The following is a 141,619-nucleotide window of genomic DNA, read 5'->3' on the forward strand; positions in this document are numbered from 1 at the left end:
TCCTTTCTCTTAAAGGATTTCGTTTCCTTTGAATGATGCAGCCATATACTTTCGAATATTCCGAAGTGATCATATGTAAGTTGCCAACCGATCGCATCGGATATTGTCAAACTGTAGGCAATGATAATGCTGTGGCAAAATTGTGTAATAAAACTTTTCTGAGCACATGCATTCATTTTCGACATGACCTCTCTCCCAAGATATAGTTTGGCCTCTCCAAGGAAATAAGGCAAAATATATCAAGCGCTAACACAAAAGGCCAGTTTGGCCACTCCAAACTTGGGAAGAAAAAAAAGGTTCAGGGAGTTCACACAATTACACCAAACTCTTTGAGGTTGTGTGGGTTTTGACCTTATAATAGTTGAGCAAAATGTGTCATGAAGAAGTCTTTCTAACTTCATTTTTTGTTTTGAAGAAAAAGTTAGTGTTTGGAAAGATTGGTCAAAGAATATGACAACTACTTATTCGTAAAGGCAAATTTTATGGAATTTTGCCATTTTTATTTTAATATTCATATTTTTACCCAATAAAAAGGTGAATTTTTGCCCCAAATCATTTTAGTTTTGACGATGACTGTGACTTTGAGTTGTGACAAAAGACAACAGAAATTGGTATTGACCTTAATCAAGCCAATAGATCCAAATATTATTAGAGATTTAATTAGAAAGTAAGTTGATAATTGAAAGGAATGAGAAAAAAGCCAAACTTAATGAATTAATCATCAAGTGTGAGAACTTAACCTAGTTGATTGGATATTATAGGTTGAATAGACAAACTGGTTAGACATGGGTTTGCAAATAAGTTTTTTTTCTTATTTACTATTGCAAATAAGTTAAGACAACTATACATTTCATCATGAGAACCAAAATAAAACACGAACTATAATATAATAGGATGGGAGATGTAAAATTCGCATTGTTTGAGTTTATACTAATGGTGATTAATTCAAGATCATTGTATAACCACTACAGATAAATCTGATAAGTCTCTTCAAGTACTCTTATAGGTTCAGGTCTAAATACACCTGTCTACATACATCTCTTGTGCACATGTATTTCAAATTCTTCTTAATTTTGTAATTCAGGTGGAGGATTGTTGAAAAATTAAATTGTAATTTATTTAATGGTATTATAATATTAGATGAAAAATGGGTTGAAAGAGCTAATTTACATGAAAACTTGGTGTTATTCAATAATTAGTTATCAGGTTATAACTCTACTTACTAGTAGTTTTTCTATCCCTTGTCTAACACAGCACATGCAGGTAGCGCCAATGCACATATGTAAGAATTAGCGGGACAAAGTTCACGGTAGGGGTGGTAAATCAACTTATTGAGTTGTTAGGTACCTGTTAAGACCCGTTTAATTCGATATCACCATAATATAAAGTGAGATTGGTAGTGGTGATAATGGTGAAATTAAGGTGAAATCAAACTAAAATGGATCTTAGTAAGTGACATTTTACCATAATGGTGGAAAGGAGTTGAGCCCTTGCATGACTGTGTGGATTTGAACCCGTCGGTGGCTATAATAATCTAACAAAATCTATTGTTTCATTAAAAAAAAACATAAAAAAAAAAAAACTAATATGGATCTCAATGGGTTAACAACCCAATAGATTAATTTGCTACCGTTAGTTGACAGTGGTAAAGATATTTTATAAATTCAACATCAACTCGACGTAAACTGAATAATGAATTACAAGGCTAGGCTACAGAGGGTGACAACCCTAGACTCCTTAGGAAAATACTAAAAGTACAATAATAAATGGAAATATTACAACATTTTCCTAATTAAGTAAATAATTAACAACTAAGAGAAGATATGAGAAGATAAACAGTGCTAATTGCGGAAATAATCCAAAAGTTGACCTAGGGCTAATATGACCCTCTTGTGATCTTGTTTATTGATAGACGCGTGAGATGCTTCTGTGCATCACGTAGCAACTCCAAACCCTTCATAATCTCTTGATATTGTTCTCACTATCACAATTTATGACCTAGGGCTTTGATTTTACTGCATTGAGTTTTAACTAGTCCAGTAAGTTCGTTCACGCACGCATCCGAAATCAAGCAAGCAGTGGTTCTCTTGAGTCATCATCTCCAGACATTTTGCTATAGTAGGAGTACAGAACCAACTGGACAAACCCTAAAATTGTACCGAGACCGTTTGGGATCTGCATGAAAAATAATAAATACAAGTTAATAAGTTATATAAGTGTGATGTTGTTGCTGTTTAGGGTGATAATATAACTGCTGAAATTCGTCCAAGGAAAAAGAATACTTACATAGACAAAAGGGTCGCCCTGCAACGCTCCGTATGCACAGAAAGAGAAACTCACCAAGAAAGTTGCAAGAGAAAGATTAAATGGCATGAACTCAACACTTCTTGTTTTGATCACCAAATTCTGAAAAAGGGTATATGTGAAACGAAATCAGCGAGAAGAAATTTCACAATCTGAAAGCAATCTGAGTGAGAATTATTCCACACGAACTTACGATGATAAACAACGGCGAAGCATACACTGAAACTACTGAAAAAGCACATAGATATCCAACGAACAGTTCCCTCTCATGGGCTACAAGTCTTAAGCTCACAAGTACAACAGCCGCAAAAAGAACAGAAACTGCTGCGAGCAATCCCGATATCCTCAGCTGCAATGAACATTTTGAAGAACAACACGTAGTCAGTCATGCAGAGTTGTAAAAGGGACTTGATCTTAAGAAGAGTAGGTAGATTTTGGGATTTATAATTACCTTAATTGATTTTTCGGCGTAAGTAATGAAAATGATCAAGTAGACTAACTGGAAAACAGCTCCGATTGAATTGACTGTAGCCACCATTATAATACCACTCTTCACTATAGGCAGGCCATACCATGTGCATATCAAGCAATTTAAAAGACCATATATGTAAGGCAATCCTGAGAATTGTTCTGTTGACTTGTTTGTGATAATTCTTTTAAATGTTGGCCTGAAAGAACATAAAAGATTCAAAAGTGAGTGGGAAGTGCATAAATCATTGGGGTAAGCGAAAATTTTAATGAATTCCCTTTTTTAAAGGATGCTAGTGAGACTAAATTTTAGAAATTAAAAGATATGGAAGTTGATAATTAGTTTATTACTTGAGTATTGATAAACGTGCTCATTCTTATTGATAACACATCATTTAGTTTGTAAATTTTGTCTCCCTAGTATTACCCTTTTTTTTAAAACTTACATTGGTGACACATACAACGAAATTGCACAGATATTGCCTGCAGTTGACAGAGATGGGTGTTAGAATGTTTCTTGCATATCTAATCATTTTTGGGTCAAACTTGCATATCTCCCCGATCACTCTTGTTATACATACTTTCATTGATCAGCCAAAGGTTTTTTTTTTTTTTGTTTTTTTTTTGTATTTTTATATATATATTTTTTTACCAATAATATACTTTAATTTTCATACAAGAAGTTGAACAATGATTATATTTTCACAGGTAATTTTTTGTCAAAGTATAAAAGTTTCCAAAAAGTAGAATAAATGGTTTTAACTTGTAAAACAATTCTTTCGTATAATTAAGGACAATAAAAGTTTCAATTTGGTTGCTAGTTGTAAGGCCTTGATCAATGGTGATAGATGCCAGATTATTCAACATATTTTTAGGGAAGGAAAATTTGCGCCTGATAAACTTGCTGAGATTGGTTTGGATTTGGGTTTAGCCTGACTATTGTAACAAAAAAAGAACTCCTATCATATGACAGTTATATACAGTAAATAAAACAAATAATTGACATATTATACATACTAGCTTTAAAAATTATTATCACATCGGATTAGCTCTAATCCGCAACGGTACTATGATATGAAGTCATTAAAAAAATTCATGCATGGTTGTGCTTCATGAACCAGAAACCTGTATTTAAAGCATATGAATGCATAGAAGAAGTTCTAAGCAAATATATATATATATATATATATAAAGATGCATTGTGTAAAAATGAAGAAGGTATACCAGCAATGCCGGCTGCAGTACTGAACCATAGATAAACAGAAGACAATCCAATTGGCAACATATCGAACTATCGATTATCAAAACTTCTGCTTAAGAAAATGTATGTATTCACCAAGCAGAAGCTTTCTCTCTCTTTTCTATTGTAGCTGTGGACATTAACAATCCAAAGGGGAAGCTATTTATAGATGTATTTCTTGTTACATATAACAGGGAGTATGTGTTATTTACCACCAACTTTTTTTAATATTTTTTATGTGTTCATTTATGGTTTGTGTTTGTGTTTTTACAACTGACAGGATGTTTATAAAGATGATATTTTGCAACAGCCAATATACCCGCAAAAAAGGGACGTCACGTACTAAACAGGGCAAACTACTACAACTGTGAATCAAACTCGTACAAATCAATCTTTTGTGAAGCTAATGATATCCAACTACATGCTAAACTTAAATATTTATGGAAAAGATAATTCCATTTTTAGGTTTTTACTTTTATTGTTTGTGCTATAGATAGAGAGAAAGTGTGTGAGAGATAGGATGGATAGATAGTCTTAAAGAAGGGTGGAGGAATAATGGTGGAAGAAGAGTGAAAGAAATTTATATGGTATATATTCCCTTCATTTCTTCTTCCTCCCTCAATCATTATTCGTTCATATTTTCGCCCTTATATTTTCTCTACGTCTCTAATTCAAATAAATAATAATAAATAAAATGGGACCTATAAAAATTGGAAACCGATTGTTCTCAATGCATGTTACTGCAAATTATACTGAACTTTGCAATCATTAGTTCTTTCACTGCCCTTTGGCAGAACTTTCGTCACTTAAAATGATTGGTTCTTTCCACCTTGCAGCCACACATAAGCACAATATGGAGAAATTTGTTAGTGTCTCGGGAGTATAATCCACTGCATCAAGTAATTGAAAATTTTCATTTTTAAGTATTCAATTACTTGTATTATGACACTTGATGTATGAGTTGTGTTCCCGGCACACTACTGAAAACTTTCTTCACAACATGCACGTGTGTTTTGGTTTATCAGACTCATATTTGTTCCATCTTCAGCCGCCTTACAGCTTAGTAGTGAGTGGTAGCACAACCCCGACCACGTACTGGCACCTTACTCGAGATTCTTTCTACATATATGGAGACGCGAGTGATACAACTAGGAAATGTCAATCATCGTTGGTTCAGATCTTTATAGAATTTTCAGAGCCAACGGAAACTTCTAGTAGTGTTGCCTATTGGCTGCTTGTCACTTGCATACAAATGTATGCCTTGCGGTGACTGTGCCCTCATGCATTTTATCTATTTTAATTCTGAACGTTTGAGATTTTAAATTGAATAATGTTAGGAAGATGCAAATTTTAAATTAAAATTTGCAAATCAAATTATGTAGATGTTGATAATTGAATTATTAGTTAAGTGTTAATTAACGTGCTTCTTTCCTATTGATGACACATCATTTCGTTTGTAAATTTAATTTAAATTTTGATTTCCCCTAACATTACCCTTTTAAATTAAACATCCGAAAGAATATTGGAATATGCAGAAGTGTTCTTTTATGGTCGGCAAACATTGAGTAGGACAACAAACTACAGTACATGTGATCTTCATCAAATTTTTATCTCCAATGTACACTTCATCAAGTCTTCAAAATGGATCTTTCATACCTAATTCGTCCTGGAGTTGGTCCCTGAACATATTTTACATGAGAGAATAAGTGTCGGCTGGTTAAATAGAAAAAGTTGAAAGAGGGTTGACCAGGTTACCTGTGCAACCACTTGCATAAAATGATAATTAACCTTCTATGTTAAGAGTGTTATTATCCGACCCATGTTGGTTCCGCTATGATGCAAAGGTCGCCATTTCTTATAAGAGCGGCACGCCACATGTACTACCTATTTTCATCTTCACAAAATAAACTATATTTCTATAACAATCACCAAAATAGATTGGAAAATGATATTTGTTCTCCTTACACTCATCTCATTTTCTCTAATTGTAAAACTGAATAAATTAAAAGAGAACTATAAAATATAAATGAAGTGATGCAAAAGGAAGAAAAAAAAAACAAGAGTGCAAAAATTCATTTATCATAAGAATCTGAAATGCTCATAAAAATTTCTTAGTGAAAGTTCAGATTAAGGAAGGGTCCAAAGGAGTATAAGTGTGCTCGTTATCGATCATGGCTTGATCGAAATCTTTATAGGATCCATCATGTTCAAGATTTAAATTTTTTTTTTTTTTTATGAAATATAAGGATCTATTATTTCCTATAATTTCTCATATGAATTTAAGATGCTCGTAAAATTTTCAAGGTGCAAGCTAAGATTAATGAAGGGTCCAAAGGATGAGAATTTTTTTTAGTAAGCCGGGAAAAAGGCGCGATACACCAAATGCAATAATAATTGGTTGAATTTTTATTTTATTTTATTTCCAACCAATGTATTTCTACACTTTGTGTACTGGGCTATGTTCACGAGTGTACTCGTCATTGATCATGGTTTGATTTGAAATCAATCATGAATGATAGGATCCACCATTTGAGGATTTTTTTTTTCTTCATTTATTTTATACACTAGAAGGATCAATTATTTCATTTAATTTCAATTATTGCTTCTCTTTGGCGTTCTTATTTGCACCTGTCACATGTTTCAATTCTAGCTAGTTTTGTTGTTTTTGTAAAAACCTATGATTTCATATTTATATTAAACGAATATTGCATATGTGGTGAATCATTGCATCGGACATGAACATACACATGGACACAACAAAGCAATGATGCAGGTTTCATTCGGCCATGCTTCCTCGGCATGTTTTACTTGTTGGCATCGATCCCATGTTCTTATTTCATCCTTTGTTTAAGACAAGACATATGATTTTCATTAACAATTGGCTATCGAACAATATAGCAAAGGTGTATAATGTTGTCGTTCATGTGCTTGTTTCTTACCATTAATTAAACTAATAAAGTTAATTAATTTAGAGAATTGTTATTGGCATTCCAAAAATATCATTTTGCACTCCAAAAGTTCTATGATTAGAATTTTTTTTTATAGTTTTGAGAAGTGCAAAATAAGATTATTTTTTGGAAAAATTAGTATTCAGTCCCTAGTTTTCACTGTTCATTGACTAGGACCTTATTAGTTCTCAAATTTTGATTCAAGTCCCTAGCATTAATGTGATTATGAATTTACATGTTTATTATACAATTTTTTAATATAAAAATTAGTAATTAATTTAGGGTTTAATACTCACACCTCTATTAAACTTCTAATTAATTTTCAATTCAAATATTTCTAAAATAATAAAAAATTAAATTAAATTAAGTTTGTACCTATTAGTTTTTTTTATATATATAAAAAGATTCTCAATTTTTTTAATCTTAAATGTACCCATTCTCAAATATATCAATTTGTTATATGTAAAATGTAACCTTTTTTAAATATAAAATCCATTCAAATTTTTTAATCTATGTTTAAACTTATATGAGTACCTTCTTTTTCGTTGATTTGAGAATGTATCCATGTTTTGGTTAATGTACCCATACATATATGTACACACACACAATATAATAGAGAGTATAATTTATATTTTATTATTTTTAATCCCATAAATTATGGGTTTTATTTAAAATCTCATTAATATAAACAATTACAAATTTCAATTTTTAGTTTTTAATTAAAAAAATATAGTAACTTACATTATTACATTAATGTCAGAGACCTCAATCAAAAACTAAAAACTAACAAGGTTTCAATCAAATAATATTGATAGCTAGGGACCGCATCTAAAGTGTCCCTTATTTTTTTTTATGCTAATAATAGTTTTCTTAATTTATTGTACTTTATTTCATAAAACTAAGAGCAAAAATTTAGCAATGCTTTTGAGTTGTAGGCCTTGTTTTATTTTGAATTTCAATTTCGCCATGAGTTCTTAAAAAATTTGTAGCAATATTATCCTTTCCGACCCCCCCCCCCCCTCCTTCTGAACGTTAGTCAAATTGAGCGTAGTTTTGTTCATTTTGTGAACTATTGCATGTTAAGTTTTTATTACTAATTGTATTTTTTTCTTTCTCATATCTCAATTATAGAGTTTCAAGTATTTACTAATTCTCTTTGTGAAGTTAGCATTTTATTGATGCATATGCTCTTAAAAGTTGGTCAAGTGCATTACATGTAAGAAATTAACAGAAAAATGAAAGAGTTATTATTGGCACTCCAAATAAGTAATTACACATTTCTCACTAATGAATTAGATAAGGAAGAGAAGAGATGGGTACATGATAATTTTGTTTAGTTCTATTAAAATGAATTATTCCCACACAAGTGATTTCAAACACATTCTCATGCGACATTATTTTTTATTTTTTGCCATTAAATGGAATAAATCAAACGAGAGTCAAGGACTCAAGATACATAAATAAAGTAATTCAATGTGTAGAAAGAGAAAATGAGTACGTGAAAATCATTTTCTAATATAAAATACAATTTTTTAACCTTTTGGGAGTTGAAAACACCGGGTGATTGCTCTTGGGTACGGAGGAAGATACTCAAACTTAGAAGCATAGCCGTGGGAAGATCAAGTACCTAGTAGGAGACGGCTCAACCATTTAACTATGGTATGACAATTGGAAGCCTGGATTTGCTCTATCAAAAAAATAGTTGGAGATGCCAGATGTTTATCGGATGTGCTCGCGTTGTGTCAATAAAGATAGCTAAGTTCGATTACCGCTAGAGGGCTTGCTCTGCCACACAATCGATGAAGACTCAAACCAAACTCGCTCTGGGCACAAGTACGCGAGAACCTGACTTTGTGGGATCAGATCAGATCAGATGAGGGGTCTAGAAGAGGGGCAAGCACTACTCTCTAAGGGTCTTTTAGAACTATTATAGCAGGTATCCAGGAAGGTGCTAACATTTTTTTGTATCACATTTTTAGCTCCAGTGTAATGTGGTATACAAAACACGGTAAAAGTGTAATGTTTTTTTTAAAATAAAACTAATGAAAAGAGCTTAAAAACTTTGAGTTTTAATAAAAAGGACAAAAAGATGTTGTCAGTGAATAGTACCAGGAGTAACTTTTTAGAGTAAAAATATAATTTTCGTTAAAAGTGAACAGTACAGAAATGTTTCGTCAAAACTTAAATTTTTTTTTTAAGGAAAACTAATGAAAAGGGCTTGCAAACTTTGAGTTTTAACGATAAGGACAAAATAAAGGGTAAAGTGAATAGTATCAGGATTGACTTTTTAGTGTAAAAATATGATTTTTTGTTAAAGTAAACAGTACCCGGAGCTTTTCGTTAAAGTTTTTTTTTTTTAATCAATAATGCGCATTACAGGCTGCTGGTATCTATTTGGACTACAACATTGGGCTGCTATTCAAATATTCAATAAATCTGGGCTACAATATTGGGCTGCTATACCATTTTTGTATTGGTCAACAACGCTGACCTTTGCCATTTAAAATACTAAAACAGAAAACTCCTCCCCCGCCAAACACAACATTTCCCGTAAGGTTTCCCGCCATGTTCTTTTTCCTAACCCTTGGTCTTCCCAATAAACCCTCCCTCTCTCTCTAATTAGTAGATGAAGCCATTTTGAACAGATCATAGCGTGCGACATTGAGAAGAAAGAAGATGGGGATTCAAGGGCTACTGCCGCTACTTAAATCGATAATGGCGCCAATCCACATTAAGGACTTGGAGGGCACCTGCGTGGCGGTGGATACCTACTCTTGGCTTCACAAAGGCGCCTTGTCCTGCAGCAAAGACCTCTGCAAAGGCATACCCACCTCCAGGTTTCTCATTTTTTTCATCGCATTTGTCGGATTGGGATTTTGGGTTTTTGTTTGCTGGTCGTTCTGACATGAATTAGCTGCAAATTTCGATGCTTTTACGAAAATGTGATGATGGGTTCTTCTTGTTTTGACCATTTTGATGCAAATTCGATGATGGGTCGTCTTGGTTCGAGCATTCCGATGTGTTTTTTCATGAATAATGATCGGTCTTTTGCGGAGCTGTTTCTGGTGTTCAGTAGATGAAATTATTGTTATTTGTGTTTCACCAATTTTAAGAATTTGAGATAAAAGAACCAGAATTTGGCAGTGAGCTTATAGGAAAGGACAAAATGGGTTTTTAAAGTGATCCCTTTCCCTCTTTTGCTTTCAGATTACTTGCATTTGTTGGGTGCTTTTCACCATTACGGTATTATCTCACTTTTTCAGTCATTGTTCTCGCTTCTAAGTAAATTGACAAAAAAACACTAATTTTGGTAAATCAACTACTTATTGAACAGTATGTACACGAAGAATTGAAATCACTTCCGTCCTATGAAGTTCACTGATAAGAAGCTACCTGCATTTTCTTTGTAGTCAGTGATTTTATGGATCCAAAAGTACTAATTTCAAAAAGTAGGATTCAAAGATGAAATAATTTATTATCTCAAAGCTTCTTTGAAGTTTAGCGCGGTTGATTATATAAGTAGATTTTCTGTTATATATGATTCGTTTGCATTTCATTCCCATTTTAGGCACATTGACTATTGTATGCATCGAGTAAACCTGCTGCGGCATTATGGTGTTAAACCCATTCTTGTATTTGATGGCGGACTTCTACCAATGAAGATTGAACAGGAGAACAAACGTGGAAGGTATGGTGGCATCTCTTTTATTCTAATTCAACTTGGTTGTAATCCATATTATATTTGCTCTTTGTTTTGGAGTAGGTTGCATAAATCCTTGATGACATTTAATTTTTCAATAGTGTCAGATATGTAACGAATTGACTAATTAATATTAGCTTAGGTTTGATCCACTATTTAGGATGTCTAAATCCTTGATAAACTTTTGAATGCTTATGCTGATGGATGTTTGGACACCCTTAGAGATAAACTGAAACCATTAGTGCATAAGTTTGTGTTTGTAGCCAATGGATTATATGGGCAGATATATCCAACTCAACCTCTTAATATTTTTTCTTTCGCTTCCCTTGTATGGGGATTGGATTTCTCAACTCAAACCTTTCATTAAAAGACCACCCTGTCTATGTCATTTCTACTACATTTGGCAAGCTTCCGATCTTTAACGCATGATTGGTTTGTCTCTGCAACATGAGGCTGAGCTACTGATCCTTCTCTTCTAACCTTATTAATTGATAGATCTAATACATAAGAGACTGGTGTTTGCCTCTTAAGGTTTATGTGTGGTTCATGGATAACTCAATTTAGGAACTGTTTTGTGTTCTCCTTACACAGGGCGAGAAAGGAAAATCTTGCACGTGCCATTGAGCATGAGTCCAACGGAAATTCTGCTGCTGCTTATGATTGCTACCAAAAAGCTGTTGACATTTCACCTTCAATTGCACGTGAGCTAATCCAGGTAAAAAAGTCGCTTTTGGGTTAAAGATCACTAGCTACTTAGAGTATCAGATCTTCGTAGGGATTTATGTTTATCGTTAGCTCTACAGAATTTTATCTCCTCTCTTGTTGATACTGTTGCTCCTTGAAGGTGTTAAAGCAAGAGAATGTATGTTATGTGGTGGCTCCTTACGAGGCAGATGCTCAAATGACGTTCTTGGCTGTCAGCAAGCAGGTAGAAGCCGTAATCACCGAGGACTCAGATCTGATACCATTCGGATGCCCCAGGGTTAGCTATCTGTATAGCACAGACCACTTTTCTTTTCTTTACTATTAGAAATTTCTCTGTGTGATATGATAATTCTTTTTGTAATCCAGATTATCTTTAAAATGGATAAATTTGGGCAAGGAGTTGAGTTTCAGTATTCCATGCTACATCGGAACAAGGACTTGAGTTTTTCTGGATTCACAAAACAGATGCTTCTGGAGATGTGTATTCTGAGTGGTTGTGACTATTTACAGTCGTTGCCTGGAATGGGACTGAAAAGGGCACACGCCCTCATAAAAAAGTTCACAAGTTATGATAAGGTGAAGTTTATTATTCATCCATTCTTTAAATTTCGGAAAACAGACCGGCATCATTTGAATAATTTTGTTTTAAAGTAACTGTAACTGATGACTGTCCGATTTCAGGTAATTAAGCACCTAAAGTACAGTACTGCTTCAGTTCCTCCCCTATATGAAGAATCATTCAAGAAAGCAATATTGACCTTCCAGCATCAACGGGTTTATGATCCCGTTTCTCAACATATTGTATACTTGTCTGAAATGTCTGATCATGTTGTGGATGATTTTGACTTCTTAGGACCATATCCTTTATACTATTCATCTCAGTCAACCATCTTATTACTTTCTTTTATTGTTTCATTACTTCCATCTATTCTTTTCAATGCATAAGATTACGCCTTAACCTGAAATACATCGATATCACAGCATATAGCTAAAGGTATAGCAGAAGGTGATATTGATCCATTTACTAAAATGCCATTCCAGGTATCCTCTGTGCGATTTCCATAAGGTTTTTTTTTTTTCCGATTGATTTTCTTCAATTGTCTGTGTGTTAGTTTAGTCGTAATGAGACTAAAGTAGGTTTTCTTCTTTTCTCTTTGCGGGATCAGGAAATGAACGTTAGTGCCGACAGAACTTACCAACCTAAAAATGTCAATCTTGGAAGGATAAATAAAAGGCTGGATTTGCCTGTGCAGAATAACCTCCTGACTAAATATTTTTGTATCCTTTGAATCCCTTTTTTCTTAAGCTTGATTAGATTATCTAGGTTTTAATTCAGTATATTGTGCTAAAGAATCAGTATAAAAATAATGTTCACAGTATTGCATTTTTGTAGCTTATATTGTGCTTGGGCTCAAGTTCTGCAGTTTTTCTTTGACAACTAAAGGCTTTGCCTCTCTTGAAGCAAAGAGAAAATTCACGGCTCCACGGAACTCACCTGATTCTCCAAGTCCGGTTGATGACTCTTCTCTCAGTCCCAATGAAATTGCCTCTGCGGATGATGTTTCGTATAAAACAAACTGCTCAGAGTCATCCCTTGTTAACTCTGACAACATGGGAAATGAACCTCCCAGTGATTCAGTGAGTTTCATAAATGGGTGTGATATGATAATTGTTATTCGAAGATCACTTATTAATCAACTGTCGTTACTCCTTATAAATTATCTTGTCTTTTCTAGGATCACTTATTAATCAACTGTCGTTACACTTCATAATTTATCTGTCTTTTCTAGGTAGAAGATGAATTCGACACTGATGTCCCTGATTCAATAGAATCTCAAAATCATGGTAAGGATATAGTTTCCCCCTTGATAACTTCATGGATCCATTTTTAGTTTTCTGGTTACTAGTAGTTACAACTCACTTGAATTTGTGTTCCTGACATTGAAAGACATGGTGCGCGTGAGACGAAGTCCAGAAAATACATTGTTGCAACAGCCCAGACATTCTATCCATAAGCCTTGTGTAACGCTGCATAGGGAGCGTGAATGTAAGAATGCCCCAGACACAGTTGAGGGTGGTAAGACAAGAACGGAGCACAGAAAGGTCATTGTTAGGAGTTCTTATTTCAAGGATAAGTCAATCAGTGAACACAATCAGGAAAAGCGATTGCTGAAGGATGATCTTGCTATTGATATGCACAAGGATGCAGTTCCTGAGAGTACTCATTTTGAGAACAGCTATTTTAATGGAAAAGTCGCTAAAAGGAGAACCTCCCCACATGACAATGTTCAAGTGGTAGGTGTTTTTCTCTCCTCTGATTTTATGCTTTGAATGTTTGTGTTTATGATTATTTTTCTTATAAAAACACTATTGTTTAACTGCTTCAGGAGAATGTGAAACCCAAACCACTGTGTATCAGTGCGTCCCTTCCTGATGATGGTAAGTGTTAGTCGAAACTCAAAAAAATAGTTGAGCACCCTAATTTCGAAATCAAGTTATTCGATATGCTTTTTATTAACTGTTCAAGATAAGCTTCTCTTGTTCACTTACAGATCCATGCTAATGCCAAGCTTATTAATATTATAACGTATTGAATCTTTCATCAGAGCAAATATTTTGTTTTGTTTCTTCAATGTAGGTCCCTGTGCATCTAGCCTGAACAAGGCAGTTACAGACACAAATGAAGAAGGAAAATTCGCATCCAATATTTCCCATTTAGGCCGTTATTCAGATATAGCAGAGAAATCAGTGGAAAATTTTGTATCAGTAATATCATCATTTAGATTTTCCTCGTCTGGTTCTCGTGCAAGTGGTCTTCGTGCTCCTTTGAAAGATGTCCAAAACACCAGTACCAATAGGTAATCCCTGTTGTGTATGGACGATCCAATCTTAATGTTCATTGCGCTAAAATGAATGACTTGTTCTTTGTTTATTGCAGACCAACTGTTGTTGACTTCAGCAAATTTGAATATATACCAAGTATTCAGAAAACTTCCGCAGCATCACGCAAACGCTGTTTTAGACCTGTTTAAGCAAAACAGTGAGGCTGTGAGCATCCATGTGATCCATTTTTCAGTTATAGTAATTGCTCTAAAGACAATTTTTCCAGGTGAGTGGGGAGGGATTTTCAACTTGGCTTTCGTTTGTTTATCTGCAATTTTGTTATGTGGTAGCAATCACAGATTCTTCGAATGCTAATTTTGGACTTGCGGGTGCATTTGGTTAATCTTCCATCAGCGTCGTTCTTCGTTGTTTGTTGTTTGTTGTTCTTGTAATGTCATTTATAAGCTCTTTCGGATTGCATGGAATACAATTATACACAATGTTGTAACTGTTGTTCACAATGTTGCAATATTGATTCGTTAAACTTGTTATAGCTACATACCTTCAAAAGTTGTATTATTTTTTGGCTAATTTTGTGCAAACATTCTGAAGATATTGACCGCATAAATCGAAATTTTTTCCAAAAGCAATCAATTAAATATATCTTGGGAGCAGCCTCTCTATAAATGGGGGTAAGGCTAGCCAACATTCACCTCTCCCAGACCCTGCGTAAAGCGGGAGCATTGTGCATTGGGTACGACCTTTTAATCAATTAAATATATCTTCATATAAACTGATTCCCCCGTTGATCAAAACACAAGCTCTGAACAATTAACAACTTTTCCAAGGCTTTTATTGGACCACAGTTAATCAGCTAATAATCTGAAAAGAACCCTTGCAGTTAACATAGCACCGGCAGCCATGAAGTTTCACCTTATCAGGCCGCCCCAAGTGCGGCTTATCAACCATCTGCAGCCATAAGGGTTTTGATGGCGGCTCAGGCTCACTGACTGGCGCAATTGGCGTTGGGTACTGGCCAACTGAAAATTGGAGCCTCTTTGGTCGCTCTGGGCCAGCTCCCACAATTGGCACTCCATCTTGGCACACGGGACGGTCCCTGTGACTAGTCAGCAGCCACCGAGCCATGCAATGTCTATGATAAAGGTGTGAGCAGGGCAAGCAAAGAATTAGCTTTTGATCGTGACGATCATCCAAGCTATCACTTATGTCAGAAAAATTCTCCAAACAAATAGCACAAGACATCTTCTGTTCCGTAGCGGGCAAGCTATCAAGTCTCACTTGCTTCAGACCAAGAATCAACAGTTTAAATGATCGCAGAGTGACATCGTGTATGACCACATCAATAAGCAGGTTGGGGACAGCCTCTTGATCAATCACCTTGAATATTTTCGCAATTATAGGTGGCTGCTCATTGCCCGGGACATCCAAATAAAAAGAAAGAGCAGCAGCAATATCTTCTGTCTGTCGTTCCCTTTCGTCTAATGTCCTGATCTCGGAGAAATTGGTATTGTACGGAAAAAATCTGTCAGTTAAAAGGATAGGCTCTTCATAAGTAACGTCTCTCTGATCGGAACAACATCATCTTCATGTGTACTGTTAATATTAATCCAACCGGTTACTACGAAGTACCAAATCCTCAACAGAAGCCGGTCACCCTTTCTTATGTCGGGATCCTCTTCGAAGGGTTCGCTCGTGCCAAGCATCGCTGACAATGTACTGAGTTCTCTTGGAATTTGACATGCTCACTACGACTTCATTGGAATAATCAAATTCCAAGAAAAACTCTTACTGTCAAGAATTCTGGAATATAATTGACAAAAAGGGAATACGATACAATACAAGAGTATGTGTTTGGGCCCAAAATAGCAGTTTGGGCCGAGGGAGGAATCACTCTCGGCCCGGGAAGCCGTACGGCGAAAGGGTCATGGAGCGTTCAGCTCATGGGCTTCCAAGCCTAGGTCGGTTAAATCAGAATGCAAGTCGAGTCCTAATACAATAGGGACTCTCGACGAGATCAGTAAAACTAGAAAACGAATCCGGCTCAGTTAAGGACTAGATTCGTAGTCCTAGCAAAGATAGGACTGATCGAGGTAATGTTAATCCGGAGAAGGAAACCTAGTTCGAATAGGATTGGAATTCGGGCTCGGTGTTCTGCTACTATAAATACAACACATTCACACAAATCAGGGGCTGTAAATCAATACAAAATTGCCCTGCGCAAACTCTCACAACTTGTGATTTTTCTTTTTCCTTTTTCGCTGACACATCTTCCGTTGGCATCAACAGCACTGTGGAAGCAACCGATGATATCTTAAGTCGGCATAGATAGCTCTGTCACCGTAGAGTCAGTCGGTCTCGCAGTATCTTCCGTTGGCATCAACAGCACTGCGGCGAGAACGATTGATTACCTATCCAAGTCTCGGTCGAGAAGGGTTTCTAAATCCTTATTGGTCGAGGTCATCTCATCAGCCTTCTCGGCGAAGTGAGGTGTTACAGTTATTACGTTCGGCACATTGAAAGCCAAATTTGATATTGAACTTCGTAAGAATAGTAACCTTGTCTTCAGGTTCGAGAGCCCAAGAGGCCGAGACGTGTTCCTTTCTCGGCCGCAATCGCAAGACGCAGAAGTCAGTAGCGCGACCCAACGCAACATCAACAAATTTACTCCTCGGCCGAGCTCGGCCGACGAGTTGGCACGCCCCGCATTCACCGAAGGACGTAGTTAGCTCATTAATTACTCGGCATGCGCGCCACGTAGGCTTTGTAGTTTCTAGGGTCAACATTTTGGCACGCCCGGTGGGACCCAGTGCTAAACTACGAAGTTCATGCCAATTGAAACACGATCGGTAAAAAAGAAAACCACTATGGGAAAGTCGACAGCCGATTTGCCGAATCAAAGCACGGGACAAAGTGTGCCACAGGCGCAGAATCCCCTTAGCGCCGTGACACCTGAGTCCACGAGTGCGACCCGCCGAGAGAGAGAAGTTAATCTCGGCAGTCAACTCCGCGGTCCAGAAATCCCTAACAGGAACACCTGCATTCTCACTGAAGGGATAGTAGAAGAGTGTGACGAGGATGGTGGTGAAGGATCTGACCCACCGACAAGGTCGTTTCTTCGAAAGCGACTGGACGAGCAGTCTCGGTCAGTCGAGCAAACGTTTAGTCGAGGCATTGACAAGCTGCATGACGCGATACTCAGTTCCAATGATCGACAAACCAGGCTGCTCGAAATGCTGGTTAGTCAAGTTGGTGGCAGCAGGCCTTTCGATCTTCGCCAACATTGTTTACCAGGAAACAACCCGGTACCGATTGTACCGGCCGAGCCTATTCCTGCCCCGCTCAAACCAATTAACTTGGAGAAAGGGGGAGGGTCGAATAGTAGGTCAGACGGGACCGACCAGAGGATCGAAGCAACACCTGTTGATATGACCGAAGTTCAGCGGATGATCGACTCGGCCATGAAAAAAGGGCCGAAGTTCCCCAAGTTTATTCATCCGTACCCGGCTTACGTGGAAACGTTTGGATACCCGAAGGGTTTCAACATCCCAGATTTTAGTCTTTTTGCCGGTGAATCGTCTCTGTCTTCGTTGGAGCACGTGGCTCGTTTCACCGCGCAGTGCGGAGATGTTAATAGTGATTTCCACAAGTTACGGCTGTTCAATTTTTCATTGACCGGCTCAGCATTTGCCTGGTACATCAATCTCCCGCCTAATTCCATCCAAAACTGGGAGGAGTTGGTCGAGAAGTTCCACGAGCAGTTTTATCGGCCGGGGATGGAGATGTCAGTCTCTTCATTAGCACGGATGGCTCAAGCATCTGATGAGTCACCAATGGATTATCTTACCAGGTTCAAATCGGCTAGGAATTGGTGCCGAGTGTCTTTACCCGAAGTCGAATTTGTCAGGCTTGCTTTGAACGGCCTTGACGTCGAATACAAAAAGAAATTCTTGGGGGCAAATTTCCGGGATATGTACGAATTAGCCCAACATGTCGAGCAGTATGATTATTTGCTCCGCGAGGAAAAGACTTCGAAGACTCCAACTCAGGGAACGATTTACAAGAACCCTACTGTCAATTATGCATCAACCGAGGATGAGTGCGTTAGTGTGGATGCGGCTGAGATAGTGATAGATAAGCCATATGTTTGCAAGGCATTGACTCAGGTTGATTCTAGAGAAGCCAAAAGTTGCTTGGCCACTGAAGGAACATCGAAACCATCAAAGGTTTATACTTTTGATATTACCAAGGCCGACGTAATTTTTGACCAACTGTTATCAGCAAGAATCATTAAGCTTCGGCCTGGTCATAACATTCCTAAGGCCGAAGAGCTTAAAGGAAAGGTGTATTGCAAATACCACAATTCGAGCAAACACACGACAAACAATTGCGTCGTATTTCACGATAACGTCCAAAGCTGGTTTGATAATGGCAAACTGAAGTTTCCCGAGAAGAGGATGAGTGTTGATACTGATCCGTTCCCCACGGCAACAGTAAATATGGTCGACGCGTACCTACCCAAGGACAAAGGGAAAGGCAAGGCTGAAGTGGTTGAGACACAACGCCCGCGGAATCAGAATGTTCGGCCACGGTTCATGGCCGATTTTCGTTCAAACAAACCACCTACGGCTTTAACGGGGCCCGCCATTGTCAAACCTATGATGGATTATAGCACCAATGAAGATAGTGGGACGGCGGTTTTGTGCAGGAAATGTAAAGCGAAGGTCGACAGTGAACCAGAGGAGAAGCCTTCTTCGCAACCCGTGGCCGTAACTCGGCAAAAGATAGCCGATGAAGGCCAACATCATGGGGTTTTTGGGAGGCTCGGTCCTAAAGTATGGATGGAAGAGACACCCCCGGTCAGGCGGTGCCTCGATTTTGATGCTTCATTCTATGACGATGATTACTATAAGCCTAATTCTAGCAGTTCAGGATCATCGCGGAGTCAAAAGACCTTCAAGCCTCCCGAGCCTAGAGATCAACGTTGGTATACATACCATTCTTCGAAGGGTGTCTACACCGCGTTGTCCAAATCTCAGAAACGCCGGCATCAACGAAAATAGATTGCATAGCTCGCCGACGAGCAGCCCAAGAAACTTCGGCCCCTAAGTGGCGGCCGAAGGATACAGTTGCCACTAACGAGGAGCGACCACCTCCAGCAATTATGACAGAGTTGGCTCAGGGGAAACGGCTGGTCGATCAAGATGTCGAGACCATGTTTGAAAAAGCTGATAAACGGATCAAACTTCTCATTCGACCAGGGGAAATGAAGGCACGTCTTGAACATTTCAGGCAAGAGGCCGAAAGCAAATTATCCCCGCCAGTTATACAAGAACCTTTGGTCAAAATTTGACGGAATTTGCATCCCCCGTTCTTTGGGAAGTCTTTGGAGTATATGCGAGAATTTCATAAGAATCATTCGGCCAACGATCTGTATGGTTTGCCGAAGGCATGCCAGGACACCATCGATCTGATCCTGACTTGTCCGGATGCCGAGCGGATCATCCAGAAGACCTCAGATCCAGGATTGAAAGCAAGGTTCCAGCACATACGAGAAGCTCGTGTCTTTGGATTTGAAGTCGACCCGTACACCGATATCAATACAGCCGACCTTCCTTTCTCGCTGAAGGACCTTCAGTATTTACGATATCACTTTGAAGTATTTTTGGCGGTTTCTCTCTTCGGCCTTACGACCGATGAAATCGCACGTATTGCCCGTCTGGATGCTTATCTCGACACTAGGGATGCTCGGCTACACTACCAGGAGCAGGTTCAGGTCCTGACCCCAAGTTCATTATCAATCTCAACCTTACCTGAGGCGGTCACGCAGAACCAACAAGTCGTCGAAGCAGCTCCGCCGAGTGACGTCATTGAAGAGGGGACAGAAGAGTCTCGTTGTCCGACTCTGACGACAACTGAGTCCGTAGTCGCCGACCAACCGAACGAGGAGGGTCCTGACCAGATGGGCCCTTCAGTCCTGGATAATATGGAAATCAGTATGGTCCATGTGTTACCTGCCGATTTTCAGTCAAGCACGGCTCAACCAAATTTCCTTGATGGAGATGTGGTTGCCGAGGAACCCGGCCATGTTGATTTTGTATCGATTGCTGAAGGCGAGTCAACAGCGAAAGATGATAGTCTAAAGGCCGCTTTGGCCGAGTTGTTCCCTCGTTCATCGTCGGCCAAGCTTCACCATTTAAAGCCACTGTATGTGACGGCCCACATTGAGGGATATCCAGTTTCTAAAGTTTTTGTCGACTGTGGGGCTACCGTCAATATCATGCCTCTGAACATCATGAAGGCCTTACGCCGTTCGAATGACGAGCTTATTCCGTCAGGAATCACAATGAGTAGTTTCGTCGGCGATAAATCCCAAACCAAATGGGTACTTCCGTTAACTGTCAATATTGCTGGTCGCACCCACATGACCGCCTTTTTCGTGGTTGATTCCAAAACCGAGTATAATGCACTGCTCGGCCGAGATTGGATCCATCAAACTAGCTGTATTCCTTCTTCGTTGTATCAAGTGCTTGTCTTTTGGGACGGCAAATCGGTCACTGTTCATCCGGCCGATAGCCAACCCTTCGAAGCTAACATGATCCAAGCCCGGTATTATGATGACCACGTCGGCTACATTACATTGCAAGGCTTCAATGAAGACGGACGGCCGACTCGGATCTCAGTTCAGAAAGCTATCGAGGTTGGCGCCGAGACTGTCCACTAGGATTCGGCGAGACTCGGATTGGCCAATTTTCTCCCCGAGTCTGATGTCTGACACAGATCAGGACAAACGTAGGGCCGCGGTTTCATCTACGATGGAACGACTGCTGGCCCATTGGTATACTATATCTCGGCAACCGAATTCAAGCGTCAACCTCGTCGAGTTCCTTGCCGAAGAGGATCATGGTCCTGCCCTATCTTTTGATAAAGTTCGAGCCGCCCCGGCCGAGCTCGAAGATTATCGACCCCAAGTTAAGGACCCCCTAGAAGAAATTAATGTTGGGACGGCCGGTGACCCACGGCCTGTGTTTGTTAGCGCTTTACTTCCTCAACAAATGAAGGACGAGTTGCGGGCCTTGCTCACGGAATTCAAAGATTGTTTTGCTTGGAGTTATCATGAAATGCCCGGCTTAGATCGTGCTTTGGTCGAGCATGAATTACGTATTAAGCCCGGATTCAAGCCTTTCCGTCAGCCACCTCGTCGATTCTCGACTGAAGTACAACTCAGTATCAATGACGAACTAGTTCGGCTTTTGAAAGCCTGGTTCATTCGGACAGCTCGATATGTCGAATGGTTGGCGAATATTGTTCCTGTATTAAAGAAAAGTGGTGCACTGCGCATCTGCACCGATTTTCGAAATCTGAATCTGGCAACGCCCAAAGATGAGTATACAATGCCGATTTCAGATCTGTTGATCGATGCCGCGGCGAATCATGTGATCTTATCCTTTATGGATGGACATGCCGGGTACAACCAAATATTTATTGCCGAAGCCGATGTGCACAAAACTGCTTTCCGTTGCCCGGGGGCACTCGGCACTTACGAATGGGTCGTCATGCCATTCGGCCTCAAGAATGCCGGCGCCACGTACCAACGGGCGATGAACACCATCTTCCATGATTTAATTGGCACCATCGTCGAAGTGTATATCGACGATGTTGTCGTCAAATCTAAACGCCGACAGACACATCTGGACGATCTCTGACAGGCTTTCCTCCGCATGCGTCAGCACAACCTTAAGATGAATCCTGCCAAGTGTGCCTTCGGTGTATCGGCCGGGAATTTTCTTGGTTTCCTCGTACATCATCGTGGGATTGAAGTCGATGAGAATAAGGCACGCGCAATCATCACCGCCCCACCCCCAACAACGAAGAAACAATTACAGTCCTTACTCGGCCAGATCAATTTTTTACGCCGATTTATTGCTAATTCGGCAGGTAAAATGAAAGCATTTTCCACACTTTTAAAGCTCAAGGACTCAGATAAGTTCATGTGGAATAGGAGCACCAGGCAGCGTTCACGCAGATCAAGGTTTCCCTTACAAACCCACCTGTCTTGGTCCCTCCTCAGCGCGGTAAGCCTCTCAAGCTATACATTTCGGCGGCCGACGAGTCCATCGGTTGCCTCCTCGCGCAAGACAACGATGCCGGACGGGAACATGCTATCTTCTACCTCAGCCGTAATCTGAGTCATCCGGAGATCAATTATTCCGCCGTTAAGAAGCTCTGTCTCGCCGTGTTCTTCGCTGCATCCAAGCTTCGGCATTACATGCTCCCGTCGGTCACCCAAGTCATTGCCCAGACCGACGTTATCCGGTACATGCTTACCCGGCCAATTGTGAAGGGCCGAATTGGGAAATGGATGATGGCGTTGTCCGAGTTCAGTTTGCAATACGTGCCGTAAAAAGCTGTGAAAGGACAGGCGTTGGCCGATTTCCTGGCCCAGCACCCTTCGCCTTACGATTTCGGGGGTGCTGACGTCGAGATCGGCATGGTGGTGACCCGCGACAACTATTGGACGATGTATTTCGATGGTTCCAGTACTTCGTCCTCGGCCGGCGCAGGCATCGTCATTCAATCTCCTCACAACGATCGTTGGTTTTTTTCGCTCAAATTGGATTTCGACTGCACCAATAACCAAGCCGAATACGAGGCTTTGGTCATTGGTCTGGGCCTCCTTCTTGACCTACGCGCCACTCGTGTTCTCGTCCTCGGGGATTCTGAACTAGTGATTAACCAAATTAATGGGTCTTTTCGCTGCATGAGTTGTACTCTGGCGCCTTACCATATGGTCGCCAGTTATTTGGCCGAGTCCTTTGACGGTATTACATTCGAGCATGTTTCTCGGGTTCATAATACCGACGCAGACGAGTTGGCTCAAATCGCCTCCGGTGCACAATTCATGGGGGGCAAGCTAGGCCGGGAGATACCAATATTACGACAACTATACCCGGCCTTGGTTAATCAGCAAATCCTCCGTCGAGACAATGTGATACGCACCAGGGTCATGTCCCTGCCTTCGTTGTTAGATCGGCAGGACTCTATAGAAATTTGCGCGGTCGAGGCAGTACCAGATGATTGGAGAAAACCCATTATGCAGTACCTTGACAATCCTAACGGAAAACATAGTCGTAGGACACGGGTTCACGCCACGAACTATGTCACGTACCAGAACAAGTTGTACCGAAAGGGTGAAGATGGTTTGTTATTGTTATGCCTCGGCCCCCAAGAAAGTGCTCGGGCGATCGCAGAAGTTCATGAAGGGGTATGCGGAGCTCACCAGTCTGGACGGAAAATGCGATGGCTACTCCGACGACACGACTATTTTTGGCCGAGAATACTGAAAGATTGTATCGAGTTTGCACGAGGATGTGTGCAGTGCCAAATCCATGGGCCTATACAAAGGGCCCCGGCCGAATCACTACATTCGGTCATTAAGCCGTGGCCGTTTAGAGGATGGGCCATGGACGTAATCGGCAAAATCACGCCGACTTCTGGAGCTGCTAAGCATGCATGGATAATAGTCGCCACTGATTACTTTACTAAGTGGGTCGAAGCAAAATCATATGCCGAGTTAACATCTAAAGAAGTTTGCGATTTCGTGGAGGAACACATTGTGACCCGGTTTGGTGTGCCAGAAACGATCATAACCGATAATGGAACAATTTTCACAGCCGAAAGGTTTAAGGACTACACGGCCAATTTGAAAATTCGGCTGGAACAGTCCACACCGTATTACCCACAGGCGAATGGGCAGGCCGAGGCAAGTAATAAAGTGTTGATCGGCATCCTCGAAAAAATAATAAAAGAAAGGCCTGGAATGTGGCATTTGAAGTTGAACGAGGCATTATGGGCATACCGGACGTCGCCCCGGTCGGCGACTGTGACAACCCCATACGCATTAACCTACGGACACGATGCAATGCTACCAGTCGAGTTGAGCATAAATTCGTTGCGGTTAATTGAACAAAGTAGTTTGTTTAGTGCCGAATATAGTCAGTCCATGAGACAGGAATTAGAAGATTTGGAAGAAGCGCGACTTGACGCTTATAACTTATTAGTGGCGAAAAAACAGATTGTCGAGCGAGCCTATAATCAAAAGGTGCGACAGAAAACATTCGGCGAGGGTGAGTTAGTGTGGCAAACGGTGTTGCCCGTAGGAATCAAAGATCCTAGGTTCGGCAAGTGGTCGCCGAATTGGGAAGGGCCGTTTATTGTGCATAAGGTATACGGAAAAGGGGCGTATCACCTTAAAGACCGAACATGTGCGGTCCACAGATTACCGATTAATGGGAAGTTTTTGAAGAAATATTATCCGGTCACATGGGAAATGCGAGAATAGTAAACCAGTCCATTAAAATTGATAAAGTATTTACAAAATGAGTAGGTCGGTCGGTTTACATTCAGATACATTTAAGGAGAAGAGGGAAGAAGAGTGCTGAGCAGAGCCTTCAACTCCAACCACCGCACGTCGGCCATGAGGACCTCGGCTTGCCGATTCTTTTTGTCCAGCTTCAGCCGCTCGACCCGTTTTTTGGCTGCCGCATACTCGGTTAGGCGATCCTTCCCGCCTGACTCGAAGTCTCTAGCAAGCTCGGAAGCAATGGCCAACCGACGTTTTGCTAGTTCGGCCATCTGATGGTCTAGCTCGGCTAACGCGTCTCCTTTTGCCCGAAGATCGTCAATCGTCAGACGAAGGGTGTCTTGAACGGCCGTGGCGGCTTGCAGGTCTTGTTCGGCCTTTAGAGCGGTCTGGAAGACACTGAATGTCTCCCGAACCCGCTCCAAAGCAGACGATGCCCGAACAATGGCATCTCCGCTCAGGCGACCGTCAGCCCCAAGATCGTTCAGACACGCGCCAAGTAGATCAAGACCGTCGGCCCCAAGATCGTTCAGACACGCCCCAAAGCGATAGAACTTCTCGCAGTTGGGTTAGAGCGGTTGGATCGGCAGCCTCAGTTGGAGCAGCCGAAGGGCCGGACTCGGCAGTTGTGCTGGAGAGGAGGGCTTTGAATTCGACCTCCCATGAAGCCTGTACATACAAATCAGTTTAGGCTTAAAGGAAGGCAGGGCGAGAATAGTAAAAATGTTTCGTTTTTTAACCTGCCGAGAGGAGACCTCGGCCATGTCCCCAGGATCGTTGCTCGAACCTAAAGAACTCAATGGTCGAGCCCAGTGTCTCAGGTTGCTTCTCAGTTCACGCGGCCGATGGAGGTTATCTACGTTTGATGGCCACTGAGGCGGCCAAGAAATATAGATAACGCCCTTCGGCGCATAGAATTATCGGTGAAAAGAATGTACAGGCACCTGACATTTATTATTTTCCTCGTTTAGAATTCTAAAAAAAAAAAAAAGCAATCAAGGAAAGATGGTCGAAGGTACTTACGAAGGCCGAGGTAGCCTCCTGTGGAGGAATATGGAAGCCCTGGTCTTGAGGATGAACGGGCGATTCCGCTGTTGCCTCGGGTTCCTCGACCAGAACAGCCATCTCGGAGGAGGCAGGGACATCCTGATCCTGGGAAGGAGCGAGGGGTTCGGCCACCGCCGTCGGCTCCTCGACTAGGCGCTTGCCACGATCAGCCGTGGAGGGGCCGGCTTGAACCACCATCTCTGACCTTGGGGGAGGTTGCCGACGAGAGTGAGGGCAATCTGCCAGCGGGACCTCGTCGCTCCCCTCACTCTCTTCCAGGATGAAGACCGAGGGTTTTGGATTTTCAAGGGCTGCTCTCTTGGTCGCAGAGACCACCTTTTTTGGAATAGGTGCCTCCTCGACGGGGGGAGGCACAACTGGTGTACCAGCCCCAGAGACAGGTCGCGGTCGAACTGTCTCTGCGGCCGGGGCGGGCTGTTTCTCGACCAAGGGTTGAACCACGGCGGGAGAAGGGGAAACACTGGGAGTTGTCGTCCCTGTAGTTTGACTGGAGATGACATGGATCTCCCGTGTGCCCTTCTTTGCCAGTTGTTTTACCCGCTTGGCAGGCGGCGGAGGCTCGACGGCCGGCTCGGCCTCTCGGCGAGGTCGTTTGGTTGGCACGGCCCGAACAGCAGTTTTAACCCTTTTAACCAGGGCCGATTTTTTCTCGACCGTGGCCGCGGCAACAGCTTCCGTTTTTCTCGAAGGCCGATTACCTGAGAAGATAAGAACAATTCAGTAAGGCAAATCAATATGCAAGGTTGGAAGGAACCGGTGATAAATGAAAAATTACCTTGAGTTTGGGGAGCCGAGGCCCTCTTAGGACGGTCACCAAAGAGTTTGTTTAGCACTTCTTCGACCGGAGCACCAAAGAACTCTTGGATGTAATTTTCCCACCATTCACCGAAGGTGTCAGTGCAATGAGTTTCGGGGGTGGCCGGTCGAAGGCGGAATTTTTGACAACGCTCTTGGAATTCCCTCACGGCAGTATTACATTCCGTCTCCGAGGAACGAGGTTCACGTCCTCGACTTAGGAGTGTTCGGGAGGAGAGAAAGGGGACGGGGCAGCCCTGAAGATAACCGAGTTGTCGGGCAAGGAAGTTCGGATGATATACTTCCCAACCCGACCGTTTCCCATCACAGCCGAGAGGGAGGTCACGAACAAGCACAAACGACCCCCAGGTCTGACGAAGATCGGCTTCTTCCTCTGCGCCCCATGTAGAGGTAGGCAGCTTGATGGAGGAAGGATAGTCTCGACGACGACATATCAGAAACTCGTCGTTGGAGAAGTCGTCGAGGGCGAAGAGGTACCGAAATACCTCTTCGGCTTGATGGGGAGGTATCGGTCGAGAGGCCAGCTGAGGTCCAAGTGCCTCCGTTGGTGTGAAGTCAGCTATGGCCGGCCGAAGGGAGGCAAAGTACACTTGTAACCAAAGCTAGAAGACCCAGAGGGGACCATTCTGGTGTGGGTCGACCTTGTGGAGGGTTGCTTCGGCCAGGCAACGGAAGAGTTGGGCGAGAATGTTGGAACTCAGTGCCAGGACGTGACCACTAGCCAGGGCTTCGGCCACCGGCATGTTCTCGACCAAACACTTGTTTGACTTGGTACAACAAAGATATTTGTTGTACCAATAGAAGAGGAAGGCTTCATGCTCTCCTTCTCGTAGGTCCTCTTCTCCTCGGCCGGCGAAGTGAAGATAGATGGTGTTGTAATTACAGAAGTTCTTGTGGAGCTTCTGAATGTCTTCCTTCGACGGGATGTGACCATCACGGCTCAGGGTCTCGAAGGCTCGACGGTCGAAAAGCGTCTTCAAATCGATATTCGACGGGTGCCTAGAGAGAGTCACGTCGACAGGGATCCCGGTTGTCGAAGTCCCCAGAATGGCGGTGATATCCAGGACGGTGGGACCAGTGGGACCAATGGGACCAAGAGGAAGAACCATTGTGTTGGTGGCCGAGCACCAGAAGCGCAGAGCGGCTAGGAGAAGCTCCTTGTCGGGGACGACATCCATGGACGAGATGAGGATGGCGTCGTAGACGCCAAGGGCCTTCCATTGGTCGCCGAAGAGCTGTTCCATTCGAACGACCTAGGCTGCCCAGGTTGTGGTCGTCGAGGGCCAGGAGCCCTGGGGTTTCGCCGCGTCCCATCGCGACCATTCGAACCCTTGAAACAAAGGTGTTAGGCAGTGTTCCTGGAGAAGGCCGGTGATGGTCGGAGGTATTGCAGCCTTGAAGAGAGGACCCAGGATCTGGTGCTGAGTGCTCATATCATTTTCAAACCGTATAGTCTTGATCGAGCTCCGATCAAGAATCTTCTGATGCTGGTCACATTCCTTGGAAAGCTTGGAGATGAAGGACGCCATTATAAGAAAGAATCACGGCGTAAAAGAATTTTCTGGGTTGGGGGTTTGAAGACGAAGACTTGGAATAGCGGAATGCACTAGAGAGCAATGGCAAGGGATTTCAGAAAATTTTGGAAACGTAAAGTACAAATGAGGGAATTTCGGTATTTATAGGGTTGTGGAGGGAAGATCAATCGTTCGAAATTCAAAACAAAGGGCAAAATCAACCGGAGGAATCGTTGATCATGATGAACATTTGGGAAATGCGGTTGAGAAGACCGACGGTTTTAGGTTTTGGGGGCGCACGATCGCGTGTGACGGCGAAATTAATGACGAAAGACGTTTCGACACTTGCATGATGACAGGTGGACTCGCGGATTGAGGTAGTGGCTCGCGGATTGAGGTAGTGGTTAAGTTCAGCCTTAAGGTCATGATGGCACGACGGTTCAGGCTGCCGCACACCTTAGACGTCATTATTGGGGATTGGCCGTGTTAGAGGATGCCACGTGGCGAGTGGTTTAGCAGGATCAAGATCGTGCGATCGTGTTCAATAAATGCGCCTTGGAACTCGGGTATTAGGATTCTGAGTGGAAGATTCGCTTCTTCAAGGCCGAAACTCGGCCGAAGGTTTCAGGCCGAGGACCTCAGAAGCGAGGGGGCAATGTTTGGGCCCAAAATAGCAGTTTGGGCCGAGGGAGGAATCACTCTCGGCCCGGGAAGCCGTACGGCGAAAGGGTCATGGAGCGTTCAGCTCATGGGCTTCTAAGCCTAGGTCGGTTAAATCAGAATGCAAGTCGAGTCCTAATACAATAGGGACTTTCGACGAGATCAGTAAAACTAGAAAGCGAATCCGGCTCAGTTAAGGACTAGATTCGTAGTCCTAGCAGAGATAGGACTGATCGAGGTAATGTTAATCCGGAGAAGGAAACCTAGTTCGAATAGGATTGGAATTCGGGCTCGGTGTTCTGCTACTATAAATACAACACATTCACACAAATCAGGGGCTACAAATCAATACAAAATTGCCCTGCGCAAACTCTCACAACTTGTGATTTTTCTTTTTCCTTTTTCGCTGACACATCTTCCGTTGGCATCAACAGCACTGTGGAAGCAACCGGTGATATCTTAAGTCGGCATAGATAGCTCTGTCACCGTAGAGTCAGTCGGTCTCGAGTATCTTCCGTTGGCATCAACAGCACTGCGGCGAGAACGATTGATTACCTATCCAAGTCTCGGTCGAGAAGGGTTTCTAAATCCTTATTGGTTGAGGTCATCTCATCAGCCTTCTCGGCGAAGTGAGGTGTTACAGTTATTACGTTCGGCACATTGAAAGCCGAATTTGATATTGAACTTCGTAAGAATAGTAACCTTGTCTTCAGGTTCGAGAGCCCAAGAGGCCGAGACGTGTTCCTTTCTCGGCCGCAATCGCAAGACGCAGAAGTCAGTAGCGCGACCCAACGCAACATCAACAAATTTACTCCTCGGCCGAGCTCGGCCGACGAGTTGGCACGCCCCACATTCACCGAAGGACGTAGTTAGCTCATTAATTACTCGGCCTGCGCGCCACGTAGGCTTTGTAGTTTCTAGGGTCAACAGTATGTTATCTTAAGAGGTTAATTATTAATAAAGTAATCCTAATCCATCTAGGACTAGGGTTTGAGGTCTTGCTCGATTGGCAGTGGCTGTGCAGAGGTAGAGATGTGAAGAGAGATGAAGGTGAGCAGATCGATGGCGTCTTGGAGGGCGATGTTGATGAGTAAGTCCAGTTTGTATGAAGAAGAGATATGAAGACAGAGGGAGGCGAAAGGCGAAGGAGATAAGAAGAAGCGCCGCCTGCGCCTGGTGATGAGACTGAAATTTTAGGGTTTAAAGTTGCTCCCCAAGAAAAGTAAACTTGGTGGCCAATATAAGAGTTTGGGAAATTTTATTTAAATACCTACGTCAAACTTAAACCTTAAATGTGAATTCTTATTTCGGAAACTTGATATAAGTCCAATATTATCTATAATGATTTATTTATTGATATGATTTACAATAAAATTAATTTCTTCCAAAATAATCTTTTTAATTATTTCTTCTTATTAAATTTTTCTGTTGTTTCCTGTTCTTTCTAAATCCCATTTATAGATTTTATTTTAAATTTTTATAATTAACCTATATCACAGGTTAATTGTATTTATCTATCTATATAAATTATTTTTATTTTTTAAATGGGTGTAAAAATATTTATATATTGAATTGGGTTTGTAAGGATAATTTAGGTAGTATATTTGGGTTTAAAGAGATAGTTTAATTAAAAGTAATGAATGTGTAAAGAGTAAATTGAGTATAGAATGAGATTATACAAGTTCAAATAAAATTTCCCGAAGAGTTTTAATCTAAAGAAAATACCTTACAAGTTTAAAAATGAAAATACCTTACAAAATCAAATAAGGGAGTTGACTACACCTCATCTATTAAAAAAAATCTCACACTTACTTTTTAAGTAAAAATTATCTTAATACACCCACCAATCATATACCTAAATTACCTTCCACTATAGAGTACACCAAACACAATCAATCGTAACCTGCGTTTAGAAAATCGTAATCTTATTCAACAAATTGTGAGTTGTTAACAAAACCATCCAAAAAGAATGAAGCTAACCACCAACTATAAGGGTATTATTTTGAAATTCAAAACTCCTTGTAAAGTTATATTTTTGTCCTTATTAATTGAATTTTCTTAGGTTCAAACTCTATTTGGGAGCCACTTAGTACTATGGTCTAGTGGTATTCATCTTCACTTGTAAGTGAGAGGTCTTAGCTAGGTTCGATTCTCACCAAAAAGGAATTTTTTCAACTATATTATTGCTAGCCTATTATGAGGTTTGGCTTATTCTTCCATCTCTTTAGTGTAAATAATATTGTTTGCTAAAAATAAAAAAAAACTCATATTTTGAAGTTCAAAACTTGGGAACTAATAGGAAAATTATCTTCTCATTGACTTAACAAATAAGATTACAAATAGGTATTTATACGCACCTCATCACACAGATGATTGACAACACATTTACAACAAATCCTAACTGTCTAAATAACAACTATAACAAACTATAGAAGTATTTACAAATTGACACTTCTAAGTTTTATCTTTTACACTATGATCCTTAATAGGGACTACGATTGTTGATAGCACCTAAATCCTCTGTGTGGGTATCTGTAGCGTCGCTTTGTTTAATCTGAGTGTATATATAGTTGACCATTAGCAGATTTATTTTTTCTTCCCTTAGCTGATAGCAACACGAACCCTATTTCAAAAGGATAAGATCAAGCAGGCAAATTAAGTATCTTGTGCAACTGAAAAAGCACCCTATAGGCTATAACTATAATCAAATACTTCTGATTACATCTGGAAGTTGGGTTTGTGCATTTTTCTTCCACATTTTCTTCGATACTGTTAATGGAAATGGAAAACTGAAAGTGATAGCAATCTTTGCACTAACCTTTTTATTTGGATATTTTCACTTTATTATATGCCATTTTTCATTTTGTAAAAAAAAAGAAAAGACCTTTTTATGTTTTTGGCTCGGGATTGAAGATGAAAAACAAAAAAAAATATAATTCTAAAGACATTAAATTGCATATTTTTTTTTGTGCAAAAAATGGCACCTGACATTTAAAAAGGTGAAAATATCCAAATTCAAAAATTAGTACAAATGTTGCTAGCATTTTTCATAGAAAAATATGAAAGATTTTTCTGTTAAACATAAAAATAATGATAGAGTGAAAAAGTTGCAAATTTAGACGTCCATAGTTTGAATCAACTTCTGGGGCATGTAGATTCTAGTTTCAACTCTCATGAGCATAAAACTATACAAATATATTGAATTTGTATACGTAGTTTGTAAGTTATTACACGTATTCAGGATTGAACTTAAAAGTTTTACACGATAAAATTAAGAGCGACTCATAACCATTTTCTCCTTTCTAAAAACAGAATCTTAGTGGATTGTTTGTTTGTTTGGTCCTTTTCTTTTGGGACAATAATCATAAGAAGGTGTTTGTGGAAGGAAAGCATATTAAGAAAACACCAGTATGGTCTATCAGTGTTGGTTTAGCTACTAAATATTAGCATTTAGCACGTTTTGTGCTCCCATTTGGACAAATACATGAAAACAACTCCTGTTATATATTACTTCTAAGTCTCATAAAATAATGCTTATGAATTATATGATATATGTTGCCATCAAGTCTTTGGATTAATTTTATTTAATTTAGAGTTCCTACCTAACTGAAGTTTTGATAACTTTTGCAAAATAAAAGAAAGATGCATCTCTATAATTTTATGCCAAAAATTCATTTGCATCCTAACAACCACTCGTTTAGTTCAAATTATCCAACAATTCCATTAACTAATACTGGGAGCATTTGGTTAAGTATACAAGTCATCAAGAAACTTATAATTTTCAACTTTATTATTTTTCAAAGGAAAGATGAGACTATCGGACAGAGTTTTCTCTGGATCTTATTGTTTGGAGTCCAAGATCATACAATTCAGATCATTGGAAATGAATTTGATCCTATTAACAAATTTCATTGACCCACCACACACAAACCAATGACTCCAAACTCTTTTTCACACAAACAAAAGGCATAATTTCTTAATCCTTAGACTCCGGACATAATTCAAATTCGGGAGCATATATATGCTGCATTTGCTAAATTTCTCTGCTTCCTATTTTTTATTTTCTAAACTCCTTTTTCTGGACTCTTATGTAATTTGTCGAATTTCGAAGTTTGGAATCCATGAGCAAAGACACAAAATCCATCGCTAGCGAATTCAACACAAAACATAGTTTTTTCATTGGAAAAGCAAGCCCCGACAGCCATGTGAGTAATAATTAAATACAGTGAGGCGTATCTGATTTATATATTACAATATCTGGTTTGTTTATTTATTTTTTCACTTAAGAATTGGTGACTTTGATGTGATCTACGCCATTGGTTCATGATCGGACACTGTCTGTTTTTTATTGACATGATGATCGCAACCATCCATGTGTCTCTAATGGTAAAGATGCACACGTGGCCACGGTGTCATTCCTCTGGTTTATATAATTATATTTGGATTTCTTCTTCTCAGTACCAATATATATTGTTAATCGGATTCTCATCATCAATATTTCTTTTTAATGAGATTACATAATTGTAAAGCGAATGACACTTGTCAATAATATGTGTCAGATGTTTAGTTTATTTGGTAATAATGTTAGCATAAGTCGCGCACGAGGACGTGATTGATATGGAGAATTCATGTTCTTGCAATCCATATAATTAAGAGTTTAAAATTAAACGCGCCATCTAAATGCTCAATTTATTTATTAAAAAATAACAATGCACAAATACTATTGGATATATAGGGATTGTCACACTCTTAATTACGGTGCTCTTATTATGATTCTAATTGGATCATTCATGATTTTGCAATCCACATGCTAGAGATCTTAAAATCAATGATGCGATTTATCTTAACATTCCTCATAAAACAATAACAATATACAAATAGTACTATTAGATATTATAGCAATTTTCACACTATTAATTAGATAATGTAAATTAACATAAGTCTCGTAGGATAACGTGAATTAGTAACAATCATTCATGTTTTTGCAATCCAAATAACAGAGAGTTTAGAATCAATTCATAAAACATATGAACGTTTCTCTTCTTTTATTGAGAAATTACAATACACAAATACTATTAGGTATACAATGATTGTTACATTCTAAGAGTATCCTTATTCTAAGCATTAAAGCTATAAGATAATTAATTTAAAGTGTTAGAACTGAGAGTGCGAAAATTGTTGCTTTATCAGATCGTTGAGACTCGAAGAGAAGGATTTGTGTTAGAAGATAATCATTTTAATATTGATAGTGACCAAATAATAAAACAATACTGTGGGATGCTGTTCTTTAGCGGTATGGAGTGCCCCGGGGGGGGGGGGGTCCTATAGGTAGGGAACAAGCTGAGAACAAACACTGTGATGACCATGGTGGGCGTGTTGCTCTACTTTTATGTTATATATTTTAGGTTTTGTGGAAAGTGGCTGAGCCAAAGGGGCCACTGCCCTCAATGAAAAGCGTGGTACTAAAATTGGTTCTTAAAAGTGGCCTCACTCACATGACCAGCACTCTTTAGAATATGAACATACCTTTCAGCTGCCAGAATTTGACGCATACAGATGCCGAGAAATACTCAAATATAATCACATTTCGAAATAAAAAAGATTTTTCTTGACCTCCAAAAACACACTCCCTCTCTTCCTCTCTCCCTCTCTCTCTTTCTTAAGTTTCTCACCGAAACCAGGCTGGTGATGTTGGGGTCTGCTAAGACCAGACAAAACTCAGACAGGGTGTGAATGCGGCGGTGCACTCCTCACCCTGCACATAAACCATACATGGACAAACAATAACAGAATTTCTTATTGATGGATACTCTATGGAAATGATAAACACACATCTATTTTAGCTTTCACACACTCTTGTTTAATTATGTCTGTTGTTCGTTTGATTTATTCAATTTGATAGCTAAAAATAAAGCGAAGTATGTGAAAAGCTAAAAAGTGTGAAAATCATCACCTCCCATAATTTATGTATAGTTGAATTCAAATTAGAGTTTAACGAAGCGGTTACACAGTCTAAACCAATTGACCTAACCAAATGGCTCCGTCGCATAAAGTCTCTGATAAAACCCTGAACGTTGACCATTTTTACCCGACCTACTGAAATTTTTGTCGGGTAAAACTAGGGCTGGGCACAGGCCGGGGCGGGGCGCCCGAACCTAAGTTTGTAGGAACCGGAGCTTAAACGAAACGGGCCGGGACGGGGCGGGGATTGGATTTTCTAGTATAGGAACCGCACATTACCCGGCCCGGTTGAAACGGACCGATTCGGGCCGGGTCCACGGGTACCCTTTTCTTCAACTCGCTCATCGTCTCGGCCAAGCCTAGCTCGACCCAGATCCATACCCGCTCCACCATCACCGTCAGATTTGCCATCACCACAACCTTCCTCTTGCACTTGTCGAGCACCTCGAAGCTCTCCACCCTCACATCTGCTGCATAAAACCTAACAATCATTTCATAAATACCACCAAACTCACAAATTTAATCGAAGTATTCTAAAAACTCTAGAAAATAAATACTAAATCTCATATAGAAACGTCAAAAAAACCCATAGGTTAAACGAAGAACCCTCAAAAGCTCAGAAATTTAAACGGATTTTTCACAAATTTGAATAAGATGTTCACATGCAATGGGCCTAGAAGGTACCTCGGGTGTTGATGAGTCATTTGAGACCAACATCGAAGCCAGACATCATCGGAATCGTCATTTGCAGCAACATGCTTGATTTAGATTAAAGAAGTCAGCGGCAATGGTAGTGGTTTGTGAAATTGCGAGAATCCAGTAGTGCTTTGTGAAAATTGGGGAAGACGAGAGGAAGAAAGGGGTTCAGCTGGGTTTAAGGCGGGTGAGATGAGGGGAGAGAGAGAGACTGGGAAAGAGAGAGAGAGAGAGAGAGAGATGGAGGAGATCGATAGAGATGAGATTGAGATGGAGGAGATCGGGAAGGATGAGATCAACAGAGAGGAGATCGAGATGGAGGAGATCGGGATGAGATTGAGATGGAACAGATCGAGAGAGATCGAGAGATGAGGGAGGAGATTCGGACTGGACTGGGGATGAGACTCGAACTGGACTCGGCGGTGATGTGGTTGGTGATGGTGGTCGTACCTCGCAAGTCACCAGAGAGAGAGAGACAGAGACGGAGAATTGGCGATGGCTGCTGTCGAGGAGGAGAGGAAGGTTTCCGTTTAAGATGAGACTCGGTAAGGAAAAATATCCAATCGAATGGTGGAGAAGTGTGGAGGTGTGAATAATCCCACGCTATAAACGGTTCGGGCCGGGGGCCCGTTACTCTTGATATTTGGATCCGCCCCGCCCCGTCAATTCCTCCACCCCGCCCCGCCCCGCCCCGTTTCTTCTTCAAAATATTTAGACCCGCCCCGAACCTGTCCCGAACAGCGAGGACCCGCCTCGACCCACGGGTCCAGGACCCGTTTGCCCACCCCTAGGTAAAACCACTTGACCAGACGAATATGGTTTCGTCGGGCAAATAATAACTTCTGGTAGTATACAAGAGCAGACATCTTAAGTTACCGAATAAATATTCAAATCGAAATATAGCTCCACAAGATGAAATGGTTTTATATCACTGGATTCATTATCTCAGGACGAAGAGACTAATGAAAATTAAAAAATAAATTGAAAGCAGGGTCGGTCCTGAGAATTTGGGGCCCTAGGCGAGCCTTCGAAGTGGGGCCCTAAAATTCTCTGATCTCCCGTTCTTTGTATATTGATTTGTATAAAAAAGAATTCACTAAATACATAAAAATTCTATTTTCACATCAAATATCATTAAAAAATAATATTAAAAGAAGATAAATATACAAACATTATTTAAACATTACACGATTCACGTTTTTAGACACAAATGTACTAAATGTTTGCAATCAAGAGATTAAGATTGAGAGTGAAGAACAATAAAACTTGATGATCAAGAGAGTAAATAACAATAAAACTTGATTGACGAGTATATTTAATTCAAAGCCAATTGTTACTCTTGTGTTTTTTTTTCCTTCTAAAATCAACATCACACTAATAGTAAAATAATCCATTGAATAAAAAGTTATTGAAAAGAAAAATATATAATTCAAAGTTTTGATTACCTTAAAGTACAATCTTTAAAACTATATGATAGTTGGTTTAAACATTCAATAGAAATGGAGAGAATGAGAAGTTGGTTTAAATATTCGATAGAAATAGAGAGAATGAGAAGTTGAAAGAAAAAAGATTGCAAAGAGACTTGAGTTTTATAACTTTATATGCATTTGGACAGGTGGATTGAGAGTTGGATAGATGGATTGACAGTAAATTTGAAAAATAAGAAAAATCTAGTGGCTGAAATGCAGCTTCGTGTTTAGAACTCAACATCTCAAAGAAAAATGAAGCCAACATTTCCACCGCACTAACAAATAAATTATGATATTTTATACATTTTTTTACATTTATATGTTAATTACAAGATATAAATTTTTTTGAGACCCTTCCGAAGTGGAGGCCCTAGGCAAACACCTACTTGGGCAACCCTCAAGGCCGGCCTTGATTGAAAAAATAAATAAATTAACAGTAATTGACAGGGCAAAAACAATTTCCATTTGCTCTCCCCTTTCTTTTTTATCCTTTTGTATTTTTCTAATCTAAATGAAAGTAAATAAAAATAATAAACAATGAATTCTAAGCTTCCAAGAAACCAGTCATTCTGAGAATCGTATTCCGGACTTGACTCAAAGCCCTTCCCTTAAGCGGCCGCCCGTTTCCTGTGCACACCGAGAACGCCATCTTCCCTGCAATACGCCGCCGCACGATCAGATGCGGCGGCACCATTTCTCCCTCGTCCCACTCCTCCTCCTTGTAGTAATCTCCGTCGCTGTCGTCCTCGGAGCCGCTGAACCGGTCGAACATGCTGTCGGGGATTTTGACCGGCACCGACTTGATAATATTATTGTTGCTGCTGTTGTTGTTGTTGTTAACATTTCCCATTTTCTTCTTCTTCGAGAGATTCGACTTGTCGTTTTGATGGTGACGCCGGAAATCCAAGCAGGTTTCGAAGTCGAGATTATCCATGGAGAAGATGACCTCCGATTCTTGAAACTCGTAGTCAGCCATAGCTAGATTCACACAGAGCTGAGAGGAATTTGATTTGCAATGAAATATTAACGGAAATTGGGTTCATGAGAAGTTGGGATTTCGTAGGGTTTATATGGAGAGAAAGAAATGAAGTGTGGGAATCCAAATCGTGGCGAGTACACTTTGTTATTTGTGGTGTCAGATGGCGTCACTGTCTCAAGCCATTGAGTGCGGCCCCCGCCAGCTTTTTCTTTATTCAAAATTATCTCTCTCTCCATTAACTTTTTTATTTAAACAAAAAGTCCAATGACGATTTTAGGTCATTTTTTAAATAGAGTTTTAACAAAACATTTTAGGTATTGTTTATTTTTAACGAAAAATTATATTTTTAACGAAAAATTATATTTTTATTTTTCTTTTCTTAATAATATTCACTACACATTTATTTGTCATTTTTTTTATTAAAATTAAAGTTTTTTTTTAATTTTTTTTATGGAATAATGCTTTAATAAGCTACTTTAATTTACAAGAAAGAAAATTTAAACTTGGGTGCTCGAGAGCAGATGTCTCAGCCAATCAACTTAATCTACAGTTTCACCTTTTTTAAGAGAATCATATAGTTTCACTTGTCGCGGTTGAAGTTATCTAGTTCTCGGCCTCATTTGTTGTCAAATTGCATAGGAATGGATATAGTATGGTGAAGATAAAAATGAAAAAAAATTGAATCTAACTTAAAAGCAAAAGATGAATTACTCATTAAATAAATTGTATCCATTAAAATCCACCACAAAATAGTAGGATTAGAAGGATAAGTTTCCTTCGTGTCTCTATTCTACTCATCATCCTCCCAAATTGAATTAATCACATCCCCCTTCAATTTACCTTGCATGTTATGAGTTACTTAGTACATTCCTCTCCTAGACATCCAGACACCCAAACAAGCTCTAAGCTCATATTTTTATAATTTAAGAACAATAGTTTAGTATCATGATCTCACATTTAGTACGATTGTAATATATGTGAAGATATATTGCTCTTTAGAACCCCAAGTTACAGTGTGGCCTTTTTTATACTACAATAAGGCGTAGAGGAATAAATTGGTATTGAACTCGTTATTTATGAGATTTAAATCTCAGACGTCTTACTTACAAGTGAAGAAAAATACCACTAAATTGTAGTACTAAGTGGCGATAATGTGTTTAAACAATAATTTAGTCTTATTTTAAATATTTTTGTAGACTTTCAAACTTCCTGTCTCTTTCTATGGAATAGATGGACAATGATTGTCTGCCCTCCCGTGCCCTTCCTATTTGTGTGGTTACGGTTAAACCATGTCAATATTTTATATTATTATTCATTTTTGTCTTATTATCTCTATAATAAAAAATAATACAAAATGTTGAAGTGGCTTAACCGTGACTACACAAAACAGGAGGGCAAGGGAGGGCAGACAATCCTTGTCCGGAATAGATCCTCTCTGAATCCCCTTTCATCACCAGTTCCCACTGCATATATTTCCGCGACGATCTTCAACCCCTCCCATTTTCTTATTTTTCTTTCTTTCTCTGCGTTTCTGCTTTGCCAGAAAGAAGGCATGTTGAAGAGAATGAGAAGGAGTGAGAAAATTAAAGAGTAAGAGTGATTTCAACCGCACAATTTTATGTGAACGGTTGAGATGATTTGATCCGCAGAATATGAATGGTTCGGATCCGAAGAGGATTCTGTTCCTCTTTCTATCACCTCACGGCTCTTCTCTTTTTCTTTAGCCTATTAACTGCATATTGACTTGGTGTATTTTTGGTTGCGCTGGCTCAGCTGTAGGGGGTATTTGATTGGGTTCCGTTTTGTACTTTACCCTTTTGGTCAAAAGTTGAGTTATTGTTTTTGTGGTATTTCAATTTGTACTTATTTGTTTCAAATACGGATGCAATGCAAGGGCTTGGGCAACAGTGCACGCATGGTGAATTGACAATTGGTATCAATTTATATAAAAGGAATGGGGTTATGTTGAATTTTTTAAAAAACCCATTAAGATTTGCTTAATTTTATATTTTCTGTTGAACAAAACAATAAACGCTGAACGATTATTTGGCTTAATCTCGTCTTTATCTTTAACATGATGTCAATGCTTAGCGACGCGGTGAAAATTTTTGTGTAATGTTGTCATCCTTATTAATTTAATCATATTATTACAATCTTCACAATACTCATTCATGCATATAACGTTTTACCAGAGTGACCGAAATCAATAATGCTTATGTATTTTAATGGGGTTCAATCCCCCTCCCTCCTAACATTTAACAGTTTAACTCACTAACGTTATCGTTTGTAAAAAAAAAAAAAAAAAAAAAAAAAAAAGATACTAATCCCATATTTGATTATTAATTAACACAAAAAAAGAGATACTACTTGGCTACCGCAAATTCAGTAGCAGCTCTTACTTCTACCCAACTATAGATAAACACATATCCAAATAGTTGAACTTGTAAACACCGATTAAATATGTGTCCATTTGTAATTGGGTAAAAGGAGGAGCTGCTGAATTTGCAACAACCAATGAAGTAGTGTTCTATCTGTAGTAGTAGAAAGTATGTTGCGTTTTATAACAAGTAACAAAAAATCATATTCAAATGAAAATTTCTTTATATTTTTGCTTGTTTCAGATTTTAACTTCGATTCACATGAATTTTGACGACCATTTTGGTGCAAGATGAATCCGATGTCTAATAGTGACAAGCTCTGTTGTGATGATGTGCCTTTTACTATGGTTCATCATAATGTCGCCATGGAAACAAGAAATGTAGGTGAAACATAATTTACATGGAGATTAAATGAACGTTCCGGTTCAAATAAATATTCTACAGAAAAATTATTTGTGAGAAAAAAATAAAAAAAAAATACAGAAAATTTGAGAGAGCTAGTAGGCAAGCCGAGCCGAGTTGCTTGCAAATCAGCTTGCGGTGACTTGTGCTAGCTGTAACATTCAGCAATGATTGGGCGGTAAAGGCGTCGGTGTAAAGCTACGGATCAGCCAGCTCGGCGCGTCCTACGCCTCATGCTTCGCGTCAGAGCGGGGCCCAGATTCCCAAGGGCTTGGGGGGAGGTCCACCTAATTTATCCAGTTACCGCAAGAGAATGATTCGGGGATACGACAATACCAATGGAAGAGAGACACGTCGCGAGTGACATCAGCGGGACACACACAGGGGTACCCCAGCGCGGGAATCTGATTGATTGGTGTGCTTGGATGCCACGTTGACTCCATTGTTTTCGTGTAATAATTAAGTGAAGCAATCTTAGGACTTCTAAAGTGCCAAGTCTTGGTGTTGATGTTTGGGAAGCAAACAAAACCAATCAATGACTAGAGAACGTGGACTTTTAGGGTTTTTCGCTTGATGAAAGAATACGTTATCATTTTTAAGTAGAAGATGTTTTAATACAGTGACGAAAAATAATAATGTTTATATATTTTAGTGTGAATTCGGTTTCTATTGATTTTTTATTATTGATATTTAATTATCTAACCAACTAAAGCAATCGTTTGCAAAACAAATCATTATTTAGATTAAAAAGAATGAAGTTTTTCCTTCTTCTTTGCTTATGAATAATAGAGAAAGAAATAAGAATTTACTTATGAAGTTGAAAACTTCTTGTAGATGCGTGTATTATGAGTTAGAAGAAAGAACTAAAACGCATTATATTTCTTTTTGCAAGTAAAATTACATTATATGTAGCTCAAGTAAGCAAGAATTATATACTCGAGTTCTGTCCAATTTTCCTTCTCCTCATATAAACAAAATTTAGAATCACATTGTTTAGTTTCATAATTCGATTTGTACGTAATATTTTCCAGCTATGACTAAATCCAAACTCGTAACATCTTTCAGCTTTATGACGAGAAAACATCATTACATTATTGAACTAGTTGATTCAATACCTAAAAAATGCAATATGATGAAAGTAGAGTATTACTAGAATAATCAAGCAAACAAGCAATATAATTCATAAGTGTGCAAGTGTGGTCCATGGGAGAGCTGGTTTGCCCTAGTTGATTAGACGTACATAACTCTTTTTAGTGAAAACGACTTATAAGCACAAGTTCTAGAATTGGAGAGTCTCTGGAGTTTTGGTATTGGTAGATAGATAGTTTTATATGTCTGTTATTGGATGAATATGACTTCGATCTCATCTATACTATTGATTTAATTTGGTCAGTGTCATCACATAATTAAGAATCGGCGACCAGTTATGAATTAATTAATTATGTTATTATAATTATTCAATACGCTTTTTGTCTGAATCAATTCGCAAGAGTCTGTTGCTAGCATTTATCTCGATGCATTTGGTTCGATCCTTTCATTTTTCAATATTTATTGTATAAAAAAATTTATCACGGTTTCTTGTCCATTTTGCAGAAAAGAACGAAAATTCTTGGATTTGAACTCACCAGAAACCCTATATGTACTTACGTGCTCGTAGACTTATATAAAAATGTTGTGGAAAAATGAAAAATGATAAGTGGCATTTGTAATTATTCTTCTCTTAGAGTTATGGTAATATATAGATGGATATACAAAGATATATATGACAAGGTATAACAATGGACATACATTATGTTTTGGTCTGGCCGATATCCTACGAAACCTTATGGTATAGAGTGCATGTGATGTACAGATTATCAAATTAATAACAATTAGTGCATTATGTTCGTCATAAGTAATAATATGCTTTCACATCATATGATGCCAATATATATATATATATATATATATATATATATATATATATATATATATATATATATATATAAAAGATAGTGTTATCTACACACCTATTTTTAATTCTCAGACACCCCTCTCAATTTTCAGGCGTCACATGAATTGAAGAAGATTAAAGATAGAAAATTAATAAAAATGTGCAAGAGGCAAAAATAAGTGTGTGAATAACACTATTCAATGTAAAATAAAATCTTGAGCTAGTTGTCATTAGTTTACAAAAGCTACGCTCAATTGATCACCTGACACTAGTTTTCTTAATTTTTCGTTATGAATTACAGAGCACGCCATTTGTCCCACAAAATCTGCAACTATGAAGACCCTTTCACGAAGGAATTATATTTTAATAGTCCATGAAAAAGCACGAAATATAGTTCTTGTTTTGTTACGGGGTTAAAAAAAATTGCTTGGGGTACATATAGCCTCAATGAATTTGCTAATAAACATCCATCTGCCCAAGCCCAATAAGTACGAATCCTATCCACTAACAGACCCAATGAAAGTTGCTTTTTGTTGGAGTGACCGTTTGAAATATTGTATTTGTGGTAATTATCTCAACATATTCACTAAAATATTATCCTACAAGGATTAGGAAAAGCCGGTTTTTCCTACCAAAATTTGGAAACTTTTGCTGTTTCCTGTAGGTTTATCAGTTGTCCCAGTAATCCTACAAGAATTAGAAAAGCTTTTTCCCAAGGCTATATATTAAAACGTGGCATATGTGGTGTGTGATCATATTTTGTTAAACCTCGGAGTTGCTTTGCTTGGTAAAAGTATTGTACAACATTCTCGCGTTCCCTTTTTAATTCTTCAACGTCTAGTTACACTATAGTGTCTTGTTTGCTCTACAACCACAGAATCTTTGGTGGTATCTGTTAAGGGTTTTTCGTTTTTCCTAATTTCTAGGGTTTTCTTTTGGTCAAAGAGTTTCTTAGGGTTTTTAATGATGAGCCGGAGAAGACAACAAGGTCAAGGTACATACAGTCTTTATTCTCAACAGCAGCGTCACCATCCCTGGACTAACGATCGCAGTCGGCGTCATGACGAGTCATTTACAAGTGTGCCTTACTGGGAAAAGAAATTCTGCACGTCCGTCGGCTCGGTTCCGTGGGGAAAACTCGTGGAAACGAAAAAGTACATGTCTCTGTACAAGAACATCGTTGAGTGGAAGGACTCGGCTGGCGAAGAGGCATTCAACAAGGCGAAAAGCCGGTTTTGGGCACAGATGAACGGCCTAATTCCCAGTTCTGACCTATCTTTGCCGGATCCCGACGTGTATATTGATGATATAGATTGGCAGTCGTCAACCGAAAATATTGATCCTCAACTGATTTTGGACTTAGAAAAGAGCAAGGAACCTAAACCGGACAATGATCGTGGTGATGCTGAAACCCTAGGTCATGATCGTGAGTTTGTTATTATCGGCCTTCATCCTGTCAATATAAATCAGACGACATTGCCGTACAGCGGATGGGGTGAGGAGTTTGAAGAAGAGGATTTGAAAAATAAAGAAAATAATAATATTCCTGAAAATCCATGGGAACCTGCTTGCGTTCGTCAGAGTGAAGCTGCAGCCGTGGGACGAGGATGGAACAACACAACCAGCTGGGAACAGTGGGAGAATAATAACTATAATTACAACTCAAGATATAAGAAGTCAAGATTTCATGGTGGTTATAATGATCACAAAGTTGGAGGGTCGTGGAGGAACAATGGAGGGAGAAGGAACAGATATTCAGTTCATGTTGGTAACCAAAACCTGGCTTCTTGCTACTGATCATAAGGCTCTCGCAGATAGTGAACTTGGAATAATGTCAAGAACTATTAAGATCTACTCAAGTTGGGACAAACCAGTTTTTTAATTAATTAGTGTCAACAAATATTACTCAATGGATACAATTTATTTTCCGTATTAATCTTTTTTGTTTTTAATTTATGTGTGGTTTTAATCTTTATTATTTAAAAAATCTCTCATATAATTCATAGTTTCATCACGAAAAGGTAAAAGATATTCCGAAGCAAAATAGAAATAACATTTCATTTTTGTTGCAAAAAAAGGTTCAAAGATAAATTCTTGAAACAGTAAACCGTACAGGATGCACATTCGTATTCCTATATAAAATAATGTGACTGGAATTTATAAATAGTAGCTAGTTGTCACTTGTCACTAGCTTACAAATTAAGCTAGCCTCAATTATCATATGAGAGCTAGTTGTATTTGATTAAGCAATTAATCCCACTAGTCCTACAAAACCAGGAATTTTCAAGACCTTTTTCTCTAAAAATTAAGAATTAGGCCTTAAAAGCCCCACATAAACAAAGGTTTATAGATCAGTTGGTTAGGAGTACTTTTGTTCTTGGTAGAGGTTATTAGTTTGATTTCTGCCTCCTAGGATATTACCATTTTTATAAAAGAAATACAATAATATATTAACTCAAGGGGTGAGTGATTTGGATCAAGCTACACAATGATCAATCATAATAGATTGATAATTGGATATTGAACTTGCCATCTGCGAGAACCGAAATTAAAAATTCTCATTTACAAGTGAGGAAAATACCACTGGACCTCCAAGATATCACTAGTGTAAGAAAAAAAATAGGGAAATATTGCCAAACAAATTACACAAATTTTATGTAAAAATCTGCTTTGGGTAAAAACGTATAAGCTCCATGTATGTGGTAACATTCATGTCCAAGCCCAAATTCACTAATAGGCCCAACCAATGTTTTTCGACCGTCTGGAGACTGTTTTGAATTGAATATTTTGTTTGTAAATTAAAGTGCTTTCTTAGAAGGGTTAGGAAAAGACAACAAGGTGCATGCAGTTCCTATTCTCGGCCGCAGAGGCACCAATCTTGGACTAAAGATCGTAGTCAGCGCCGTTACGAGTCACTTAGATGTGTGCCTTATTGGGAAAGGAAGTTTTGCACGACGGTTGGATCAGTCCCATGGCGAAAACTCGTCGAAACAAAGAAGTACATGTCTCTCTATAATAACATCGTTGAGTGGAATGACTCGGCCGGAGAAGAGGCCTTCAACAATGCGAAAAACCGGTTTTGGGCGGAGATGAACGGCCTGATTCCCAGGTCCGACATATCTTTGCCGGATCCCGACATGTACATTGATGACATAGATTGGCGCTCATCATGCAACAATATTGATCCTCAACTGATTTTAGACTTGGAAAAGAGCAAGAAAACTAAACCTTCTGATGATCGTGAAGCCGAAACCCTAGGCAATGATCGTGAGTTTGTTATTCTCGGCCTTTATCCTATCTATTTAAATCCGACGACATTGCCGTGCTCTGGAAGTGATGATGAGTTTGAAGAGGAGATCTTGAGAAATAAAGAAAATAATGTTCTTGAAAATTATGGAAAGAATGTTGTGGATGATAAGAAAAATCCTTGGGAATCTGCTTGTGTTGGTCAGATTAAAGCTGCAGCTATAGGAGGAGGATGGAACACCAACACTACTTGGAACAACAACAATTCAAGATATAAGACATCAACGCCGTCGAGATTTCGCGGTGGTTACAATGATCACAAGTTTGGAGGGTGGTGGTGGAACAATGGAGGAAGGAGAAAGAGATATTCAGTTCAAGTTGGTTATGAAAACCTAGCTTCTTGTTATTGATAAAGCTCAGCCAGTCAGGCAGGCAGGGGCAGCTGTGAAACTTGGAGGGAATTACTTGTTTACACGATCGATTATTTACAAAATTACAATACGATAAATATATTTTCGTTTTTAATCTTTTAATACTTTTACTATGTATTTCTTTTGTTATTTTTGATAACAATATGATAAAACAAAATTTTTTTGCTTTACTAATTAGTTCTTGCTTGCGGGTGGTACTTGTGTTTCTCCTAAGTTAGAAGAAAGGGTTAAACTCTGTTTACTACCCTGAAGTTTTGTGGTTTTCAACATTTAGTACATCAAGTTTTTTTCGTCCCAGAGTCATACCTAAAGTGTAAATTTTGGGACAGTCTCATACATCCGTTAGTCAAACTGTTAAGTTTTCTGTTAACTGTGACGTGGCGCCCATGTGGACAATGACTGAGCGAAAATTTTTTGAAAAAACTTTTCCTTCCTTCTTCTTCTTCCTCGGGAGGACGAACTGGGTTCTCCTTTTTTTTTTTTTTCCTTCCTTCTTCTTCTTCTTCTTCTAGGTTGCAGGGGGTTGGGTTTTGGGGGGGGTGGACGAACTAGGTTTGGTTTTTTTTTTTTTTTTTTTTTCTCTTCTTCCTCCTCCTTCTTCTTCTTCTTCTTCTTCTTGGGTTTTTGGGGGTGGATGAACTGGGTTCGGTTTTTTTTTTTTTTTTTTTTTTTCATTCTTCTTCTTCTTCTTCTTCTTTGGGGCAACGAACTGGGTTCCTTTTTTTTTTCTTCTTCCTCCTCCTCCTCCTCCTCCTCCTCCTTCTTCTTCTTCTTCTTCTTCCTCGGGGGGACGAACTAGGTTCCTTTTTTTCTTCTTCCTTCTTCTTCTTCCGGGTTTTTTTTTTGTTTTTTTTTCCTTCTTCTTCTTCTTCTTCTTCTTCTTTTGGGTTTTCTTTTTGTTTTTTTTGTTCTTCCTTCTTCTTCTTCTTCTTCCTGAGCGTGGAGTCGAAGATGGTGATGGGAGGGTGGGATTTGTTGAAGATGAAGAGGTGGGTGATGGGAGGGTGGGCACAGGTGGGATTTGGGGAAGGTGAAGGTCTTTTTTTTTTTTTTTTTTTTTTTTTTCTAAATAAATAAATAAATAAATATATATATATATATTTTTCCATGTGAATGACACGTGGCGCCCAATCATTGTCCACATGGGCGCCACGTCATAGTTAACGGGAGATTTAACAGTTTGACTAACGGATGTATGAGACTGTCCCAAAATTTACACTTTAGGTACGACTCTGAGACGAAAAAAACTTGATGTACTAAATGTTGAAAACCACAAAACATGAGAGTAGTAAACAGTCTTTTGCCCTAGAAGAAATTATAAATTTTTCTCCTCCCTCTCCTATAATCCTATTGATCAAATCAAAAGATATATTATTACTTTTGGGTTTAATAACTTATTTCATAGTATTACATTGATCTAGATTTTTTCGTTAAGAGTGCCCTTAAAAATCTTTGTTAAGGCATTCCCGACTTCACTCATGTCAATGTGACAACTTCTTGATAAATTACCTTACATGGCCAACCGCATGACACTTGACCGGGCTGTGTTGCAGGTACATTGAAAAATTTCCCTTAAAAAGACTATTTTAGTAGGAAAAGGCACTAAAAATCTCTCTTAGGCAGACTAATAGGCTCAAATGCAAAGACAGGCCCATACTAAAAAATGACAAATCCAATCCACTAGGAATTGGAAGTTCCACCCTCATTTTCTCTCTATCCTTTTGCTTCTGCAACATATGGCATCCATAGCTGATAGCTCCTAAGGATTAAAACCCGTTCAGAGATTTTTCAAATTTGCAAGGTATGTGCGCTCTTCTCTTTTCTATCAATTGAACCCATGTTTATGTTTATGTTTAGGCACCAAAGTATCCATCTTTATCTTCAAGTTTCCTGAATTCATTTTTGCTCTCTAAGCTTCATTCGGAAAACCCACTTCGAATACAATCATTAAGAAGTAGTCATTACAAGTACTGGTAAATTATGTGGTGATCCAATTGATTGTATGATTTTAAAGTTTTAATTTTCATTACCCAACTGAGCTTTTCATGTTCACATGGTTAAAAATCTGTTCTTTTGAATAACTACCTGTTTTATTGAATTTTTATTTAATACTGAGTCCTGAAATTTTGAAAAAGCTTGTATTTTTATGCAGAATTAGGAAATGGGTAAGTAGATATTGAGTTATTTTAACATGCTTTGCTTCTTGTGCCAGAGATTGTACAGTGGGAAAATGTATTGTGACAAAGGTTTCTTCAAGGGAAATTTTATTTAAACCCATTTAACTTATTTATACACCCAACTTACTCTTTGCACCCATTTGATTTTTAACTAAATTATTAATATCTCTTTAAACCCAAATTTAATACCTAACATACCCTCATAAACCCAATTCAATATGTGAATTTATTTTTACACCCAATTCAATAGGATGGCCTTTGCAGACCGTTGGGGGAGTTCTTGCTATTGCTGATGGTGTTTCTGGGTATGGAACTTATGTTGGCTTGCTTATCTACCCTATGACGTTTTATGATTAAAAAAAGAACAAGAAATCCAGGGAAATTTGGTTTAAGAAACTCCAAGGAGTGGACACATAATTCATCTGTTGATTTCGGAAGTTCTGATCTTCTCATTTTTTTGGCTTGGCAGTTGAGCTGAACAGGATGTGGATCCTTCATTGTTCCCCAAAGAAGTGATGGCCAACGTCTCAAATCTTGTGGGAGATGAGGATGTAGTTTCTCTCAAAACCAAGTACCACTTTCACTATTGTTAAGTAGATTTTCGAGCTTGTATAAATTTTGTGTTTGCTATATATGAAACCCAAGGCACGTCCCATATAGCAGGTGACCAACAATCCTCATACTCTGATAGGAAAGGCACATGCTTATACCTCCTCGATAGGTTCTGCTATGGTGTAAGTTCATCATTTCGTTCAAGAAATCTTCGTTGTAGTTTGCCATATTTGTTCAAGAGATTCTTACTTTAGCTTTCCTTTATCTAAGTAGAATTATAACCAAAATACTCATCTTCTAAACTCTAAAAAATTGAAATCGAACAAACAAAAAATTCATAAATTGAGTCATACCTTGGTTGGAGGATTCAAAATTTCAAAATCACCATCCATCAATAGAAAAACTTATTTTTCTCTATGAGAGTTATTAGGGTTTTAGTCAGAATGAACGTAGGATAAACAAAGAATGATTGTAGGGTTTAATTGTAGTGTTTGGGTTTATTGATAAATTTGAGTTTTATTATTAATTTCATTTTGTACTTAATAGTAATTATGCAATAGGGTAAAATAGACAATTAACATTCAAAATTTTAAGTTGGGTGTAAAAAGAGGTTGCATGAGTTTAAATAAAATTTCCCTTTCTTCAATTAGAATCGTTGCACGTTCCTGGTTCATGTAAATTGCTTGCTCAAAGGATTGGCAATTGAAGAAGACTAATGATTGTGAATTCCAGATATTGTATTCGATGTCAGTTCCCCTTATCAGGAATTGATCAGGTGAACAATGAGTTACCTTATTCATGGTTTGTCCAATTTCATTCAGTGTCCACCTTATTCTACTTGCGTGTTTAATCTGATTGATTGGATGACTCATTAGATCACAACTACTGAAGCAGCTTTGTTGTTGGGGTTCGGCTTCCCTAATTGCAAAACTTCTCTCTTGTGGAAGGTAATTGGGTTGTTCTCATTGTTAAGGCAAGCAAGAAAAGAATTGTCAAACATTTGCTTTACCATTTGATTTCTAAAACTCTAAGTTTTTATATCACGGTCTTCATCTCTTTCTCGGTCTTTTCTCGTAGAAAAATTATGTACATCAGACGGTGGCTATACATACATCCAATGTCAAGTTCTCCTACAAGCAAAGTAGACAAGCTTTAACTAGTTCCAAAACAACTGAGAAGTAGGTTCTCTATCTTGCTTTATAGTTAAACATAATCTGTGATTTTCAATGTTCAGTTCAATTGCTTCAAAACGCTGCTTCATCGTTCAAGTGCTATAGTTATTTATGAACAATAATTGTACGTTCTTTAGGTTGTCATAATGTTTGAAGAAGATGTACCTTTGCATGAAATGCAGGAAAATAATCAAGAAGGCAGGAAAGAAAGAGCACCACTTATGGCAGAAAAAGGACTCTGCCGGGTCTGGGCAAAAGGCAATCAATCTCGTCAGAATTGTTAGTCTTATTTTTTTCATTCTTGACACTCTTGCTTTTGGTCTTTCAGCTTTATAACCTTCTGACATATGATATGGACCCTCTTCCTACTCTGTTTTCCTCATTAACGTTGAAATGACAGGTCTCCAGTCTTCCTAATGAGAAAGAGACCATTTTTGGAGCATTAGATAAATGGACAGCTTGGGAGACAGAGTTTCCATTGATTGCAGCAGCGAAGGCCTTGATAATCTTAAGGAAGAGGAGTCAATGGGTTCGTGTAATTCAAGTATGACACTCGCGGACTCTACTTCAGATTATTTAGAATTTATACAGCATACTTTAGGCGCAACCTGATCCTAGTGACCGCCGTTATTTAATTGCTTTTTAGATAAGTAAAGCTAGCGTGGATAAACAAGTCGAGATTTCACTTTTGAAACATTTTTCTAATGCCATTGCATATGGCATACAAATTAGCTTTTAGTATGAGACCTACATGATTCCCTTTATAGGATAGTTGCATGTGGAGTACAACTTTGCTTGGATCACTCTGAGAACTAAATGCTTAAAAGCACAAATCTGCAAAAATCCGCTTGACATGAAACTACTGAGCGTGCCTTGACATAGAGATATTCTTCTAGATGGCTTTGTGATTAATTTCGCCTGTCTAAGCCTTATAAGGACTTCTTTTGTTAACCATACAAAATCAGCTCTGTTAGTTGTTGGATCATCTCATTTTTTTAAATATAAAAAATGCCCTGTGCTCTATAAAAGGCTTTGTGACAGTGAAAGTTGTTGGATGTATTAAAGATGGCTGGCTAATTCTTATTAGTGCTTGTCAGGTAGCAAAGTGGATGTTGAGCAAAGGCCAAGGAGCAACAATGGGAACGTATGACACCCTTCTGCTGGCATTTGATATGGATCAGAGGGTCGATGAGGCTGAATCACTGTGGAACATGATTCTGCACACGCATACACGCTCCATCTCAAGGCGGTTGTTTTCTAGGATGATCTCTTTGTATCATCATCACGACATGCAAAGCAAGATAATAGAGGTAATTCGACAATACCGAGCCACTAACACTTTGACGTTTCCACCCTCTTTGCATGATATAACGTCTTAGTGCTAAGATTTGAATTTCTTCCTGAGAAATTCAGGTATTTGCAGACATGGAGGAGTTAGGTGTAAGACCAGATGAAGATACTGTCAGGAGAGTGGCACGTGCTTTCCAGGAATTAGGGCAAGAGGAGAACAAAAAACTCTTTTTGAGAAGATACCACTGTAAATGGAAGTACATTCACTTTAAGGGTGAAAGGGTTAAAGTAAGAAGAACTAATGCATGGGATGAAGATAATAACTTAAGCAACTGAGATGGACTGGCTGGCATTTAGGATGCACAATGTGACCGTGATATCTGTTTTTCTTCTCTTCTTTTCACCCTTGGATGAAGATATGTACAGAAGGGTAAGATTCATTGCTACAAGCTTCAGTAATATTCCGCTGTAAGATATGAGGATTCTGTATGCATCCCTTAGATTTATACAAGTCAAGATCTTAAATATTTTGAATCTGGATTCTCTATTGAAGTGGATTATCTTCTTTAAATGCATGATAGATGTCGGGTGTTGTATGACGTCGGGCACTGTGAGGTAGGGAAAATTTTCCATTGGCATGTCACGGTAGTCGTTGCAAATGGCAATTAGGTGATTTCCATTGAAACCGATGATGCAGGGTGCAACCACCTATGCAGCCGATGCTGTTCTTTACAATCCGACAGAGTTCACTTCTATCATGTACTTCACAATCGCGATTGCTACAGAAGTTCTTCATCTTCAGAGTTTGCAAATGGTAATAATTTCTTATTTTTCGATCCTAAAAAAGGTGAAATAGGTTTACAACTCCACAGGAAAATATTCTGCCGGAGCCTTTTGGTCCGGCAACCCTTTCAAGTACTGTAATGCACTGGGAGTCTCCTATCTCTATTTCTGTGTTCCTATGGTTTGCAATGAAATCAAAATCCAAAAGAAATTAAATTGGCGACAGAGTAGTTCTTATGCTAAAGACACTGCAATGGGACTCCTCACAGTGTGGAGTCCATCGGTCCAAGTGTACCACCCAAAGACATACTCATTGCCTTGCTTGCTAAGCATCTCTCTTCTTGCTTTAACTGTTACGGTGAAGCTCTTCTTCTGGCCGAAATGATCGAAGAACAACATGCTCGGGGATGCCTTAATGGAGATTCCCAAAGGCGGCTTGGAGGTAAAGAAGTAAATGCTTTTGCTGTCGCCAACATTTGTGACTGTCCTCTTGATGGTCATGGTGTCCTTTAGTTTGGGGATTGCAATGGAAGGGTAGTTCAGGTTGATTGCTGTTGGTGGTGATTTTGGACAATTGAATGTTGGATCGACGTTCTTGGCTACTCCTATACTGCAAATGTATTGAAGATAGTCCTTGTACGAAGCATCGTATACAAGGCCGGGGTCTGCTGCCTTCGTGGGACGAAAGTGTCCGGCCCCATATGCAAAGGGAGTAGCAACACTTCCTGATTCATCTTTCAATGGTAAACCCAATTTGTTTCTTATTTCAGCTGCAAGGCAAACAATAAAAGTTAAAGATGATCAAACAATGTGCCGGTTTTGATCAAGTGCCCTGCCTTGAACGTTCGGGGTATTTAGTTTACCTGTGGTCATGATAGCAGATCTTATGGCAGCACTGCTCCAAGTAGGGTGGATTGCTTTGACAAGTACTGCTGCAGCTGCTACATGAGGGCAAGACATTGAAGTTCCAGAGTATATATTATACTGAACAACTCGATGATCTATACCGGACAACTTGGTTGGCGGATCAGCCTCAGTCCACGCCGCCAATATATTCAGCCCTGGAGCTGTGATATCTGGCTGCCCAGGTGAAGGAAGAGAGGTTAAGTTTCAAAACCATTAAATTCCTAAACTTTCGAAGTTTGACATTTAAACTGTTCCTCGCCAACGTTAACGGTTCTTAGGGAGATTGTACTAATTAAGTAACAAAAGTACATTAGGAAATTTTACCTTGAGAAAGTTAGGGTCAATGAGATTGGGGCCTCTGCTAGTGAATGCAGCCATGAAGGGAGCTGGCTTTCTATTGAAAACAGTCCTTGCTGGTATAATAGTAGCCGTTGGAATTTTGGTAGAGTTGATGTATTGAAGAATTCTATTGGCATCTTCATAAAGCACTGCAGTGGCAGGAATAACATGAGCATCACAGGAAATTTCAACCTCATTTGCTGCACTGTTTCCTAATATAAATCCAACTCCTCCTGCCCTTTTCACTTCCATGCCTTTTCCAACTCTCATCCCACTTCCTCTCATGCACAAAACTATATTTCCCTTCACCTTCTCAGGTGAAAGAGAGCCTGGTAGGCATTGTCTGCAGCCACATTTAGTTTATTTTTAAAAAATTTTTACAAGTCATTAGCTAATTACAGTCACTATTTAACTACTAATAACATAGATATGCACAAATAGAACTGATTACAGACTTTCAATAAAAAGTAGAATTGAGAAGACACTAAACAGACAGTGAGCCGTATATAAATCACGGCTAAGTGCCCTTTTATTGTTTGTTTAGTGTCCGGCCAGTTCAAATTTAGTCTTTGATCAGTTTTGTTTGTGCATATTTTCTTTAAATAAATCATAGAGTGAACTTTACCCTGCCATATCTTTTGGTACACCAGAGTTAATAACATCTGCAGCATATACTAAAGGGTACTTCTTATTCTCTTCCAGCTTGCTTGGTGTCACTGTTTCTCCCTGAATGTTGACTCAGACAAACATTTTAGCAAGTACCATATTGTTGCATGTGCTTATAGAGAAAAAAGTAAGTGCTTCCCACAATAGCATTCCTGAAATGAGCCCTAACCCAAATACTAAGAAACCATTCTTGAAATGAGCCCTATTCCAAATGCTAACAAACCATACTTTCCAATCACCTGTAAACTTTAAATTACCTCAATTGTGATCCCATTTCCAAGCACAACCGGAGCGACGAATGCCCGGTCGAGGCTGCTAGCACCAACTGTGATTATCCATGGAGCCGGATTTGAAAGAGTAGATGGAGCAGGGCCATTGTTCCCAGCACTACATGCCACCACAATGTTCTTCTTGGTGGCATGCAATGCTCCAATAGCAATGCCATCATTGGTGTAATTTACAGGTTTTTTTGTCCCAATTGATATGCTCAGTACATCAACACCATCACCTATTGCATCATCAATGGCTGCCAACATGTCTTCCTCAAAGCATGTGTTGCCATCTGCCTTGGACTGGCCTGGTATTGCCCAACACACTTTGTATATGGCAAGGCGTGCCAATGGGGCACCGCCAGAGGCCGTGCCTAGGGCAAAACCACCCAGGGCTGAGGTGTTGGGAACGACTCGGCCTGCAACGGTTGAGCTTGTGTGTGTTCCGTGGCCATCCATGTCACGAGGTGATCGGTAATCCTCCGAGGCATTTAAATGACCGTAGAATTGCTCAAAACCTTTGACGTAGTAGCGAGCTCCTATCAGCTTCCTGCAAAACAATCCATATCATAGGTGAACTACTGAACCTGGCATCATTCATTTGTGACTATAAGGCTTTAAGCACAACGTTTGATTCTTGCTTTGCAAGTTTCACTACAATGAAAGCCCAAGTTTCGCACAAGATTTTATTTATGTCAGTTAGACTGTAAGAAAAAAATTATACCAATTGGGTTTTGCTCCATATGGAGTTATGAGTTAACCAATGAGTTTTTAATTATGATATGTGCATGTTTTGAATGTAACATGTTATGGTTGTTATCTAATGACCTATTTAGAAATAACCAATGAGTTTGTATATTTTGAGACAAAAACTTTGCATGCAATATGATAAGCGAGATGGAAAGATATTATCATGCATCCGATCACCATTCTGAATAAACAATATGTCAATCTTACTGGTCCTTTAGCTAAAGAGAAAATAACTAAATAACTTTTGCATACTTAGGAAAATCAAACTCACAACGTCAATTACACAAGTAAATATTATGAATCACTTAAAAATTAGATAGAGATAAACAAGTGATTCAACTCCTTGCATATATCCAAGTCTATAAATGCATCAATTTGTTTTCCATTTGTTGTCTCTCTTTGTTAATTTAGTTGTACACATCAGTAAAATTGTACTACTACTTTTATTAACCGCGCCAGAGATATGACCTATAACTTAAGTAATCAACTATACATTAGCAGTGTGATGCTGAAATCTCATAGGCGAACACTGAACACACACCACTGAGCTGCCCAATTGCAGTCCTTTTTCTGACATAAGAAAAAAAGTTGAGGACTGTGCAGATTGAATAATTGGGTTTAGGTCATCTTCCAGAAAGCAAATAGCTAGGCTGACTTCAAATGCAAGAGTCACGGAGAGGCCTCCAAATAACGATAAAGAAAGTTCACAAGATGTGAAACAAAAGAAGCCAAAACCCAATTAAATCACCTATTTGTTTTGTTTGACTGAAACAAACAAAGGTAGTGATCATCGATCGTTCATGTTTGCTGGGTCAGAAATACTTTTATAATTCAATTTTCAATAATCCCAAACAACTATTTATCAATAATATTATGCAAGTCAAGTGGATGCTGTCACTGAAATTCTCTCTGTTGTTTTGATGCATGCATTGAGGAATTGTACAACATGAACATGCAGGCCTAAATACTGGATGATCAAATTCTCTAATTCCTTGGTATCATCAAAGGCAATCTCATTTCGTTTATATTCACAAAACTGACACTTTTTTGCAGAAACAATTCCTGCCAAATTATGCAGGAGTAGAATGTATGGTGGAAAACTAAACAACCCCCATAGTAGAAAAACCCTAGAAATGGGAGACTTTGGATGCGGTCTTTAGTTTGAATATTCTTTGATTGAAACCTTGTTGGTTTTTAATTTTTGATCAAGGTCCCTGAAATTAATGTGATAATTTATTTCTATGTACGTTACTATATTTTTTAAATTAAAAATTCGAAATTTTAGTTGTTTATATAAATGAGATTTTAAATAAAAAACCATAATTTGTGGGATTAAAAATATTAAAATATAAATATACTATTGTGTGTGTATATATAAACGTGGGTACATTCATCAAAATTAACCAAAATATTTATTGTATCAAAACATGGGTACATTCTTCAAAATCACAAAAAAAAAGATATTAGGCTTAATAACATTAGTAAATTTCTTTAATTAAACTTGACATGGATACATTTTAAATAAATAAAAAAAGAATGTACCCATATAAGTTTAAAAATGGGTTAGAAAAAAATTGAATAGATTTTATATAAAAAAAAGGGTACATTTTACATATAACAAGTTGATATATTTAAGAATGAGTACATTTTAAGATTAAAAAGTTTTACATGAATGGGTACATGTAATTAGCATGGGTACATTTAGCAAAATAAAAAGTACAAATAAAAAAAATATGGGTACAAATACAAATAAACTTTAAAAAAATATGGGCATAAAAGAAATTAATATATGGGTACAAATTAAAACTGAAAATAAAATTGGTACAAGTTAAAAAAATAATTACAAATTAAAAATGGTTACAAACTAAAACTAAAAATATATGATAAAAATATAGTCATAAATATAAATATACTAATTGTAACATTTTTAACATTAAATGAATATATTTTAAAAAAAATATTATTAAAATAATTAATGATGTTATTAATACCCAAAAATCTTGATTAAAAATTAAAAATAAATAGAATTTTAGTTAATAAAGTAGCAAAAGAAACGATGATAATATAATTTCTCTTATTTCAAAACTAGGTCCCAAAGCCAGCAAAAATAGAAGATACATGGTCCCCTAGGACCCCTACTATCCCATCTGATACAAAAAATATATTAAAGTAAAATGTGTCAAAGACCAAAGCTAGCCATACCCATATGTAATGGGGTTAAGTCACTTCACACGTATTTCAAAAAATTCTAGTTTGCCTCACCAACACAATTACCCATACCACAAAATGGATCCGTATATAATCAAAGAAAGTTGATGGAAGAAAATTAACAATTAAATTAACAAACTTACCTGTTACAGTGAGATGAATTAAAACCAGGTCCTGATTGGCAGATTCCCTTCCATGGTTTTGGAATGGGCCCCATTCCTTCATCCCTAAAGCTCTTTGATTCTGGCCAGACACCTGATCATAAAATCAACAAACATCATCATGGCATGGATCCAATCATACCCACTTCCCTCCACCCAGGAAATAATCAACCCTATAACCGAGATATTTCACTTTACATTCACAAAACCAGTCATATAATGAGTTGTACACACAAATTAATATACCTTCATTAATAAGTCAATAAAACCATATATTTTCTCTCAACCCCGACACTCACAAAAATAGGTGTTGCAGACATAGAGATATACCATTCAGGGAAACAATTTTTTTTATCAGACACAAAGTAATATAATACTGGTGACACAACATATTTCCTCATAAAATAAGTGCTCTAGACACAAAAAAATACATGAATGCATCAGATTTTTTTCCCATTCCAGACACACAGGAATCACCTGTGAAAGACTTCACTGGACAAGAAAACTAATATATGAAGTTGTTTGATAAAATTGATGTTCTTATAACTTCTTACCACTATCAAGGAGCCCAACTATGATGTCCTTGCCATATCTGGCTTTGGATAAGAAGTCTCCTCCCATCTTGTCTATCCAATGCCTCTCTTCCTCTTCTATTATGCCTGAAAACTCCCAAGACCTTGTGGTGTGCATAGAGTACTTTTTTGGGTGGCTAGCCCACACAGACACAACTTCTTCCAAGTCTGCACTTACCATTCAATTTCTGCAGCATTAGAGAGAGAGAGAGAGAGAGAGAGAGAGGATGTGATTGGTTTGGTTAATTACCAGATAGATTGGAAGCTTCGTCCTGGGTGAGGACAGCTGCAAAGCCATTGATGCTGTGCTTGTAACTGTAAAGCAAAGAAGCTCTGGCATCTTCTTCTGTTTCTTTCACAGAGAGCAAATACGAGTGATGGGTGTCCTCAATTTCATGCAGTGCTTTCCCTCCACTGTGTTCGCCAAAATACACTATATAGACCTATAGATACACAAAAACATGTATATAAGTATATATAAACGTGACATATATGTAAGAAAAGATATACGAAATGGAAGAAAAAATAGATTTATCACGGCCAAAAGGAATGACCTTTTTTTGTTCTGCACATGAGGCTAAGAGAGGAAGGAGGAGAAGGAGAGAGAGGATGAAGACTTTCCTCATTGGTTTTGTGCTGAGGAATTAGTGGATACAAATTTTGAACTGATTAAAAGTGTTTATATATAAGTTTAAGGCTTATTTTAGAGTAGGGACCGAGATACATGGTAAAGTATGATATCTGATATATGAAATTTGGTAGTGGACTCTTTTAGAAAATTAAAATGCTATATTTTTTCAGTTACAGTTGACTTTTTTTTGCATTTATTTTGGTTAACTGATAAAAAAAGGTAACAGCTTAATTTGGATCTTATTAACCATAACTTTTTTAAGAATTAATTACCTAAAACTTCCTAAGTTTTTAGTGTTGTTCTAAATTAATTTCAACATTTTTAAACATTTTAAATGAAAAATAAAAACGAAGATCGGAAAATCTCAAGCTTCCCAAGCTCAACCTACGACCACTGAAGCACATCTCAACCTTTATATTCAAAACCCACCAACTGCGTATATCATAATGAACATTAATATTAGTTGCCTCAAAATCTAAATTTCAAACATAGAATATATAATATGGAACACGATAATTAAACGAGTATAAAATTGAATCGAAAAATGGACCCAAATTAAAATTACATTAGGAGGCAATCTCCTAACAAAAAAGAGGTTGAGAATTCAGATAGAGTTTCAAAGAGTTGTTTCTGCTCATGCGATTTCCTCATTCACTGATTCTCGGCTCGTAAAGCTTCCAGTTCTTCTTTGTGGATGGTGAAGATGGTGGTGGCCGCATCACGATACTGTATACCATTTCAACAACCCTTCCACTAGATGTTGACGACTTCAATTGTAGGGTGGAATTGGTGGTTGTGCATTGAGTTTGGAGGTGATGGCCTGATAGGGGTGGTGGGTGACCGTTAGTTGGTGGAGGCCATGCTTCCACGACCTTCTATTGATTTTAGAGGCAAAGTTAGCCCAGTTAGTTTTACAAAATTTAACTGGAGCTTAACAAATGTGAGATTCTCAATAGATTGGAAACTTCTTTGGAATGTTTAAAAAGGTTGAGACCAATTTGGAATGACACTAAAAAGTTGAGGGATTTTAGGTATTTAATCCTTTTTTTAACTTGGTAAGTGTTTTTTAGAACGTATTATTGAATATCCCACATCGGCTGTATCTCTAAGAAAATAAGAGTTTAAAATTGTAACCCCATTCCAAATAATACCGAAGCCTTTTGTGATAAATTCACATCTGTCGTACTTTGCAGGTAGTAATTAATAAATTAGAGACAATATCGGTGTTGTTGAAAGTTGACATTTGGTCCGTCTTTCTGATAATTCGATGCGTATTGCTATCATTATCCTATTCATCATGTTCCCTTTCTCACCTCTCTTCTCTGTATATACTAAACTGATCATTAATAAGCATCATGTGGAAACAAAACATTATTATCTAACTATTGAATTTAATAGAATAATTACCTTAACACTCCATGACGTTTATTATGTTTTCACAAAACTACCTCAAATTTAAGAAATAACACTAACATCTTCAGATATTTTAATTCACTTTCACATCAGCCCCTTTAAGGATGAGTGTACTCTTGTATTTAATTACTTTATTTTTAGTACATCAATATTTTTACCCTAAGGAGGGAGAATTCAGCAAAGCCACACAATGAGCAGCCTAATTTGGTAATAAATTCGTCATCCACGAGATTCGAACCTAAGACCTCTCACTTTCAAGTGAAGAGGAATACCCTTGAACATCAAATTAAGCTTTTTTGAACAAAGAAAGCCAAGTTGTAGAAAATCCAAATTTCATCTTTTTGTGTGTGTGTGTGGTTTTGGTGGTGGTTGAACAACACTTAGCTACTCAAAGACTCCTACTCAAAATTTCTCAAATTTGTTCGTTGTCAATTTAGAAAACTTCGTGTTTATAATCAGAACCGTTCATATTATAAATCACCATATAAAGATCACCTCTGCAAAAAATCAATTAAAACTAAGGTCGTTTAGTCATCAAACTCTTTAAAAACAAATGAACGGTATTGGTAAAAGTATTATGAACCGTCTATATATTTGCTACAATAGATTGACTAAACGATCTTCGTTTTAATTTATTTTTTTGCAGAAATGATCTTTCCAATGTGATTCATAGTATGAACGGTTATATGATCATAAGCACAAAGATCCGCGATTAAAACACTAAGAATTTTGAGTATGATTTCTTACTTATCTTTGAGTAGTCAAGTATTGTTCGTGGTGTTTTTGGGTTAGGATTGAAAATCCCAATTTATCTTCTTCTTTTGGGTTTTATTGAAAAAGCTGAAATTGTATGATTGGGTTGGCAGAGATGACCAAAACCCTAAAGGACGGCTGCTCCTGCTCGAAATAGGTTAATCAAAATGCCAAATGGCTTCTTGTTTGTGTTGCCGACAACGGGAAGAAAATAAAAAAATGGAAGGGGAAGAAGATGTTAGAATTTTTCTTATAGAAGGACAACCAACATTGGCATATATAGACTAGGTAGTCTTCCAACCGAGGCCAAATTGAACCAAAAACTTGAATTCAGTATGAAATCTAATCTAATCGAATTTCAGTGCTTTCATAAACTTTGACGAATTTCATGAAAATTCGTTAACGAAATGCACATTTTGTTAATTGTGTTTTACTTGAGATTAATATAAAGTTTTGCTTAGAAGATAATATTTCATTTGTACAAGAGTCATATGTGTCACACTTCCTGCAATTGTGGTGGCGTAGCACAAATAACTGTGTTTCAAATTTATTTTCCTTATGAAATGTTTATTGACTTGAAATGGAAAAAGAAGGAATATGTGATTAGGCTTGCACCTCTTTCCCGACCCCGTAAATATGGTATTTTGTTTTTTCAATTATTAGATTACGGATTGTAATGTGAAAGTCACATATTTGAAGGGAAATTTTATTTGAACCCATGTAACCTCATTCTACACCCAACTTAAACTTTAAATGTGAATTGTCATCTTTACTTTATTATATAATTACTATCAAGTACAAAATGAAATTAACAATAAAACTAAAATTTATTAATAAACCCACACACTAATAATTGAATCCTTACCATCACGCAATCTTTCCCTTATGTTCTATTCTAGCTAAAACCCTAAGACACTCACATAGACAAAACCAAGCTATTTTTTACTTATGGCAAGGGTTTTGAAGTTTTGGAACCTTCAACTACAGTATGGATCGATTTATGTGAGTTTTTTGTTTGATTTTAATTCTTTTTGTGTAGTCATGTATATTGCTTACATAGACAAGTGTATTGCTTACAAAAAGTTCAATCTACATAAATCTACAGCTCGAATATAAAATCATCACTAGCATCAACTTTTCTTACGCCATATTCTTTGCATTGTGGATGTGTTTAATTTTTAACAAGGTGACTAGTACTACTTGCCTTCAATGCACCTACATCACTACCCGGTTGCCATGCACCCCTGGGACAATCCTTTCGGAAAGGAATCATCATGCCACTAGCTAAATTTTCTCAAAGGCACTAGCAACTTTGGGATGCTCAACCGCATTGGATTTCTAAGGTTTCATTCCATCAATCAAATAAACAATTCACGTGAAGTGATTGTTGGTTTCATCTTCTTGATCAGGTCCAGTATGGGTACACTCATCCTCATATACTTCACACTGGCTATTAATAAAAAAGTTTGACAAACCATGGACGAAATGGAGCATAGAATAGTGTAGATGAGCATATGATCGAAACGAAGCGTATTCTCTCTCTCAGATTTTATTTTTCTTGATAGATGTACTGCTAGGGATAACTACTCCATTCATGATCCTTCATGATGCACTCTCAATCTTCATATAACAGGTTTCCATTTAATCAATTTAGTTTTGTTTTGAATGGGTGTAAAGATAAATTTATATTTTGAATCGAGTTTGTAAGGGTAGTTCATGTAGTAAATTTGGATTTTAAAAGATTTTGATAGTTTGATTATTTTAATGGGTTAATTACACTAACACCTCCTGAGGTTTATCCAGTTTTCACAAAATCCCCTCACGTTTGAGACATTACACTAACACCCCCTCAGGTTTTAATTCACTTTCACATAATCCCCTTAGTCAAAATTATGCTAATAAACCAACAACTTTACCCTTATAACTAATACTTAAACAATAAAAAAATCTTTATAATTTATACAAAAAATAAATTAAACATTAAAATAGTATCACCATCTTCATCCTCTTTTTCCCTGCTAAGAATGCTTATGAACAATGGGATTCTACTTCATAAGCATTCTGCTTGCATCCATAAGAAAATAATTAACAGCAACAAAGTTTCAGTTTCATGATAAATTACTTTGATATGCCAAAACAAGTCAAGAGGCACAAGAGGAATCAACTGAATTTGCAACTTGTAATTAAATTTCTTGTATTTTGGTCTAATTATGTTGATGCACAAAATCAGTGAGGATTTTGGTAGAACAGAAAATGTTAAGTTTGTGACCTTCGCTAGATTGCTCCGGTCACTATTGTGGATAAGTATGTAAATGGATAGAGACAGGGAAGCAAACACAAGATGTACATGGTTCACCCAGATTGGCTACGTCCACGGAGTAGAGGAGTTCTCATTAATTGTGAATGGTTTAAACAAGTACATAGGTTCAAGTTCTCCTTTAGTGAGTACAAGTGAATGATTTAGTACAAATGACATTATGAAATATTGTGGGAGAATGATCTCTTTTTATAGAAGAGTTTCTAGCTTTGTTCTGACATTGATACGTGTCATGTTGTGATTGACCTCTGATGTTGACACGTGTCGCGCTGTGATTGGCTTTTGATGTCGACATGTGTCACACTGTGATTGGCCTCCTGGTTGGAGGGAAACTCTTCTGAGTCCTTGACGGTATAACGTTGACCAGTGCTTAGTAGTTTCGGGATTGGTCAAGTATGGTACAAACAAATTCTATTCTTTCGAACAAAAAAAATTAGCAAACGGTTGCTTTTCTTCCTCAAATTAATTTCCAGAGAAAAGAGTAAAACGAGAATTCTTGAAGAATAATGGAGCATAAACCTGTTGAATAACTTATAGTTATCATAAAGTTTATAACCTCTATGCCTGTAGAGCCTTGATGCCCCTCCCATTTTGTGAAAGCCCTGATATCATTGCATTTCAACTTACTGTATCCCTTGTTGGCATCCTCCTACAAACCAGACTGTTGTCTTCCAAATTCTCACACTTTGCATACATGGTAAAAAGAGCACTTCCTATTGTTACTACAAGACTAAACGCATACTTGATGGTACATGCATGGATTTGCTTTCCTTGTCCAAAAGCACTAAGGGCGCGTTTACTAATTCGATCAGATTGAGATGAATTGAATTGAAGAGGAATTGGATTGAGGATGAATTGGAATGAGATGGAAGTAGAATCAGATTCATGTTGAAGTTGTTTATTAAAATTGTCTGGAATCGGAGAGGAATGATGTTGGTTCTATATAAGTTGTTTACTAATTCATTGGAATCGGAATTAAAACTAGCTTGATTACTAAATTGCCCTTATATAAATAAGTTATTTTTATACTAATTAATCAAACTAATTTATTGTTCAAAAAAAAAAAAAATAATCAAACTAATTTTATATACCAAAATTTATCTATATAAAAAATAAGGGTAAAATATTGTTTACTACCCTCATGTTTCGTGGTTTTCAACATTTAGTACATCAAGTGTTTTTCGTCTCAGATTCATACCTAAATTGTAAATTTTGGGACAGTCTCATACATCCGTTAGTCAAACTGTTAAATATGCCGTTAATTGTGACGTAGCGCTCATGTGGACAATGACTGGGCGCCACGTGTCATCCACGTTTTTTTTCTTTTCTTCTTCTTCTTCTTCTTTTTTCTTCTTCTTCTTCTTCTTCTTCTTCCTCCGTCTTCAACTTCTTCTTCCTCCGTCTGCAACTTCTTCTTTTTTCTTCCTTCCCCTTCTTCTCCTTCTTCCTTCTTCTTCCTTCTCATTCTCATTCTTCATCTTCTTCCTCTGAATCTGGGGAAGTTTTTTTTTTTTTTTTTTTTCTTCTTCTTCTTCTTCTTCTTCTTCTTCTTCCTTCTCCTTCTCCTTCCTTTGAATCTGGGGAAGTTTTTTTTTTCTTCCTCTTCCTTCTCCTTCCTCCTTCCTCCTTCCTCTTCTTATTCTTCTTTTTCCCAGATTTGGTTTTTTTTCTTCTTCTTTCTTCTTCTTCCTCCTTCTTCTTTCGACTGCAACTTTTTTTTCTTCCTCCTTCTTCTCCTTCTTCCTTTCTCCTTCTTCCTTCCCCTTCTTCTCCTTCTTCCTTCTTCTTCCTTATTCTTCTTCTTCTTCCTCCAAATCTGGAGAAGATGAAGGGCTTTTTTTTTTCTTCCTCCTTCTTCTCCTTCTTCCTTCTCCTTCTTCTCCTTCTTTTCTTCCTTCTTCTTCCCAGATTCGAAGGAAGATGAAGAAGAAGAAGAAAAAGAAAAAAAAAAAACTTCCCCAGATTCGGAGGAAGAAAAAGAAGAAGAAGGAGAAGGAGAAGGAATAAGAAGGAAGAAGGAGAAGAATGGGAAGGAAGAAGGAGGAAGGAAGAAGGAGAAGGAGGAAGAAAAAAAAAAGTTGCAATCGGAGGAAGAAGAAGAAAGAAGAAGAAAAAAAAAAGAAAAAAAAACGTGGATGACATGTGGCGCCCAGTCATTGTCCACATGGGTGCAACATCACAATTAACGGCAGATTTAACAGTTTGACTAACGGATGTATGAGACTGTCCCAAAATTTACATTTTAGGTATGAATCTGAGACAAAAAATTTGATATACTAAATGTTGAAAACCAAGAAACATGAGGGTAGTAAACAATCTTTTACCCAAAAAATAATTAAAGAGGTTTCTTTTTGTTAGAGGATGGTTATTTCCATTTGCCCCCCACCACCCAAAACCCATGTGTATGTCTTCCCCACACCATCCCTTTCATCCTGAATGCTTTATTTTCCTAGCCTTAACAGCCCTCCCCCATCCCCGCCTTTCCTTGCCCTCCACCCCACTTACCCCTATAGCCACCACCCTTAGCCCTAATTTCTGAAACCCTCAATCTATCTTCTTTATGCCCTCACTCTCTGCTTTCTCGGTCATTCCCGTCATGGTTCGCAATGATGTTCAATCCAACGTGTTTGTGAAAATGGATGAGTGGGTCGAAGTTTAGAGATCTCATATATGCTTCATGAGCGGGTCGCTTACTACCGATTGTAGTGGTATGATGTTTGGCTGATGGGTTCTTTTTTGTTTTTCCTTTTCATTTTCTCTAAATTTGTGTGTGGTTTTAGGAGGGGTTGTGATAGGCGTGGTCAGTACGGTTGTTATTGTGTCCGTTCATGGTGGTAGATTTGGGAAAGATAGAAGATTGAGAGGGTGGTCTGGGGTTACAGATGAGTTGGAAGGTAAAACTACAAGGAGTGTTTCAGAATTAGAAAGAAAAAAAACTATGGGGGTAATATTGGTACAAAAGGTGGATTCCTGATAGGCTTCATTTCGGGGAATTCAATTACCATCTCAATGTCGAGAATTGAATTTCGGGAGTTTGGGGAATTTGATTCCCTATATTAAGTGGGTCCCACATACTTTTTTCATTCCCAAGTGTTAGTAAACACCTCAATCACTTGGAAGAAGTGCAATTCCGATTCCTTACCTTCAATTCCCATTACATAAACACACCATAAGACTTGTACATGCTTTGAGGACGCTAGCCGTCGTTCATAGGGCATCATTCCTCTTCCTTGTTTAATGTTTAATTGATTTATTTTTTAACATTTTCTTTTCTATGGAAGAGACTCTAAGAAAAGACTTAGAGTACTTGGATCTAAAGAAAGACGTGGTACAAAACCGAGCGCAATGACGTTCTAGGATTCATACAGTCGACCCCACTTAGTGGGAAAAGACTTTGTTGTTGTTGTTGTTGAATATTTTCTTTTCTATTTAATTATAAAGACTTTCTTTATTGTTCAAGTAATTAATTATAAGGGTAAAGTTGTCAATTTATTAGCAGAATTTTGACTAAAGGGGTTATGTGAAACTAAATTAAAACTTGAAGGGGTGTTAGTGTAATGTCTCAAACGTGAGGAAGTTTTGTGAAAACTCGATATACCTCATGGGGTGTTAGTGTAATTAATCATATTTTTAATATGGGTGTAAAAAATAAGTTGGATGTAAAAAGAGGTTATATGAGTTCAAATAAAATTTCTTTATTTTAATTTTTTATGTGTAAACAAAATGTAAACAAAAGAAAAACACTTGCATTTAAAGAATTATTCTTTTTGTGGACATATTAACTGTTCATGACGTCATTATAAATATAGCAATCATTATCGATAGGAAACGAATTGTGTTTGTGGGTCCAAATAATCAAGCAAAATAAGTACTTTTCATTTCACCAAAGTAAGAAATGGAAGGGAACCGGATACCCTCCGCATCTAAAGGAATTGAGTTCACTCATCAAATGATCCGGACCATTGAAATTTGATCCAATGATTATAAAGAGGTGGTCCTTTTAAAAGTTATAATAATTGTAGTCGTTAAATCAAATTTCAATGGCCCGAATCATTTGATCATTGAGCTCAGTTTCTTTGAGTCCGGAAGGAATCCAGTTGCAAATGGAAGCTTATCAAGTAGTGTGCTTAGGCCTTAGGAAAATGATCCTTGCCGGATCCTTTTCCTAGGTTCTAACAATCGTGTATGTTCATCGTATATCGTACGATCAGTTTTTGTTAGGTACTATTTATATTTGAATTTTAAATTTTAAATTATTTCTGACCGTACGATGTATGATGAACGGACACAATTGTGGAATTTTTAAGATCCCTAAGAAAAGGATATGGTAAGAATTCTTTTCCTAGACCCTAAGAAAAGGATCCGGCGAGAATCCTTTTTCCTAGGCCTTAGGGGCAGTTCCACTTAAAGTTAGGCGTGGGTTGGATATATAGAAGAGAGTGGGGATCAATTGGGATCATTTGTATGTTGTGCAGAAGTCTAAATTAGTACTAAAATATTTGTGGGCTTAAAAGGAATCCCGATTTCAAAGCCAAGCACAGCACAGCGGATCGATTTTTCAGTCTAAATTAGTGGTTGTTTGTATCACAACATTGTCCACTTCCAATTGTCCCATGCCTACGACTATATATGGATCCTATTTCCAATTACAAATTAATTCCCCATGCCTCACGTTTCTTCTTACCACCACTCACATTGTTTTTTAACTTTTTTTCCAAAATTTTCAACATATATAGGGCGTGTGTATTTATGCTGTAAGTGCAAGACTTCTAAGTTTCACTCCTTTTGAAATCTTTAAGTATTTAAGGGATTGTGGGCAAGAATGTCTGCATGCATGAGAAAGACATGGTACGTCCATTTCAAGAATGTGAAATGATGGGCTGCTCCACTATGGGATTGTGGTCCTTAACTAATTCAATCAGAATTTTCTTAGTCTGTTTATAGCTAATTGCCATGGAGGAGGGGATTTGAATTGGTGGCAAGAAACTAAGCGACCTAATCCATATGCATGGTTCATGAATGATGAAAAGCCTACAAAAGTTGGATTTTTTTTTTTTTGGAGAAAAGTTGGATTTAATATTTGTGGATAAACTCAGGTTTTGATTTCTAACTAATTCAAGACCTAAGCTTTTACGCTGTTAGTGAACCATGAAAAATTAATTGACCTTGGATTTTGAACCAATTGTTATGCTAAATTACAATTGTTAATTGCTAACCAGTTATCTATAATAGCAAAAAAATAATGTAATCAAACAATAAGCTTTTCAAATTTTATGAAGAACAATATGTGAAATTTTTTGCATTCTTCTATATACAAAAAAAAAAAATCCTGCGGGTTTCAAAATCCATCTAACTGGTCGAGTCGGAAATTGTAGCAGAAGAAGAAGGTGTGTAATTGTGAAAGAAATGTTACAACTTATGTCACAGCAATACCATGCTATCTGCATCTCCATGACTTGAGCAGCGTAAAGTTAGGCTCTTGTACAATCAAAACTTCATCATGAACCCCTAGCCGTCTCTTTCAAAAGAGTATCAACGCCGTCTGAATCCAATGAGATATCGTGCTCGTGATCACTTTCGTCACAAGTGAAGCAATTGTCACCCTTGAGGTTAAGCGCCGAAGAACTCTCATGGAGAGACATTCTATCATGCATTAACGTTGGCCTCTTATTAAGTCTTAAGCATTCCCAATTCTAGGGACAGTAGCTCTCTCTTCTAAAGTTAACAAGGTCCTTCCGCCAAAGAATTGAACTTTCCATGCATGTTTGTTGGTTCACTCGTCCCCTAGACCTAACCTAACACAAATGATGGGAAGCCAAACTATATTTCTTTTTGTTCTTGTTTGTATGTTAATGGGTCATTTAATTATGATTTGCAAGGTCTAAATAATATTCAAAGACTCTAGAAAATTAAACAAGAACTTGTGAATTTCTATAGCTTCATCATACACCGTGTACTATGGGTATTTTTATAGGAAAACTAATGAAAATAGCTTGAAAACTTTGAGTTTTAACAATAAAGACAAAATAAAGGGTAAAGTGAATAGTACCATGATTGATTTTTTAGTGTAAAATGTGATTTTTTATTAAAATGAACAATATCAAAAACTTTTCGTTAAAATTCCCTATTTTTATCATGTTTATAGAACTTGCAGGATGTTGTAAACATTCCTAGTTTAAGTATGATTGTGTAAATCCTAGATAAGATTTGATTCTAGTTATCCTTTCCTATTACAACTTGTATTACTTGGAGGAGAAGGAATATCTTCTCTCCCTTTACTACTATAAATAAAGGCACAATGTAGGAGGGATAACAACACACACATTCCCCTACAATTCTACAAACACACATCTCTCTCCTCTCTCTCTCTGTCGCCGGCCCTAGTCCCTCTGTCAGATAAAATAGACCACAACACGTTATCAGCACGCTCCTACCGCTGCGCTTAGGAATCTGACGTTGGAAATTTTTTCTGCATCAAACCAGTTCATCCATATCATCACGCAATCAGGTTCTTTCCAAACAACGGCTTTTAACTCGATATTTTGCAAGCCCTGATAGCATGAACATTCACCATGATGCATGACCCAACTTTACGTTTTACGTATTTTAGATTCTACATAAATTGTGTATGCTTCATAATCAAAATTGCTACAATTATGTGAATTTGATATTTGTCATGAATTGAATCCTACATATGTACATGCATTGAAACTATTATTTGCATATGCATCAACGTAAATATGTGATTCATTAACATTATACATGCATATAATATAATTGAATTGAAAAAAAAACATTTTTTTTGCGATTGGGACTTGGGTTCTTTCGAACCCGTGAACACCATCTTGCGGATGGGGTCTCCACGCCAAGCAGAAGAGCTTGCAGCCCTCTTCTTCCCCATAAAAAACCCACGGAGCAGAGGCTCCGGGAAAAAACCCACATAACCCCGACACCATCACGGTGTCCTTGTCCATATCGACCACTAGATGGCCTGCAGCCATCCCCATGAACGTTTTGTTCACGTCGACGACGACCTGAAGTCGTCCCATGTCAACAATTGAACCGAGATTCAACGGAATCTCGTTGGAATTTTTTTGAAAATTCGATTTCAATTTTTAGGGTTTTTATATCACGTCGAGATTTCATCTCCGTCGATGGATACTTGGTTCTCCAACGAACCATGGTTTGCACACACCAAGGACAACCACCTGCAGTGGCGCCGTCCTAGTTTTTCCGGCCTTCTTCCTCGGCCAAGCATACCCAGCGTCGCTGGGGTGTCTGATACCTGCAACCCGAGCCCTAGTGGGCTTCAGCCTAATGCGGCCCGCACGAAATTTTTTTTGTTTCTGGGCTCGCTTGCAGCGGCCCAGTCCGAAAAAAAAGATTTTTTTAGTTTTTCTTTTGGGCCTGCTTGATGCAGCCCTTTGTGAAAAAAAAAAAAAAAAAAAAAAAATTTTTCTGGGAAGTCTGCCCGCAGCAGCCCAAACCCCCTGCTCACCCCGTGGGCCTGTAATCCCACTCGAGGGTCCTCGGCCTATATTTTTAGGCCCCGAGATTTTATTATTTAATTTTTTTTTAAATAATATGGGTTTTTATATTTTCACCCACACTTTAATTTGGCCCCGAAGACCAAAAATAAATTAATTCACTTATCATTATACAATATTTCTGCATATATTCTTTGCATATTTGTTTGCATATATATTTGTGTTTGCCTGCAGGAATATATGAACCTGAAGTTCATAATTACTTTGAAACCCGAAGTTTCTTATACACATGCCTTGTTTGAAAACCTGAAGTTTTCACTTAAATATATCACCCATGAAAACCCGAAGTTTTTCATGCAAAATTAAACCAATACATGTCTATTATAACCTGTATGTTCTACTCCTATGTGAATGGATTAATTTTTCTCCATTACACTAACCACATCTTGTCCATCTATTTTGTGATAGGAACATGTCGAACTTGAACAAACTCGACTTCACTGCTTTGGAGGTTTCTGGAAGGAACTACCTCAGGTGGGTTCAAGATGTGAAGCTCCACCTCACTGCAAAGAACTTGCGTCCTGCTATTGAAGAAGCAACAGATAAACCTGTTGGCGAGGCTGAAAAAGCCACTGCTATGATCTTCATCCGAAGACATATCCATGACGCTCTACAAACTGAGTACCTTGCTGAGGAGGATCCACGTGCATTATGGGTCGCTTTGGCTGATCGTTTCGATCACCAAAAGGACATATTCTTGCCTGAAGCAAGACACGACTGGCAGCACTTGCGCTTCCAAGACTTTAAGTCTGTGAATGAATATAATTCTGAAGTTTGTCGAATCCGATCACTTCTCAAGTTTTGCAATGAAACTTTGACTGAAGAGGATATCCTGGAGAAGACCTACTTGACCTTCTCTGCTTCTAATATTGTCCTGCAGCAACAATATAGAGCTCAGAAGTTCACTAAGTTCTCGGATTTGATCTCTGTTTTACTTCTTGCTGAAAAGCAGAACCAGCTGTTGATGAAGAATCATCAAGCTCGACCTACTGGGGCTACTGCTGTGCCTGAAGCACATTATAGCACTAATCAGCACCCAAAACGCCAAAAGAGGCGTGGTAAGGGCGGCCAGAAGCCATCCCACCAAGGTCAACATAGCCAAGGCCCATCCAAGGGAGGAAACAAAGCCCAGAAGCGCCCAAACCTCGCTCCCAAGGCCCTGAACTTCAAGAATAAGGGCAAAACACCTGCCACAATGAATGACGATATGTGCTATCGTTGTGGTTCCAAGGACCATTGGTCCCGTACTTGCCGTGCTCCCAAGAAGGTTGTGGATGCATATCATTCTCGTCGTACGAAGTTTGAATCAAACTTCCTGCAAGTGGACGAACCGGAGACTACAAAGATGGAGGTTTCTGATTTTCAGGAGGATACCACTCCTATGGAAGATTAGAATCTTAGACATAGACTTATTTTTCAGTTAAAATAAGACAATTGGGGCCGAATTCCACCTTGTGGCCGAACCCCACCTTGTTTTTTGGTTGATTTTGAACAATTTTCCTTTATGTTTTGGATTATTAGTTGGCGATTTATTTTGGATATTAAGTTTTTAATCCTTGAATAAATGAAATTATTTTGAATTGATACTTGTTTTTATAAACTTTTATGCATGTGACCGATTCAAATTAATTTTTCATTCTAGGTATGACTAGTGGGAAAGTTAGTTGTCTGGCAGATAGTGCAACCACGCATACTGTTTTGCGTGAACGCATCTATTTCACTAACTTCGTACCTAAGAATGCACCTCTGACAACCCTCTCAGGCCCATCCAACCTGATCGAAGGATACGGTAAGGCACGTATAATGTTGTCCAATGGTACAATCTTGACCATTGCTGAGGCACTCTATTCTCCACGTTCCGGAAGAACGTTACTAAGTTTCAAGGACATTAGAGATAACAATTACCACGCTGAAACCCACGTAGAAAACGGAGTTGAATTTCTGTGCGTAACTTCCTACGAATATGGCCAGAAGCGTATTCTAGAGAAGATGGAGCGTAACCCGAGTGGTCTGTATACTACGACCATACGCCCCATAGAATGCCACTATGTGGCCGGCCCTACCACAGGGACCGCGCACGAAATTACACTTTGGCATGATCGTTTGGGACATCCTGGACGAATAGCGATGCGCCGTATCCTCAAAACTTCACACGGGCATCCACTAACCCGAAGCTTAGGTTCGATCCATGAAATTGCATGTCAAACATGTTCTATGGGAAAGCTTATTACTAAGCCTTCTTATGACAAGATTCGTTCGAATCCTCCCATTTTTCTACAACGGATTCAGGGGGACATTTGTGGACCGATTCAACCTCCCTGCGGACCATTTAGATATTTTATGGTTTTGGTTGACGCTTCTACACGTTGGTCACACGTGTGCTTGTTGTCCACAAGGAATGCTGCATTCTCCAAACTGTTGGCTCAGGTTATCAAGCTCAGGGCTCACCACCCTGATTATCCGATCAAATCTATTCGATTGGATAATGCTGGAGAATTCACATCTAAAAGTTTTGATGACTATTGCATGTCGGTTGGGGTTGAAGTTGAACATCCTGTACCCCATGTTCACACCCAGAACGGCCTGGCAGAGGCTTTCATTAAGCGTTTACAAATGATTGCTCGATCGTTGGTCATACGTACCAAGCTCCCGATCGCTGCTTGGGGCCATGCAATATTGCACGCAGCAAAGTTGGTCCGCCTGAGGCCTGTTGCGACACAACCATTTAGTGCCCTTCAGTTGGTCACCGGATGCGAACCCGACATATCGCATCTGCGCGTTTTTGGTTGTGCGGTCTATGTGCCGATCTCGCCGCCCTTACGTACAAAAATGGGGCCTCAGCGAAGGATGGGAATCTATGTCGGATATGATTCTCTTTCGATTATTCGTTACTTAGAACCTTTGACAGACGATCTGTTTACCGCTCGTTTCGTGGATTGTCACTTCTATGAGACAGTCTTCCCGTCGTTAGGGGGAGATAAGAACGTCAACGTTCCTAATGAACGACGTGAATTATCGTGGACGACTCCCACTTTGTCTCATTTAGATCCCCGCACCGCTCAGTCTGAAGCTGAAGTGCAGCGCATATTAGATCTCCAGAGCATAGCTCAGAGCATGCCAGATGCTTTCACCGATCTAGCGCGCGTGACAAGATCACATATTCCAGCTGCGAATACGCCTGCAAAGATGGATGTACCAAATGTACGACGGACTACCCTCCTGGAAGCCCGGGACGCCAATTCTGGTGATCCACGTACATTAGCGGCTAGCCAATCATCTGCCCCTACACAAAAGCGTGGCAGACCCCTTGGTTCAAAGGATTCACACCCCCGGAAGAGGAAAACCACGGCACAAGGTCTTGAAGAGCCTACCGTGAATCCGACTATCGCTTACTCATTTTACCCAACTCATGAGGAAATTCTAGATTATGGAAGCGTCCTTGAAGAGACGAATCCTCCTCCCGAGAATCGTGAGATTTCGGTCTATTATGCTAGCTTAGATGATGTGTGGCGTAGAAATAAGATGATTGTCGACGATGCATTAGCATTTGCAGTAGCTACTGAGATCATGTTGAGCGATGACATTGAACCGCGTTCCGTTGATGAATGTCGACGTAGAGCTGATTGGTCAAACTGGAAACAAGCAATCCAAGTCGAACTTGATTCACTTGCGAAACGTAAGGTGTTTGGACCTGTAGTTCCTACTCCTCCACATGTGAAGCCCGTTGGCTACAAGTGGGTTTTCGTTCGGAAGCGTAATGAGAAGAACGAAATTGTGCGTTACAAAGCTCGTCTTGTAGCACAAGGTTTCTCACAACGCCCCGGGATTGACTATGACGAAACTTACTCACCCGTTATGGATGTGATTACTTTTCGATACCTTATCAGTTTGGTAGTTTCTGAAAAACTGGATATGCAGCTGATGGACGTAGTAACCGCGTATCTCTATGGGGATCTTGATACGGAAATTTATATGAAAGTTCCCGAAGGACTTACATTGACTGGTTCAAATATTTCCAAACCCCGGAACACGCTCTCAATTCGGCTGAGGCGTTCACTATACGGTTTGAAACAATCCGGAAGAATGTGGTATAACCGTTTAAGTGAGTATTTGACTAGTCAGGGATATGTGAATAACGAACTATGCCCTTGTGTGTTCATTAAGAAGTCACATTCCGGATTTGCGATTGTTGCAGTATATGTCGATGACATGAATCTCATCGGAACTCCTGAAGAGCTCGCGAGAACTGCTTCGCACCTGAAGTCGGAATTTGAGATGAAAGATCTAGGTAAGACTCGATACTGTCTCGGCCTCGAGATAGAGCATTGTTCGGATGGAATCCTAGTACATCAATCGAACTACACCCAGAAGGTGTTGCGCCGTTTTAATGAGGATAAAACGAAGTCTTCGAGTACTCCTATGGTCGTTCGTACGCTAGATGCAAAGCGAGATCCCTTCCGTCCGAATGAGGATGATGAAGAGATTTTGGAGCCTGAAGTTCCTTATCTAAGTGCGATAGGCGCTTTATTGTACTTAGCTCAATGCACTAGACCCGACATCTCCTTCGCTGTTAATCTTTTGGCAAGATACAGCAATGCACCAACACGCAGACATTGGACTGGCGTGAAAGACATCTTCCGTTACCTTAAGGGTACTACGGATTTGGGCTTATTCTATCCCTACGAATCCTCGAGTGATGCCGCACCCTATGCTCATCGGGTTGATTCTCGCCTTGTTGGTTATGCCGACGCTGGATACTTATCTGATCCGCACAAGGCGCGTTCTCAAACGGGTTATGTCTTTACCGTTGGAGGCACCGCAATATCTTGGAGGTCAACTAAACAGACCTTAGTTGCCACTTCGTCTAACCATGCTGAAATTCTCGCCTTACATGAAGCAACTCGGGAATGCTTTTGGTTGAGAGCAGTAGTGGGCCATATTCGAAGCTCCTGTGATCTTCATCCCGCCGTTAATGCCCCGACGACGATTTTTGAAGACAACGCAGCTTGCATCGAACAGCTCAAAAAGGGTTACATCAAAGGAGACAACACCAAGCATATTGCGCCGAAGTTCTTCTTTACACATCAACAACAAGAGCATCAGAAGATTGAAGTCACGCAAATCCGATCACAAGACAATCTGGCCGACCTCTTCACCAAATCACTACCGAAGGCGACGTTTCAGAGGCTTGTTCATGGAATTGGTATGCGTAAACTTTCTGAGTTGTAACTTTGCTATTTCTCTTTGGAATTATGTCAAACTCAGGGGGAGTATCTTCTGGATACTTGCTTGATCTTAATGTACTCTTTTTCCCTACGATTAGGAGCATTTTTCCCACTGGGTTTTTGCTACCTAACTAGGTTTTAACGAGGCACCCACCTTGGGCTGATCATATCCCTGATGACGTCCTGTAGACGTTTCTTTTGACTTTGCATTTCTCACGCATTTTTCCTTAGACTATGGATTTTGTCCCTACTTGGGTTTTTGCCATAGCCTTAGGGTTTTTTAGTGAGACTTACTACTTATGCAAGTTCCTACCTTATTGAGAATAAGCGTTGTTCCTTGGAATCAATGCCGACGAGTCGACTTCCTCAACTTCTGCATGATGCTGAATCTACCTTGAGTATTTACCCACTCAAGGGGGAGTGTTGTAAACATTCCTAGTTTAAGTATGATTGTGTAAATCCTAGATAAGATTTGATTCTAGTTATCCTTTCCTATTACAACTTGTATTACTTGGAGGAGAAGGAATATCTTCTCTCCCTTTACTACTATAAATAAAGGCACAATGTAGGAGGGATAACAACACACACATTCCCCTACAATTCTACAAACACACATCTCTCTCCTCTCTCTCTCTGCCGCCGGCCCTAGTCCCTCTGTCAGATAAAATAGACCACAACACAGGAAATATTTTACATGCATATACACAATATGTTGACAAAAAGGTAGGAAATATGACAAGACAACGATCAAATCAAATATCGATGATGTAGCAATTAAAGATTAACAACACATCGATCAAAAATCGACGTCATACTAAAATTGGTCATTTCAACGACTAGAATATTCAAATTATATGGAAAATGATAATTTTGTCCAATTTTCCTCTAATTTTACATTTTTATTTTCGTCTAAATTTTTTTGAAACTTCTAGCCATAACCTTTCAGGGTAAAATTCTTGGATCTGGCGCAAGAATGTCTATATGTATGCACTACAAAAAAAAAAAAAAAAAAAAAAAATCCCTTTTTGGGACTGTTCATTTAAGGACAAATTTGCAAGCTGTGGCTTTTTATTTTATTTTTATTTTAATTAAAAGAGAGAATAGAAAATCTGTCTTTTTTGTTTTAGTTTACCACAGTTATTTTTTTTTTTTTTGACATTGTTCCACTCCGGATCTTACTGTCCAGAGCTTAAAGATTAGGCAATCTGGACCACTCAAATTGTATTTGACGATTCCAATTAACTTATTTCACTAGCTACTTCACACAAACTAAAAGCTCCAATTTCTTTTTCCACAAACCAAGGACTCCGATTTGGTTCTTAGGCTCCGAACACTAAGGTCCAGAGAAGATCCAAATTCGTTTAGGCTGCTCCACCATGTGATAAGAGAGACCAGCCTTTGAAGACCTGACCCAGTGACTAGTGTGCATAACCATGTTTTTTGAACCATCGAATAATGCTAAATTATAATTGCTAATGATAAATCCACCACGGCAGAAAAAAAAAACATAATGTAATTAAACAATAAGCATATATAGTTGCAAAATTTGGATTCATATGATGGGAACCATATCAATTTATTTTTTCTTCCTTTCGACTTGTTCGAATTTCATGAAGAATATGATCTGAATACTTTTATATGTGCAATATTTTGTTTTCTTCTAGCTACAGAAACAAATTCCTGCAGATTTCAGAATCCGTCTAGCTGATCAAGTCGGAAATGGTGTATGTATGGTGTTCGGGGGCGGCGTTCTGGGTGTGTGTGTGGAGAAACTGGTGTGTACTTGTGAAAGAAATGTTCCAAATTCTGTCACAACAATACCATGCTATCTGCATCTCAATGACTTGAGCAGCATTGAAAGTTAGGCTCTTATACAATCAACCTCCTCATGAACCTTCAGCCAGCTCTTTCAACAGTGTGACAACGTCGTCTGACGATCCAAGGAGATATCGTGCACTTGATCTCTTTCGCCCAACAGCGCATGAGAAGTAATTGTCACCCTTGAGGTCAAGCACGGAAGAACCTTCGTGGAGTGACATTTTATCACGCATTAACGTTGGCCTCCAAGCACTCCCGATTGCATGGATACTAGCTCTCTTTTCTAAGGTTGACAAGGACCGTTGTTTCTTAAGGCGAGCTGCCTTTGAGTTACTTTTACTCGTTGAAATCCTTGGCAGTGGCGCAGATGACATGCCTGGAGTGGGTGAAGGAGGTCTTGTAGGAACAGTTGGAGGTGCCTCAACAGGAAGCTCTGGTTCAAAAAATGTATAGACATCTTCGTCCTAAACCAATGAATCCATGTGCATGATTTCATATATCCATCACCGCGCTCAAGGGATGCAAAATTGATTCCAAACTACATTTTCGTGTATAAGAAGTTTTATGGAAAAAATGATGATTAGGTCAACTGGTCAAGAAGAAACGCACCTTTGGTAGAAAGTGTCCAATGCAGAGGACATAATCGATCGGTGCCTTCATGCCTTTGTTATGAACTATTTCTCCTAAAATACGATCGATAGCTGCACCCTGCATATACATTGAAACAGCACATAGGAAGAACAAATAGGACAATTTGTTTGTTCCAATTGATGTAAATTATGGAAAGCAGGACTCCCATCTAATTAAAATGCATGTACCTTTGTAACACCAACTGCTCGGACCTCCACAGATCGACCACCTTGGACGACATCAACAGATGCATTTGAGATCGGGCCTGTCCACAGATGCTGCAGCAGATCTCTCGCTTGGAGCCTTCCAAACTCAATATCTGTAATCATAGATATAGTGATGGATAAAATTGACAATGGATGAAACAAAAACGAAGCTCCATGACAGTCATTAACCAAAAGAATAAAGACATTCTCGGGTACCTGCATACTTGTAGTTCCATACAAGTGAAGTTTCACGAAGCTCAAAATGTGACCGTGGTGTTCTCTCAGTAAAGTACTCAAAAACATGCTGAAATCATGAACAAATATCAGGAATTCCAGTTTACAAATGAAATTCATCCCAAAGATAGTTAATTGGTATATAGTTGCAATATGAACCTTGACGCTGTCAACCCAATCCATATTCAAATTTTCTGGCATTGTTGTCATCCATTCTCCCATTGTAAGACGTAAGAACATCCCATTTTCTGCTGCCAACCACATGTTGTAATCACCGAAGTTCTGTATAGGAAGCTGTTAGTCCCAAACACAACATGCAAGGGGTCAGAAATAAAGAATCACTGAAGAAAGTAAGGGTACATAGTCCAAGACGCTTCTGTCACTTCCACTGAGAACAACAATTGTTGTCTTAGAGTCATCACAAATTTTTTTCAAGGGTTCCTTGAGATCTGGGTGCAATTTAAGTTCCATTTCTCTGATTTGGCCACCCCTTCTCCCAAACGTGTCTTTCGGTTCAGTTAAAGTGGCATTGAATCCCTGTAATACAAACACAATCACAACGAACATGATGAAGAAAATCTAAATATTAAAATCCGATTACCAATAACGAAAAGGAAAAAAATAGTATGCAGAGTCTACCAGTATAAGTAATCGATTGCTGGATTGCAAATAACGATCAACTGCTACTTTGATTGGAAGTATGGGGGGAACCTGTCTCGTCCTTAGTTGAGCTTCGACAATTGTATCATTGAGTTCACTATGTAAATGAAAAATTCACCATGAAGCATTAACTTGGAGAAAAAGGCAAGTTATGATGGTTGCGTCCCACTGCATAAATGAAAGCTATAAAAAGTACAGCACTGGGAGTCGATCAATACCTTACAAAGGTTGCAGCCCACTCTTGCGACGTGTGAGTTGTTACGTGCATGAAGTTATGATGGTGACGCTTTTCTCTTTCATCAGCTGCCATATTCAAAGCATAACCTATGGAAGCTGCGACTTCAGTGATATTCCAAGGATTCACTAATATAGCCCCAGCACCAAGAGACTGTGCTGCACCTGCAAACTAGATATGAACACACTGATTTAGAACATAAACTAAAACCACTTGAACTAATTCTGCTCCTTTAACACCTTCCACTTCTTCCTAAATAAGCAACTCCTTTTAGCATTTCGCGTTATTTAGATGAAGCGAAATCATAATCAATTAAAACTGAATCATGGGACCTTAAATTACCTCGCTTAAAATGAGAACTCCTTTCTTGGAAGCTTGACAAGCAACAAACTCATAGCTCACAAGATTCATTCCATCCCTTAAAGATGTAACAAGCGCTACATCTGAAAATAGTGGTCAAGCATAGAGAATTTATAAACGTGCAAAGCTCGATTAGATGTGGCTTGTTATACAAAAAAACAAAATATGCTTGGCTAGCTAGCTATAGGACCAGAGTAATTACGTCCTTAAATATGTAAAGTGTATAACGCAGGATGAACCGCATTCTGTATATCCATTTCTGGGGGCGCTGCTATACTTAGATATGCAATGTTTATCATGGCATCTAGTTTAACAATTTCAGTGCCTCGACCACCTCATATTTGGGTAACAAAAGAGTATCTATTTCTAATGGTTTTATCAGAAGCGGAAATACTTCAAAAAGTTTATTAAGCATTAAAGACAACAATGATGAATACTGTGAGTGTTACGGCACAAAAAAGAGTACCAGTAACAGCGTATAGTGCACATAATGCGTGAAAGTCAAGAGATCGATCCTGTAAATAAAGAAGAAGATGCTTTAGAAATCTTCACATATGAGTTAACCACTAGATTCACAAAACAACCGGTAAAAGCAAAAACCTATCTATAATTTTGTAAGGGCAAAGGCTGGTTTCGAGCTTACACTTTAAGCTACTTACTCTCTAAAATGCCATCTGAATTAATCCCGAGATGCAAGAAATTGCCATTCTATCATAAGCTATTAACGCCTTTAGAACTAAAGAAAAAGTTCTAAAGCCGCGCCTGCGAGTTAGCTCAAGGTGAGAGAGTAGTGCAACTACGTCTTCAACGTCCATATTACATGGCAGGGTATCATGCTTTCAACTACTAACTATATAGACACAATAGTTTACGAATATCTAATCTTACATCCGGAATGCCTTCCTAAGTTTCAGGAACTGACAAGCCAACTTACACAATTCATAAATTATCCGACACAGCACTCAACAAAATATCTTGTTCTATTCTGTATCTAGTTATCTACTACTGTGAAAAGAGTCTTTACAGATACAAAACAAGAGGTCAAAAAGATAAATACAAACCAGATGATGTATTGGAACAGCAGTAAGAGTTCCAAACCTCCCATTAATGCGTCCGACAATCTCATGAACCTGACTCGTGAGCTTTTGATCTGTGTGTGAAACCACATAGCATAAACGGATATCAAATTCTTCAAGGTGATTGTAGCTTTTGAGGAAAAAAAGTAATTAAACTTTTATGACAGGGCTATCAAAGGGAGGACAGGGGGAAAATGAGGATAAAAACCATAGATTGATGAGGAGAAATGCAATAATTCTACCAACTTAAGGCTGCAGGTATATTGAGAAGGAACCTACACTCAGGAACGTCTGTTCTTGTTGGTACAGCAATTTGCAGCAAGACTACTTTATCACGCCAGTTCAGGTTTTCCTCGAGAAATTTCTCAAACGCCAAAATCTTTTGAGGAATCCCCTTGATCATATCGAGACGATCAACACCCAACATTACCTGTCAGATGGTTGACAGGAAACACTTATGTATTTACAAAATAAAATAAACATGGTAAGTGTAAGCTCATAGCTGTAGACCATGGATTCAGAATCAGAACCGTTGACAAAGAACAAATTATTGTCATGTGTAGAGCCATGAATACATGAAATGATCGCCAAATTTCAACACCAACAAGTAACATCGCATAAGAGGCACACACGCGAAGTAGGGTAAACAATAGGTGTGGCTCATGTGCCTTGCAGAAGAGGCTTAATGTAAAAGTTTAGATATGCTGCCACAGGATGCGGTTCAATTTAAATAAACAAAATAAATGGTGGTTTAAGTTCTGAAGGAAAATGTAATCATTTCTTACTTTTCTTCCAGCAAATCTTTCTTTCAGTTCTTTCATGTGGTCCTGGACTTGAGGTAGTTCTAGAGCTCGGATAAATCTGTCTGAGTCTATCCCAATTGGAAACTACAATTTCATTGGGGAAACCAGTTACCACAAGGATGAATTAAGTGAGAAAACTCTTATCGATGAAATTTTATATGCTGATAACGGTCTGATTGAAGAGGTTAACTGATAACAATGAGGAAAATGAAAATGTGAAGGGCTTATACATACCGCGGCCACGCGAGTCAGCTTTCCTTGATTCTCTACTCCTTCAGGTGTACCCTCTAAACCAAGAATACGAGTGCAAGCACTGACAAAGTGCCTTGCATAATCATATGTATGGAAACTGGAAGTTGAAAAATCCCCCCATCAAAACCCTTGTGGTCTTCAGACACAACATAAGACGATAACTTACAGAATACATTTCACAACAGAATATTGACAACATTTTATTGTGTAATGAGAGCGTAATCTGCTCATAAGCAGGCAAAACAATAGGTTGATTAAAATTTATTCACTACTTAAATTTTTATCTCTCCAACATCAAAACCGGAGGAAATCTGAAGAAATTGTCTTGTAGAACAATAAATGTCATATAAGTACCAAATTAATTTTATGAAATATAACGTGGAACAAGCATTTCAAAATACTTTTCTGGGAAATACATGTCTTACCCAACCAAATCAGCAGCAAGAACCGATCTCAATAGTTCTGACCGAGATGGCAGCGTCCTATGTATTTCTGAGGAAGGAAAAGGTGTATGGAGAAACCAACCAACTTTCATTTTGTTGTTATGTTCTTTTAGGCATTTAGGAAGAAACATTAGGTGGTAATCATGGCACCAAACGACATCCCCCTCCTGGTAGTGTTCATGTACAACATCAGCAAACATTTGGTTTGCCTTCTTATACGCATCAAACTGAGATTGGAAACTTCGGGTGGTTGCAAGGCGGTCTTCTTGTGGAAGTCCAAGATAATGGAAAAGAGGCCACAAGATGTTGTTACAGTAGCCATTGTAATATTGATGAACAATTTCTTCGTCAAGAAACACCGGGATGCACCTCTGCAGTAAATAAAGTTTTTTATCTTCGATGCATAATCAAACAGCTTGTGTGTAATACCGTGTGTGTGCGCAGTTCAAAAACGTAGTAGCCTAAATTTTGTGAAAATTGCAAGCCAAGATTTTGTACCTTTTCAGCTAAAGCTTTAGTCAATGCTTTTTGTCCAACACTATCTGGTACATTTACACCAGCCCAACCAATCCACCTGGCATCGAACTCCTTCACGCCTTCAAGAAGACAATCCAGATTAACGCAGCATTGATTATGCCATTATTGAAAGTCAAATGGTCTAACCTCTAAAATCTATAGCCTAACATAAAATTTAGGAGGTAACGCGAAAAACGCCAGTAAAATAAAAGGACAGTCCAAAGGAGTAAGGCAAGATGATTATCACATACCTAAAAGTGCACTGACTAGTCCTCCGACACTTATCTCAAGCTGCCATGAGTCCTCTCCCTTCCTAACAGCAGAGACAGGTAACCTATTAGCCACCACCAGTAAACGCTGTTTAGGAGGCCGTCCCTCTTTCCATTCACATCCATCAATAAAAAATTTTGTTGCTGAAACTCCTTCCGGAAAATCGTCCTCACTGGATACACCTAAATTTTCACCCTCGGTGAAAAATGCATCACTCCCTACGAATTCTGCCTGTCTGTTTCCATCTTCATTTGATTGCGAAACGCGGTTTGATCTCCTTAGCTCTCTTTCCCTGAGAAGCCTTTCCAATCTACTTCTTGGTGTGGAAGGATTGCAGTTATAATTATTTCCTGGCATATGCTTGTCCTGCAGAAAAAGCTGCAATTTGCAAATTTCTATAGGTCATTTGAGTCGTGCATCAGCTCTCATACTACAAAACTTCTAGCAGATTATTCATCCTCAACCACTTCAACACAAATGTGTTAAAAGCAAAAGCACTCAAATTGTAACAACATATTTGTTAAGGTATGTCTCAAAAACAATTAGTTTTCTTCTGTAATACATATCTTCGAGCACATTTTCGATATCCAATCACTTATTTTAATTACTGCAATATATGCAAGGGGTGTGCTATCCACACACCCCATTTTACTTCTCACACACCCTTTGATAATTTCTATCCGTTGATCTTCTTCAATTCATCTGATCCGAAAGTCGAAAATTAAAAAGGTGTGTGAGAAGTAAAATGGGATGTGTGGATATCACACCCCTATATGCAAACACCTGCCATGTTTGTCATAAACCAAGAAATAAAAATTCAGCAGCAAATACTGTAGTAATTTAGATAGTGTTAATATATGCAGTGTAAATATATTCATACTGCAGTAATTCAGGGAATTAAAAGAAATTAACCACTCATGTATATTATCCAGAGTTAAAAAATAAATTGCAGAAGTGAAAGATTCATGATACATTTTTCTGTACAGTAATTAATTTTTGAAGTGACAAAATAATACCCCAATAAAATATCATTTGAAAAAGGGAAAAAAAGGGGGAAAAAACCATGATCAAGTTGATTGTTTTGCATGTCCCGACAAAATTAACACAAACAAAATCAAAATCCCATGAAAAAATACACAACGGCACATCTTCTAGAAAACAAGAAGCCAAGAATCATGGGAACAACAATTCAACGAAAGACAAAATGTATTATAAAAAAATGAGAAGAGAGAAAGCGAATGGAGGAGACTGACCAGATAGCTATGCAGAATGCAGATCTCAGTTGGGATTTGAGAGTGCTTTTGCTTTTCAGAGAAGCGATTTTATAAAAACCAGAAGACGGGCTTGGAGAATGGATGTACGTACGTGGGGGTGGCAAGTTGGGCAACCGATATTTTGGGAGGTGGCTGTGGTCACACCAAAGGATGCAGAAAAATCTCAAAATTCAATCAGATTGTGATGAAGATTATCCACAAAGAGGGAGAGTGGAGACATACATTGCTGTTTTGTGTTTTTGTTTTGTTTTGGTTTGGCCATGCAGAAGAGATGATGACACCTAACCAAACATTTGCATCCAATTCAAAAAAAAACTTTTGGTTCGTATAATTTATATATGCTCAGAAGGGGTTATAAAACATAGGACTTGCAGTGAGCTGTGTTTGTATGTGACCCGGTCCACACCACCAACATTGCACAATTTCTTAGTGAATTGGTGTTTTGTGAATTTACTAAAATTAGAGTTCAAAATACTCCTCCTTTCTTGATTTAATGCAGGAAATAAGGGTTTTTCTTTTTCTTTTCATTTTAATCTTTAAGAATAGTTTGAGTCTTTCAGAAACACTAGAAAATAAATAAACAACTTTATTTTGTACCGTATATTATTATGGGACCATATGTGTTGGAGCAATTTGGATTTAAACTTCCGATTCTGACCCAAAAAATTTTAATTCCAAATCCAAAAGTTCTCAAATTTGAGCATTTGCAATGTATCTAGAAATTCGAAAAATTCCAAATTTCTAATCCAACTTTATGCAAATTTTTTCAGACTTGATGAGATCTCAAAATTCCAAATAAATTCTAAATTTTTATACTAAATGGATGTATTTTGTGGTCAATTTTTATATTCTTACTAATTGGATGTGTTTATATCATACACATTAAAAAAGAGGAGTATAACAGCATTAATATACAAATATGTGTCTTTAGAACTACGAAATGAGAGTAGAGATTGAATCTAAAACACAATGAATAAAAAAAAAAACCATTATCGATCAGCGCCATTCGCCATTTTCATAAAAACACTGCATTCAGTTTAACCACATGTTTTTAAGAGAGTGAGGATTTCGATATGGATGTGGATTCGTTGTTGGCAAGTGTTTGGTTTCTATCACAACTATATTCTTAAAGAATAATTATATTTCTAGAGCGAGCTTTAATGTGTAAACGCGCTCTTTTGGATTGAAACTAATTTAGAAGTGTTAAATGGGTACATTACTCCACTGATCAAGAAAATAATCTACGATGAATCAGCGACTACAATAGATCATCTCCAAATAGTGAGGCCACATAAAGTTATCGCGTAGGAGTGAGACCGCATAAAGTCCTCATTAGTAGACAAGACCACATAATTCATCACACAAGGCGAAAATCACCTCCAACCATCACTCTAGTGTGGCCACGACAAAATTAATTATGCCGAGGAGGGACTCATCAATCAACTCATTCATCAACGATCAACAACCTCATTACTCAAACAAATTTGAGGCCCGACGCTACTATGCCACTATATATATGACACATCTAAGGTGGGGACTAATAGAGCTGATCGCTAAAAGCAGTGCAAACTCATTAAGTAACAAGCATTACGTTAATTATATTGCTCATTACAATCAAATTGTCATTTAAACTTTGTGCGGATAGCAATATTCCAAGAAAATAGTTCAGATAGTAATAGCCCAATAAAATACAAGAAACTCTAACTAAGAGAAATTATGTGATCCGATACCCGTGATTACATGTTTTCTACAACCGTAGTCACAAAAACCACCCCATACCCCACCCCTCGCTATTGAGGTCCACAACTTCCCCCACCTGGTCCCATTCCCCCTCTCATAAATGAATGAGGATTCTCCCCAGATCCTCTTTGTAAGGATCTTGGATATTCTCAAATCATATTCGTTCGTCGTACATCGTAGATTTAGAAATCATTTAAAATAATTTTATTTTAAATTAAATATAAATAGTACTTGACGAAAACTAACTACACGATATACGATAAACGAACACAATTTGAAGATTTTCAGAATTCTCAAAAATAGAATTCGGAGAGAATCCACCTGGCTCATAAATATACCACTCCGACTACGTCCGTACTCAAGAATCTCTTGTAGATAGACTTAGTGATTGAACACTTTTCTTTCACTGTTCACGCGATCCAGGCTGTAGGGGTTATGTCACCAGTCTGTAGGGTACATATCATGATCATCACAAGTTCCACGTGTGGCGATGAAGGACACCAATATATCTTATATTTAGGTCATTGTCGTCCGCTTTTCAATTAACACTAGTACAAATGCGTGTGTACGTAGAAAATGTACGTAGAAAAACCTTAGCCATAAGCTTAGCCTCTAATGAAAAAGATATTATTTTTGTTTCATTATATAAAGCAAGGAAATTTAATTAGAATATTTGTTTCATTACGCAATTTAGATGTATCTGAATTATCTAAATGGTGTGTTGTGTGTTATTACATATCAAGTTTGAATCTTCATTGTATATAATTTAGATTGCATTAGAATATCGTTTAGCTCAAAAAAGATATGGTTACTAGCACTCAGTGTTTAAAATTTATTCGACATGGTCGAGATTTATGTGAAAATATCGGAAACGTTAGGGCCTATTTGGTATCCTATTTGAATTTTTTTATCATTTTTCAAAACATTTCTTAAGAACATTTCTTGAAAACAATTTTTTTTTTAAATTCAAAAACTTGATTGGTTTGCTATTTAGAATTTCTAAATCTTAAGACTTAAACTAGACAAAAATATCTAAAAAGAAAGGGTCGCATGAGAAAGAGAAAGAGGAGAGAGGAGGGAAGAAAATACAAGATGATTGAAGGAAAGAGAAAGAAGAGAGGATCAGATGAGATAGAAAGGAAGATGAGTGAGAGAATGAAGATAGCGGATTGGATGAGAGACGAAAAAGATAAAAAATAAAAAAATATAAAAAAGAGGAGAGAAGAGGAAGAGAGAGAGATATATTTGGAGTGAGAGGGGAAGAGGGAGAGAAAATAAATGAATAAGTTTAAGTTTAAAAACTCTAAAAACTCATTTTTTTTATGTTTTTAAAGAATATACTATATTTTTTAGTTAGTCTTAAGTTCAGTTTTTTAAAAACAGTCATACCAAACAAGTTTTTAAGGCTTAAAACTTGAAAATTGTTTTGAGTTTAAAAAGTTGAATTCAAGTAGAGTACCAAACAAGCTCTTAGAGAAAGATTTAGAAGTAGGATGAAGTCTAAACTTTAAAGGATATCAACGAAACTTGGCAGTTTTTGTCGATATTTTCGACATATCAATTGAATATCGATAAATTGCCATATAACATATATTGAAAGCAAGACTCAACCACAAAAAAGAATAAACCAGATCTTTGTGGTGGGGTTTATCCTCATCGAAATCTATATCGCATATCCAATTGGTTGTGTACAAGAGACCAACACTACAAAGAAACAAATTAGAGAGGCTATGAAAGGTATGCAATTTTCGGTTACTTTTCATAAACACCAGTTAGAACATTGTCTACGTGCACTTCGTTGGAAATTTAATATTTTATTATAATATTAAATTGATCAATTAAATGAAAATTAGAAGGATGTTTTTTTTTTTTTTTTTTGGAATGATGGCTCTTCAAATAAAGAATTGCAACGTTTGAGACTTTATGGATAATCACATATTTTCAAAAGAGACATCTTTATTTCTATAAATAGGCAAGTCACCTTGTGATCATGAAACACTTTTTCATTAATTAAATAATCATACTTAAAAGTGGACTAAATATTATAGAGTTTCATCGAGTCCATATAATAGAGTATTCAACACAACGCGGTTCATTAGAACTTTGTGATTTGTAGTACTACTGTTACATGGATGTGGTTTTCGCATCTTGAGAGACAATCACTCATCAACTATGGTTTTTTAATCCATGTATGTGCATTTGACATTATTTTTCAGTATGCGTAAGCAAATTTGGTATTTAGTTGCATAACGAGAACTTTTAGAAGTTACGTTAGAGTGAAAAGCAATAGTTGAAAATAACTTACATGAAATAAGGATATCAGTGTGATAGTGTCTGAAATCAACTATGCATGAAAAAGCTAAAGCATGTGAAAAAGCTAAAGCATGAAATCAACTAATTTAATGGATTGATTAAACCGTCTATGAGTGCAAAGTAGTGTTAAGGCCACACGTTAATATTCGCTTGTGAAAATGTAAAACCCGAAATATTATTGGGCATCTAAATAAAGCCCAATAACGAAAAGTTCCCTTGGGCTCATCATCAGCCCACCAGTAGTAGGACCCACCAACCATTCTTCGCTTCCAATTTCCGGAACGAAAAAGTGTCAAACGTTTTCAACCGTCGATCACTCATCAGTCCCTTTCAGAGCTCCAGAAAACCCTATGGCGAAAACGACGCCGTCGCGCCCCACCCTTCTCTTCCTCACCGTTCTCCTCCTGACCACAGCACAGCCCTCCCAATCCTTCTCCTACTCTCAGTACCGAACCCTCTTCTCCCTCGCCCACTCGCTCATGACGCGCGTGGCCAACCTCCGCGCATCACGCGGCGACATTTCGGGATCGGAGCGGGCCAGGGCCGTCGCGTCGAAGCTGGAGCGGGGGCTCGAGATGGGCGTGTGGGGGTTCATGCGGTCCGCCGGCTGGGACTACCTCAGGAACTACGCGTGGAGGGACTTCCCCTATACGGAGGTGGTATACGCCGTTTCGGACGCGAACGAGTTGCTGAGGTGGCTGGGTGACTTGACTCAGAGGAAATCGGATTCCGATAGAGCCGCTTGGGTCGCTCAGAATTACCAAAGTATCCTCAGGGTTTCCAATTCGCTGCTCCGTCGGCTCCTCAAAGTGTTCTATCATTCGGTACGCACCGTATCACTCCTTAACTAAATATCAAGTACGTTTATGTTTTTGGGTCAAATATAATAAAAAACATTTTGATGGTTAACTTTTACTTTTTTCCGAAGCACTTTCAAACAGACCCTTTAAATATCTGGTGAATCATTTTTGTAAAATATTTTATTGCCACGTGTTACTTAATCCGTAGCATCCATGAACAACGGTGTTTTTACGCGAGTGTTATCGAATATATACACGTGTTATAAAATGTGTGACACTACGGTTGGGGTTCTGTGGCAGGGAGCGTTGAGAGACTTGGTGAAGACGGTGCAGAGCGAGGTGGTGGAGGGCGAGCTTTTAAGGGATTGTCTTGAATTGGGCTCCAATGATTTGCAAGGTGTTGTTCAAATCCTCAAGGATTTGGGATTGAAATACGGTTCCACCAACCATCAAGAACTATGACATTTTATGGCTTGTAATTTTATTTTCTTTCGTCATACACTATAAAAATTTGTCACGTTTGTTTTTTATTGTCCTTTAGTCCCAATAATTATGGGGCCTCAACTTAGAGGACAATGGGCTCCTTTATTTATTGCTTCTCGAATGTAGTGTCAATTTGCCATAAACTTTGGATATTTTTTTTGTTGTTGGATCTGCTTTTGTAAGAGAAATTTTTCGGTTTACTTGAAACACGAACATTTTTTAAGTGAAGAAATACCTGAATATAAAAACTTCTATGCACTTATATTATAAGTACAAGCTCGTGTTCTGAACATACGGAAAAATCTTTCATTTTGTAGGAACAACTTTGACTCACAAATGCTTCTGTTAGAAGTATAATTTTTTCTTTGTCACATTGGGCATGCATGGTATGTATGATTAGATTGTAATAGAAGAAGACTTCCTAATTTTAAGACATATCGGAAGTAGAAGTGAATATTTTTCATTTGGTGGGAATGAAAAGAATATAAGACACGAAGAAAACTCATTATTTCTATTTCTTCCATTTTATAAAGGGTTAGAATGGATAAGTTTTTACCGTGAATAATTCATCTTTTATGCTCGTGTTGGACATAATTTTTTTATTTATCGCCTCATCATACCTTCAAATTAAAGAGTTATATATCCCAATTTAATTTCTTTCACCAAGATAGAGTGTGACGACTTTTTCAAACTGTTAACACCTCCCAATTTTTTGAATTAGAAATGTAGAAGTCCAAATGTTTTTATAGCTGGTTCTGCCAAACACTAAAATAGCGTCGGTCTAAAAGCGTTTCTGAAAAAGTCCTTTTACATATTTGAGAGTATTTATAAAAAATGCTCTTCTACCAAAAGTGTTCTTGCTAGAACTCAGTTATGACCTAGCACTAGACCCGGCAATCCGGTCATGTTTTGTTGTGTTTTTGTTATTTTTGTGTCATAATTAGTATCTTAACAGATCGTATCGTGTAAAATTTGTTATCTTAAAGGGTTCTTAAGAGGCGACTCAATAAGGACCCCAATCGTTAACGGGTCGTGTGGTTTCGCATCATGTTAATGGTTTATGCAAGAAATTGTCGTGTCTTATATCTAGACCTTGCAAATGGATCGTGTTCGTGTCGTTTACGTATTATACCCATTATCTTAACGGTGATCCTTACGATACTTTATTGTGTTTTTAACGGATGATCTGATAATAACATGACTCGTTAACAAGTTGATCTGAAATCTATTATTTTCACATATTGTGTAAATGAATCGTGCAAAAAATTACCATGGTTACCTACCATGCACACCTAAACATATGAATTATTATGTTGTGGACTCAGCTTCTCCAAATCCATTTTCTCTCTTGCAAATAAAGATGGAACAAAGCTTAGATTTTGTTTAATCAGATATACAGTGATGTCCATAAATAAGTGGCAGGTGGTGGGTGATGAAATAATTGAAGGCAAATATTTGATAGGTGATGTGACATGGCTAAGTAGTGAATAGTAGTACTAGTATAGTATCTCAACTACTTGTTTAAATTGTGCCACTCCTTGCGACCAAAAAAACTTAACCGTTATCGCGTGCTTATAAATTCCATCTTTCCTTCATCTTATCCTTTTTCTAAGTTTATAAACTTGGTCCCAAAATTCAATTTGATTATGTTAAAGAAATAATCACGGGTCTTGGTTCTGCTGATCCAACTCATGCTCTTCAAATCTTGTTTGTGCGTTTGTGCAGAGCATGCATGTAATGGAACCATTTCTTTCATGTGTAACTAGTTATAGACATTTATTCCCTCACACTCACAAACTCACAAGCAAATTTTTTAAGCTCTCGCGTTTTCGAGGTAATTAGAAGATGATTAGCTATGAAGAAAATTTATTCTTTAGAATCCTACCATTTGCAATTATTAAGTTTTATTTATGAGTAATCAATCTTATATTCTCTCGGTGGTTGTAATTTTATAATATCTCCCTTCAAGTTCAACTTACTTTTAATTTTAGTAGGTTATCAATTTCAATTCAATCATAGGTACCAAGCAAGCCTAAAAGAGAAGTAGATGTGGTTATGTTAGGTAGTCAAAGCAATTGTGTATGCTTTTTACACTTATGTTAGAGTTTCTTTTTATAGATTAGAGTAATTTAGAATATCAGTTTGGAAAAAAATATAAGGAGAAAAATGTTTGAACTAGTGACTTATTGCTAAACCTATTTTCCGTGGATTATTCATTGTGTCAGATTTGGATATGAAAATTTAGATTTAAAGATAAATATGAAAAACCGCATAAAGTATCAACATACTCTCAATTTGTCACGATAAATAGTGCTATCTAGGAGCATTTCCCTATAAACACAAGCAGTGTTTAACTTTTACAATGGCAAATAAAGCTATACAAGCCTTTTAAACTTTCAAATTCCATAGCAGGAAACCAGCCAAAAGACCTCTCCGATAAAGAGTGTGAGAGAGATGGCGAAGAAGATAACACAATATAAATTATTTTGCCTTACGTTAATGTAATGTTTGACTTCTTCGGCTCAAGGACCACCGTGGATCAAGATGATTGATGAGATGAGATGAGAAAGATCGATTTCCATGGAGGTGCCGCTTTCCCTTCACTTCTTAGTCAACTTAAAAAGGGTTGACCCTACCCTGTCAAATTGACTAGTGTAACATGTCAAGTTTTTTAAAATACAAATACTAAACGCAAACATCTAAAAACAACTAATAAGACGATGCACTGGATCAATTATATGATGATGCATTAGACTAATTAAATGGTTTATATAAGACCTTTGAAGTGGTGCTACGCTATTTTACGGGCTGAATTTACTACTAAATGGAACAAATGTGTCATTCAAATGGACCCTAATCATTGTATTTTCAAGTGTATGTATGTGTTTTAGTCAAACCCTTTTTCACTAATGTTTAGCTTCTCTAACACATTTCTTTGGGGTTTATTTTTGTTTCTTTTGTAGTTAGGCGCTCACTGTTTTGGCCAAAGAAAGTTAGGTTATATACTGCTGGCCATGTTTTGGGTAGCTGGGTTTGCTTCTTTTGTTGTTGGCGTTCACTATACTGTATTTTTGTCTTCCCCTTCCACATGAAATAGAGACCACCGACGCATATAAGTCAATGAAAACTTTAGAAAAGACATATTTTCTTACCAAATTGTGTATCCATTATTCTTGTCAAACATGCGAGGGAGATGGTTGTAAAGGCGTTTATCCTTACAAGGCATGCAATGCAGCAATGCAATTGCAATGAAACTAAATTGGCCCAAAACATTAAAGATTGCCACCCTTCCACATTAAATTGCATGTGGGTAGGTTTGGTATAAATTTTTGTAGAACATGCTCGAGACCGATATCATTATTATACGAACAATGCCAAAGAGACCATATATTATACTCAATTAGTATATTGTTTTATGTGGCAAATGATGCATACAACTAACATTCAATGAAATAATTAATTAATGTGACATTTGCCACATTATGATACACCAATATAGTATCCGTAGCATTTTTCTTGCTACGCATATTCTTCACAGACCAATAATTATGTTATGTCTTGATTCTTGAATCTCAGCCCTTGATTTTATCTGTTCCCGATGACCCTTTTTCTAGATCAGAATATAGCTCTCTTTTTTCTTTTTCTTTTTTTAATTTGCTTCATCAGTTTTGCAATGCACTAATGGCGCGTTTACGTATCCGTAATCGGAATGAGAATGTGGAATTGAATTCCGATTACGGAATACTCCGGTGTTTACTAAACATGGAGGAATCAAAAAATCAGTGGGGCCCACATAAATTTTGGAATTCAATTCCTTGTATTGGTGGAATTGGATTCTCTAGATATAGGTGGTAATCCAATTCTTGATTGTTTGGGTAATCGGAATGACACTTTTGTTCCCTTTATGCCCTCACTTACTTTTTTTATTTCCAAGACTATCCTTTATAAACCCATTAAAGTATATAAAATATTTGATTTGAGACAAGGGCATTTTAGTAATCATACTAGTTTATATTCCGATTCTGCTGAATTAGTAAACAGCTTTATGGAATTCTATTCTAATTCCAGAACATTTAAGTAAACAACTTCAACAGGAATCTGATTTTGACTTCTCCTCATTCCAACTCCTCCTCAATTCAGTTTCTCCTCAATTCAATTTCTCATATTTTCATTATCGTTACGTAAACGCGCCATAAATAGCGAGGAGCCAAAGTAACGCAAAATGGACAGAGAGACCGCATGAGAGGATTGATAGAATAGGGATATTGGTGTATAAGATGTTGCCACTTTTAATTAGATTAGAGAAGAAGTTAGTTAAGGAAGTTAGCTGTGTAAGTGTAGGACTATAAATACCTCAACACTGTATTACTTGGTTGTTAAGAAAATATATCAGAGATATTCATCTTCTCTCTAAGTTCTTTCTTTCTCTCTCTCTCTCTCTCTCTCTAAGTCTGTTACATTCTTATTCTTCCTTACTGTATAAGATTGATCATAGTTAACATGGTATCAGAGCTCGCCATAAAGCTCGGCTTGTTGCTAAAGGGTTTAGTCAAGAACCGGGTCTTGATTATGGGGAAACCTTCAGTCCTGTGGTTAAACCTACCACGGTTCGCCTAGTATTGGCTTTGGCAGCTCAATTTAATTGGCCCCTTAGGCAACTAGATGTCAAGAATGCCTTTTTACATGGCATTTTGGATGAAGAGGTGTATATGACCCAGCCTCCTGGTTTTGCTGATGTCACTACTTCTCACCTTGTTTGCAAGTTGCACAAGTCCCTATATGGACTTAAGCAAGCCCCTCGAGCTTGGAATGACAGATTTACCAAGTTCTTGCCTCTTTTGGGTTTTCAGCACACTTATTCTGACTCCTCCCTATTTGTCAAGACAGTTGACTCTGGTATTGTCATCTTACTGCTTTATGTGGACGATATTATTATCACAAGGAATGCAGCTGCAGCTATGCAACAGGTTATTAGTGCTTTAACCAAGGAATTTGATATCAAGGATTTGGGGGATCTGCATTTCTTTATGGGCATTCAAATCTCTCGCACTGCACATGGCTTATGTTTGTCTCAATCCAAATATATTTTGGATCTTCTTACTAAAACTAAGATGCTTGAGTCCAAGTCATGTGAGACTCCCTGTTTGCCCTATAAACGGCTTCTCAAAGATGATGGTGCTCCTTATAACAATCCAACGTTGTACAAGAGTGTAGTAGGTGCATTGCAGTACCTCACATTTACAAGGCCGGATATAGCATTTTCTGTCCATCAAGTATGTCAATTCATGCAACAGCCTATGATTGCTCATTTCACTGCTGTCAAACGCATTTTGAGGTACTTAAAGGGTACCATTCATCATGGCCTCTTTTATTCACAAGGACCACTCCAATTAAAAGCCTTTAGTGATGCTGATTGGGCAGGTGACCCTAATGATAGGCGTTCTACCACTGGCATGGCTGTGTTTTTAGGAAACAATCCTATATCCTGGTCATCAAAGAAACAATTGACAGTTTCTCGCTCATCCACAGAGGCTGAATATCGAGCCTTGTCCTCTACTTCCGCTGAATTAGACTGGATTCAGCAACTGTTAGTCCTTCTGCAGGTTCCTCTTACATCACCTCCGGTTTTATTTTGTGATAATTTGTCCACCATTGCTTTGGCTTTTAATCTGGTTCAACATCAACGCACTAAGCACATAGAGGTTGATGTTCATTTTGTGCATGAACGCGTTGCCAAGAAACAACTTTCTGTTCAGTTTGTGTCATCTAAAGAGCAGTTTGCTGATATTTTGACTAAAGGGTTGAGTTCTCCTCTGTTTCGTACTCACTGTACCAACCTCATGCTTCGAGCTTCGAATCATGTGTTTGCGGGGGGATGATAGAATAGGGATATTGGTGTATAAGATGTTGCCACTTGTAATTAGATTAGAGAAGAAGTTAGTTAAGGAAGTTAGCTGTGTAAGTGTAGGACTATAAATACCTCAACACTGTATTACTTGGTTGTTAAGAAAATATATCAGAGATATTTATCTTCTCTCTAAGTTCTTTCTCTCTCTCTCTCTCTCTCTAAGTTTGTTACATTCTTATTCTTCCTTACTGTATAAGATTGATCATAGTTAACAAGGATCACAGAGCTCTAGAGAAAAGTTGACTTTGCAATAGTACTTTTGTAGATCACCAAACACAAGAGCATGGTTACCAGGTCCAAAACTAGTGTAGCATAGACATGTACATGTAGTATTACACACAAGATAGAGAATGAATGATGTGATCATCTATCCCTTCCGAATCAGTCTAATTTTTACTATAGTATTAGATTATAGGATTGTGGCATAGAACTCTAATTATGTGTTTGAACACTTATATAATAATCAAAATAGTTCCAATACGTATAAAGGCGGATATGCATATAAGCCAGAAGTAGATGTGACCCCCCACATTCCAAAAACTCATTTGAAGCCTGCACAAACTTACAAAGGCGGATATGTATAATTCTTCGTACATATTTAAGCTATATGCTCCTCTTTGATACCAAGTCTAGCTCCGCCATTGAATACCCACGTCAATACAAAAGATTTAGAACAATTCCAACTCATCCCAAGTAACTAAACATGTTGTCAAAACACTTGGGTCGAACTTCATCTATGACAAAAATAGATCTGCACAAATCTAGAGCCAATAACTTAGCTAGGGTCGTCGCAGGAGCTGCACAAATTTAGTGCATGGAAATTAAAAAGCAAATATGTATGTTATTCACTTATTCATGAGGTTACCATTATGCAATGCTGATTTGTTACAGATTGAATTAATACAGTGATTAATGTAAGTGTGTCGTTGAATTTTAGAAATTAATACCAACAAAGGCCAAGATGCACATTGGATACGCAACACGTATTGATGAGAGGTATTGGGATGCAAAAAATTAAGAGAAATTAAGAGAAATTCAGAGAGAAAAATATAGAGAGAGGTGTCAGAGCTGGGCTTTGCCATACAGTCTCTCACATTATATCCGGGTGTAGTTAATGCCTCGAACCAACTTTCTCAACTGTAAGAGCTATGCATTGCATGCCATTGCTTCCTTGCTATTATATATCCTCATCAACCTTGCTTTATGTTCCTCACAGGCTCACACACTCACCTTTCCTTCTTCAGGGTTTCACTCTCACCTTTCTAGCCATTAGGTCCTTCTCATTCTTCCTCCTCTATATTTTAGTTTTTATTGCTAAATTGGGGTCGATATTATGATCGCGGGAACGGCGAGGAGAATGTGGTTGGTTTCCGTGGTGGTTTTGGCCGTGAGCCTGTGGTGGAGTGGCGCTAGGGCTGAACCGCAAGTGCCTTGCTACTTCATTTTTGGGGACTCTTTGGTTGACAATGGTAATAACAACCAGCTTCAGTCCTTGGCCAGAGCTGACTACTTGCCTTATGGGGTCGACTTTGGTGGACCAACCGGAAGATTTTCCAACGGAAAAACCACCGTTGATGTTGTTGGTGAGCTTCTCTCTCTCCCTCCCTCCAGCTCTCTCGTTCTCATTTTCCACTTACATTTGCCATGCATGCTTGCCCATTTCTTTGTTCTATAAAATCCTCATGAGAGGTTCTTTCTTGCAATAATATTTAGTCCTAATGGCGTGACTGTCTAATATTTGTGTTTAACATGTTCAAAAATTATACTATCCGTCCAATAAACAATAAATTGGTTACATGAGAGAATCTCTTGTTTATTAGACTACACAAGTAAAGGCTATTCATTAATGTGATGTAGTGCTAGTTGATCCATCCAAATAAGTAAAATAATAAGACGTCGTAATGTTGGTTCGGCAAGGTTTTAGTTTCGGCCACAAGATTGCACACTACCTTCTTGTACTTTCTCTCTGCATAAATGAATATAGTACCTTTTCTCTAAACAAAATTTTCAAACTGAAATATTGGAATTTCAAATCCTATTTTATGTGTTTTTGACATGCATAATGTTCTGCTATTTGGCTGATTATGATCACTTAATTTCTGCATAAATCTCATGCCAATTATTTGTGAAAACCTGCAGTTGGTAATAAATTTTTTAGACCAAGAATTCTCTATGTTTGTCTTGGATTTTGTGTACATGCAGCCTTCTATTAGTTGTTTGAAAATAAAACTAGCAACAAAGAATAGTAGCTCTCAACCAGTCTGTTTTCATCATTTATGACATTCAAGGGAGAATTTATTTCTCTCAACCAGTCTGCTTTCACATGTTGCTTTCTAAAAATTCAGAAATCCCATATATTTAGTTACATGATCATATAATTCAAGTGGGGGAAATAACTGAATGCATGAAAAGTAAAAACCATGGATGTTACATGGGAGACACAAACCACTTACCAAAACAGTGAAATCCACCATAACTGGAGTTACTGATGACTTAAATTATCTGCATGCAGCTGAGCTTCTGGGTTTTGATGATTTCATCCCTCCCTATGCAACTGCTAGAGGCCAAGACGTACTGAAAGGAGTTAACTTTGCATCTGCAGCTGCTGGAATTAGAGAAGAAACTGGACGCCAATTGGTGATTACAATTTTCCATGACACATATTTTCACTATAACATTATTCTAATTATTAATGTGTTTTAATTATATTCAATCATGTTTTATTACTGTTGTAGGGTGATCGGATTACATTTAGTGGTCAGGTAAAGAATTACCAAAACACAGTGTCTCAAGTGGTAAACTTACTAGGTGATGAGGACCAAGCTGCAAATTATCTGAGCAAATGCATATACTCAGTTGGATTAGGCAGCAACGATTACCTTAACAACTATTTTATGCCCCAGTTTTACTCCACCGGCAACCAATTTACCCCGGAGGAATATGCTGATTCGCTCATTCACGATTACGGTCAACAGCTGACGGTTAGTCTTTTTCCCCTTCCGTGCATTTTTTGTGCATTTAGGTTCATCAAGACCAATGTTATTTTATGGTTATGAAATTATATTGTTAATACAGAAGCTGCAGCATTATTCCGTCAAACAATCGAATATATTATGTTGTCTGACAATTTGATAAAAGAACATTTCTTATAAGATCGTAACACTCCCTTAGATAGATCTCAGGCTAGCTAAAAGTTATCTCGTATAAACTATGATAATAGCTAGCACAAATATAACACAAAATGAGAATGCGCCTTAAGTTATGGTCATGTGTTACTCGTTATATATAATATGTATAGATTTTGGTAATTTGCATATAACATAAATATAATATATGTATATATATATATATGTATATGTATATGTATATGTACATACATACATATATATGTGAGTGTAACTATATTATGAAGTTTAATTAGGTGGTTTCCTTTAAAACCAGTAGATTGTAATTATTTAATGTTGATTGATGTGTGCTGTATAGATTTTGTACAATTATGGAGCAAGGAAGGTTGTGTTGTTTGGAATTGGTCAAATAGGTTGCAGTCCAAATGAATTGGCACAAAATAGCCCAGATGGTTCCTCATGCGTGCAAAAAATAAACTCTGCAAACCAAATTTTCAATAGCAAGCTCAAGGCACTTGCCAATGAATTCAACACTAATCTAGCAGATGCAAGATTTATCTTCGTAGACTCTTATGGCATTTTCCAGGACATAATAAGCAACCCTGCACAATATGGTAATTACAAAGGGAAATTTTCAAAAACCCTCTGTTGTTCATCTTGAAAATACAACCCTTTTTTTTTCTGTTGCGACATAACCCGATTTTCTTCTGTTTGTTGATTCGGTTAAGATTAACGAATTAGCAATCACGCAATCACCAATTGCCTGATGAAGTAGGTAAAACTGAAAATTCTTGCTCTTGGTTACGTGATTGCTTTTCAATTAATTTTAACATAATCGACTAGTAAAGAAGCAAAATCAAGGTAAAAAGGTCGAAACATTTCTTTTGTATTTTCAAGATAATTTTTTAGAGTGGTTCATGAAGTCTGCCCTAATTATTGATTAAAACTCACTAGGATTTTTTTCTTTCTTTTTTGTGTGTTTCTGGTGTGTTTTATTTCAGGATTTAGAGTTACAAACGCAGGGTGCTGTGGGGTAGGGAGGAACAATGGCCAAATTACATGTCTTCCTTTCCAAACTCCATGCCAAAATAGGGATGAGTATCTATTTTGGGATGCATTTCATCCAACTGAGGCTGGCAATGCTGTTATAGCAAGGAGAGCATACAGCGCCGTTCAGGCCTCGGACGCTTACCCTGTCGATATACGCCGGCTTGCCCTTCTTTAATCATCATCGTCGTCGTCATCATCCACATAATCATTGATTTATGGCTGCAGTGGCATATAATCATGCTTGCATGATTGCATCATATCATAAAAAAAGTAGCAGCTATATAATACGTCGTGCTTTCTTGTACGTCATGGTTTTCTATGTTGCAGTTAATCATCTTTGGTTTTTAGAATTTTGAAATGTTCATCGAACTTTGATCTTCTTCTTGTGGACTACTGAAAGGATTAAATTAATACGAAATTGAGTTTGTTTGGTTTACTTTAGAGAAAAAAAAGAAGCTCCATGAGTGGTCTCGCCGACCTCGTTTCAATTTCAATTGTTTTCCCCAGTGCCCGACATTCCTTGTAAACTTTACAGTTACAGACATGTTAAATAGGTGAATAGCATTATATCTCCCCACATTTGGTGTCATCATATATGTCGGCTGCATTAGTGCATTTATTACTAATGTGGCATGTCAATGACTCGATGACTCGATATTGTTGGCCTGTGATCTTCATTTTGCTTTGTGTTTTTTTTTTTTTTCAAACTAAATTTCTAAAATTCTATCAAATAACCTTGTTAAATGTTTGCTTTACAAATTTTGTTGGCTTGTGATCTTCATTTTGCTTTACAAGTTTTTTTCATAGAGTAAAAACTTTGGATAAGGAAGCCCTTGTTATGAATGTACTTTCCTTGTCCCAAAAAAAAATGTCTATCTTTTCTTTTTCCGGTTTCTATTTGCACACCACTCTTATTTTTATTTACACCACAACTTTTAATTTAAATTTTCTTTCTATACATGTCCACCAACATTATGCCCTCATTATGCTTCCTCTAATCTGTGTATATATCTTGAAAGGAAAACGATAGCTTTATATAACTAACCCAACGAGAGTACAAATCTTGGTTGAGAAACTACCTAATAACATCCGGGGATTCCTCAAACCAAACTACTAAATCACGACTATATTTGTTCTGAGAAATCTTCTATTCAACCATATTTGTGTTTCACTAGTTGAAATATTTGTGTTTCACTAGTTGAAATATAATAAGGCTAATGTTGCAAATTACAATAGCTTTTGAAAACAAAAATTGAATAAAACCCCAAGTTTTTCTCCAACTAATCCCTTTTCCTATTTTTTTTTTTCCAATGTTTTCGTTAATAACTGCGCATGCCTCACATGCATAACATTTACGAAATTGCTAATTAATATGTGATTATAATTTATAACAATATCCAACATAAGAAAAAACAAAACGATGCATCTAGAATATTTCATAGGAACAGAATAATACTAGCAATACAAAAGGATGAAGCATTGTAGGTTAAACCCAACCTAAAGGAACAGTCGATGGTAGGGAGTGTGAGGACAACAGTATATGGCTAGGGTTTTGGAGCGTGTGGCCAATACAGGAACATGTGGCAATGTCATCAGTCGACTCATCCCCCTCTCTCCTCTCGTTCCACACAGAAAGAAAGAGCACAGAACCCCAACCCGACCTGTAGGTCCGCTAAAGTAAAGCGAGGAGTTGAGCCCGAACTGCAAATAAAACTAAGAAGCATATATATGAAGCCACCTAAGAAGCATATATATGAAGCCACCCAAAACGCCAGCCAGAGTTGCTAGCTTAATAGGAGGCTAGGAGCCAAAACTTCCCGCCTTTTACTTGTGACTACTCATAGATCTTGCATTGCATTGCAAGTATGGGCAGTAGCTGAAAAGGGTAGCTGTAAGATATGTAAGATTTGTAGGGTAGCTGTAAGATATGTATCCCTCCAAAGATAGGTCGTAGGGCATGATTCATTTAGAGATTGTTGTCCTGTGGCAATTTGGCCGTATATATATGATCTGCAGGCAATGTGACAAACGTGATTATTACTATATATAATCACATCTCTTTCTTTTTCTCTAAGAACCACATATATTTGGTTGAATAAATATACATGCATATTTATATATATATTACAGATGCACAGTAACTCTGTAACTGGAAGGTGAGGTACTCGTGGCGATTAAAGTATCGAAATGATCGATGGACCAACTATTTGAGCCACTTTTTGTTAGGAATACACACACACACATGTATATATGGACGCGAACAAAATTCACGGCATCCCGAAATCAACACATTGCAAGAGTGGGAAATTTTCATTTTTTTGGTTAAACACTTTGCCTCAGTATCTCATGAATGAAAATGCTTTTTAGCTAAAATGGTTCTTTGGTATTGCTATAAACATGTACTTTGATTCCTGACAATGAAAATTAATATAGGTGGTCTTTAAGTTTGTTCATTGTAAATTATTTTGGTCATTCCGTAAAAAATCTATCAATATTCTTGTTAAGTGAAGTTGGTTTGACAAAAATAGCTTAACAAAGTGGTCACATGGTTGTTAACATGACAATTTAACGAAGCTATTAACATATTTTTTTACGGAATAACTAAAATGATTTACGGTGAACACATTCAAATACCACTTTTATTAATTTTCATTGTTAGAAACTAATGTAGAAAGGAAATGTTACAAGATTTATACTATTAAAACATTAATGAGATATATGGGAGTGCATGATGACTTAACAAAACATAAAATGAAGTGGTATTTTTTACTAATATTTGGGAAGTGGGGGGAATTGAACAACAATTTCTGCCAACAGATTTAGTACTATTAACTATTTGAGTTACAAGTATTTAGAGAAATGTAGTAGTTTTGGATATAAGCAAAATAAAAAATGAAACTGGTTAGGTGTTTAATGGCCGAACCATGCCAATCTCTTTATATTTTCATAATTCTTATTTCTCATCATTCTTATTTTCATAATTCTTATTTCTTTTAACTTCTATTATAGAGATGGAAATTTAAACTCATGGTTAGATATGCTCCTTATCACGAAATTTAGATAAGACATTAATACAACAAATGTTTGATGTCTCTTTTCTTCACCCAATTACCATATGAAGATTGCAGAGATGGATTTTTAGTTCTCCTTGTCATTGAAATCAAAATCAATTAAGCATCTATTGAGCCAGTCAGGGATCAAATTTAGTACAATTTTTGGAGTTTCACTGTTGCACAGTCACATAATATTACTATTCCACTTAATATAATACGAGTGACAAATAAAATCAACATATAAATAACTAAGACGTAACATTAGTGAACAAAGTATCACATGCTCTTCATACATTTTTGGGGTCTAAAGAAAGAAGAAAACAGGTAAGAAAAAAGAAAAACATATATAGCACAGAAATTTCCAAAAAAAAAAAAACATATATAGCACAGAAAATATGAGGCAAACAAAAACAAACGTCCCACCACAGCCAAAGGCTATAAAATGCATGTGAGCTATGAGATATTGACATATCCAGTCCGTGCTTCTGAACACACTATTCGGTCTACACTTACCAGCCATGCGTAGGCCATGGATTAATTTGTTAGGTAGTGGGTAATCGTACAGATTAATGTGTACGTACGTGAGATTGTTCATCCTTTTGATTTTTACATGCCGACATGATGAGGAGGTACAGAAATCTCGGAGATTTTGAATATTATTTATTTTACTTTTGAGTATTTATCACAAATGATTTTTTTTTAAATAATATATTTTGTTAGATTGGATATTAGATTAGCTAATAATAAGATTTGAACTTATATAATCATGTAAAGACTCGACATTTTTCTACCACTGTGATAAAAGACCATTTGCATCACAAATGGTGTTTTATCTTTTACTAATTTATCAAATTGATCTTTTATATTTCAAAGTCATCAAATTTATGTATTGTCTTACTCATTAATGTAGTCCTTATCGTCATATTTCGTACTTTTTCTTGTGCCTTTGGTCATCCTTTTTCTTGGCGACCTTTTGTGAAGAAAATTATATCCATATATATCAAGGATTTTATTCTTTTGCGTGATCTTATTTGAAAATACAAGATTGACACACGATCTCTAATATAAGTAGAGTTCACATGTAATTGTAGAATTCACATTTATTAAAGAGTGTAAATAAACATGTTAAATGCGTCCAAATAATTTTATATTTTTTTTCACCCAAAGTGTGCTTGCCAAACTTGGCCTTGGTTTCATCATAAGTTTCATTTTCTACCTTTAAATAGCCACTCTAGCTTTCAACTTTTTGCCTCATTCTCTTCTATTTAAAATATTATTCTAAATTTTGGTTTTTTGTATTTTCTGTTCTTGATATGGCTGGTGGCACGAAACTATTGGCTGTGGTGATTGCTCTATCTTGGCTATCGAACATGCAGCAACTCGTTCAGGGAAAGCCACAAGTGCCTTGTTTTTTCATATTTGGAGACTCAGTAGCTGATCCTGGCAACAACAACAAGCTTCCCACATTGGCTAAAGTCAACTACAAGCCATATGGTATTGACTTCCCGGCTGGCCCAACAGGAAGGTTCTGCAATGGCCGAAACATCGTTGATTTTCTTGGTATGCGCCTCTTCTCCACCTTCATTTTCTTCTTTAAATTGCTTCCTTACGTACAATCACAGAAACTATATATGGTAAATTACTTTGGATAGTTAAGATGGTTTGGAACTAAAAGTTTCAAAATATCGAAAAAAAAATTAGCGTGGTTTTTCTACATTGTAGTTTATATTTTGGGATCCTTTTGTGTTCAGCAAACATTGTAAGCTATATACATTGTTTTTTTTTACAGCTTAAAATTGTGTGTTTAGAAGTTGTTTAAAGGGAACTTTAACGAAAAGCTCCGGTACTGTTCACTTTAACGAAAAACCACATTTTTACACTAAAAAGTCAATCCTGGTACTATTCACTTTACTCTTTATTTTGTCCTTATCATTAAAACTCAAAGTTTTCAAGCCCTTTTCATTAGTTTTCCTTTGTTTAAATGGTATCAGAGTCTTATTTTGATATTGAATTCGATTCTCGTTCCTCACTTCTTTGTTGGTTTTAGACGGTATAGCGTGGCGCTACACCATTGGCTAATGTGTTTTTCTCTCTCTCTCTGTTGGTTTGCCTCTCTATATGCAGAATGAATCTGCACTTGAGAGGGTGTAAGCTCGATATACTTGGTTGTCCATTCTCTGACAGCTTAAGCTTCTGATTACAGCTGAACTTCTGGGATTTGAAAACTACATTCCAGCATTTGCTTCTGCTAATGGCACGGAAATACTCCAAGGAGTGAACTATGCATCTGGTGCAGCAGGAATTAGAAAAGAAAGTGGAAAGCAGCTGGTATACTTATGACTCGTTTAGATGTGCTTTTAAAATAACTGAAAGCGCTTTTAGAGAAAATATTTTTGGGTTCCAAAAGGACTTAAAAGTGCTTTTTGCAAGAAGCACCAATTATGTACTTCTTCGAGGAAGCACTTTATGTGCTTTTTCAGTATTTATTTGCATTTTTACTAAGGATTAATTTTAAAAACTTTTTCACCAAAAACTCTTTCATTAATTTTAAAAACACATCCAAACGAGCTATTAATCACTTAAATTAACTCAGCTTTTAGCCATTAGCTATCTTAGCCAAATCCTAGCTAATCTTATCCAAAAACTCCTCACAAATCCCACCAGATTCTAACTAAATCTTTCCAACAATATTTGCTGACATGGCAGCCACCACTATCCTACTGCCATGTGTCTTTATATTCCATCAATTTGTTGTATAATCGAAAGTTTGATAAACTTGTCTTGCAGGGTGCACGTATTAGCATGGGGGAACAGTTGAAGAATCACAGAACTACGGTGTCGCGCATTATCGACATATTTGGAAAGAAAAGCTTAGCCAAAAATCAATTAAACCAGTGCATATATTCAGTTGGAATGGGCAGCAATGACTACATCAACAATTACTTCATGCCTCAGTATTATACCACCAGTCAAAAATACACCCTTGAGGAATATGCTGATGTTCTTATTAAACAATACACTCGCCAAATACTGGTAATTACTTAGTTAATTAATTAACACATTTTATTTTAATTTCAGAATGTCATTGGACTGCTTGAACCAACAAAAAGAGTTACAGAGCAACAAGATTAAATACCCTTGGTGAATTTTTTATTTTTTATTTTTTATAACATATGTTTTAGAGTAGTTCACTTTTTCTTTCATTTGGGCTACTTGAGTTCAAACATTACTTCAGCTCAATTAGGTCACAAACATTTGAAATTAGGTCACAAGTAATTTAAAAATACCTTTTTTTTATCAATGCCTTTCTTTGTAAAAAAATTGCTGTGAACTAAAACTTAGACATGAAAAAGACTGGTATATAAAAAGAAATATGTCTTAGATTCTGCACTTGCTTAACACCCCCCAAACAAATTGATTATTTTGTTTAATATTATGTTTTTAAAGAGGTTGCACCAGTACGGAGCAAGGAAGGTGGCCTTGGTTGGACTGGGACTAATAGGCTGCACTCCAGATGCAATTAAGACCTATGGCACAAATGGGTCTGCATGTGTGGATATAATGAACAATGCATCCCAAATTTTCAACGGAAAACTTGTTTCTCTTGTGGACGAGCTCAATACCAATCTCACTGACTCACAATTTATCTATATCAACAGTTATGGAATGGGCTCAGGGGACCTTACATTAGCTGGTACGTATTTCAGATGTATTTTTTTTTTGTGTACGACGCCCGTTCTTTAATTTGGTAGATAAATTTTGTGTTAGCCGTTTATTCTTTATGTTAAAGTCCCACATCGGTGGGTGCAAAAGAAACCAAGGGGTTTAAATTTACCCTACTCTAACTAATACTGAGGCCTTTTGTGGTAAAACTCCAAACTTGAAGGATTGGACATGTGATAAAATTGGGGACAGTATCGGTATCGTTACAGTGGGGTGGGCCCGGTGATCCAAAAATCCAATATGGTATCAGAGCCCACAATTCGGGCCTGCTCAAGTCAATGAGTTTGTCACCCATAAGGAAACAAGTTTGAACTCTTAATATAGAAACGACCGCTGAATTCCATTGAAAACAAGTGGGCCCAATGGGAGCCGACCTTTGAGTTTCAATTACTGATGTGGATCTCCACGTGTGAACCACTAAAATGATGTTACACATGAGGGGGAGTGTTAAAGTCCCACATCGGTGGGTGCAAAAGAAACCAAGGGTTTAAATAGAATTATTCTACTCTAACTAATACCGAGGCCTTTTGTGGTAAAACTCTACACTTGACGGATTGAGCATGTGGTAAAGTTGAGGACAGTATCGATGTCGTTAGAGTGGGACGGACCCGGCGATTCAAAAATCCAACACTTTATTGAAGAAAGGATGTGGATTTATATCCTCGAGAAGGCATCCATAAAGTGTCCGTGTTTTATTATCCACAATAATATCAAGGGTGAATTAATATGTTATCAATGTAGCATTTCAACACTACGCCTGTTCCATAGCCGAATTATGATACTTAAACTCTCTTTATCTGCCATATATGCTTTGGTTTCACAAGTATTGTAAAAATGATTTGGATGAAAATTAATCTATTATTTAATATTTCAGGGTTCAAGGTTTTGAATGCTGGGTGCTGTGAAGCAGATGAAGTTGGTCAGTGCATTCCTGATCTAACTCCATGCCAGAATAGGAGTGAATATGTGTTTTGGGACTCATTTCATCCTACTGAGGCCGGCAATTTGATCACTGCGAGCAGAACATACACAGCTTCTGAACCTTCAGACACATATCCTATGGATATGAGTCACTTAGCTGAGCTGCAAATTAATCCTCAAGTCAACGAGATCTAGCTAAGTTAGAAGTATTGCGAATAAAATTCATAAGCGAAAATTCTATGCTGATTCGGAGTATAGATCTTGGTCATTTTAGCTTATGATCTAATAATGGGAATATAGAATACCCTTGAGTAACTAGAAAATCTCATTCAGATGAAAAAAAAAAAAACATCCTTATCATGAGCAATGAATCACGACATTTGTCTCTAGCTAGATAAGATTGTAATTGTAACGTATCATGTGTTGTTTTGGTTTGATCTGGAACAAAATTTTATGTTTTACCCCAACTCATGAACTATGGGCTGATCCATCCTATGAATCGCCACCTAATTCGTAAAGGAGTTTGACTTTGTCAAATTTAATTCGGCTTGGCCCAGTTTTAAGGGCTGACCTAAATGATGTGTCTATAAGTTTTTTTTGGGAGGGGGGTGTTGGGGGAAGCTATAATAAACATATTTTGAGTAACGACGACATAGGAATCATATATAAACGACACAATAATAACAAAACAACAATACAATAATAATATGATGATAACATGATAAACATTATAAATATTTCTGTAACGAAATGTCATTAATGTTTATGCATGAAATGTTTTTTTTATTACAAGTACAATAAGTTTTTTTATAAAAATTTCAAATTATTCATGAAGAAACATTTGAAAGAACTAGAAAGCAATTTAATAATGAAGTACACCCTTAAGTTTTTGTGCTGAACCTGGTTCACGGGTGCTTCAGTAGGATGCAATGCTGCTGATAAGTGCTTTTGCTATAAACAATTGTGTTATATATGCATGCTAGGTGTTTTTTTTTTAGAATTAATTCAAGTGATTTCAATTGTTCGAAAATAAATTTTGAATTTTTTTTTGTTTGTTAAAATCAAACTAAAATAACAAACGAACTAAACAAAGATATACAAAAAAGAAAGATAAATTGCACAAAACTATCTCAACTATTGGTCGCACCACAATCTCATATCTCATGTTTTAAATATAGCAATGTCATACCTTAATTTATGAATTTGTTGCAATGTCATACCTCGGTTAATTAATCTATTAAATTGACCGTTAAGTGATGACGTGGCAAATGTAGGGCCATATTTTGTTGACGTGGCAGCCAACTTGTGCCAACTAATAAAAATATGTAATTGTTAGAATTATTTTAATTTATTTAAAATATTATTTTTAAAAAATAAGAAAAATTCAAGCTCACGACCCTCACCCCACCCAACCCATCCTTCCCCTCACTTCTCTCTCTCGCCACACATCATCCCATAACCACCATTTCTGCAAAAGCAATCAAACCCCAATTTCTGAATCATAAAGGCTCAGCCAAGAAAATCAAAGAAAGCCATGTAATTTACATCAGAGGAAGAAAAAGAAACCAATTAAGCAAACAAGCAAGAATGAGCCGAGGAGCGAATTTGGGGTAAATGCAGGAAGAGTTGAGGAACAAGAGCTTCTTGACTCTGAATTGGTAGGTGCCATCAATGATGTTGGTTTGGATCTAGAGATTGACAACGATGAAATCCGCCGCATCCGTGTTATTGGTGTGAATGATGTTGGTAGGGATCACGAATTAGGGTTTCTCGGCGGCTAAGAAGGAATTGACGTCTACTTGGCGGGTGAGGTCAAGCTCAGTATGGGTGCAGAGGGCGAGGTTCGTGAAGCCTAGAGATTGGAGCTTGTGGACGATGGCGAAGCCGACGAGGTCGATGTTGCAGCGTGAAAAGGAGAAAGGGATAGAGAATACAGGAGGGAAGGGAAGAGAGATGAGTGGGATGGTGCTTCTGGGTTCAGGCATGACAAGAAAGAAATGGGTGGGATGGTGGTTCTGGGTTATGGGGAAGGAAGGAGATAGGTGGGGTGAGTGTCGTGCTGGATTTTTCTTATTTTGAATTTTTTAAAATAATATTTAAATGAATTAAAATAATTTTAATAGTTAAATATTTCTATAAGTTGTTTGACCATTGACACAAGTAGACTGCCACATTAGCAAAATATGGCCTAGTATTGTCACATCATCACTTAACGGTCAATTTGACAGACTAATTGTCACAGCCCGTTCCAAAATATTACATTCGTGACTGTGAATGGACGAAATTGCCCTTAAGAAATACTAAGTATGAGAAGCTCAAGTTGTTAATTATCTAGGTTCCTAAGTTTTGAAAATAAAATGGAATTTATTAAGGATGGAACTTAGATTTTTAGGTTAAAATTTTGTGGTTTGGAGTTGGGGATTGGAAAAGGACCACGAGGGATCCCCACATCCCTCAATCCTCTCCCTATTTTCTGCATACTGTCTCTCTCTCTCCTCCCTCACGAAACTCTCAGTTCTCTCTCCCTCTCCTTCGAACTCACACGGACCACCACAAAACCACCTTAAACTTCCACCAACGACGGAGTTAAGACCACCATCAAACTCCTGGAACCTCCACGATCACGATGGTATCCATTTCAGGTAAGTTTTGCTTCGGAAAACCCTAGTTTCAAAGTTCCCGTGAAGAACACTGTTCATGATCTTCGAATTGACTTTGTTTTAGGTGAAACCAAGCTCACAGTGAGCTTAAGGAAGTCCCAAGGAAGCTCGGAGTGCTTCGTTGGCATGAATTGGACGTCGAGATCACCTAGTTCGAAGGTAGGCCGATTTCTTGAATTTTTGAAAGTTTGATCCCGTTGTTTTTAGACCCTAAAACTAGTCCAACGTGTTAGTAGATGTTTAGGGCTTCAATTTGGTATAATCTACGTGAAAAATGGATGAAAAACGAAGGAGAATAGCAAGTTTGAAATTTTTCCAGAAACCGGCGAACAGTCGCCGGCGACCGGCGAATCGCCGGAGAAGACAGGGAATATTCCGTCAGTTTTGACGGAATATGCTAACGGCGTTGACTGACGCCGTTAATTATTAATGGAATATGCTAGGATTTAACGGAATATTCCCTAACTGCCGTTTACTGTGCCGTCAGTGTACACGACACGTGGCCGCGCGTGGGGGCGCGTAGGTCCGTGCCACGTCAGGCGCGTGGGGGCGCGTGAGGACTCCAAAAATTATTTTAAAAATATGGGGATGATCCTGAGGTTGTGTAGGTCACGGTGGTATATTCATATACCCAATTTGAGCAATATATGAGGAGTTATTAACTAAGATTTGGGTTAGGCGTTAAATAACGTCAAATTGGTTACTCTTGTATAGGTGAGGTTTATGCGGGCATCGGGCATGGCCAAGGGATGCTCAGGGACTTACGAGACGTCGATGTATTCTGTGAGTGGGCAGTTTTGTTTTCCGTATATATATATACTTGACGTTTCCCAGAAATTGAATTGAAATGAAAATATGTTTAAAATGAAATGCATATGAGTTATGTGGAAAAACGGGAAGTGAAATACCATGCATAGAATTGATATGAAAAGTATATAGAAATGTGAGTTGAAATGCCATGCATGAATTAATATATGATGCATATGTATGAATTAGTGCGGTGGACGCACAGGTAAGAATTGATTTATGATGCATATGCATGAATTAGTGCGGTGGACGCACAGGTAAGAATTGATTTATGATGCATATGCATGAATTGGTGCGGTGGACGCACGGGTAAGAATTGATTTATGATGCATATGTATGAAATGGTGCGGTGGACGCACATGTGAGTATTTATTTCTGTTATGATGATGTTGATGTATATTGAGCTCAAATCCTGCACCATAGTTTAGTGCTTATAGTATTCACCGCATCGCACGCTCGTCTTGGATCCAAGTAGATGCTAGTCGTACAGTCCACGCGGAGTGGGTACGACAGGCCAGTCGCGAGAGTGTTAGTGAGATTCCGACTGGTGGGTGACCTTAGATTATGTGCACAGATGATTTATGAGAAGCACTAGAGCGTAACTTATGTGCAGAAGGCCGGACAGGTCACGCGGAGTGACTCCGGCAGAGTGTGAGAGTGATAGATTTTGAGCTCTAGGTTCAACCGTGCAGGGCTATTAGAGGGCCTCCGGTTGATTACTTTCTTGCACCTGATATGATTATTGTTGATGCATCCATACTTAACTGTTGAATTAGACATGGCATGGCATGATTGATAAAGAAAAATGTTGAGATAGTAAAAAATGAAGTTTGAGAATATATATGTATATTTATATTTTACATTTCTGGGAAAGTATACAGGTTTTACGGAGAGGGGTTACAACGTTTTGAGAAATGTTTGGATTTGGAAAAGAATTGTTTTACTGACCCACTCAATTTTGGTTTTGCGCCCCTCCAGGTTCAGGAATCACAAAGGTGTGGTGACTACGAGGAATTCGACGGTGTTCTGACAGATTGGACAAAATTAGGACTCACCTTCGGGTGTATCAAATTATAAATTGTATCTTTAAAGCTTCCGTACTGTGCAAATGGTTACGTCACTCTCACGTGACGGCCAGCATGCCCTCCTTCGGGACGGGGTGTGTCACTAATTAACATAGGCATGACATTGCAACAAATTCATAAATTAAGGTATGACATTGCAGTGTTTAAAACATGAGGTATGAAATTGTAATGCGACCCATAGTTAAGGTAGTTTTGTGTAATTTACCCAAAAAAGAATGATGTGTGTAAATAAATTAGGGGTAAATTACACTTTACCACCTCAAGTTTGAGGTCTATTGCAACCTCATACAACATCTTCAAAAAATTTCACTTTCATACCTCACCTACTATTTTATTTCAATATAATACCTTCGTTACATTTTTCATCCATTGATCCGTTAAGAGCTGATGTGGCTGCCACATTTGTGCCACGTGGCAACAAAAATAATTTTTTATGCATTTAAAAATAATTAATTAAAGAAAAGTTTAAAAAAAAAAAAACCAAACCCAGAACCCATCTTCCCCCCTCCCCTGACCCACCTCCCTCTCCTCCACTATCTTTACCTCCCCCGCAACCCCCACCCCATCCCCACCTTCTCCCTCTTCTCCCTCTTTACTTCCCCGACCTTCGTCCCCTCCCTTCACCACCAAAACCTCAACTTCTCCTTCTCCGTCACTTTCCCCAACTGCAAGCCCCTTCTCAACTACCTCACTGGAAAGATCTCCTTCTCCGACTCCATTGAGTTCCTCCTTCCTCCCCAGAATGATGTCATACACCACCCCAAAATCCCAACCGCCCTTGATTTCGCCAACAACAACAACCACATCAGCAACGACAATGACGATTACACCGCTTTGGATTATAGGGTTTTCACTCAAATTGAGACACCGGTGGATGTCATAGTGGATGGATGAGGGGGTTTTCACTCGTGGCGGCGTGGATCCTGGCGTTGCAGGGTAAGCAGAGAATGACCAAGTCGGCTCTACAGGGAGATGAAGGACGTGGATGGAGAAATGGGGTAGGGGTGATGAGGTAGGAGACGGGTGGGTTTTGGGTGGCGTGGGGTGGGGTGAGGGGTTGTGGGGGAGGTGGGGGTGGGGTGGGATGGTGTGTTTGGGTTACAGGGAAGGGGAATGGCTCGAGGAAGAAGATGAGTTTTTTTTTTTTTTTTTATAAATTTTTTTAAATTAATTTAATTTAATTTAATTATTTATTTTAAGGGTAAATTATTATAATATTTTTAATGCATAAAATTTTTTTGCCACGTGGCACAAATTTGGTAGCCACGTCAGCACAAATGTGGATCCCATATTTGCCACGTCATCACTTAACGGATTTTCTAACGGATGTATGAAATTGAAATAAAATGATAGTAAATGTATGAAATTGAAATGTTTTAAAGATGTTGTAAGGAATTGAAATCGACCCCAAACCTGAGGGGTAAAATGTAATTTACCCATAAATTAGTGTCAAATATACTAAGTTGTATAGCTGGTACACGCTAATATATGGCTCAAAAGCGCCCGGTCCTCCTCCGAATTGCCAATACTCCAACATAAACTACTAGCTAAAAAAATTCATTTAGTAAAAAATAATTCAAAATATTTTTAACGTCACAACGTAAAAATTTATTTCTTTAATTGAAGTTTTATTAGCATCTTAAAAAAATGTACCTACTTCAAAAAGGGTATCTTGAATCAAATACCAAGGATCCTCAAACAAAAAGGTATCCAAAACAATAAACAAGGCCAACTTGGCAAATCTAATAACCACCATATTGGCGGATTTTTGAGTGTGACTAAGAAGCACAAGAACACAAATAGAACTCCAAAATCAAATGAACTTCAATCCAGGCAACTAGAAATTCAATCACTTCATGATCTGCCGAATGGGAGACATTGTGCACAAGATTGCCAACAAAACCCTTAAGGGAACTCTTTGCATACAAGCAGTCCCAACTTCAAAGAGAAACAGCAAAACTGAAAAATAAATAATGACCGCTACAATAGCTAATATGCATACAAAATCACTAACTACCTGTTGCATTAGGAAAAACCGCACCAACATGAGGTGTGAACAAAAGACAAAAGCCAAAAGAAAAAAATATAACACGGAAAAAAGCTGTAGTATAATCTAGAAGACCAACATCACAAAAATTTAGCTCATCTACTACGTCCAATAAACCTTAGAGGGAGGATTTTGGTAAAAGGATTTGATTGAAAAATGACAAAAAATTAGTGATGGAGAACTCATACTAAGAGGAAGATTTAGTCACCATAAAATGGGCTATTATTCAATACAACGGATTAGAAAAATGAAAAGAAGGAGCCGAGTGGAGCAGAGGGAAGAAGGAAAAGCAGAAGTGCTTCAAATTCCTCCTTCCTCCTCCCCCTAAGACGGCTTTTGCTCTGGATTGTCTCCGGAAGCTGGGGTTTAACATAAATAAAATTAATTGATGAACCGTGAACGGCACTTTGCCAGTTATGCAATGGTCAGTTGACCTCCAGCATATTCTTTTGATGGGTGACAAAACTGATATCTCAAACAAGTCGATGGTCAACATCTAATTATCCCTTCATTTTTGGCTGTCTGAGTCAGTTGCAAATTTTATACGGCATGATTATTGTAATTTTTTCATCAATATAATATTGTATTTAAATTCTAGAAAATAAAATAAAAGATCAACGTATGAGCATCTTCAGGTAAAAAATTAAAGAAAAAGTACTTAAACTTCCACGTGCTTTTATTAAACTTGCATAAAATATGTCATGCTTGAAACAGACTGGCAATAACAATTTGTATGCATACATCATCATTCCTTCTTTCAGTTTTATGCCATGATTGAAGCTTACTTGTACCAGCTGCTAGCTTCAATATTCTTTGCCCAATCTTGAGTCAACTCTAATAAACATATCCACGGGGAAGAATAATATTAATTCAATTGGGAATGAAATCTTTTTATGATCGGATTCCCGGCAATTGAGGATTTGAACCTATTTTATAATGGTTACCCCAACTCTCTCCCATTGCCTTGCCCACGCCATCTGTTCATTTTTTTTTCTTCAACAAACAATATAATCAACACTAAAGGAGTGAGAGAGTCGGCTAAGCCTCACAATGTGCTAGCAATAATGTGGTTCAAATTCTTCTTTGGCTATAATCGAACCTAAGACCTTTCATTTACAAGTGAAGAAGAATATCACTAGACCGTAATACTAAGTTGCGTCATATGTTCATTGATCGAGAACGTTATTTTTCTTCTGGTTTGTGGAACTTCCAAACCTTATTCGTGATGTTTTATTAGACGATTGTAACGGTTGATTATTAATAAAACTACCGTTTTCCTCGAAAAAAATTGCGTATTAGTTTTCTTGTCAAAATAATAATACAATAAAAAATGCAATAATATTTTTTTTAACAAATGATAGGATAATCAACATTAAGCTCAAGTGCAAGAATAAACGCTCTTAATTAACTAATCTACAAACCACTTGCTGCAATAATATTATTTGTACACACAAGGTGACACATTTGTTGAGACACTCTAATAGAGGTGCACACTACTATATTGTATGTAGAATCCACCTATATTGAAGAGTGTCAACAAATGTGTTAATTTTGTATGTACAAAGCAACATTGCCCAAAACCATGAAACCTCTTTTTAATATAGATTCAAAGTAACATTTCGAAACCTCGATTTGTCTCTATAAATATTCCCTCCTCCCTTCGATTTCTTCATATCCTACTTCCTCTCTCTCTCTCTCTCTGTCCTATTATCTTCTAAAATAATGGCAAATGAGGCGAATATATGGTTCACGATGATTGTGGTTATGGTGATTTTACTGTCACAGTCTTCTCTTGTTTATGGAGCACCACAAGTACCTTGTTTTTTCATTTTTGGGGATTCATTGGCCGACAATGGTAACAATAACAACCGCCGGACCTCTGCCAAAGTGAATTACCATCCCTACGGGATTGACTATCCCGCCGGACCAACAGGAAGGTTTTGCAATGGCCGCACCACAGTTGACATATTAGGTCTAAAGGTTTCCTATTCCTTTAAATTTCTTTTACTTGCCCGCTATATAGTTGTTGTTTGTTCATATCATAGCCCTCCCTATACATCCTAGCTAGCGACTACATAATTAGTAAAGCCTGAGTTGTAGGTTGATCCTTGATTTAGTAAATTCAATCCAATTAGGTTGATACCTGGTAAACAGGGTTTTCCTCTTCAATCCTGGATTCAAACACTCTCCGCCCCCCTCCCTTATGTTTACGTGTATTGATCCTTAATTTAGTAAACACAATCTAATTGGCTAGCTACCAACTTGATTAATTAGGGCCATGCAGAAGATGAAAATTCTTGTGCGTGTGTTTTAATTTTTCTTTTTTATGTTCTCTATCCATTTGTGTGTTTATATATAAGGTATCCATATATGTTAACCCATCTATTAGATGTATGGGTTGCAACTTGCAAGGCATGCACAAAAAAATTAATGAAGCTGATTAGAAAAAGTTTACCCTAATTTCAGCTCAACTTTTGGGTTTTGAGAATCCCATCCCACCATATGCAACTGCCAGAGGCCCAGAAATATTAAAAGGTTTGAATTATGCATCAGGCGGAGGAGGAATTCGAGCAGAAACTTCATACCAACAGGTAAATTTACTAATTAATCACAATAAGTATGACTTATATTGTAATATTGTCCATATGCAAAATTTAATTAGTATTGATTAAAGTGAACCTTTCCTCGCATTTGCAGGGAGATGTTATCAGCTTAGATCAGCAGCTACTGAATCACAAATTCACAGCCTCGCGCATTGCTTCTATTCTGAGAAGTAAACGATCAGCTGGGCAGTACTTGAATAAATGCTTATATTCAGTCGGAATGGGTAGCAATGACTACATTAATAACTACTTCTTGCCTGAACTTTATCCCACCAGTCGCCTATACACCCCCGAGCAATATGCCACTGTTCTCGTTCAACAATATTCTCGCCAAATCATGGTTTGTAATTGTTTACTTGTCCATATCTTTTGTGACTTCTAACCCTGTTATTGATTCTAAGTTTGTCATTTTGCATTCTAGCTAGCCCCTTGACGTTTAAATTTTCTTATAATGTGCAGAATGACAGACTAGAGGTTTAAATAACATTTCCCATAAATTTGATTAAAAAAATGATTGTTAATATGTTTCATACTGTTTTTAAGAGTTTGTACGAGAGTGGAGCAAGGAAGGTAGCATTGATTGGAATTGGCTTAATTGGATGCACTCCAAGTGCAATTTCAGCGTTTGGTACAAATGGGTCCGCGTGTGTTGATAAACTGAACAGTGCTGCCCAAATGTTTAACCAAAATCTTGTATCTCTGGTCGATCAGCTCAACACCGATTTGACCGATGCAAAATTCATCTATGTCAACAGCTTTGGAATGGGCTCAGGAGACCCTGCAGCTGCTGGTACAAGTTTATAATTTTGGGGACTAATTAACATCTTTTTATATGATTAATAAGTGACATTAATCTATTTTGTTCATCTAATTTCAGGATTCAAGGTTGTGAATGTTGGTTGCTGCCCAATAAATAGTTTTGGTCTATGTGCTGAAGGGCAAACTCCATGCCAGAATAGGAGTGAGTACGTGTTCTGGGACGGATTTCATCCTACAGAGGCCTTGAATGTCATCACTGCAGCAAGAACTTACTCAGAATTCGACCCATCGGACACTTACCCGATGGATATCAGTCACCTAGTTCAGCTTAGCCTATGATAATGGATTATATTAGAAGCCAAGAAAATAAAATTCACAAGGAAAGTGATCAACAAAATGTTACATGATACATTACATAGGATAACCACATATATGGCAGGGTTCAGTTTACGATTGATATGGCATGATAGCTCTTAATGTATTAAACCAAATGTATTTGGCTCTTCAATCATATAGTAGATTGGTTTGACGTGAGGAGGTGTGTTGAAGAAGGGATGGGCTAGCATAGCAATAATGTGATTCAAATTTGTCTTTAGCGAGATTCGAACTTAAGACCTCTCACATATAAATGAAGAGGAATACTACTAGACCGTAGTACTAAGTGGTAGCTTTCCACAATTAAACCTCAATATTTTAGAAAGACGCATACCCTTCACGGAGTTTAGGAAGATTCCTCGGAGGAGGACTCCTCTAAGTGTCGAGCTTAGCGGCAGTCATCCAAGTCATCGCTGGGAGGTGTGGGGCGAGCGGCGTCGAAGAGGGATTTAGGAAGATCTCTTCCAATCTTGTGAGAATGTCGAGAGGAGAATTTGAAATAGATACAACCGCTTATGGCATTACTTTCTATATTCTGCATATGGCTAAATAATTGGAGTCAAGTAGAGTTTTTTCATGCTCCTCATCAATGACTCAATGCAACGGAGCGGCTTACTCGATGTCTTCTTATGTGAGTAGAAATGGACGTTCTCATAGATAGGGTGTAACAAATGGTCGAATAGGGTGTAACAAATGGTCGAATTTAATAAATTGCTATCACTTTATGTGAAAAAAGGACCAACTATACAAGCCTTAAATTTGTAGTTCGATGACTTTATTTTTGTTTTTTTAGACAAATGATAGCATTACTGGATTAAATTGTTATTTGTTATGGGGAGGTGGACTGAAGCAGGGATAGAGCCAATACTAAGGTGCCTAGATATGATTGTTTTTTGCCACTACAATAAAGCACCATTTGCTCGACAACTTTACTTTGAGGAATTTTTTTTTTCCACCCGTGTCACGCGAAAAGAGAGTTAGACAACGATTGAAATTCAACAACCAAGCCTTTATGTGTAATTTGTCTCGCCTTATTCTTCATTCTCATTGGATGTGTTAGGTTCCAACAATATTCTCTTTTTGTACTTGGACTTTTATCCTGAGAGATATTAAAAGGTCCTTGGGTAATAGCTTATTAGCCAGTTTAAAAGGATGTATGGATTTTTGAAAGAGTGTTGATATGTACCCACCCCATAGTCTTAATTCTCCGCCCACTTACTAACCATGTCTGGTGTCTAGTTGTGGTTGCTTTCAGCTGGGTTGGGCGAGGACGTTCTTGACTATTCCATTTTCCTAAAATCTTCCAGATTCAATCATTCTTTATATTTATTTTATTTGTAACTTAAATCTGTTAGGGATATTTTAAAAATATGACGGGTGAGAAGAAAATGTTTGGTTTTTAAACTTTTTATGATGAGTGAAAATATCACATGAGGCGGGAAAAATGAGAGTATGGAGTGGGCATAGTACGTAGCACTTTGTTTGAAATAAGTCAATCAATTACACGTTTACATATTTAGAATGAAATAAGTAGTGAATTTGTAAAATAGAAATTGAGGAGAGAATTAATGCAAATGATATTCCTCCTAATCAAAATAATATTAATACCATTTCTTATCATTTCCAAATAAGAAAATATGTGATTAGTCCTTCATTAACCTCAAGTCCAACGTATTAACTATTTCACTTTTGAATTTCCTTGGTAGTGAGGCCTTAAACGTGGAGGCTAATTAACCCTTAATTGGAAAACTTATCGATCTTGATTTTGGACTATAAGTAGATTGGGTCCTCTAATACTCCCTTTGGCTAACACGCATGTAACATCTCCAAGCCCCTCTATATATATATATATATTCTCCCCCCTTTTCCATTTTCTTCACATCGTAATTTGTTCTGGTAATATATATATTCACTGTATCCTAATACTACTACTACTACTTTCTTTCACAACGGCAAAAGAAGCAGCAATATATTTCGTAACGAATATTGTTGTTTTGGTGGTTTCAATGTTATCACAATCTCCTCCTGTTTATGGAGAGCCACAAGTATCTTGTTTCTTCATTTTTGGCGATTCATTGGCCGACAATGGCAATAATAACCTCCTCCCGACATCTGCTATAGTTAACTACAAGCCCTACGGGATTGATTTTCCCGTTGAACCATCTGGAAGATTTTGCAATGGCCGCACCACTGTGCTGTGGACATACTAGGTCTTGCATATCTTCTCTCTCTCTCTCTCTCTCTCTCTCTCTCTCTCTCTCTCTCTCTCTCTCTCTCTCTATATATATATATATAGGTAAAGTGCCGATTTAGTCCATAAACTATCACCTCAGTGAAAATTAGGTCTCTAAATTATTTTTTCGGTAAAATAAGTCCCTAAATTCCTTAAAAATTGCTAATTTCATCCCTATTATTATTTCAAAGCTATTTTATTCAATTTGTCATCAACTTAGAGTGTAATACCATCATTTTCTCGCCTGTAAGCCCTTAACATTTTATATAGGTTGCGAATTTAACATCTAAGTTACCTTCCAAAGTTAACTCCATACACTATTTCTTTATAAAAAATTATCAATCTACCCTATATCACATGCAAATGTGACTTAAATTGACGGAAATTTGAACATAATAGCTTCAAATATAATATTAGGGATGTAATTGGTAGATTTTTATAATCCAAGGACTCATTCTTCTGAAAAAATAGTTCAGGGAAGGACAAAGAAGCTAGGACAGGAGGGTAGGGTTCAAGAGAGTAGAATGCGTTTGGGAACGTGGAATATAGCAACCTTAACGGAAAAATCTATGGAAGTAGTGGAAGTTACGGTGAGGAAAATGATACGTATTATGTGCCTCCAAGAAACTAAGTGGGTAGGTCTTAAGACAAGGGATCTCGAAAATTCAAGTTTTAAACTTTGGTATTCAGGCACAAATAGAACAAGAAATGATGTTGGCATCGTCGTGGACAAGACCCTAACACAAGATGTTGTAGATGTTAAGAAGGTTGGGGATATAATTATAGCAATCAAGTTTGTGATAGGACAATAACTCATCAATGTGGTTACTACGTATGCACCTCAAGTTGGATTAGATATGAGTTTGAAGGAGAAATTTTGGAAGACCTTAGAGAATTGGTTCGAGGAATCTCTCAGACAAAGAAGTTATTCATAGGAGGAGATTTAAATGGACATGTGGGCAAGGAGGCAAGCAATTACAGAGGTTTTCATGGTGGCCATGGTTTTGGGGAGAAAAATGAGGATGGGGAGGGCATCTTGGGTTTTGCAATGGCATACGATCTTTTTTTAGCCAACACTTTCTTTAAGAAGAGAGAAGAGCATGTGATCACCTACAATAGTGGTCCATCAAAAACACAAACCAATTTCTTTTTAATGAGGAAATGGGATCGTATAACTTGTAAGGATTGCAAAGTGATACCGGGAGAGAGCTTGGCTACCCAACATCCCTTGTTAGTGATGGATGTACACATCAAAAGAGATAGAAGAAAGAATAAGACCATGAAGTGTCTAAGGGCCATATGGCAGAATCTAAAAAGAGAAAAACAAGTCTTTTTCAAAAAGATGAAGCACATAAAAGTAGTGGCCCAGATGGTATACCGATTGAAGTGTGGAATGTCTTGGGAGAGACATGTATAGCATGACTTACAAACCTTTTCAATAAGATTTTGAAAACGAAGAAGATGCCAAATGAGTGGCAAAGAAACACTTTGGTGCCTATCTATAAGAATAAGGGTGATGCATAAAATTGTATGAATTATAGGGGTATTAAGCTAACGAGTCATACCATGAAGCTATGGGAGAGAATAATTGAGCATACATTGAGGCAAGAGACAGGAGTCTCAGACAATCAAGTGCTTTTCATTTATATTTTGCGAAAAGAATGCAATTCTTCATTATCTGCACTACTCTTTCAAGTGCTCATATAAAAATAGGGCAGAAATCATAGCATTGACGGCTACTTCTTTCCCAAATTTTTAACTATTATGACTGAAGATAATAACCCCCAATAAGGTCCCGAGTTTAATTGTCTTTAATTAGTATAAATTCTTTTTGGATTTAATCTGTATGATCAAGAGCATAACATGCTTACCCCCACGAACATTCCAAAGGCTTTCATTCAAACAAAGACACTCAAAGTGTTTAATCCAAAAAACAAGACATTCAAAGTTAAAAAATAAAAATAAAAACCAACTTTTCATATTATCTGATAATACCACACCCCCCCCCCCCCACCTTTGTTTTACCTGTCTTTTCCGAGTTATAAGATTTTTGAATTCTAGCTTTTTCTTTCACAATGGGAACAAATGACAGCAACATGGACGTTGATGATGATTAATGTTGTTTTGGTGATTTCACTATTACAATCTTGCGTTTGTGGAGAACCAAAGGTGCCCTGTTTCTTCATTTTTGGTGATTCATTGGCAGATAATGGCAATAATAACCGCCTCCAGACCCCGTCTAGAGGGAACTACAAGCCTTACGGGATTGATTTTCCCCAGGGACCAACAGGGAGGTTTACCAATGGCCGAACCATTGTTGATATTTTAGGTCTGCTCATTGCCTCTCTCTTTCTAAATTTCATTTATGCTTTCTAAATATATATCACACTATATAGCTTTTTTTATGTCTAATTTATTTTGTCATATACTTGTATGGTGCATTTGCTTCTTTAATTGTCAAGAATGGAGCCAATAAGTTGTGAACTCAGACGTTCTATGTAAATGGAATTTTGATGGAAATCCAAATTTATGTGAAGTGTCTTTTATAGATGATTGCACGCATTTGATCAGGTTTAGTTTAGGAATATGATTTATACACATGCCCCTTCTTTTCTGCATACCTCTGTTTATTTGTTATCCATAAAGGAAAAAAGATCATATGTACAATAAATATTCCTATGACCTTAATGGATAGAATCCTATAGGCCATGCCCAGGCATTGTTCTTTAGTTATTCTGTTGAATATACTGCATATATATGTGTGTATATATATACAAAATAATCTATAATAAGTATGCTTGCAAGACATGTAGAACATAAGGCTATAATTTGAATATCAATCTTTACATTACAGCTGAACTTCTGGGTTTTGAGAATCCCATCCCATGCTTTGCCAATACTAGGGGGTACAAGAACATTGTTAGAGGTCTGAATTATGCATCTGCCTCAGCAGGACTTCGAGATGAAACTGGCTCCCATATGGTAATTAATTAACTATTTGCAATAACAAACATGACTTATTTACATATGTGAATTCAAAGTATATATTGCCCATATTTTGCATATGCATTTATTAATTATATCATAACACATAATTTCTCCTTGTAGGGTGAGAATGTCAATTTAAATAAGCAATTACTGAATCACAAATCCACAGTCAAGCGCATTACTTCAATAATGGGTCTTAAACAATTGTCCAGGCAGCATTTACAAAAGTGCTTATATTCAGTTGGAATGGGCAGCAACGATTATCTTATGAATTACTTCCAGCCCAAGTTTTATCCCACCAGTAAGCAATACACCCTTGAACAATATGCTTCAGTTCTTATTGAACAATATTTTCAGCAAATAAAGGCTAGTAACTAGTTAACATAACGCACTTGTGTTTAAATAATTAATTTTCCTTGTCTCTGAGACTCGAAGCAACTGCATAAAAAAAAAGTTTGAATACTGACTTGTTTTATATATTGGCTTACTTAAGACTCTGTACAAGTATGGAGCAAGGAAGGTGGTCTTGAATGGAGGACTAGTAGGATGCACTCCATCTTCAATTTCGACTACAAATGGGTCTACATGCGCAGAAAATTTGAACAATGCAGTTCAGTTTTTTAACCAAAAGCTTAAGTCACTCGTTGATCAGCTCAACGCCAAACTGACCGATGCAAAATTCATCTATGTTGACATGTTTGGAATTTCCGGAAGTCCATCAGATCTTACAGCTGCAGGTTTTTAAACTCTGTTTGTGCTATGGTTTATTTTATAGAAAACTTCATTTTAATCTTTGGCAAAGATGACTTTTACATTAAAACCAGGAGTAAAATCAAAATCTAATTTTAGTCCCTTGATACATTAATAACCTCATTTATTAATTATATTTTGATTTTTTAATTATTTCTCTTTTTCTTCCCAATTTTTAATGTATTAATTTTAAGGAAAATTAATTAAAAAAAGCTTGAAAACTTTGAGTTTTAACGATAAGGACAAAATAAAGGGTAAAGTGAATAGTATCAGGATTGAGTTTTTAGTGTAAAAATGTGATTTTTCGTTAAAGTGAACAATACCGGGAGCTTTTCATTAAAGTTCCCTTAATTTTATTTCATTATAATTTTCATTTTCATTTCATTTATCGCAAACATTTAGATAAACTAATTTTTGTTATACAATATATTTTGATGTACTTTATCTTCTTCATTTAGGTACATTAAATTTATTATAATACATTTCGGTGCATACATTTAGGTACACACATTTCGGTACATACAACATTTATGTACAATAATTCAATATAATATATTTCTGTACCAAAATTTCGGTGCATACATTTCGGTACACACATTTAGGTACATTAATTTAATATAATACATTTCAGTGCATATATTTCGGTACATACATTTCGATACTAACATTTAAATACATTAGTTCAATATAATACATTTCGGTACTAACATTTAGGTACATTAATTGAGTCTTTCAAGTTTAAAGAATGTTAAATAAAATTAATAAATTAAAAACTCTTTTTTGGTAAAAAAATAAATTAAAATTTGTATGTTAATAAATTTAAATATTTAATGGGAGACATTAAATAAAATGCACATTAATTATTTTGAATTAAGGACACATCAAGGGATTATAATCAACATGCAATCTAACACCAGGTTTATTTTAAATTTCAATCTTCTTGAAGGATTAAAATTAAAAAGCCCATTTATTTTATTACAATGTTTTTGTTTTGCTTCGCATATGACCGTTATATGTGATGTCGGTCATATAATATGCATAATGTGAGAAAGAAGTCCTTCGTGACGAGCTCATATATGCAAATTAAAATCCTAGCTTAGCCGTATTTTCATAAATAGAACAAGTTAAAGTGTTATATTAATTTGTTTTGTTTTCATATTTCAGGATTCAAGGTGACTAAAGCAAACTGTTGTCCGGTAGATGAATCTGGCCAATGTCTTCCTTCCAAAGCTCCATGCCAGAATAGAAGCGAGTATATGTTCTGGGATTTATTCCATCCTACTGAAGCTTCTAATCTCATCACTGCAAGAAAGACATACAATTCTTCTAATTCGTCGGACACTTATCCAATGAATCTTAGTCACCTAATTCAGCTTAGGCTATAACCATGGGTAGCCAAAGAATTTAGATTTTACATTGAAATTAGTCTTCCCCCTGTACATCAAGATTAATAAACTAATCATTACGTGACATTTACAAGATCGAACTAGGAAGAGTATACTATAATTGTAAATATAATTATGTATTTTTTGCCAATTTGGCATGAAATTAAGCTCCTAATATATTAGTCCAAACGTGACTCCAATTCAATTCTACGAATCTTTTTCTTTCATCGATTAAATGCTTCTATGAACTAGTTCTTCACTTGGCGGCATGTATTTTTCTTTCCAATGTTGAAAGAAGTTTCAAGTTCAAATCTCCCTCTTCCATTGATAGCATGATAAGGTTGAATTAAGCATTCTATGTATTTTGTACCCATTTCCGCGGGAGAGATTGATGTAAGTATAAGATATAGGCTGATGGACCTGTTACTCGTGTTTCTAAAAGAACTACATAAATTAACGATTTCATACCAGCCTTAAGCAAAGTCTAAGAAGAGTACGTTCCCTAACTTCCGTATGCCTTTGCATTTGCGCATCAGCGCATGGCATCTCTTAATCTCGTTTTCCTTGGTTTCGAAAATATTTGTGCATGAGGAAGTAGAGTAATTCTAAAACCACACCTCTTGGTCCTCAATATCAGCCACAAGAATCAACTAAATTGCTTGCCAATTGAAAATTTTATAAAAAAACTTCTCAAACATGTTGAGAACACTATAATGTTTAATAAGATTGTATCTTGTAAATGAGCAAAGTCTACGAAGAGTACGCTTTGGTTTCAGGGTAGCAGTGATTACATTAACAGTTACTTCCGGCCTCTGTTTTTTAACACCAGTCTCATATGTACCCTTGAACAATATACTGCAGTTACTTGTTGAACAATATTCCAGCCAAATCATGGTTAGTAAGTAGTGATAATTTTTCTAATTGATTAGGGCCCGTGTGGGACTGCTTCTGTATGAAAGCACTTCTACTCATAAACAATTCTGCTGAAAGTGTTTATGTAAGTGCTTATTCCTGAGCAAGAAGATGAAAGAAGCATTTTCGTGAAAATGTTGGGAAAAGAAAGTCCAAAACGATGGGCGGCTCAGATAAATTAAAATACCTAGCTCGTACATTTAGGTCCTCTAATATAGATTCTGCAAGAAGAACATACAATTTCTCTGACCGGTCGGACACTGATCCGATGTATATATCAGTCACCTAGTTAAACTCAGCCTATGATCATGACTAAATATCACACAATCAAGCATATATATTAATAAATAAACCAGGTAGCCTTGGATATATTTATATATCAGACATATATAATAAATGTTCAAACCAACATTATGAAAGATTCGATCACATGTAAGTTGGAGGAACTTGTTAGGGTAATTTCTCACAGAAATCTTAGTAGTACATATTGCTGCAGGCATAAATATAAAAATACAGATGAGAAATCCGCTTTCATATACTAAAATACGTACGTATGCCTACGTACTTGGTACCAACGGTCTTCATTCCCAAAGCAATCTTGATCATTCATCTGGTGTTATTATACACGCCCACCACAGTAAACTAAATCAGCAGAAGCAATACAGACCAAGCATATATATTAACTGCGCACGAATAAACGATGATCAAAACAATGTGAATAATAATTTGTGATAATGTGTTTGATAATTTGGGATTATCATGAACTTACACTAATTGAAGGGAAATCTGATCGTGGCGGGGATTGTGGTGATGATTGGGTTGTAACACGTTCACTTGGAAATAGTCCCGAGAGTCGTATGGCTGAGACTGCAGGATCTCATAGCTTCCTCCTCCAGCCATCACATTTATGTTCTGCTGGCCCCTCTCATTCTCAGCTATCTATATATCCAATTCATAATTCCCCATGAGTTCTAGCTAAATACGCACTGCATACTCACATAAACACAAAGACAATATGCGCACGAGCACATAAAAACACACAAATTTTTTAAAGAGAAGGAGAGAGAACTCGCCTTTGCTCGTAGGAGCTGGTTATTGTTGTGCAAGTCCAGTTCCTGCAAGGAAAATTTTGACAATAATGAAACCAAAAAAATATCAGTTTGATGAGTAGAACACTCATATTAGTTATATGATGATTTCAAAAGTACGAACGTACAACTTGTTGCGATAATTCACCATTCGCACTCCCTTTGTTTTTCTAATTTCGCTTTTGTTTACTAAATTACCAAAGCACAAAAATAAGAGAGAGGAGTCCAAGGTAGATATATAACATATATGGGAGTGAAAATCGTCACCTATTATTAATGCTTGTTACTAACATCTAAGACTAAGAACTCACAGTTAGTCAACATAGAAGCTATAAGAATGGTGAGAGGCGTCTCTTAAAAATCGAAAGAATAACCTAACAAAAATTTTGAAGTATAAATCAAATTTTCACCAGTAATCTTGAAAAATATTAGTTTTCAATTCATCAAAAGAATGATGATTTATAACAATGAATTGCAGATTATCATGTTTTCTACCCTGCGTGTACTGATTAAGTTGATTAAGACAGTTTGATGCCGGTCTACAGCTTTCCAAATGCAGATGAACCACATTTACAATATGTTCAGAAATAAAACGCGTATATATAGGCCCTTTATGCAAAGGAATTCTCATTTTAAAAAAAATGGAGATTAGGTGTGGAGCCCACTCCACATCGAACTTTAACGATCCGAACTATCTACTTTGTAAGTCTCAATTCATGGATCATTCTTACAAAAATTCAATTCAATCTGAAACCATTTGCCTATTTAATTATCAAGATAAAATTTCATTGTTTCTTATATAATAAAGTATTCGTTAATTTCGTTGAACTCAATTAGATGTCTTAAACATTTCGGATTTGGCTAATATTTTGCAAGGATGATCTATGAGGTGTAACTTGAAAAAATAGATGGTTCAGATCGTTAAAATTCGATGTGGTGTTGACTCTACAACTAATTCCCATTTTTATAACAAAATGGGGATCCCTTCCCATAAAGGTTTCGTGTATATATATCATAAGAAAAAGTAATTTTGTAAAATGAGCTAACTGAGTTGAAGTGGTGTACCCTTTTCTGCATGTACTCAATTTCGGCAAACAAGAGCTCATTCTGAAAAGAGTTCAAGATTTGAAAGAAAGAAAAGAAAAACGTGTCAATGGCTATGCAAAAGCTAGAAATATGATCACAACAGACAGTTCAGATCGCGAAAATCATAAAAAACGATCAATATATAGCTTCATTAGATACCTTTTTGGATCGGATTCTGCTAATTGCTTTCTCCAGTTTATTCTCCAGGCTCTTCAGGTCCTTGACAGACATACTACTCAATGCATCACCCATCATATTCCTGGAAACAACATTCATATATTGTCAAGGAAAAGGCTGCCAAGCTTATGGTATAGCTAGGGTTAGATGTCTTTAAGAATATTACCGGTTGTCATTCTGCAATTTCACTATCTGCGCACGCAATTTCGCAGCTTCTTGCTGGTAGTACTGAGATTTACATCAATAAAGCAATAGGTTAAAACATCTGAACATTAAACCAGTGATAAAAATTCATAGAAACACTGCTTTAACAGGATGCATGCTTTAAGACATCACAGGTCACCTTCACATGTTTGCTTCTTAATTAGGGCTTTATACGTTAATACATACATAATGTGTAAATATAAGAAAAGTTTCATTAGTATATATATATGTGTGTAATACACACACACACGCACACAGCCACATAATTATTATAATTACGGCTCCATATACCTATCATGAATTACAAGTTAGAAAAAATAAACCTTACACAATTTCATTAACTGTTAGTTCCCTGAGAACTTGATATCTTTGTATCAAATATGAGAGTGTGAAACCACTCTTTTAAGGCAATTATATATTAATCAAGATAACACGTTAACTACCATTACCAAAGCATATTCTTGTGAAAAAGCTTTCGCTTTACCGGTATCTTTGGTTGCAATGTGAATGAACAGAGAATTTAATATGGATCTTGAATGCTCACCCAAGTTCCAGGATTTATATTGGAAATATTGATTGATTAAATAATATAGCCTAAAGTTTGATTAAGACATCCAAAAAGGAAAAAAGACTTGTCTTGGTCATGGATTGGCTTTGTTCAAGACCTACATAACTAGTCTTGAAGTCAATGCCTGAGTAGTTCAAGACTTCATATTTCATGGTCCCCTAGATGATATCAAATAAAAATGACAATGAAATCCCAGAAAGAACTGAATCAAACTTTTAGAATCAAACTCCAAAATTATGAACTTTTCTGCCAAATAATATCTACAATCAGGGTAAGTGTACCTGAGTACTAGCTTCAGAAACTGATCCAGTATTTGAAGAATCTGCACTTGCCTTCTTGTACCTCTCAATTGTTCCTTTAACACTGCATTGTATGCACTAACAGTGTTAATAAATGAATCTATATATCTAGGGACCACTGAAATATGAGGATGATTCGACTAAAATGATAAATTAATAACACTTTTAGCTACCAGAAAAGACTCTCATGCATTGATACCCCACGTTAGACATTCTCTTTTTTGTCACTGAGATTAGATCAGATTGGATTGGACAACTCATAAAATTGAAGTATGTTGAAGGTAGAGAGAGGTAAATAATTTTTCATTTTAAGGGGATTAGATGTTTGACCAAATAAAAAGGAAGGGATTAGACGCGAAGAAAATATTATCTCTTTTAACCCTATTATTCTAAGGAGACTGAAAGGGGTAAGTTTTTTTCATGAGTAATCCACCTTTTACCTTGAACTTGGACAAAAATCTTCATTTCTTCATTTAACACACCTTCAATATGGTGAGTTATCAAATCCAATTTAACTTAAACACCAAACAAACCCATAGTCCAACCAATATGTATGGAAACAGTGCTCAAAAGCAAAAAACACCGATATAAATTAATGCAAGTACCAAATCCTCAAATTATAAGCAAGCTACGTCTATATACTATAGCATTGCTTATGCACCAGACACTTAAGAAATATACGGTCTGAAAAATTGTGATAGTTAATATGAAAGGCATGCCCTGAGGAAAGCTACCCAGCTAGCAAAAGATTGGTTCTATGTCTAGTTTATCAGATCAAACTTTCAAACATGAACAGGTATGAAACAAGTTCCTAAACATTTTCTACCCTAAAAAAACTGTGAAACTAAAGAACAAGATATTAATTAGTCAACCTTTATCTTAAGGCATCTAGCTAGGGAGATAAGATGGTAAACTTCAAGAACATGGTTTGTAGTGGAACTACCAACTGGTTCTGTAGTCATGATAAAGAGGTCTCAAATTGGAAACCCCTCTTATATTGGCAAAAGAAAGCAAAAGGTTTGGAATAATAAGATGCTACCATTTTCTGTTGCCTTAGGTAGTAAGTCGTTGCATGTGGTTTAATATTGTAGTGAATAATGTATTGGGTTTCTTCTACTTGTGCATCTCGGGTTCAAAATTCTCTCTCTCTACATTTTTATTATAGTTTCGAACTCTTTCCCCTCCCGTTAATAATAATAAATTAAAAAACAAGTAGTAACTTGCTTGAAGTAATGGAATGCTTTACATTTTTTTTTTCAAATTCAAATTTTCCCTTTACCCCTTTGAATATTTTTCTCAACTAATTAACATCTTGGGGATAACTATACAAAAGAAAATTAATTACTAGCTTCTCTGATCCAAAGTAATGAAGCATTTTATACATGTAGGGGTTCCAATCTCAGTTTAACCAACAGTTCTAATTGGGTTCTCTTGTCATCTCTTGGCATGGTGCTTGCAATTATAAGTGGAGCTCTCTTCACAAATAGTTTCTACAAAATTAATGAGCATGAATATTAGTGCATTTTAATTAAGAAAAACTAATGAAAAAATGCTTGAAAACTTTGAGTTTTAACGATAAAGACAAAAGAAAGGGTAAAGTGAATAGTATTAGGATTAACTTTTTAGTGTAAAAATGTGATTTTTCGTTAAAATGAACAGTACCGAAAGCTTTTCGTTAAAGTTCCTTTTTAATTAACTTGATATAAACGCTTGGGTTAATTAGATATAAAACTGCTGATGTTCATGTCAATTTACAGAAGAACACAACATGTAAAGGGAGTTCCCAACCACAGCAGAATTTCTGCAAAATGCCTGCTTATCCTCAGCAGAATTTCTGAGTCAGATTCTGCCTGTGCTAAAATTTGAATTTCTTTCCCCAAGCTCTAGCCTTTCTGCCTAGTTCTATTCATTTCCTTAGGCACACATGCTATCACATACCATTAAGGGCTAATCCTACTGACTTAATCTGAGATTTTATGACTAAATTTGAATTATAAGGCAATTACTAACGGTCAAATGAACAAACTCTTTCAGTTAACAAAGCCTACGAAATCAAATCTCAGTTCCTTGACACCAAAAAGAAAACTCGGTTTTCTGAGTTAGACCTGCTGACCTATTTCAATCAGTCTCTCAACTGACGGATGTGAATACAAAACCATATATCAATATCATAATTATACAAATAAATAAAAAAGATCATTCATTTCTTAAAAAATAAAGACTCACGTTTTCCTATGCATACTGATTCCTTAAAATCGTCGAGCTTGTGATTGGCTCCCCGTGCCACCGTGGCACAACTCCCCAATATGATTGGTTCAACTAGATTAAGGGCCGTACCTATTGCAATCATTACACAAGGGATATTACCCGGAGTTTACCATTTTACCCACCTCGAGTACTTTGTATATTTTTACACCACACCCCCTTTTTTTACATCACACATCCTATTTTTCTATTTTTAATTCTCTTCAATTCTTTTAATTCGACGGTAAAAATTTGAAAGATATGTTTTTTGTGGATAGAAACACCCTCAAAAATTATTATTATTATTGTTTTTTTTTTTTTTCTGTCTGAAAGACTGAAACTCTGATGAGAACATCAAAGCCGTCTGTTTTCAGCAACAGAGAAGGCAGCTGACATATAAGCCAAACGCTCAGACGTTTCCCATTGGCTCGCACTTGTCGTACGTTGTTTCTGTTTCACTGTATCTCTCGAACACTATAGAAAACTTGCATAAATATATCTATATGCAAGATCTTCCGCAAATGCAATAACCATTCTATGATGCCATAATTTTGATGACCCAGTTGAGCTATGATCTCACACACACAGAATATCCCTCCCTAATAATTTGGAAAAATAAATTATGAAAGAAATTACTTTGTGAGACCCAATCCAAGTAGAAAAAATTAACCGGCAAGGTTAAAAATTTAGGATTGAAGAACTGGGAAAAGGGGAAGAGAAGACAATGTAGGAATCATGATATAAACGCCTTTTGTCAGAAGTCAAGAACCAAAAAATCTTTTGTGACGTGACCAAAGATTCTATTAACCAAAGACAAAGTAGAAAAAACGAAACCAAAAAAACCCAGAACTTAACCCTAACTAGACCACATCCCATTCCCAAAAAATGTCAAATTTAAGGAAAAAGTTGACATTTTGACACTTGGGTTTTGATTGGCTGTGGAAAAAAATGTCTCCTTTACTCGATAAGGTTTACCCAACATAAATCTTTGGACAAATTGATTACCCAATGTTGTTCCTTATGAACCCTAATCTGGGAAATTAGGGTTTTTAATTTTCTGTGGGAAATTCCACGTGGTGAAATTGAGATTTGGGGAATTTTAGCTTCTGGGTTTTGGTGGTTGTAGCCAGATATGGATCTACAGGGAAGTTTGTTTCATATTTCAAGCAAAACACATTTGGGTGTCTTGAAACCCTAATTTGTGCTTATTTTGCAGAGAGGTCCTGTCAATACATTTATTTAATTCTTTTTTTTTATATTAAAATTGTACTTTACGTTCGTGATGTCTACAACTGACGTGCTATTAAGGAAGTGTCAAAGAGATGGGGGGCTTGGCTAATGGGGGGATGACAGCTTGTGTGTTAAAAGCCTGCTTAGCTTCATAGATGACAAAGAGAGTCATGTAGAGAGAGAGAGAGAGAGAGAGAGAGAGAGAGAGAGAGAAATAAAACAGAGAAAGGGGAACAGAAAATTAACAGCAATGGAGGGAGGGAGGGTAAGGAGCTGATCTCAGAAGCCTGCATACATTCCCAAAAACCACTACTTTTTTCTATCTATTACACCAGATCTATGTTTCCACCAAACCAAGAGCTAAGAAAATGATCATAAACAGAAAAGAAAAATTAAATTTAAAAAAAAAATGCCCAACAAAAGCACATACGAGGAAAAAAAACAAAACACAAGAAAGTGAATCTTATAAGTTATATAGAGAGATAGAGAGAACGAGAGGGGGGAGAGAGAGAGAGAGAACTCAATTTCAACTCAACTGAGTACCATAACAATGATTATGTTCTTCCTGATTATATCCACTTAAAGATCTATCTCACAGCAAAAAATCTTGAGGACTGAAACACCAATAACTTTTTGAAATGCTAAATTTGTGACCAAAATTTGCACAAAAGAAGAAAGAAAAAGAAAAGAACTTTAACAAGAACAAAGAACTTGTATTAAAAGGTAAATTTAAAATGAACAAAACTTGGGTCTGAAATATTTTCTAAAATTCTTTCATTAAAAAATTAAACGAAGAACAAGAAGAGGAAAATTTAGCAAGTAAATTGAAGCAATAATATTACCTATTGTTGGCATACTCATAGAGGCGGCCACGGTTAGAGAAGACTATGAGAGCAACCTCTGCATCACAGAGCACAGAGAGTTCATAGGCCTTCTTGAGCAACCCATTGCGCCTCTTGCAGAAGGTCACTTGACGATTCGTTGTGTTTTCGATCCGCTTAATCTCGATCTTTCCCCTACCCAATTTTCTCTGGGGAGAGTCCATGGACAAGGATTTGCTTTCATAGGCCATAGTTGGAAACTGAATCAATAAGAACAAAGAGATCAATCAATTAAGCACCTTTCTAATTAAAATAAAAACCCCAGAACTTTAATTAATTACTATATTCCAGATCACCAACAAAAAGTTTGAAACTTGCAGAAACAAATGAAATTATGAAAACTTGGTGCAATTCAACTACAACAACTAGGGAGCTTAAACTATAATTAAGTAACAATTAAGATAACAATCCCAACTTCAAGAATTTGTGGCTGAAGAGATTTGATAGAACTAAAGTTTGAATTCTTTATATTTGTTTTGGATGATCTTGGTGAAAAAGATTGATGGGGCTAAAAGAAGTGAAGCAAATGAAGAAGATTTAGGAGATGGTGTTTGAGTATTTTGCTCAGTGAAACATGGCAAGAAAAAGATCATAAGATGATGATAATTAAGGACAGAAACAGAGAGTTCTTTCTTTCTACCTTTTGGGATTTTTTCACAGCTCCACAAATCTAAACAAGGAGATATGCAGAAAATGGAAGTGAGGTGAGATGAGAGGTGTGTATTTATAAAAGAAAAAACGAGATTTTCTCAATCGTTCTAATTTCCGAAGCAATTATTCTACAACTTTATATATTTTTCACTGGCTAATTTTTTTATTTTTTATTTTTTGGAGGACACTGGCTAGTTATGTAATGGAGATGAAGCAAAAGAGAAAACATGGGAAATGGGATTCACTCATTTGATTCAGACTCCATCAACCATTCACTTTATTTATTATTTATTACTTATTTTTTAATTATTAATATATTTTTCATGCCTGTGAAGGATGAGAGGTAATAGAGAGAAAGAGAAGGGAAGGGTTACTTTCTGAAAGCGATTATTAATGGTGTGAATGTGACGTTTGGCTAAGCGGCTTTGCTAGCACACCTCCCTTTAGGTTAAAATATTTACAAAATGTATACATGTAAATAATAGAGAAATAAAATAAATTATGGGAATTTTTATAAAGAGTACACTATATTTAAGGGAACTTTTACAAAAAAAGTTTGGGTTAAGTTTATTTTAACCAAAAATCATGCTATAACTTTATTTAATGAAAAACCCTTAAACTTTAATAAAATTGAGAAGAACTTAAATTTTAATGAAAAAAAACATAATTTTAATATTAAAATAAATAAATAAAAAAATTGAAGCGCGGGACCCATGCATCGTTACACATATTGTTTATGAAACTTATTACACTATTTATGAAACTTAACGGTACTACACTATTTATAAAACTTACTACATTGTTTATGAAACTTAACGGTACTACACTGTTTATGAAATTTACAATGCTGTTTATGAAATTTAACGGTACTACATTGTTTATAAAACTTAACATTACTAGTGCGCGCTGGGCACACATGTTTATATTTTATGTTTATTTTCTTTTTGTCCTTATCATTAAATAAAGTTATTAAATGATTTTTTGTTAAAATACAAAATTTTGAAACTCTTTTCATTACTTTTCTTTATATTTAAAGACGCAAATAATTCGTTCAATACGATAGAAATAAAAAAAAAAAGTGAACTTTTGGAAAAAAAATTTGTCGGACTTTTAATCCGGCCTCAAAAAAAATGATCACCATTACAAAACTTGGAATAAAAATAAGGAAAACTAATGAAAATTACTTGAAAACTTTGAGTTTTAATGATAAGGACAAAATAAAGGGTAAAGTGAATAGTACCAGGATTGACTTTTTAGTGTAAAAATGTGGTTTTTCGTTAAAGTGAACAGTACCAGGTGCTTTTCGTTAAAGTTCCCATAAAAATAAGGGTGTGCTATCCACACACCCCAAATTACTTCTCACACACCCCTTGTTAATTTTTGTCTGTTGATCTTCTTCAATTAATCCGATCCGATAGCCGAAAATTAGAAAGATGTGTGAGAAGTAAAATGGGGTGTGTGGATATCACATCCCTAAAAATACCATCCATCCAAATATTTGCTAATAAGTCTGGGCGCCCTTCAAACCACGCAACCTCGAGATCACCACAATTTACGCCCGCCTTGGCAAGTCCTATCAACTAGAACAATTCACCGCATGTTTTTTTTTATTTTTTATTATTATTTATTACTCTTAATTATTTATTTAATTTTATATAAAGTATAGGTCAAACTTCATTTAATGTTTGTTTCTAAAAATTATTTGAATTTAGTTTCTTAAATTGGAATGTTTAATAAGATACATATGTATCCCTAAATCTAGATAACAAGGGGTTTACGAAATAGAAAAAGGAGTTGGTCCTGGTGGAATGAGAGAATACATATATCCCCATCTCCCACATGAACCATATATGATGTCAATTTATAACCCAATTTAATTATTTCCCAAGAAAAAACAGCATAAAGTACAGAACGTTTCTCGTTTGATCAATATATTAAAATTTGGATTTGAGTTCGTTGATGGTTTGCTAATAAGCTAATTCGAAGTATAACTTTGTCTGCCATATTGTCCAGCCATATATGCAGCTCCTTAACGAGTATATTTATAATACAGGGAGCTCTTGATCACTTTGTAGTGACCAATAATTTGTTGTTGTGATGGCCTGGTCATAGCTAGCATGTATTTGACATTTTCCATAACCAAGTCCCAATTTTTGGTCAGATCAAAATGAAAAATATTCAGTCGTCAATGATCATTTGATTTAGTCATACTCGGTCTTAACTTTACTGAAAAATATTATCAGCATATATTCCTTTGAACCTTTCGTTTAGCTTTGAGTCTTTCTAAACTTTCAATTTGTGTCACCCGTCAAGAGTTAGGTCTGGACTATGAGGAGACCAGTTGTTAGGCACACAACTGCGAGGCTTATCTTGGCTTTAGCAGCTACAAATGGTTGGAAGCTTAGAGTATGAGAAAATTAGCAAGCCTGCATATGTGAAGCAAATTCAAAAAGCTCTCTTATACCATATGGACAAAACAATCCTCAATTTGATGACAGAATAAACGGCGAGAAGAACACTGACATGAAACCAAATTGAAAGTTTACAGGGCAAAGTAAAACAAGATGTGTCAGTTAGTGACATTTCTAAATTTTTTTCAAAAAAAAAAAAAAACGTTCCAATTTCTCACTTTTAACCGTAAATCGGGGCTTCCATTCGATCTGATTAGACCTAGCAAAAGGGGTCTCGCCCACCTGTACGTGTACTCCTGCAGGTTGATCATCTGTTTGTTTGTTATGCCATGTCACTCGTGGTTTGTAGACGACATGTCACTTTTCCTTACCCACCTAATTGCAAACACAGGGATGATAACAAGTTTGCGAGGAAAGGTGTAATGTTGGCCATGCTCGATCGACATTGGAAAACACCATCCATCTTTCTCTTGTTGCTACATATAATTCGACCTACTATATACTACCCAATTAATCATCGGAGGTGCTTTCATTTATGTGCCATATTAGCTAATTGGTAAATTAATATGTATATAATTTGATTTATGGATGTGAATTTGTTCCTAGGAGCCATCTACTAAGATTGGTATATATACCGTATATATGGAACAATCTCATTCTTTAGAGTATTATTCCACGATTGAATATGAAAGCCTTGCATCAATAGATCAAAAGATTATGAACATATCACTACTTACCAATTGATTTTTGGGTTGGATGTCTCCCCTCTCTCCTCCCCTGCCATCCAAAAGAAAACTCTAAAACTTTTCTCCTTCAGCCGTTGGCTCCTTGCCATGGCTTGGGGTCGGCAGCAATCCCCTTATTTACGTTTTTTCTCTTTCACACATTATCACGTGCCTCCCTCTTCCCCATCTCTTCACCCATTATTTGGGAACAACCCTCCATAGTTTAATGGAGCTTCATCCCAAATATACGGTTGTGGGGTGGTATTATGTTTGTGGTGGGTCGAAGCCACCTTCTTTTGCTTGTTTTCATGGTGGTTGTGCGCTCCTCGGCCGTTTTAGTGGCTAAGCCACCTCGTATTACACGCCCGACCCTAATATCCTCCAAATATCAAGGTAGGCACGTGCTAGCCAACACTCGAAGATGACGAAGCCATATTAGAATGCATAAGAACTAGAAAGAAATAACTAACATAAATAAAACTTGTAAATTTAACTATAATGAATATGCAATTGTGGAATATGTTCAGAGCATACAACTAATCTAAGACACTAAAAAGGAATAATATTAAATTGAATGAACAAAAGGATGCGTCCTACACCGAGAGGACTCGAAGATGCCAATGCTGGAGTGACTTGATGCCAAGATTGTACGCCTCGATTCTAAGTCCTAAGGGGGTGCATAACAAAACATGAGTGGACCAAGTTGATATATAAGTAATACGGAAACAATTATTCATCAACGTACTAACCCCCAAAGTTTATGAAAACTCAATAGTATAATATGTAATAGGTTTTCCGAAAACTCTAGCAGGCAATAAAACCTTCATAAAACATATATCATATAGTGTGCTTAGTAGTGGTATCATCTCCCACCCGAAGGCATATAGAACTCCTTACTCGCCCGAAGGCATATAAAACTCTTCAGCTGAAGCCACCTACAGACGCCCCGCCGAAGCCATATATAAATATCTTTCAATCGAAGCCACCTACACACATCCTGCCGAAGCCATATAGAGTATCATTCGCCTGTAAGCAGTATCATATGAATAACCACTGAGTAAGCACATAAAAACGTTAACATAATATTTCTAATATATATCTCAAATTGGAGCTCAGTAACTAAAACGTCATATCGTAAAACCACGTTCATAAGTAGGTATATAGTCATCAATCATATATACCACAAAGAATGTAAAGTCAAATAAGCATGATAATTCATAAAGCGTGAAACCAAATTACTTATGTAGACATAAAATCATGCTTTTCATGTATGCATTTCTGATAATAAAAATATGCATTCTTTAAGTGGTCCACTCATAGATATTTCACCGCTGAAAAGCTGTGCAAACAAGAGAGGACTGAAACGCCATAAATAATTGCACCTACGCACATAAAGGGTCCAATTAATAAAACTCTATCATAACGATTGAATTTCAGGAAATGGACGTCATAAACTGATTCAGGATGTTGAAAAATATCATGGGAGACCTCAAGTACCTCCACGCACCGCCACGTGTCGAGTTGGGTCATCGAAAAAATCATCAACGCCATCGTGGTTACAGCCGTGGACGGCAGTGGAGCACAGTACCTTTGGTGGAGGCGCATGTGCTCCATGTGCCAACAAAGACTGACGCCCATGTGCAAGCCACGCGAATTGGGCTTGGGTTAGGTTTAGGTGTGTTGAGCCTGGGCTAAGCGAATTGGGCTTGGTTACATAGGCCCAAGGTTTGGGCAAGACTTTTGGATTGGGCTAGGTTATGCGGTTTGGGTTTGACCCATTTCCAAGTCGGGTTGGCCGGTTTCGATGAAGAGGAAAGCCGAAGCTATCCTAGCTCCTTTCAACCCCAAAACCTAACTAAAACCTATCATGCAAAATACCAAAATGAAGCCCAAGGAACAGGAAGAGATTTGTACCAATTTCAAGTCGAGTGGTGGCTGGATTTGGTCAGAAAACGGTCTGAAACCCACGGGTTCTCGCCGGAATTTGGGAAAGGCATTCTGAGGTGGTTTCATTGCAGTTTCGACGTCCAACACACATCAACATGGTCAGAAATGTACTACAAGGATGAAAAGAGAAACATCTGGAGTGTTTTGAGACTTACCCAAGTCGGAAAAATTACAAAATTCGTCGAAGTTATGTTGGGGAAGTTTGTTTCCGTTGGAGCTTTGAGTTATAGCCTCTAGGCTCAGTTTTCCTACGTAACAAAGCTTGGGTTTGAGCTCATGAGGTCTAAAGGGTGGATGTGGTGGTGGTTGGAGTGTTGATTTGTCGAGGTTTGGTGACTTTCTCTGCATTACAGAGAAAAGAGAGGACGAGAGAGTTGAGAGAGAGAGGTCCGAGAGGGAGAGTGACAGAAATGGAACAGAGAGAAAAGAAAAGAGGTTGGGCCAGGGGAAGACAAACCAAAACCAGTGGGCCCCACCAGGCACACAAGTTAAGACCCAAAAGCAACAATTTAAAATATCTAGCTCATCCCAATGAAATTACCAAAATACCCCTCCGTTCTAAAATCTGTAAAATTATTTGGGATGGGTTGTTACATTGTACACCTAGTTCTAAGCTGAATTCACCTTGTTTGGGCCATAATTGATACAGATCCATCTAGATACAGCGGTGGCGTGATTCGTGAACCCATGTCTCAACACGGATCCATCTAGATACAGCGGTGGCGTGATTCGTGAACCCATGTCTCAACCCAAGATTGATCTATGGCCAATAAGCCTTCCATGGCCGGACTTGCAGTGGGTTTCCTTGCCTTGGTTGTTGTATTGCGGATGATTCGAGGTACAATGACGTTGTTGATGGCCTGAAAGAGTTGCCTTGTTTTACGCCATGGAAATTAGTCATCAGTGGTTTCCTTCACGACTTAGTTGTAATTTGTGTTTGCTTGTGCCACCTAGCGGTTGTATCCTCTCACTTTTGTGATGGCTCTATGTGTTCTTTGATCCTTCTTTGATCCAGATCTGTCACCATTGATCTATTATTGTAGCAAATTTGCACCATTGATTCTTGTGTGTTGTGTTGTCTGTGGCTGTCATGTAGGGGATTTCAATGCTTGCTTGGATCACTTAAGTAAAAAAACGGCTAGAAGAGCATGTCGAAAGTATGATAAAGAATGTATGTAACATTCATCTTGTAATAAGATAGACTACATAATTGGTATGCACATGAATAAAAATCCCCCTAAGTTCATGTTGACATGTTTACTTACTTTGAAATCATGAATCAGGAAAAAGAAAGAATGAATGGGTAGTGACATCAACTAGCCCCCAATTGACTTGACTTTTGATTTTTTCCTTCTTTCAGGAATTGGATTGCGAGTTTTATTGTATCCACATTTTTTTTTCTAAATTTCAAATGTGTACTAACACATAATAAGTTAGAAAACAGAATAATTTAAATACACACATTTTAATAAAAGCAAGAAAGTCAAGGATACTAATCATTCAATGAAAGAAAATATGGCAATGTGTGGAAAATGTGTAAAACATGAATTTTAGCTAACTAATCTCCAAGATCAACACAATTAGGGTTTACTTGATCCCATACAACGATTCCTGGCTTTGTTTTGATTGTTGGTTTCCTCACCTCTCGTTTATTGTTGTTTATGTGATCATTTCACCTTAATCTCGAAACTTCCACTGCCCATAAATTTCTTTCACCATGAGTCCATACATAAATAACACATCACTGACGCTAGATCG

At 37.4% G+C, this 141,619-nt stretch overlaps 14 protein-coding genes and 1 long non-coding RNA gene across 24 annotated transcripts; 9 read left to right on the forward strand and 6 right to left on the reverse strand.

Annotated features, from left to right (window-relative positions):
• Positions 1-1,636: 1,636 nt before the first annotated feature.
• LOC126586011 (bidirectional sugar transporter SWEET2a-like) lies at positions 1,637-4,259 on the reverse strand. 2 transcript variants are annotated; one of them, XM_050250674.1, is made up of 6 exons: positions 3,997-4,259; positions 3,219-3,255; positions 2,756-2,972; positions 2,498-2,653; positions 2,287-2,406; positions 1,637-2,175 (listed from the first exon to the last, which is right to left on the reverse strand). In XM_050250674.1, the coding sequence occupies exons 1-6, from the start codon at positions 4,055-4,057 to the stop codon at positions 2,068-2,070; spliced, it is 699 nt and encodes a 232-aa protein (XP_050106631.1). In that variant the 5' UTR covers positions 4,058-4,259; the 3' UTR covers positions 1,637-2,067. The 2 variants fall into 2 exon arrangements, with proteins under 2 accessions (XP_050106631.1, XP_050106632.1); XM_050250675.1 differs by lacking the exon at positions 3,219-3,255.
• Positions 4,260-9,512: 5,253 nt separating this feature from the next.
• LOC126586006 (exonuclease 1) lies at positions 9,513-14,741 on the forward strand. The gene is made up of 14 exons (XM_050250663.1): positions 9,513-9,797; positions 10,529-10,648; positions 11,252-11,375; positions 11,505-11,642; positions 11,732-11,941; positions 12,047-12,221; positions 12,333-12,406; positions 12,532-12,643; positions 12,810-13,003; positions 13,156-13,210; positions 13,314-13,660; positions 13,753-13,804; positions 14,004-14,223; positions 14,304-14,741. Exons 1-14 carry the CDS (start codon positions 9,637-9,639, stop codon positions 14,395-14,397), a joined length of 2,076 nt encoding a protein of 691 aa, XP_050106620.1. The 5' UTR covers positions 9,513-9,636; the 3' UTR covers positions 14,398-14,741.
• A 22,288-nt stretch (positions 14,742-37,029) lies between these two features.
• On the reverse strand, positions 37,030-37,831 carry LOC126586012 (uncharacterized). The gene has a single exon (XM_050250676.1). The coding sequence runs from the start codon at positions 37,727-37,729 to the stop codon at positions 37,298-37,300; it is 432 nt and encodes a 143-aa protein (XP_050106633.1). The 5' UTR covers positions 37,730-37,831; the 3' UTR covers positions 37,030-37,297.
• A 5,418-nt stretch (positions 37,832-43,249) lies between these two features.
• Positions 43,250-44,325, forward strand: LOC126586009 (uncharacterized). The gene has a single exon (XM_050250672.1). The coding sequence runs from the start codon at positions 43,409-43,411 to the stop codon at positions 44,240-44,242; it is 834 nt and encodes a 277-aa protein (XP_050106629.1). The 5' UTR covers positions 43,250-43,408; the 3' UTR covers positions 44,243-44,325.
• Positions 44,326-45,447: 1,122 nt separating this feature from the next.
• LOC126584531 (uncharacterized) lies at positions 45,448-46,101 on the forward strand. Its single transcript, XM_050248885.1, has one exon. It carries the CDS (start codon positions 45,448-45,450, stop codon positions 46,099-46,101), a length of 654 nt encoding a protein of 217 aa, XP_050104842.1.
• Positions 46,102-47,775: 1,674 nt separating this feature from the next.
• LOC126586007 (pentatricopeptide repeat-containing protein At4g18975, chloroplastic-like) lies at positions 47,776-51,847 on the forward strand. 7 transcript variants are annotated; one of them, XM_050250664.1, is made up of 10 exons: positions 47,776-47,923; positions 48,769-48,850; positions 48,960-49,033; positions 49,584-49,626; positions 49,727-49,798; positions 49,929-50,029; positions 50,206-50,302; positions 50,424-50,567; positions 51,121-51,333; positions 51,437-51,847. In XM_050250664.1, exons 2-10 carry the CDS (start codon positions 48,815-48,817, stop codon positions 51,647-51,649), a joined length of 993 nt encoding a protein of 330 aa, XP_050106621.1. In that variant the 5' UTR covers positions 47,776-47,923; positions 48,769-48,814; the 3' UTR covers positions 51,650-51,847. The 7 variants fall into 7 exon arrangements, with proteins under 7 accessions (XP_050106621.1, XP_050106622.1, XP_050106623.1 ...); XM_050250665.1 differs by having other exon boundaries at positions 48,963-49,033; XM_050250670.1 differs by having other exon boundaries at positions 47,794-47,923; positions 48,769-48,870.
• Positions 51,848-52,117: 270 nt separating this feature from the next.
• On the reverse strand, positions 52,118-58,672 carry LOC126586005 (subtilisin-like protease SBT5.6). The gene is made up of 9 exons (XM_050250662.1): positions 58,522-58,672; positions 58,218-58,410; positions 57,950-58,135; positions 57,378-57,489; positions 54,265-54,826; positions 53,967-54,067; positions 53,327-53,684; positions 52,960-53,176; positions 52,118-52,866 (listed from the first exon to the last, which is right to left on the reverse strand). The coding sequence occupies exons 1-9, from the start codon at positions 58,591-58,593 to the stop codon at positions 52,331-52,333; spliced, it is 2,337 nt and encodes a 778-aa protein (XP_050106619.1). The 5' UTR covers positions 58,594-58,672; the 3' UTR covers positions 52,118-52,330.
• Positions 58,673-77,410: 18,738 nt separating this feature from the next.
• LOC126584148 (alpha,alpha-trehalose-phosphate synthase [UDP-forming] 1-like) lies at positions 77,411-84,941 on the reverse strand. Its single transcript, XM_050248618.1, has 18 exons — positions 84,610-84,941; positions 83,338-83,734; positions 83,069-83,166; positions 82,553-82,941; positions 82,110-82,224; positions 81,858-81,959; positions 81,352-81,502; positions 81,058-81,146; positions 80,463-80,511; positions 79,979-80,079; positions 79,620-79,807; positions 79,381-79,498; positions 79,102-79,278; positions 78,901-79,023; positions 78,724-78,811; positions 78,490-78,620; positions 78,281-78,379; positions 77,411-78,135 (listed from the first exon to the last, which is right to left on the reverse strand). Exons 2-18 carry the CDS (start codon positions 83,711-83,713, stop codon positions 77,740-77,742), a joined length of 2,790 nt encoding a protein of 929 aa, XP_050104575.1. The 5' UTR covers positions 83,714-83,734; positions 84,610-84,941; the 3' UTR covers positions 77,411-77,739.
• Positions 84,942-88,970: 4,029 nt separating this feature from the next.
• LOC126584848 (uncharacterized) lies at positions 88,971-90,166 on the forward strand. The gene is made up of 2 exons (XM_050249218.1): positions 88,971-89,507; positions 89,784-90,166. The coding sequence occupies exons 1-2, from the start codon at positions 89,034-89,036 to the stop codon at positions 89,943-89,945; spliced, it is 636 nt and encodes a 211-aa protein (XP_050105175.1). The 5' UTR covers positions 88,971-89,033; the 3' UTR covers positions 89,946-90,166.
• A 6,903-nt stretch (positions 90,167-97,069) lies between these two features.
• LOC126586513 (GDSL esterase/lipase At5g45670-like) lies at positions 97,070-100,485 on the forward strand. Its single transcript, XM_050251365.1, has 5 exons — positions 97,070-97,457; positions 98,387-98,511; positions 98,610-98,855; positions 99,358-99,613; positions 100,001-100,485. Exons 1-5 carry the CDS (start codon positions 97,208-97,210, stop codon positions 100,222-100,224), a joined length of 1,101 nt encoding a protein of 366 aa, XP_050107322.1. The 5' UTR covers positions 97,070-97,207; the 3' UTR covers positions 100,225-100,485.
• A 3,807-nt stretch (positions 100,486-104,292) lies between these two features.
• LOC126586512 (GDSL esterase/lipase At1g29670-like) lies at positions 104,293-108,213 on the forward strand. Its single transcript, XM_050251364.1, has 5 exons — positions 104,293-104,662; positions 105,306-105,430; positions 105,890-106,135; positions 106,550-106,796; positions 107,700-108,213. The coding sequence occupies exons 1-5, from the start codon at positions 104,416-104,418 to the stop codon at positions 107,939-107,941; spliced, it is 1,107 nt and encodes a 368-aa protein (XP_050107321.1). The 5' UTR covers positions 104,293-104,415; the 3' UTR covers positions 107,942-108,213.
• A 7,788-nt stretch (positions 108,214-116,001) lies between these two features.
• Positions 116,002-118,241, forward strand: LOC126586514 (GDSL esterase/lipase At1g29660-like). The gene is made up of 5 exons (XM_050251366.1): positions 116,002-116,317; positions 116,812-116,936; positions 117,043-117,288; positions 117,492-117,738; positions 117,826-118,241. The coding sequence occupies exons 1-5, from the start codon at positions 116,068-116,070 to the stop codon at positions 118,044-118,046; spliced, it is 1,089 nt and encodes a 362-aa protein (XP_050107323.1). The 5' UTR covers positions 116,002-116,067; the 3' UTR covers positions 118,047-118,241.
• Positions 118,242-122,114: 3,873 nt separating this feature from the next.
• LOC126586515 (GDSL esterase/lipase At1g29670-like) lies at positions 122,115-125,601 on the forward strand. The gene is made up of 5 exons (XM_050251367.1): positions 122,115-122,644; positions 123,170-123,297; positions 123,424-123,669; positions 123,797-124,040; positions 125,218-125,601. Exons 1-5 carry the CDS (start codon positions 122,401-122,403, stop codon positions 125,436-125,438), a joined length of 1,083 nt encoding a protein of 360 aa, XP_050107324.1. The 5' UTR covers positions 122,115-122,400; the 3' UTR covers positions 125,439-125,601.
• A 1,089-nt stretch (positions 125,602-126,690) lies between these two features.
• Positions 126,691-135,021, reverse strand: LOC126588072 (floral homeotic protein AGAMOUS-like). Of its 2 annotated transcripts, none has more exons than XM_050253212.1 (9): positions 134,768-135,021; positions 134,089-134,327; positions 129,755-129,836; positions 128,868-128,929; positions 128,684-128,783; positions 128,504-128,545; positions 127,424-127,465; positions 127,120-127,289; positions 126,691-126,960 (listed from the first exon to the last, which is right to left on the reverse strand). In XM_050253212.1, the coding sequence occupies exons 2-9, from the start codon at positions 134,316-134,318 to the stop codon at positions 126,957-126,959; spliced, it is 732 nt and encodes a 243-aa protein (XP_050109169.1). In that variant the 5' UTR covers positions 134,319-134,327; positions 134,768-135,021; the 3' UTR covers positions 126,691-126,956. The 2 variants fall into 2 exon arrangements, with proteins under 2 accessions (XP_050109169.1, XP_050109168.1); XM_050253211.1 differs by having other exon boundaries at positions 126,691-127,033; positions 134,768-135,020.
• A 3,368-nt stretch (positions 135,022-138,389) lies between these two features.
• On the reverse strand, positions 138,390-140,253 carry LOC126587340 (uncharacterized). 2 transcript variants are annotated; one of them, XR_007611035.1, is made up of 3 exons: positions 140,017-140,253; positions 139,829-139,912; positions 138,390-138,940 (listed from the first exon to the last, which is right to left on the reverse strand). It is a non-coding gene; the product is annotated as an uncharacterized LOC126587340 (long non-coding RNA). The 2 variants fall into 2 exon arrangements; XR_007611034.1 differs by having other exon boundaries at positions 139,829-140,253.
• Between the last annotated feature and the right edge of the window lie 1,366 nt (positions 140,254-141,619).

The sequence above is a fragment of the Malus sylvestris genome, chromosome 10, assembly GCF_916048215.2.
Source record: "Malus sylvestris chromosome 10, drMalSylv7.2, whole genome shotgun sequence".
NCBI lineage: Eukaryota > Viridiplantae > Streptophyta > Magnoliopsida > Rosales > Rosaceae > Malus > Malus sylvestris.

Excerpts from the sequence above, each read along its gene's own strand:
- LOC126586009 (XM_050250672.1), top strand. The coding sequence starts at position 43,409 with ATGATGAGCCGGAGAAGACAACAAGGTCAAGGTACATACAGTCTTTAT.
- LOC126584848 (XM_050249218.1), top strand. The coding sequence starts at position 89,034 with ATGGCGAAAACGACGCCGTCGCGCCCCACCCTTCTCTTCCTCACCGTT. Across the intron at positions 89,508-89,783 it reads TCAAAGTGTTCTATCATTCG|GGAGCGTTGAGAGACTTGGT; the intron begins GTACGCACCGTA and ends GTTCTGTGGCAG.
- LOC126586514 (XM_050251366.1), top strand. The coding sequence starts at position 116,068 with ATGGCAAATGAGGCGAATATATGGTTCACGATGATTGTGGTTATGGTG. Across the intron at positions 116,937-117,042 it reads CAGAAACTTCATACCAACAG|GGAGATGTTATCAGCTTAGA; the intron begins GTAAATTTACTA and ends TCGCATTTGCAG. Across the intron at positions 117,289-117,491 it reads AATATTCTCGCCAAATCATG|AGTTTGTACGAGAGTGGAGC; the intron begins GTTTGTAATTGT and ends ACTGTTTTTAAG.
- LOC126586512 (XM_050251364.1), top strand. The coding sequence starts at position 104,416 with ATGGCTGGTGGCACGAAACTATTGGCTGTGGTGATTGCTCTATCTTGG. Across the intron at positions 104,663-105,305 it reads AAACATCGTTGATTTTCTTG|CTGAACTTCTGGGATTTGAA; the intron begins GTATGCGCCTCT and ends TTCTGATTACAG. Across the intron at positions 106,136-106,549 it reads AATACACTCGCCAAATACTG|AGGTTGCACCAGTACGGAGC; the intron begins GTAATTACTTAG and ends ATGTTTTTAAAG.
- LOC126584531 (XM_050248885.1), top strand. The coding sequence starts at position 45,448 with ATGTCTCTCTATAATAACATCGTTGAGTGGAATGACTCGGCCGGAGAA.
- LOC126586513 (XM_050251365.1), top strand. The coding sequence starts at position 97,208 with ATGATCGCGGGAACGGCGAGGAGAATGTGGTTGGTTTCCGTGGTGGTT. Across the intron at positions 98,512-98,609 it reads AAGAAACTGGACGCCAATTG|GGTGATCGGATTACATTTAG; the intron begins GTGATTACAATT and ends TTACTGTTGTAG. Across the intron at positions 98,856-99,357 it reads ATTACGGTCAACAGCTGACG|ATTTTGTACAATTATGGAGC; the intron begins GTTAGTCTTTTT and ends TGTGCTGTATAG.
- LOC126586515 (XM_050251367.1), top strand. The coding sequence starts at position 122,401 with ATGACAGCAACATGGACGTTGATGATGATTAATGTTGTTTTGGTGATT. Across the intron at positions 123,298-123,423 it reads ATGAAACTGGCTCCCATATG|GGTGAGAATGTCAATTTAAA; the intron begins GTAATTAATTAA and ends TTCTCCTTGTAG. Across the intron at positions 123,670-123,796 it reads AATATTTTCAGCAAATAAAG|ACTCTGTACAAGTATGGAGC; the intron begins GCTAGTAACTAG and ends GGCTTACTTAAG.
- LOC126584148 (XM_050248618.1), bottom strand. The coding sequence starts at position 83,713 with ATGCCAGGAAATAATTATAACTGCAATCCTTCCACACCAAGAAGTAGA. Across the intron at positions 79,499-79,619 it reads TGGGCTGCAACCTTTGTAAG|TGAACTCAATGATACAATTG; the intron begins GTATTGATCGAC and ends TCATTTACATAG. Across the intron at positions 78,380-78,489 it reads GAGCAGTTGGTGTTACAAAG|GGTGCAGCTATCGATCGTAT; the intron begins GTACATGCATTT and ends ATGTATATGCAG.
- LOC126586005 (XM_050250662.1), bottom strand. The coding sequence starts at position 58,593 with ATGAGGAAAGTCTTCATCCTCTCTCTCCTTCTCCTCCTTCCTCTCTTA. Across the intron at positions 54,827-57,377 it reads AATTCATCTCACTGTAACAG|GAAGCTGATAGGAGCTCGCT; the intron begins GTAAGTTTGTTA and ends ATTGTTTTGCAG. Across the intron at positions 53,177-53,326 it reads TTGACCCTAACTTTCTCAAG|CCAGATATCACAGCTCCAGG; the intron begins GTAAAATTTCCT and ends TCACCTGGGCAG.
- LOC126586007 (XM_050250664.1), top strand. The coding sequence starts at position 48,815 with ATGGCCAACGTCTCAAATCTTGTGGGAGATGAGGAT. Across the intron at positions 50,030-50,205 it reads AGTTCCAAAACAACTGAGAA|GAAAATAATCAAGAAGGCAG; the intron begins GTAGGTTCTCTA and ends CATGAAATGCAG. Across the intron at positions 50,303-50,423 it reads CAATCAATCTCGTCAGAATT|GTCTCCAGTCTTCCTAATGA; the intron begins GTTAGTCTTATT and ends TTGAAATGACAG.
- LOC126586012 (XM_050250676.1), bottom strand. The coding sequence starts at position 37,729 with ATGGCTGACTACGAGTTTCAAGAATCGGAGGTCATCTTCTCCATGGAT.
- LOC126588072 (XM_050253212.1), bottom strand. The coding sequence starts at position 134,318 with ATGGCCTATGAAAGCAAATCCTTGTCCATGGACTCTCCCCAGAGAAAA. Across the intron at positions 127,466-128,503 it reads TTGAGTACATGCAGAAAAGG|GAACTGGACTTGCACAACAA; the intron begins GTACACCACTTC and ends TTTTCCTTGCAG. Across the intron at positions 127,290-127,423 it reads ACCAGCTCCTACGAGCAAAG|ATAGCTGAGAATGAGAGGGG; the intron begins GCGAGTTCTCTC and ends TTGGATATATAG.
- LOC126586011 (XM_050250674.1), bottom strand. The coding sequence starts at position 4,057 with ATGTTGCCAATTGGATTGTCTTCTGTTTATCTATGGTTCAGTACTGCA. Across the intron at positions 2,654-2,755 it reads ACGCCGAAAAATCAATTAAG|CTGAGGATATCGGGATTGCT; the intron begins GTAATTATAAAT and ends TGTTCATTGCAG. Across the intron at positions 2,176-2,286 it reads AGGGCGACCCTTTTGTCTAT|ATCCCAAACGGTCTCGGTAC; the intron begins GTAAGTATTCTT and ends TTTTTCATGCAG.
- LOC126586006 (XM_050250663.1), top strand. The coding sequence starts at position 9,637 with ATGGGGATTCAAGGGCTACTGCCGCTACTTAAATCGATAATGGCGCCA. Across the intron at positions 10,649-11,251 it reads CAGGAGAACAAACGTGGAAG|GGCGAGAAAGGAAAATCTTG; the intron begins GTATGGTGGCAT and ends CTCCTTACACAG. Across the intron at positions 14,224-14,303 it reads CAAAACACCAGTACCAATAG|ACCAACTGTTGTTGACTTCA; the intron begins GTAATCCCTGTT and ends TGTTTATTGCAG.